This window comes from Halichoeres trimaculatus, unplaced genomic scaffold, assembly GCF_033239565.1.
Source record: "Halichoeres trimaculatus isolate MK-OKI-2021-1 unplaced genomic scaffold, fHalTri1.1 fHalTri1_scaffold_11, whole genome shotgun sequence".
Classification (NCBI taxonomy): Eukaryota; Metazoa; Chordata; class Actinopteri; order Labriformes; family Labridae; genus Halichoeres; species Halichoeres trimaculatus.
The window spans coordinates 2641875-2758499 of NW_027437189.1; the positions used below are offsets into that span (position 1 = coordinate 2641875).

The window sequence follows — 116625 nt, forward strand, 5'->3', positions numbered from 1 at the left end:
GGAGGATTTGATCTGTTTACATAATTAAGAAGATTATATATGAGAGGAATGATAATGAATGTGTAATGAGATCTGTGTGTGTGTGTGTGTGTGTGTGTGCTTTCAGGACTATCTGACCGACCTGATCACGGCCGAGTCCATCCGATACTTCCGCTCCTCGAAGCGGATCTACCCTCACCGCCCGGTCCTCATGGTCCTGAGCCACGCCGCGCCGCACGGGCCGGAGGATTCAGCTCCGCAGTACAGCACCGCCTTCCCCAACGCATCGCAGCACATGTAAGCAAACACACTCCCACACACACACTCTCTCACACACACACACACACACACACAATGAGACTAAGCCAGAGTAATCCAGCAGAACAATGGAGCAGCTCCGCTCTGCTCTGCAGGATAAATCCAGACATAACACGACTAAAGCCCACAATCTGCACTAATAACTCAGAGTTTGGGCGCGCACAAATGTGTGTGTGTGTGTGTGTGACAGACAAGAGTGCATGAGTGTGTGTGGTAATGAATTTACTGGTTTGTTTTAATTCAGTCATAATTTTAACTCGCTTCAAGTCCAAAGCCGATCATTTTGTTGACGTGGCAGTTTGACTCCAGAGTCTGACTCCAGCTCTGCATCCAGAGACCTGCCTGTCTGCACACTGACAGACAGACAGGTCAGACAGACAGACAGACAGACAGACAGGTCAGACAGACACGTAGCGATGTCAGAGGCTGCCGTGGAGTCTTTAATCCACGCAGCAGATGTAAACAGCTGCCGGAGGAGGAAGCGCTGGCTGCTCTCCTGCTGTCAGGACGACGTTTAAATCCCATTCAGAGCTCTGCAGACGCTTTTGTTAACACAGAAACGCTGCTGGAAGCATCCTGCACACACTACAGTCCATTTCTACTGAAAGGAAGACAAAACCTGAAGGACAACACGGCGCTGGAACACCATCCTCATAAAAATCAAGGGTTAACTTTAGCTAACGTTAGAGAAAATCCCAGCGTGTCCGTCAGACTGCGGTGGACGTTCAAGCGTTAAATAAATTTTTACATTTCTTTACAGCAAACTCTCAACCTGCTGCCTCAGATGTGATGTCATCTTCTGTTCTCAGAATGTTTAGAAGGCTCTGTCTGACTTCATAGAGGAGTTCTAGAACTCTGGGATCAACGACAGAATTCCGATCCCTGAAGAATGGAACTCCTGCTGACACCTGATTGGTCGATAGGACTCAGCCCTAAAAACTGAAATCTGACACCTCTCAACTTTACCTAGACTCTTTAAGCTCGGTCTACAGAGATAGTTTGTGTAATCCAGCTTAGTATTGGGTCCTCGCTCTTTGTTTTTTTTTATTATTGGAGTATAAATAATGACATAATAAGTAGTGACACTATTCATGACGTTATTCATTATTCTGTCTGCACTTTCAGGTCTAATTTGACCCCCTAAACTTGCTGAAAATCTCGCCAAAATAAGCACACAGCTCAGGTTCACCAAAAATTTGATGTAACGAACATGTTTCCACACTTCCTAAGGTCATGTGCACAGATTTTAATTAAACTGTGTTCACCTTGTGCACTAAGGGTGTGGCTTGCTGTGTGTGTGTTTATGCGGGTTCATCACTTCACTTATGATTATTATTATCATTTTTTTGTGCTTTCAAGCACTTTGTGTTGCCACTATTGTGCATGAAAAGTGCTTTATAATGAAAGTTTGATAGATTAATTGAACTCCAACAACCCATAATTTGCTCTCTAGCGCCACCTAGGCACACTAAAACAGCTCTAAATGGCCGTAAGAATGTCTTGGACAGATCAAACTAATGTCAAAATGTTTGTCTCATTGAGACACACAAATTATGTGCTAAAATCCCTGACCTATTTCAAACAGCAGAAGAAGCCAGCAGATTTCCTTTCAAAATAAAATGTGGCCACATTTTTGGCCCTTTTTCAAAAAATATCCAGTTCAAAGACATAAATTGTATAGGCTTGAAATTTGCCGACATGACTGAGTGGACCCTGTTTTAAAAAGTTGTTTGGGAGTTTGTTGTTTTGGAAACGTTTTTTTTGAAAGGTGAACCCAAAGAAGCCCTTTCGGCTCCCCCCTATTAGAATGAATGGGAGAGAACAATCCAGCTCCACACAAGCTGCGGCATTTGGGCCTCTAGACAAAGAAGTAAGTGTGGTACAGCTTTAAAAATGACATGGATGGATTCCTGGCAATTTTTCTTACAAAAATATCTTAGTTTTAGAGAGATTTGGTCAAATTTGTGGCATCTATGAGGAGTTGTTTCTAAAACTTCAGCCAATTTCTCTCCTCAGAGGGCAGCAGTTGGTGATGATGTCACTCACTGATTAGGAAGTTCCGTGCAGCTGGTCATGTGACTCACTGAAGGCGGGAAAATGCTTTTTTAAAGTGTTTTATTTTAAAGTTAGCTTTAAATCCAGTCAGATTACTTTTGAACACGTGGGCCTGAATAGATTTGTAACTGACGGAGAGAAAACCGTCCATCGAGTCTTGACAAACACTCGTGCCAACAAACCCAGAGTTTATCTCCACACAGCTTCTGCAGCTTCTTCTTCATCCACATTTTCCTCCTTGGACCAGCTCCAGGAGGATTTAAACGACAAGTGGCCATGTTTTAACTCCTCGTGCTGCCTGTCCCTCGTCACTTTGACTGAACGCTCTCCTGAAGCGACGTTTGCGTGCTGATGTTTGCAGCCGAGCAGTCAGGAGGAAGCGGATCGGCAGAGTCGAGCTTAATGTTTAAGGTTATTTCAGTCCCCACGCAGAAATTTAATTATGTAGCTGCAGAGGAGGAGAGAGGAGCAAATGAGTTGGCTGATGGGAGTCATTCATTATCCACCCAGAACACACTGTAAGAACAACCTCTAACTGAGCGCCCGTGTGTGTGTGTGTGTGTGTTTGAGAGAAGTGAGTGTGTGTAATTAATGAACAGCAGCATCTGCTCTCATTACTCCCCAAACAGCAACTCCAAATACACACCATTATACCAACACACACACACACACACACACACAGACGCAGGCTGCAGTTATTAGAGTGTTTTCTAACATTGACTTGCACCCAGTGGACCCGTTTAGGCCACGCCCACCTCTAAACCAGGAGCAGGCGTCTGAAACGAGAGGGATGCAGGGTCATAAATCAAACTAACAGTGTGACCCTTCCATACCGTCCATAAACTCTCTGCTGCAGCTGAATTAATGAGTTTAATTCTCTGTTAATCCAGCTCTTATGAATTAAAAGATGTAAATACAGACTCAGTTAACAGGAAGAGAAGGCTGCTTTTTAAGCTAGTCCCTGACATAAGCGTCTACACTGCAAAAACTTGAGTGGAGCAAGAATTATTAATAATGTTTCCAATCTCATAAACACATTTTATCAACCTAACATGACTGGACCTGTTTGGTGCAGATAAATCAGTGTATCATCAGCAAGTTGCTCGATTCAAGAGTTGTTATTGCTGATAATTTAGGAACGAAACTAAATGAGAGTCTAAAACCAGGGGTGTGCAAAGACTTTTGAAGGGCAGGGGCCAAATGAGAAAAAAAGCAGTGTTTTGAAGACCAGGAGGGCACTTTAGCACTCATTCCATTTGCATTAGCATTTGCACATTTCAGCTCCAAACATAGCTCTTTTGCTTGGTTTAGGCTCCCAAAAGGGCACCTCAGCGCTTGCTTTGATTCTAAAGGGGGCGGTTGAGTGCACATTTTAGCACCTAAGACGCAATTTTGCATGTTTTTTTGTCTTCCAAAAGGGCACTTCAGTGCACACTTTTGCCCCCAAGAGAGCATTTTAGTGCACGTTTTGGCTCAGGGTGGGCCTCTAGCTCACGTCAGTTCCTAACAGGACACTTTTGCTCCACTTAGGCTCCCAAAAGGGCACTTTAGCGCTTACTTTGACTCGAAACAGTGCATTTTATTGCACATTTTAGCTCCTAAGAGGCATTTTTGCATGTGTTTTGGCCCCCAAAAGGGCACTTCAGTGGGTATTGGCTCTTAGGAAGGCACCTTTTCATGTGTTTTGGCTCTTAAAAAAGTTCTTTGGCCCCCACTGTGGATCCCAAGAGGGCGTTTAAGCACGTTTTGGCTCTTATGGGAGATCTGAAATGCGCTTTTTGAATTCTTAGAAGGCTCTTTTGGGGTTGCTTTGATTTTAAAGACATTCTTATGCACTTTTTAACTCTTACAGGGCAATTTTGCTTGTGTTTTGGCTCCCTAAAAGACACTTTAAGCACACAATTTGCCCTCAAGAGGGCACTTTAGCTCATATTTTGACTCTCGAGGGGGCATTTTAGTGCACATTCAGCGCCTAACAGGACACTTTTGCTTGGTTTAGGCTCCAAAGAGGGCACTTTAGCACCTTCTTTAACTTGAAGGGGGCGTCTTGTTGCACATTTGAGCTCCTAAGAGATAATTTTGCATGTATTTTGGGCTTCCAAAATGGCACTTCAACACACACTGTGGCACCCAAGGAGGCATTTTTGTGCACATTTTAGCTTCTATGAGGCACTTTGCCTGTGTTTTGCCCCCCAAAAGGACACTAGCACACATTCTGGTCCCTAGGAGGGCACTTTAGTGCATTTTGGCTCTTTAGTAGGTACTTTAGCGTATGTTTTGGCTCTTAAGAGAGAACCTTCGAAGCGATTTTGGCTCCCATGAGGGCATCTTTCTTTGGCAAGTTTTGGCTCTTAAGAGTGATCTTTAATGTGCACACTGCAGCGTGTTTTTTGACATTTGGGACACAAGGGGGTGGGGTCTGTGCACACCACTGCCTGAAACACTTAAGGACTGAGATCAGACCCTTGAGGGACTCCACCGTTTGGTTTCGAGGTTTTTTACCCTTTGATTAACAGATGTCTGCCAGACTCCCTACTTTACTCATCAGCACCGTGTTCATGTTTTATTTTTCCTAAAAACTTTCTGTCCCCTCCTCCACAGTACGCCCAGTTATAACTACGCTCCAAACCAGGACAAGCACTGGATCATGCGCTACACGGGCCCCATGAAGCCGATCCACATGGAGTTCACCAACGTGCTGCAGAGGAAAAGGCTGCAGACGCTGCTGTCTGTGGACGACAGCGTGGAGAAGGTAAACGACACACCTGACCCACTCATTTTTACACAGATACAAATGAGTATACGGTGTTTGTTGGGTCTAACTGGGTCCTCTGTGTCTCCTCAGCTCTACAACATGCTGCTGGAGATGGGCGAGTTGGAAAACACCTACATCATCTACACCTCTGACCACGGGTACCACATCGGACAGTTCGGCCTCGTCAAAGGTAAAGACCTGATGTGGTCCACGAAGACCAGACCATCAGGATCAACCAACAGAAGCTGGTTCTCAAATCTGTGGAAGAAACAAAACTGCTAGCTATAAAAAACACAGCCTACAACCTACAACCTACAGCCTACAGCCTGCAGTCTATATCCTACATCCTATATCCTACATCCTACATCCTACAGCCTACAGCCTACATTCTATAGGTCTTCATCATACATTCTAAATCCTACAGCCTTAAGTCCACATCTTACATCCTACATCTAACAGCCTATATCTGCATCCTACAGTCTACAGCCTACAGCCCACATCCTATATCCTACATCCTACAGCTTACATTCTATAGGCCTTCATCATACATTCTAAATCCTACAGCCTAAAGTCTACGTCCTACATCTAACAGCCTATATCTGCATCCTACAGCCTACAGCCTAAATTCTACATCCTACAGTCTACATCCTACAGCTTACAGCCTAGATCCTACATCCTACATCCTACATGCTACTTCCTACAGTCTACATCTTACAGCCTACGGCCTAGATCCTACATCATACAGCGTACAGCCTACACTCTATATCCTACATCCTACACTCTACATCCTACAGCCTACATTCTACATCCTACATGCTACATTCTACATGTAACAGACTATACCTGCATCCTAGTCTATAGCCTACATGCTACATCCTACATCCTACAGCCTATATCCTACAGCCTACATTCTACATTCTACATTCTACATCTAACAGATTATATCTGCATCCTACAGTCTAGAGCCTACATGCTACATCCTACAGCCTACATCCTACAGCCTACATTCCACATCCTACATCTTACAGCCTACATCCTACATGCTTTATCCTTCATCCTTTATCCTACATTTTACAGCCTACATCACGCAGTCTGCATCCTACATCCTACATCCTACAGCCAAATGTTAATGATGGTTTGATCATTTTAAACTCTAAAAATGTGCAAAGATTTAAATTGTGAGGTGAACATGTGTAGTATTCCCAGAATAAAGCAGTCAAACTGTGACATCACCTTTTGGTTCCATAGTCTCTTGATGTTTCTTAAAGAGACAGTACCTAATTTCCTTGACTTTCTTAAAGAGACGGCTGCTGGATGATTGTTTTTATAAACAGCATGCTGAAATCATTAATGAGTGTTTGAGCTGTGCGTCAGGTGTAACAGAGTCAGAGCTGTCAGACTGAAATAACGAGGACTGAACAGGCTCTGGAATAAAATATGCATCAAAGTGAAAGATTTCAGCAGGTAAACTCTTTGGACTGCGTTTGTTTTGATTCCTGACTTCAGTATTTTACAGTAAACATGTCGAGTTGAGTCAGGACAAGCTTTCATTCCTGTCTGCATTCACTATCTTCAACCAGAAACCAGATGAAAGGTATAAACAGAATGAATTACTGATAAAATACACTCAGGGCTGAAATGAAACATAAACAGGAAGTGACTGTGAGGCTGAAGAGGCTGAACTCTTCGTCTCTTTAAAAGCTCAAACCTGAAGAAAACCTGTGTCTGTGTCTGCAGGTAAATCCATGCCCTACGAGTTCGACATCAGAGTCCCCTTCTACATCAGAGGACCCAACGTGGAGCAAGGCAGCATGTAAACACACACACACACTCTTACATCACTTCCTGTCTGATGTGATGCACACACACAGATCACACACAGAAACTCCTCTCTGCCTTCACACTTCAGACACACACACACTAATCATCAGTGCATCGAGTTCAGAATAAGGCGCCGTAAAGATATGAGAAGCTCATTAGCTTGTTTGCACACACACACACACACACACACACTTGCTTGGACAGAGAGCTGTGTGTGTTTTGATATGCTAAAGCAGATTAGCAGAGTAAGAGCTGGTGCACGAGGTGATCACGAGTTCAGAGAGACAGAGAGAGATGCTTTTTCTCCTGCACAGTATTTCAAAATAAAAGTCTTTAAAAACTTTCCTCAAACTTTACACGCACAACAACATCCTGCAAACACGGCGCAGCAAACTTTGACGCAGCAAAATGAAAGGGAGGGAGCCAGGAGAGTGATATTTATGTGTGTGTGTGTGTGCCTGTGTGTGTCAGTAACCCTCACATCGTCCTGAACATCGATCTGGCTCCGACCATCCTTGACATCGCCGGCCTCGACACGCCTCCTGACATGGACGGGAAGTCGATTCTGCCTCTGCTGGACACTGACAGGCCTGTTAACAGGTACGTCCACACACACACACACACACACACACACACACACACACACACACACACACACACAACAGAGCTGCTAATTGAGGAAGAAGCAGCTCGTTGGAGTCACACTGAGAGCGGGTCAGTTTCCTGTTTCTCTGTTCTGGTGATGCTGCAGGTAGAGCATCGTGTATGGTGCACAGGAGGTTGAGCAATCAGGGAATGGTTTTAGGGTGAGCAAGCCAGTGCTCATTTCATCGATGAAGACTATGACGAAAAATATTAATCAACAAACCTTTTTCTAAAAATAAAAACTGATTAAAAGTCAGACAGAATGACAAAGACTGTGAAGAAATGTAACGGACACTTTCCTCAAAACATGACGCAGGCCCAGAGTGTCTCTGGGTTGAAATGTATCACAGAAGCTGATATCAGCATCCCCGGCCTCCATCAAGAAGATCTAGATGAAGAAGATGTAAGAGAAAATATAATGCTGCCTCAAATCGTTATAACAAAACGCTAAATTATCAAATTATCCGTCCGGACGCTGCAACTTTATTAAACTGGTCACTGTCAGCCGTGACCACACCAACTACCCAAGGTGGAGAAAAAGAGCGAAATTGAAATTTAAAGGTTCATAAGCACTAACCTCAGCTTTCACACAAATTTAAACCTCTGCAGATTACCCAGAATGCAGCAGCTCCAATCAAATTCAAACACTCTTCTTCTGGCTTACGAAACAAAGACATAAACAGCTCCAGCCTACCTGGGGTCCCTCATCCAGGTCTACACTCCTTCTGGTCCTCTGTGAAAGACGCCTGGTGCTCCCAGCCCAGCGCGGCTCCAAATCTCTAGCCAGACTCTTCTCCTCTGTTGTTCCCAAATGGTGAATGAGTTACCTAACTCTATATGATCCACAGAGTCCCTTTCTACTCTAAGAGATGTCTGAAGACTCATCTGTTCAGGGGACACTTAGACCTTAATCTGAGCCTTCTCCTCTTTGTCCTCTCACTCCTGGCCTTTCCTGTTGCCTTCACTGACTTAACACTGTGGGAACAATGAACATCCACACTAACACATAACAAATAGCAGAGCTGTTACAGTACAATGTGACGCCACTTACCTGAACAGGTGAACCTCTCTGTCTATAGCCCCTCAGCAGCAGTTACACAGGAGGAGAGCTAAGACCAGTTTGAAGAACTTTACAAATTTTCAGGACGTTTTCACAACAGTTAGGTTGTTTAGATTGTATCTGACCAAAAAATCTGTGAATATTAATCAACTAAAACTAGACTAAGACTAAAGGGTTTTCAGATGGCTAACTAAATAAACACTCGTCTGAGAGTGTGTGAGATAATCGCTGAATAAATCTCCTCTGTGTCTGAGAATGGTCCAGAGAAAGAGGAGAGGGTCAGCAGCTAGCGCTAATGCTAACCAGAGGTCAGAGGAGAGAGAGGATCAGGGTGTAAATGATGCTGCAGCAGGTGGTCTCTGAACCGTAACACCTTTGTTTGAACACCAGAGGGCTCCTCGGATCAGACACACACACAGATACACACACAGCTGCACGGCCTGGAGGAAGAAACACTTTATTAATATTTATTTAAACCAAAGAGTCTGTGCAGTAAACGTTAAAGTCAGGAGGTCGCGTTTCATCTCAAGTCCTTAAAAAACAAGTTTGATTCAACAAACTCATCGTTCCATCCCAGCAGCAAACGTGGAGTTTTTAGCTTCACAAAAACAAACTCTGGAGGAAATTGCCGTCCCTCTGAAGCATGACTCAGACCTATTTGTGGGAGAAAGTGCCGAAAATTTAACTTAATATAGCAGAAATTTCCAGAAGCCTTTATATGAGAGCCATCACGCTGTGAATGGAGCCTCTGTTTGCTTCCTCTCCGTCTGTCAGTGAGCGTTTTTTAAAAAGAGATGTTTCTGAAAATCAATGGAGGAAAAGTTGACTCCTGCGGTGATGTTTGAAAGAGTTTTTCTTTCATCAGCAGCAGAAAAATCAACATATTATCCTTCAGGTTTAGAGCTAGAAACAGGCCAGAATAAGATCCAGATGGAGTCACGTGAGGAGGAGACAGAGGGAGCAAGGAGGAGACAGAGGGACCAAGGAGGAGCGTCTGACTCTGTTTTATATTAACTTTGATCTAACCAAGGACTCTGACTCATGTTTCCTCTGTCCTCAGGTTTCAGGTGAACAAGAAGCCAAAGTTGTGGAGAGACTCGTTCCTGGTGGAGAGAGGGTAAATATGAACCAGCTCATGAAACTGGCCCTGATTTTTTTTTTTTTAATTCTCTTTTTAATGAAATATTGTTTCATTAAATCATTTTTCAGTGCATCTTCGAATCTTAGATACAATTTTCCTGTATTTTGTTTGTTTATTTATTTTAAACAGAACATAGCATGAATGACATAATACAACATTGGGATAATTAACAAAAATTAACATTAACAAATTCTCATTAACAAAATTTCTGTATCATTTTAAATGAGAATTTGTTTTATGGGACTATTATTCCAAATGTCTTAGTTAACCAAAAATAAATAAATAAATAAATAAATACTCCCCCCCAAAAAATAATAATAATAATATAATAATAATAATAATAATAATAATAATAATATTAATAATAATAATAATAATAATAATAATAATAATAATAATAATAATAATAATAATGAAAAAAATAATAAATACACCCCCTCCCAAAAAATAACTAAATAAATATAAAAAATAAAATTGATTAATTAATTAATTAATTAATTGTCAGTTTAGGAAATCTGTCATATGATTCCACCAGACCTTCTGCAAAATATCTTTTTAGTAAACATCTAGAATAAATTGAAAACAGGGCCAAAGGAAAAAAGAAGGAAGGAAAGGAAAAAGAAGAAGTTTCCAGAGACCCCTTAAAAGGCTCCAAGGATCTTGAAAGACGTTGAGTTCTGTCAAGTGTCTCTTGAGCTCTAAAAAAAAGGTTTGAGTTTCCTTCAAATTCCCAAAAATGTATAAAGATCTTGCAAAGGTTTCAGAATCGCTCAAACATTATTTGGAATAAAGTCAAAGATTTCAGAAACTGGCCAACCTTTCTTGAGATAAGGTCAAAAGTTTGAGAATGTTGCCTATCATTTTAACACTAAGGTCCAAGATTTCAAAAACATTGGCAGCTTTTCTTGGGAATAATTCAAAAGTTTTAGAAATCTTGCCAAACTTTCTTTAGATAAGGTCAAAGATTGCAGGATCTTGCCAACTTTTTTGAGATTAGGTCAAAGGTTTGAGAATATTGACAACATTTTTGGGAATAAGGTCAGATGTTGAAGAACCTTGTCTACATTTTTTGCGATAAGGTCAAAGATTTCAGAATCTTGCAAACCTTTCTCGGGATAAGGTCAAAGATTTTAGAACATCGGCAGCCTTTCATGGGATTAATTCAAAAGATTTCAGAATCTTGCCAACCTTTCTGGGGATAGGGTCAAAGGTTTGAGGATATTGCAAACCTCTTGGTGGATACGGTCAGATGTTTTCGAACCTTATCAACATTTTTTTGTATTAGGTCAGATGTTTCAGGATCTTGCCGACCTTTCTTGTGATTAGATCAAAGATTTCAGAACATTGACAGTCTTTATTGGGATTAACTCAAAAGTTTCAAAATCTGGCCAACTTTCTTTGAGGTTGGGTCAAATATTTCAGAATCTTGCCAACCTTTCTGAAGATTAGTTTAAAGGTTTGAGAATGTTGCCAACCTTTCTGGGGATAAGGTCAAACATTTTACAACATTGACAGCCTTTTTTGGGAATAATTCCAAAAGTTTGCCGACCTTTCTGGGGATTAGGTTAAATTTCTCAGGATATTTACTAGGTGTCTTGGTGTAAGATTAAAGGTTTCAGGATCTTGTTACTTTTGAAGGATGTTGCTGAAGTTTCTCGGCATTAAGCATTACACCCTGTATGATCCTACAGGAGGAATCTGGCTCATTATTGTGGGATCTTTGTTATACCTATAGGGCTATTCCTCATGTCTGGTTGTGAATCTGTTGACACCTCAACATCTTTGACTAATGATTCAAATCCAGGCAAAGAAGCAAATTGAATTTTGGAAACTCACTTCTTTTTTCCTGTGTCGGCAGGAAGCTGCTTCACCAGCGTGTGGAGGGAAAGGAGGTGTCACCAGAGGAGAACTTCTTACCCAAACACCAGCGAGTCAAAGACCTGTGTCAGCGGGCCGAGTACCAGACGCCCTGTCAGCAGAGCGGACAGGTTCAGTAACTTAACTTATCTTTACCAAAAATAACATCTGAACATCCGTTGACTAACAGCTAGCGATGAACGGTACGAGCTGAAAGTTTCTTTAAAGTGTTTGTTTGGCTCAGGTCAACCAAGGAGGTGGACGAGGATCAGGTCTCGGAATTCCCTCTATGACCTCAGAGTTCTAGAACTCCTGCTGTTGCTCTGCAAACAGACTGTTTTGCATGCATGCTCCTGATTGGTCGATTCTCCTCAGACTACAAACTGAAACCTGACACTTCCTGAGCTGAAGTCTGTTTTTCTGTTTCTGTCTTATTGCTCATTACTCAGAGTGGAAGTGGAAGTTTTGGTGGTTTCTGATGACTGGCAGAGATATCTCTCCTTGTGTTTTTCTCGGTACGAGGATCGAAAAGCTTTTTTGGAATAAATGCAGGGAAATTGAGTTGTCCACTGCTGTAATAAACAAACAGAGACTTGAAGGAAGCTGAGGAGAACAGAGAGTGACTTCTGTCAGAGAGATGAAAAGCAGATGTCCTCTCCTCCGAGCAGACAGATACAATAACAGCAGTAATTACCAGAAGAACAGAGCACAATGGAGAGAAGCCGGCAGAATCAAAGAGCGCCGACGTGAACTGAATCAAGATTCGGCAGCACAACACAAACTTTTCTCCGAGCTGTGTTTCCGTGTGTTTGTGTGTGTGTTCACGCTTGTTTGAGGTTAATTACACTTGTCGAGAAAAAAAATCCCCTCGCAGTTGATTAGTCTCTTAGCAACTGTGCGTGCCGGCTGCTGGATGGCTCCGATAAACAGCCCCGTGGAAAGCTGTGAGAGTGTGTGAGAGTGTGTGTGAGTATAATTAAGCATTCAGCTGTTTGTCACTCTTTAATAAGTGACGAAGTGCAACCGGAGAAATTAATTCAGCTCCTGTTAATGAGCAACAGCAGAACGACAATACAACAAAGGCTCTGAGCGGCGAGTAATGACGACTTTCTGACGTGCTTCAAACCTCGCCGGGTCCGTCGTTAAGGTCGACTCGGGGCAGAGTGACAGGAAGTTAAATTTGTGTTGATTGAATATGTCGAACCCTTTTATTCCTCTAGAAGTGGCAATGCGTGGAGGACACCACCGGGAAACTTCGCCTCTTCAAGTGTAAGACTGAAGGGGGAGGGGCTAAGAACATCCAGAGAGGCGTGGCCAGTCGTCAGCGTCCAATCAGCCTCAAGTCTCAGATGTACAACCGCAACTCTGACTCCTGCAACTGCGACCTGCGTGACCTCCGACCCCTGAACCTGCGTCCATCCTTGATGAGGTCGTTCAACAAGAAGCCTTTCTTCTCCAAGAAGAGTGAGTGATTCTGAGCCTCTCCAGCAGGGGGCAGTGGAAACATTTAGACACCAGCATTAGAGGAAGTTTCCTGTACAGTGCACAGTTGTTACCTTTTTTTTGTTTTGAAAATTTGTCTTTAAGTTGGTGCACTTTAACCTAGGGTGGTGAAACAATACTTGATGAAGGATCAGCGCCACCTGAAGATTAACTTTATGAACTGAGTTATTCTTTTACACCCCAGTCGTGACTTATAATGCAAAGAAATAGCATTTTTTTAAGCAACATAGCATTTTTGTGTTCATCTTATGCTCATGCTAATTTTCTTTGAAGCAGATTATCAACCAAAAATGTTATGTCTTGAACTTTCCTTGATATCCATCTTCGTCCCTAAACCAAAGAGGCCAGAGAAGCTACCAGAGAATATGTTTTATGCTAGTTTTCTTTAAAGCAGATTATCAACAAAAAATGTTTCATCTTGAACTTTACTTGATATCCATCTTTGTTCCTAAATCAGAGAGGCCAGAGAAGCTGCCCGTGAAAATGTTTTATGCTAGTTTTCTAAAAGGCAGATTTTCAACAAAAAAAACTATGTCTTGAACTTTTTTTTCTTGATATCCATCTTTGTTCCTAAACCACAGAGGCCAGAGAAGTTGCCAGAGAACATCTAACCAGTTTGGTAAAATAACAGAAAGATTACAGCTAATTTTGAAACAGTTTGTTTGACATTGTCTGATGTAGAAATCAAACATTACATCAAAACCTAAAAAGCTGTCTGAGCAGTGTAAAGTTTTTCCAAACGCAGACAGAAGTTGGCGCTCTCATCTTCAGTGTTTTTGTTTTACGTTTTCAAATATAAATCCTAAATACAAAAGCTGCAGTTTTCACATTTTATTCCTTGGTTTTAGTTTAAAAAATTCCTCATCCTACGGATATGTGATGTAAAATGAGAGCAAACTTCTCTTGTGCTTCTCTGGCCTCGAATGCCAGCTTTAAGTTGCTATGCTTGTTTGAGACTTTTGTTCTGCAGAGTTTTTTGTCACACAGACTGAAACAGGAAGTAGTCACGGTCAGTAAGAGTCTTACTGTAATTCTTGGACTTTAGCATGAGGCTAAGCTGCTGTAATGAGGCTGGGAGAAGGTGTCTTTGTGTGTTTTGGTTTAATATTCTTAACTCCAAGCTGTCCCTGCTCAGATAAAAGTGTTCAGTGTACTTTCCCTGCTGCAGCTCTTCCAGTCAGAGCAGCTGTTTCCCTGATGAGATGCTGACCTCTAGTGTCCGGGGTCTGAACTGCAACCCCTCTTGATTCTCTGCATTTGAGTGTTTTGTCTTAGTTAAGGATTTATGTTATTTTTTTGCTGTTATTTGCCAGAAGCTGTGAGCTGGCAGCAGTAGGAGAAGCTTCCTCAGTGAATTTATGTGGTGATGAAGTTTAAAACAAACTTTCTGTGTGTTTCTCAGAGTTCAAAGCCCTGAAGAGTTACTCCAGGAACCGATACAGCCGCTCGGTGTCTATGGTGAACAGTTACCCCGGTAACAATGGCACAAAGGGCGGGGCCGACTGGGCTCAGCCAATTACAGAGGAGTCTGAGGACGAGTTCAGCGGGATGGGGGAAGTTCCCACCGGCGTGGCCCTGCCTTCGAACTCCCTCAAAGTCACACACAGGTGAGGATGTGTGAAAAGACGTCTGTGGGGTTTTAATCGTTGCTTTTTTTGGACTGGATTCTGGATGAGTGGATGAGAATGGATGGAAATAACCTTCAAATGACTTCTGTGTCTGTGGGGAAAGTTTGTTTCTGAGAGAAAAATACAGTCTGCATTAATTAAAGTTTTAAGGAGTCCCTGCTGGGTGAAGTCGCCTCAAACTGAACCATCAGCTCGTCGTCTAATTTTCTTAACTGGTCCCAAAGCGTGGTGGGAGCCTCAGATTGTATAAGAGCTGATAAATCATGACTAAATGAGACTCTTCAGCACAGATGGAGCTCTGATTACTCCGCTGAATCAATGAGGTGTGAATTAGTGAGACAAATAATCCTTCATGTAAGCGCTCACACGTTCAGGAGCAGAGCGTCCTCCTCGTCAGGAATAAATGTCAGCTTCTGGCGTTGCCCTGCTCTTTCTCTGCCCGCCAGAGAAACGCCTGAGCGTTAGAGTCAGCGTGTCGTTGTTGTTCTCCTGCAGATGCTCCATTCTGTCCAACGCCACCGTGAAGTGTGACACCGGGGTGTACGAGTCTCTGCAGGCGTGGAAGGACCACAAGCTGCACATCGACCACGAGGTGAGACAACGAACTCGCTCATCCCCAACACACACACACTTCGTCTTTAAGATTTCCTGACTGATTTCCTTGCCTCTGTGTCAGATCGAGACGCTGCAGACAAAGATAAAGAACCTGAGGGAGGTCAGAGGTCACCTGAAGAAGGCCCGCCCCCTGGAGTGCGACTGTAATAAATACCTGTAGGTGGTGAAGTAGCAGGTTGTGATGGAGTCAGAAGTATATCTGGTCTGGTTTTAAACTGGATTTTGTTTTTCAGGTATCAGTCCAAACTGAAGAACAAGCTGAGGTTCAGAGGAGGAAACATCCACCCCTTCAGGTGAGCCCAGCTCTCATCCATCTTCATCCACACCCGTTCAGAGTCTTTTTTTCAGGATGTTTAGGTCCGTCTTCAACAGTTGACTTATTTTTGAAATCTTTTTATCTGTTGCTTCTCTTTGTGAAATAGAGAATGAAAAAAGAAATAGCAAAAGCAGCAACAGGGTTGTTAGCTAGCTAGCTACCACAGCGTAAATCATGTTGTTGGAAGTGAAATACTAAAGTTTGGGAATTTTTGATTTCCGTAAAAGACCAGTGTTCAGGAACTGCAGAAACTAAAATCTAACCAAGTGTTTGTGTCTTATAAAAGACTCAATATAAGACAATGTGATCAGCCAACCTGCTCTCAACATATCAGCATTTGTTGTTGATCAGGGGACCACGAGTGGACACTCAAGGAACTGCACTTTTTGGACCTTCACATCAGTTTAACAGCTTAAAATAAGTGCGCCTAGAGTTATACCCAAAAAGACTGAAATTTAACAAGTATTTGTAGTATATTTTTGGGTGAACATTTATTTAGAACAAGGTGTAATTTTTGTCATTCTTTTTGATGGTGCAGATAAATCAGTGTATCATCAACATATCGCTGAATTCAAAGTAGCAGTTGCTAATGACTTACGAAGGAGATCAGATCTAAGTTTGAACCATTGAAAGACCAAGAATAGATCTCTGAGGGACTCCACATTCAAGATGAATTTCTGAAAAATTCTGGTAATGGGGTGAAACAGTGCACTAAAAGTTTCCTTGAAACGAGAATAGCTCATCTGCAGATTTTTGATTTTTTTTATTTATTTATTAATTGATTTATTTAATTTAATCTCTTTATTTATTTATATTTAAATTTCTTATTTTATTTTATTTTACTTTTTTATTTATTTATTTTTTCATTTTATTTTTTTTCATTTTTTTTATTTTTTTTGGGGGGGGGCATCATTTTTGTCTTTTAATATCTAGAATCAGGACATTTTTCTGGCCCTGTCAGATGAATTTGGCTCAAATTGAGTCAAATGAGACAATTTTTATTGAAAAAAAGACACCAACACTCGATTAGATTTCAGTTTTCTTTTTTTATTTTTGCACAGTCATCTTCACCTTCTTGAGCTCATGTTCAGAGCTTCAAGGAAGAGATAAACAGTAAAATTAAAGATTCACTTAAGTTATAACTTTGCCTATCCAAGTTTTTGACAAATATCAGAATAGTTTTGCTATTGTGTGTTTTCTTTGTTTTGTTTTTTTTGTTTGTTTTTTGGGCCCATGATTATCATGAGGTGAAATTCAGACCTGCGTGGATTCAAATCTGTGAAAAATTACATTGTTGCAACTTTAGAATAAAAAAGAATAGAATACAATAGAAAAGAGTACAATACAATACAATAAAATAATTTGATAATATTTTTTGTGTGTTTACGTGTACAGGAAAGGCGGGGCTCGGGACAAGAAGGCGTGGCTTATGAAGGAGCAGAAGAGGAGGAAGAAAATGAGGAAGATGATCAAGAGGATCAGGAACAACGACACGTGTTCGATGCCCGGACTCACCTGCTTCACTCACGATAACCAGCACTGGCACACGCCGCCTTACTGGACACGTACGACATAAACAAACTAACTTTTAACTTAATGTGATAAAGTGACCTGGGGTGAAACGTCTGGGCTGATGTCTGTGGTTTTTTTTACCTTGCAGTGGGTCCGTTCTGCGCCTGCACCAGCGCCAACAACAACACGTACTGGTGTCTGCGGACCATCAACGAGTCACACAACTTTCTGTTCTGTGAGTTTGCGACCGGATTCCTGGAGTATTTTGACCTCAACACAGACCCTTACCAGGTACACACATTCCCCCTTTGGTCCTTTAAACCCCAATGCAAAGATTCTGATGAGTCCAACCAGACTCTGAAAGGTAGCTGCTGCCATCTTGTGGTCGTTGTTTTCCTATTCTGTAATGATCCTGAACAACAAGGTGTTGAAAGTTTGATCATATGGTTGAAATTATGTTATTTTAGTTTCTTCTTTCTTTGTCTCTTTGTCTCCAGCTGATTAACGCCGTCAGCTCTTTAGATCGAACCGTCCTCAACTCGCTCCACGTTCAGCTGATGGAGCTCAGAGGCTGTCGGGGACACAAACAGTGTAACCCTCGCACACGCTCACTAGAGCAAGGTATGGTACACTCCTTTACTCCAACTACACAAGTTCTTAGGCTACATAATGTTTCATGCTAGTTCAAGGAAAATATTTTTTATTGAGTTATCAATAACAGGAGATATGCAAAACTTCAACAATATACAAAACTCAAACACAGCCCCACCAAGCAGACCGAGAATACACCAGCTTGATTAATAGTCTAATTTTGGGTTCATCTTAAGGGTCAGCTGTTATAACTGATTTACTTGAAAACACAAATTTGTGAAATTTAAGGTATTTCTTTTCTCAATTTTTCAAATCTGCAGGGTTTTTTTAGCAGCTTTCATTTAACAAAAACTGAAAGACATGTTGAATTAACATTTAGAAAAATCTAATTAATTAATATCCGTCTTGATATTTTAAATATTTCAAAATAGCTACTTTCATTCTGTACTTAATCCCTATTTTGTGGCAATTTGCAATTAAATTTGTAAGGGTAATTGAAAAAAATAACATGAAGTTAAGTGGGGGATTTAGCCTTAAATACCTTTTATTGATGGTCTTAACGTTCAATGGAAGCAGCTATGAAGAATTGTCTTTATGATTTGTCAAATTTCAACCAGCAGGGGGCGCCAGTTGAATTTGTTGGGGCTAAATCAAAATTAACTCACTAGATGATCATGGGCCTCCTTTTTAGCATCAGTTAAACCATAAAAACACATTGGACCCTAAAATGTCCCCAGATTGTTTAATTGTTCCCGTTAGGTGGATAAGAAATTATGCAAAGGTCCCCTGTTTGATATAAAGATAGGTAGACTCACACACTGTCTTTTTTCTTGATTTTTTGTAACATTATTAATGAAAACGTGTAGAAATCATCTTGAATCAGTCTCATAACTCAAAATCCTCTTCTCTAAAAAGATCTCTCTCCTTCAGGTGGGCGGGATCACACCAGCTTTGACGACTACAGGTACGCACACGCATACACACATAAATCCCATACCTACACACATTGTGTTTCCTGCTCTGAATGCTGCATGACTTCCTGATGGAGCTGGCAGCTGCTGGTGGTGAAGCTGAGAGAGTGTGTGAGAGCGTGTTTGAGTGTGTGCGTAACTCAGTGTGTGTTTGTTGCATCAGGCTGTTTGAAAGGAGGAAGTGGCCGAGAGTCAAGAAACCTTCATCGTCTCGAACCCTGTGAGTCTTCCTCTTCGTAGACCGTCTGGCTTGAGTTCTGCTTACTGCTTTGATGCTGCATCTGTCTGTCCACCTGTCTGTCTGTCCACCTGTCTGTCTGTCCACAGTGTTAGTCTGACACTAGTTTCTGAAATGTCATATTCTGGAATCAAAGTTAAAAAAGCTTGTGAAACGGGCACATCAGATTGGGTTAGTTTAATTCAAAGCCCCAAGTGGTCACTGGAAGTATTGCAGCTGTCTTGTTTCTGCATGTTCCTCAGTCTTCCGTCTGTCTCTGAACAAACTAACCACCATACGTAACAATCACACCTGAGGACTGTAGCCAGGACCTGACCAGAGTTTCTGTCTTCTATCAAGCAGAGGTCCGATCTGGGACGGCTGGAAGGGCTGATCCTCCCGACTTCTGGAGCAGGCTCCTGGCCCCACCCACAGCAGCCTGAAGGAGCAGGGGCGTGGTCATTGAGGCGACGCCAGAGGCATCGGTCGACGGCCACGCCCCCAACCTCACCATCCTGCCATTTCCATGACATCCTCTGGCCCTCTGACCCTGCTGCTCAGGGAAACGCTGGGACGAAACCCTCAACAGGTGCTCCTCTCTCCTCCTCCGTCATGCTCCTTTAAGGAGGAGGAGGCGGTAGAGTGGAGATGAAGAGGAGGAGACAGAGGAAATAAGAGGAATTTGCAGACGTCATTGATCATTAGGGTTTTTCCCCTTGGTTTTGACTTACACATGAGTAACTTTAAAAATAACACAATTTCTGCCTTATCATATTATGTTTTATTTGATTTAATATCTTAAGCTGGATCTCATTGGAAACAATCAGTTTTTGTTTTTATACCCCGTTCAAGTCCTTTGTGAAAACTATTCAGCATATTTTTTACTAAAACTTGTAAAAGCTAAATTTAGCTTTCAGTCCAAACTTAAAAAGAAAGAAAAAGGAAGAATTTTCTTGTTACATTCTTCACATTTTAAAAATAAGATACTGTCACCTGAGAGCAAAATATTCCGATCTTCCTCCTCCTCCTCTTCAGGTGACCTCCCAGCGGCCATCTTTGTTTCCCTCGTCCATATTCAGCCCCTCTAACCGTCTCTGAAGACATTAAAGAACCTGATTTCCTGTTTTTGTGTTTGCTACTAAACTGAGACGGGTGCAAAAATGAACAACCCCTCGCTGTCCAACACTGTGACATCACCCCTTTTACATTGCGTGATGTCATTTCCTTTTTTTTTTCATTTTTAATCCCTTCCACTAACTCGAGTGTCGGTCGCCACGGCAGTGACCGACGTCTTTACTGACGACAGAGCTAAAGGTTGTACTAACCTGGTGACTGACTACAGCTCCCATGATGCAACGCTGCAGCCCTGAGAATAATGACGAGAACATTTTAAAGTTTAAAAGAAAAACAAAAGATCAAACAGCTGGAGTGTGAATTGCTTGCTAACCTGGGAGCCAATGAAAAAAGGACTACAAAGTGATGTCACTGCTTCTGGAACTTTTTACAGACGTTTTGTGGAGCCCTGAAGTTTCCAGTTTTGTGTCACTTTTTTTGTCTTTTTTACTTGTTTTAATCATCAAATATCAACACTTCCTGCACATAACGTCATCTGCTTCTGAATTTAGTTGTTTCTTCTTTTAGTTCTCATTATCTGGCGTCCATTTGTCCCATAAAACCATCAGAAACAGCAGAAAAAGATATGAAATATAAAGTTTCAACTGTGGGAAACACGACTGGATTCGCACAAAGAGTGATTCTGTATCTTTAAAAACATCTGGTGTTTCTGGTAAAGCATCAATCTCTCTGAAAAAAAAGACAGACTTTTTTTAATGTTTGAAAAAACTTGAATCTCCGGACGTCAGATGTGTTTAAATCAGTGTTAAAACCTCCATCAGACACTTTTACACTGTTTCACCCTTATCTCCTTCTTGTGCTTATTGAAAAAAAAAAGTTGTTTTGTTGTGTTTTTGATGCTCTTGCCCACTCAGCTGCAATTTCCTACATTTCCCAGGATGCCTTTCACCTGCACACGAGAGAAGACATGTCTCTCTTCTACAGACATCACTAAGTTTCATTACAGATAAACCTGTTGATGCTTCTTGTTTGAAGAGATTTAACATTTCATATTTGATTTAAACGTTACAGTCTCACCATGTGACCGAAAGAAGCTCTCTGATTGGCTAATGTATCATCGGAGGCTCAAAAGAAGTTGTTATGCCATACTGCTGAGTTCAAGGAAGTCATTGTTTGAAATTCATCGTAACTCTTTGCCCGATTATTCAACAATTAAAAATGTGAAAATGTTAAAACCAGGATGAATATTAGATTTGATAACCTATTTGCCAAAATCAGTCAACAGCTAGCATTTAGCATCTTACTTGCTAAAATTCATGCTAACCAAGAAGCAGCTAAAGATCAGCAGTGGTTAAACAATTAAGATGTAAATTTGGTTTATTTCAGCTAGTATGCTAACATGAGCTGTTGTTTACCTGGTGGGTGAAACTGCTAATATTACCATTAGCTTTTTAGCTGCTAAAAGCTAGTTTTTGAAAGTACAAGTTGTGCAAAATTTTTAAAAAAGTAGTACGTTTTTTCCTTGTGTAATCTGAACTGGTATACAGCTGAATGCTAACATTAGCCATTGCCATGGTTATTAAATACAACCAGTGCTGTTTCAATTTCAAACCATCATCAACCCCTCAAATACCAACATTGCTATTAGCTTTTTAGTTTAGCTGAGAGCTAATGTTAAGAAATCGGGAAAAACATTTTTTTTTCTGCTTTTTTTTGCTAGCTTAATTTCAGCTGGTACATAGCTAAATGCTAACATTTAGAGAGAACTAAATATTAAGAAATACAACATGTGCTGTTTAAATTTCAAAACCAACATCAACTCCTCAACTTTCAATTTTTAGCTTGTTAGCAGCTAAAAGCTAATACTATTGAAGCGGAAAGGTGGCAGTTAAATGGCAAAAGTATTTGGATTTTACTTAATTTTAGCCTGAATGTGGCTGAATGCTAACGCTAGCTGTAATCTGACCATTCGCTCGCGAGGTTATCAAAATTGGAATCGTTCAGTTTTTGAAAGTGATGAACTCCAGACTCTGATATTTATTGTGTTACAGAAACATTTCCCGCTCTCTGTCCCTGGATGTGGCCTCATGTTGAAGGAGACACTCTAGGGGGCGCTAATGTGATCCCTATCTAACAGTGTGATAGTGTTTCAGGAGGTTTCTTCCTTCCTGTGTGAGTCTGTAGAGTTTTTATTTTTGTTTTTAACCCCACATGTATTTGCTCTGCGGTGCTATTTGCTGTCTAACAACTATCTCCTGGTTGTGTTTGAATGTATTTGTAAATGTTTAGGTGTGTTTTTATAAAGACAAGCGCACTAGCATCTTATCGTTCTGGACCAGCTGAGACTGGTTCTGAACCTCACACACACACACACACATACACACACACACACACACACACACACTGAAGGACAAACTGCTGAGCACTTTGATTGGAGGATGGAGGGATGACGTAAAGCTGCGGCGTGCAGCAGATGTTAATACTGATCTAACACACCTGTACAGTCAGCCACCGACCTGTGGACACAGTGATTGGTTCTAGTTTGTGAATAAAGTGTCAAATGCCAAACTGTCCGTATCTCTGCTCAGGGTGTTTTTGTTTGAGCTGCTTTCTTTGAAAAGGATAACACAGAATCATCTGCATAATGGTGAACATGTACAAAGTGCTCCCTCGTGATTTCACTAATAGGTGACAATGAAAGGAAGTGGCCCGAGCAGTGAACCCTGAGGAACTCCAGGACTCTAATTCTGTTTATCAGAGACATCATTTTTGTAGTTATTTAACTGATTATTTGCATTTGAGACATTTTTACTCTTCTTCTCTTTGCCTGGTTTGATTTGTTGTCGTGTTAGGATGTTTTATTTGACAGAAGTGAAAAAAACAACAGTCAACATCAACACCGAGAGGTATTTATTATTTTTCACTTTAACAACAGTTTACATTCAAATCAAACATTAAATACGCTTAAACTCACACGTCAACATCAACATCAAAAACTCTGTTTTAAACACTGTTAAATATAATATTGTGGCTGTGCATTTTTTTTAAACCATGAGGATCACTTCACGTGAGCGTTAAAAGAATCCTGACCACTAGGGGGCAGGATAACCTGGCAGCAGTGGTGGAGTAGTTGGCACTTGTGCTCTCTTTTTTAAATCCTCTTCCCTCATCACTTTTAAGGCCCACATACACAGCAGTACTTTACAGTAGGGGGAGCTAGAGCTCTGTTAGCTTCTGCAAAACTCAAGTTACTTAATCTTAGCTTTCTTATAAGATCTGTACTAATCATAAATTTCAAAAGTCTGTGAACTTTGTGAAGATATCAACACTGAAGTTTTTTCTATAACATTTTACGTTACAAAGTTACATAGTCTCAAAAAATGAAGAAAAAAAACTTCATAACACTTCTCTAACCACTGCCAGTCAGATATTCAGCTCTGGTAAACCGTCAGCTGGTAAAGTAGCAATAGCTAGCTTGTTAGCATGCTCTTATGAGAGCCAGAGGGACTCAACCACACAGCCAACACATCATAAAACCAAACCACACAACAGTTAAATCTCTAAACCTGTGTTCACAGCCGAGTGTTCAGCAACACTTCAACATCAAACATTGTTTTATCTCCAACACTTCAATCAAAAACACAAATAGATTTAATTAAATAAACTATCAGTAACATAAATAAACGTAGGTGCATTAAAACATGCATGTTGTTATACTTCAAGCACAAGTTTTCATGGATAATGGAGCAGCAATAAAACAATATTTAATATGAAAACCTCACACCAACAAATCCCTCTGACCTTCACTCCTTATCACCTGACACATCAGCAAACGTTGACCCTGCTGCCTTAACCAGGCTCCACTGGCAGAAAACCAGTTAATAAAGTTTAGCTGTGTCAGTTCAGCACATCAAACACAGTAACGGCCTCGATACACTCACAGCAAATTTCTCTTTATTGATCATAGATTTTAAACACACAAACACACCAAACTCTTCACACACACAGCAGAAACACAAAGCTGGAGGATCACTCAGCGATCTGCAGGAACAAAAACAACAGGTAAAAAGACTTTTATTTTGTAGTAATTAACCACATTCACATCCAAATTTGAACAACTACCTGTTTACTGCAACTTTATTTTGTAGTGAGCACTTACCGTCAGATCTTAAAAGTAAGTCTTTTGAGATAGGCAAACTTTTATTTTGAAACAGCTAATTAGAAAACTATCATTTTGAAGTAACAGGTTACACATTTTTAATCTTCTTGTACTAAGTTTTATTTTGTAGCAGTTATCAAAACTTTGGCTTGAAAAAGTGTTACAAACCAGGTAGCAATACTTTTATTTTGTAGTATTAAACTGCCTTCACATCTGAGTTAAAACACTTTTATTTTGTAATGATCCCCAAGCTTCAGATCCCTAAAGTAACACCTTTAAAGTTAGAGAACTTTTAAATTTCTGCTTGAAAAACTTTTATTTTGTAGAAATAAACCACCTTCACTTTCAAAAGTAACATCTAGCGGGGAAAAAACGTTTATCTTGTTGGAATTTAACACCTTCCTGAGTAAATATATTTTTTGTAGTAATTAGCTACGGCAAGATCCTTTAATTTGTAGTAATAAACTGCCAACAGATCTACATAGTAACACCTAGAAGGTTTGAGGACTTTTATTTTGAAAAAATTGAGTACATTCATATGGAAATTTGAGCAACTGCCAGTTTGCATCAACTTTTTTTGTAGTAAGCAAAGTTGTAAAGTTGTTCAAACCTTAGAAGTTAACTACTTTAAGATAAGATAAGCAAACTTTTATTTTGAAATACCTGATAAGAAAACTTTTATTGTGAATTACCAGGTTACAAACTCTGAATTTTGTCGAACCAAATTTTATTTTGTAGTCTTTGAGACTTTTTCATCCAAAGGTTGCAAAACTTTTATTTTGGAAGGTGTAGTTATGTTCACTTATGATGAGTTTCACCTTTCAGGGAAAAAACAAAATGAAACGTTATTTTACAGTACTTAACTGCTTTCACATCTTGGTTTAAACACATTTATTTCGGAACAATTTAAAGCTTCAGATCCCAAAAGTGACCCATTTCAGGTCAGAGAGCTTTTATTTTGAAATACCTGCTTAGAAAATGTTTCATTTCGAATGATAACCTTCATTTTCAAAAGTAACATCTAACAGGTTAAAAACTTTTATTTTGTGGAATTTGACACCTTCCTGATAAAAAATCTTTTTTGAAAGATCCTTTTTTGTAGAAATAAACTGCCAACAGATCTATATAGGAACACCTACCAGGTTAGAGAGGAAAAGAGGACTTTTATTTTGTAATCATTAACTACATTCACAAGGAAATTTAAACAACTACCAGTTTGCAGCAACTTTTTTTCTGTAGTAAGAAGAGTTTTAATGTTATTCAGACATTAGAAGTATTAACTTTAATATAAGCAAGCTTTTATTTTGAAATACATGATTAGAAAATTCGTCATTTTGTCGGACTAAATATAATTTTGTTGTCTTTCAGACTTTTATTTTTAAAAGAGACAAACAAACCAGGTTGCAATGCTTTTATTTTGTAGGGTTTGGTGACCTCCACCTTTCAGGTAAATAAACTTTTATTTTGTAGTATTTCACTGCATTCACGTCTTTGTTAAAATACTTTAATTTTGTAATTATTTAAAGCTTCAGATCCCAAAAGTGACACCTTTTAGGTTAGAGAACTTTTATTTTGAAAAACCTGCTTAGAAAATGTTTAATTTTGAATAAACTACCTTCCCTTCCACAAAGAACAACTTAAGGGTTAAAAACTTTTATTTTGTAGGAATTTAACACCTTCCTGATTAAAAATATTTTTTTTGTAAGATTCTTTATTTTGAAGTAATGAACTGCTACCAGATCTAAATAGTAACACTTATCAGGTTAGAGGACTTTTATTTTGTAGTATCACCTACCACGGCGACCTTGCTGGCCTGTTCACGGGTTCGAATCCGTAGCTTGTTGACGGTTGTTTCTGCGATGTCGGCTCTTTCTTCGGCGTCGTCCAGCTCGTGTTGGACTTTCCTGAAGCGTGTTGTGCTGCAGCTCACCTGCTCCTCCTGGTGGACAAAGACAGAAACAGCACCGCTGGTTAAATGACTCACCTTTGGATCGTTAATCAAAGGAAACAGGTTTTAGAGGAGGTGATGAAGCCTCACAGCGTTCTCCGCCTGTCGCTTGTAGCTCTTGACTTTGGTCTGCAGCTTCTCGATGAGGTCCTGCATCCTCAGCAGAGTCTTCCTGTCCTCCTCGGTCTGCAGAAACCGGGACAGGAACGTCAGAGGACAGGAACGTAGGAGGACAGGAAACAGAGCGTCTGTGATACACCTGAGAGACCTGAGGGGATCAAACCTGGTACATCAGCTCTTTGCACCTCCTCTCGTAGCGTCGGACTCCTTTCTGATACTCCTCGCTCTTCTTCTGCTCCACCATCAGCTCCGTGTGCAGCTCCCTCACCTGCACACACACACACACACACACCTTTACCTGCTGTGCCACCCTGTGGTTGAATCGTGAAGCCGAAGCGTCAAACGTCACTCACTCTGCTCTCCAGTTTGCTGAGCTGCTTCTTTCCTCCCTTCAGCGCCATCTGCTCCGTCTCGTCCAGTTTGACCTGCAGCTCTGTCAGAGACATGCAGCTGTGAGGGACACGCTCAGCAGAGACAGGTAAGATCTTCATCTTCATCATCATCAGCCTGTGTTCTACCTTTAACTGTTGAGATCATGTTCTTCTTCATCCTCTCCAACATGTTGCTGCTGTCCTGCTCCTTCTTCAGCTCCTCGGCCATCAGAGCCGCCTGCTCAGACACACGAACCATCAGATCAGAAACACATATTTAAATTTACTGCCTTAATACAATCTGATCTGTCCCTTCAAAATAAAATACAGGAATTCTTATTACTATTATAAAATCCTTTAACTTTTTTCTCGTCACACTGCGACCTTGTTTTTTTATCATAACAATTTTCACAAAATCTTTTTCTTCTGGGAACTCTACTGGCCAACCCCGTAGTATTTTTTTTCCTTATCCTAAAACAGCTTTACTCTTTTGCATTTTTCTCTTAGTGAAATAACAACAATCTTTAAGCAATATGAATTGATCCTGTAACCAAATGACTTATTTGCTTCCTAATTGCTATTTTGTTAAATTACGACTTTGACTTTTCTTTCTTAGCATCACAATCTCTTTCCCAATCTTTAACTTCATGTATTTTTCTGTAACATTACAACATTTATCTTGTAACATTTGAACTTTTATTTTTGTAATTGATGAATTGAATCACATAAGAACATCTCAACTTTTGTCTCATAACATTTCAACATTTATCTCATAACATTTTGACTTTAATGTTGTAAGAATTAGACATTTAGCCAATAACATTTCGACTTTTTTCTGTAACATTTTGATTTTTTACTTGATAACACTTTGAATTAATCTAATAACATTAAGACCCATTACAACATTTCGGCTTTTGTCTCATGTCATTTGGTCTTCAATCTCAGGGTTTATATCTCATTAAATTAAACTTTAATCTCATATTACTCTGACTTTTATCTTGAAACATTTTCAATTTAATCTTATAACATTTCAGTTTTTATCTTGTAACATTTTGACTTTGTCTTGTAACAATTTCAGCGTGTACAGTTTTAGCTTGTCTCGTAACATTTTAACTTTAATCTTGTAAAATTTTGAAATTTATCCTATAATATTTGGACTTTTCTCTCATAATATTTTGATTTTTTAACTCATAACACTTTGAATTTAATCTAAAAACATTATGACCTATTACAATATTTTGGCTTTTGTCCCATGTCGTTTGGTCTTTGATCTCGGGGCTATAATCTCATAACATCAAATTTAATTGTTATATTATTTTGACTTTTATCTCAAAACGTTTTGAATCTAATCTTATAACATTTCAATGTTTATCTTGCAACATTTTGACTTTGTCTCATATCAATTTTGTCTTGTAGAGTTTTGACTTGTCTCGTAACATTTTGATTTTTATCTCATAATATTTTGAATTTAATCTTGAATTATTTTGACTTTTATCTAATAATATCATGACCCATTACCACATTTCGGCTATTGTCTCATGACTTTCTTTCTTCCATCTTAGGGCTATTTTCTAATACCATTAAACTTAAATCTTTTATTGTTTTGACTTTTATCTTGTGACAATTTGAATTAAATCTTATGACATTTCAATTTTTATCTCTTAACAATTTGAATTCAGCCTTGTACAGTTTTGACTTGTCTTGTAACATTTAAACTTTTATCTCATAATATTTTGGCTTGTGCCTCGTAATTTTTATCTCCTCACTTCAGGACTTCTATTTTGACTGCTATGACTTTATCTTGTGACTTTCGAACTTTAATCTTTAAACATTAGGATTATCTGGTTACACTTTTATCTTTTGATATCACAACTTTTATCTAGAAACACTATGTCTCCCTTTTTTATTATGTGATTTTTCTATTTGGCTGTATTTTTTCTGTCAAAGTCCCTGCTTTTGTCTTGGCCATTGAGGCAACGCTCAGGGAAAAAAATAATTCATATGGAATTCTGTTTTTGGCCTCTAGAGGGCAGAAGAATTTGAGTTTCTGAACTCTAACTCATTCAAACTGACTGTGTTGCCATGGAAACAGGGTTAGTGTTGGGTTGGGCAGAGAGGTCAGAGGTCAGGACTGACATCAGTGATGGCCTTCTTTGCTTTCTCCTCAGCGCTGCGACTCTCCAGTATCGCGTCGTCCATCTCTTCGCTCAGCACCGACACGTCGGCCTCCAGCTTCCTCTTCTGGTTCACCAGACCTGCGTTCTGAAACCAGGGAATCAGCCAATCAGAGCCAACTTTACTGTCATCAGGGGGAAGCCAGTTTATTGATCTGTGGGGTTACCTGTGAGGCGAGCAAGTTGGCTCGCTCGCACACCTCCACCAGCTCGTGTTCGGCCATCTTACGAACACGGTCGGTTTGTTCCAGAACGCCACGCAGCTCCTCTTCCTCAGCTGTCATCAGGGAGCAACGCCGCTCCAAGAGGACGATCTGTTCTCTCAGCTGATTGGTCAACTGGGCTTTATCCTCCAGCTCCACCTGCTGCTCTTTGACCTGTCAGACAGATGAGTTTAGGTTTCACTTGTTCCTCTTGTTATCTCAGGTGAGTCAGGGTGAGGAGGGCGTACCTGTGTCTGCAGGTGTCTGAGGATCCTCTGGTTCTCGGCGGCCTGTTGGTTGGCGTGTCCGAGCTGGATCTCCATCTCGTTCAGGTCGGACTCCATCTTCTTCCTCAGACGCACTGCCTCACTGCGGCTTCGCACCTCCGCCTCCAAGCTGGCCTGCATGGTCTCCAGAGAGCGTTGGTGGCTCCGCCTGGTGGACAGCACTGGTATTACTACTCCCACATATCTACCAAGTTAGTCTAAAGCTGCATCTTCTCCTCTTCCTCTCTCTGTTAAAACACTTCCCAGGTCAGTGAATACCTGAGGTTTTCAAGCTCTTCATCTTTCTCGGCGATCTTTCGCTCCACCTCGGTCCTCATCTGCTGCAGCTCCACCTGAAACCTCAAAGTCTTACTCTCCTCGTGCTCCAGGGTGCCCTGTAAGTCAGATCCTGGATGAGTCAATAGATCAGTAGAAATTCCAGAGATATCTACAGAAAGACTCGGTTACCTCAGCTTCCTCCAGAGCCGCTCTGATGTCGCTCTTCTCTACGTCCAGGATCTTCCTGGTTTTCTCCAGCTCATGGATCGTCTTCCCCCCGAGGCTGATCTGGTCCGTTAGGTCCAGGATCTCATCTGGAAGAGTTTGGTTAACAGATCTCAAGTCAACATCATCAGAAAACTCTTGAAAACCAGAGGCGGTCAGAGAGGTTACCTTGCAAGTTCTTGTTTTCCCGTTTGACAGTCTCCAGATGGTCCAGAGCCTCTTCGTAGCAGTTCTTCAGTTTAAAGAGCTCGGTGCTCAGACTGCGGGACTCTTTCTGCGACGACTCCAGGTCGGCCTGACTCTCCTCAAACTTCAGCTTCCAGTCGCTCAACACCTGCATCGACCCACACAAAGACAAACCTCCACCTGAGTTTGTTCCTCTGATGTCTAAAGGTCAAAGTTTCTGCTCCACGTCGGGGTTTTCCGACTGACCTTGTCAAAGTTGCGTTGCTTCTTATCCAGAGCCAGAGCGGCAGAGTTCGAGCGCTCCAGCTCAACAACCAGGTCTTCGATTTCCGTCTGCAGACCCTGTTTGCTTTTCTCCAGAGACGAACATTTGGCCTGAGACGTCTCCTTCGCTTCCTCAGCCATCTGAAGTTTGACCACTAACTTCTTCCTGTAGAGCCACGACAGAAAAACGACAAACCGATGAAGTGTTGGAAAAACAGTTTATGGAGAGTCCAAAGAACGGTTTCAGCCATGAAACCTTCGATTGCCTTTGGTTTTAGACTCTGAGTCCTGGTATTTCAGACCATCTTACTTGGCGTCTTCCAGCTCCTCTATCCTCAGCACGGCGTCTGTCTCGTACTTGGCTCTCCACTGAACCACCTGGCTGTTAGCTTTGGACAGCGCCCTCTGCAGCTCGGCCTTCGCCTCCTGCTCCTCCTCCAGCTGCTCCTTCAGCAGACTGCAGTCGTGACGGGACGAGTGCACGGCGTGAGCCAGCGACACTCGAGCCTGAAACACACAGGAAAGTATTCACCTCCATCATGTTTCCTGAAACACGCCTCCATCAGAGGAGATGTTTGATCAGCTGATTAAGCTTCAGTCTTACTTTGCTCTCCTCCTCCAGACGCTTCTTCAGATCCTCAAAGTTCTGGGAGATTCCCGCCTTGGAGCGCTGAAGCTGACCAATCATAGCATCCCGTTCCTCCAAGCGGCGGCTGTACTCAGCTGGAACAACAACACAAAATATTTTGAGGAGTCTGTCTTCTGGTGCCCGTGTAGCTTAAAGAAATCTCTCTTTTTCTGGTGTTAGTTAGTCTTATCTCCTCCTTCAGTCTCTGCTCTGGCTCCTGTCTCTTTAAGAAATGATGTCAGAGTCCTTGTTCTTGTCCTTAAAGCTCTACACAGCCTTTATGCTGCAGCTCCATCAATGAGGTTCTAGAATGTTCAACAAACAATGACAGAGAGCTCTCTGCCATTATGATGTCACAACATTCCGGAACTCTCTGAGCTCTCTGATACCCCTTTTCTACTGGACTGGTACTAGTGCTCGTTCCATGCCAGTGTCTGACTTAGCACTGACTCTTTTTGTTTCCTGATGCAAAACCAAACCGGTTCTCAGGAAGAATGTGATGCAACTAACTAAACACTAGTACCAGCAGCGAACGTGCACTGGTGGAGGGGGTATTTGGGTTTTTAAAGAAACCTTTTCTGTCCCTCTGGTGCGGCCCGTAGTATCTTAACATGATTTACAGCTCATGAAAACCTCTATCATTCTCACTCTGCTGTTTTAGTAAACCCTTATTTCAGCCTCTGTCTGAAGCACTTTGTTTTAGCTTCTGCCTCTTTAAGGCTCCTTGCTCTACAAACTCCCTCATTTTGATTGGCCAGCCATCTGGAGCTCTGTCAGGGGAGGAGCCATAGGTAGACCTTGGTGTCTAAGGCCCCATCCCTCCAAGTAGACCCTTATGTGATGCTGTCATCACATCAGTAAGTCTTGTGAAGATCTGGTGAAGATCTCTGGAGACTTCTGAGCAGTTTTTCTTGATCCTAAGCCTTTCTGTGCTGACCTCATGTGTTCAGGTATTTGTCGTACCTGTCTCTGTGACGGCTCGAGCTTTCTGAGCAGAAACTTCCGTCAGCTGTCTCTGCAGCTCGTCGGCTTTACTCCTGCTTTCGTTCAGCTGGTCCTCAAAGACCCTGCACATCTTCTCCACGGCTACCTGTCGATCCATAAAGACAGATCACCTTGTATCATCTGTACATGTATTGTTTAGAAAAGCAGCCTGTGTAGTGAAAATGATCTCCAGAGTTCCTACCTTGGTCCTGGACATCTGCTCCATGTTGGAGGCCAGGTCTTCGGCCTCCAGCCTGAACTCGGCCTTCTCCTTCTCCAGCTTCTGTTTGGTTCTCTGCAGAGCGTCGATCTGCTCAGTGAGCTCCGCCACCGTGTCCGAGTGCTTCTTCCTGAGAGTGGCGGCTGTCGCCTCGTGGTGAAGCCCCGCCTCCTCCAGCTCCCGGCGAAGCTTCAGGAAGTCTGCCTCCCTCTTCCTGTTCAACACAGAGTCAGAAACAGTTGATTAAATGATTCAAACCGTTCTCCCATAATTGGTGTCTGATAATCTGTGTCGTCGATGATGACCTGTTGAGGGCGATCTGAGCAGCAGAAGCTCCTCCCGCCTCCTCCAGTTTCTCCCCGAGGTCCTCCAGCTCTCTGGCGATGTCGTTCCTCTGGCGTTCAGCTTTGGTTCTCCATGCCCGCTCTGCCTCCAGCGCCTCCTCCAGCTCCTCGATCCTAGTCTGAGGGAGCAATCAGAACAACATCATCCAGCAACAGTTAAGGCTTCAGATGTTAAAGAACTTTAACCCAGAGATCAGTCAAACCTGGAGCTCCTTCATCTTCTTCTGAAGCTGAGTGCTCAGGCTCTGCTCGTCCTCCAGTTTGGACTGGGCCTGACCCAGCTCAAAGTCCTTCCTTTAGAGTCAGAGAAGATATGTTACTCATGCTAGTGTCAGAGAAAGTGAACTCAAACTCTGTTTTTCTCTTTTTACTTCTTCAGTCTCTCCTCCAGCCCTTCCTTCTGGTTTTCCAGGTCCTTCACTGAGTCCATGGACAGCTTCAGATCCCCCTCCAGCTTACGTTTGGTCCGCTCCATCTCTGCACGCACCTTCTTCTCCTGCTCCAAGGTACTCTCTACCTGTAGGGGGCAAACGGCCCAGAGTCAGAACCCAGAGACCTGGGGCACGATCACACTGGCCATCCGTGCCGTGCCCAAGCACTCCTCAACCCTTGTCTATGTTTGGCAAGTGAGACCACAAGTCTACCGCACAGGTACGGTACACCTTCTTGCTTTGGTACGGGCCATGCGTGTGCCTTATGTCTGGATCATATTTGAATAGTCTAATGGGAGGGCAATCATTGCTGAAGTACAGTGCCCTTAAATCTGAGTGCCTTGACTTCACAGTTAAGCAAAAGTCAAGAGGCCTGTTGGTTTTTTGTGATTCCTGGATTATTCACAGGAAGTTATTGGGGGTTCTGTCATGTGTTGCCCTTTTCTGACTCTTTATGTGTATTTTTAGTGTTTCTGTATTGTGGATTGGTTTAGATTCACCTCCTGTTCTTGTGTTCACCTTCTCTTTGATTGCACTCACTAGTTTCACCTGTGTCTTGACTCACACCTATTGATTTACAGTTGGTCCCTGTTGTTCTCCAGTGTTTCCCCTGTGTCAGTGTTTTGGGACTTTGGAGGTTTGGTTGATAAATGTTATTATTAAATCTGCACCTGGGTTATCCTGATCGTTTTAGAGGTCTTCAGGGAATTGGGGGTTTTACGTGAACATGCCCAAGGTCTTTGGGTGATCACAGTGAAAGTCTGAAGTTTTTTGATCCTTGTTGGGAAGAAGATACCATGAGTCCTGGAAACGGTTCTGGACCTTGGCTGTAAGATCTCTGATAGACGTTGCCATTGTTCAGATCCCGTCCATTCATCCATTCGTTTTTGGAGAATCTAGTACCTTTGATAGCAGTAGATGTGAATTTTGGTGTCTTTTTGTTTTTTGTTTCTCAAGTAATTGGTGCTACCCAGTGGCCTTTCAGTCTCTATCCAGGATGTAACCTGCCAAAGTACAAATCTTGATCCTGTTGGATACCTGATGATATCTAATGATTCAGATGATTCTTTACAAGCAGATATCTGCAGATCAGATTCACTAACTCAAAGAGGTGTGCCACAGGGGTTAACTTTAGGACCACTTGTTTTCAAATTTTCATCACTGATCTCACACTCATTTCCTCTGATTGTTTCACGCAGCTATACGCTGATGATACTACAGTACAAACCTCTGTGGGAGTTGTCTGTATCTTTAAGAAGCCCCTTTCCACATACTCAGAAGTGCTCAGACACACAGACATGTTAGTAGACCAGCAGAGGAATCAGCTCTCAAGGTCTTACGTTGTCCACTTGCTGCTCCAGACGAGTCTTTGCTTTGGCCAGCATGTTGACTTTGTCCACCTGAGCCTGCAGGTCGTTCAGCACCTGCTGATGACCTTCCAACAGAGCTGCTTTCTCTCTGGTTAGAGAGGCGATGGTTTCATCCAGAGTGCACATCTCCTGGGACAAGTTCTTCACCTGGACGGAGGGAAATGTACAACTTCATGAGATGAATGCTCCGAACATCAACAAAACAATCTAAAACCAAGAGGCCAAAGAGTTGTCTGCTAAACATGGATGTAAAACATGGCAGATTCTCAAACTTCTACATGTTCATGTGTTGAAGAAATTCCTGGATGTATCTGTAAACTCATCGAAACACCCTGTTCTAAAAATGGCTCCAGATCTACACCACACTTGCTGAAATGATGAGGCCATCACACAAAGATCTCTCAACTGGTTTATGGCACAATGGAAGGTAGGGGCCTTAAACACCAAGGTCTATCCAACGCTCCATCTTTGACAGGCCTCCAGGGAGCTGGCCAATTAGAGGGAAGGGGGTTTGTGCAGTCTATAAGAGATTTCAACTTATCAAAGTGTTTTAGGCCGAGGCTGGAATAAGGGTTTTCTAAAACTAGGAGTGACAGCAAGATCTGAAAGTGACCTATGGAGTGCCATTGATCACTCAGTGACTTGTGCCAAATGCACGAGTGGCAATCCCTCAGTGACTCTTGGCAATCACTTATTGACTCGTGTCAGTCACTCAGAAATTCATTGCCACTTGCTCAGTGACTCATGGCTATTCCTCAGTGACCTATGCCAATCCCTCAGCATGTTATGCAAATCACTCAGCAACTCATGGCACTTGATCAGTGACTCTTGCCAATTGCTCAGTACCATGAGTCACTGAGGGATTTGCACGAGTCGCTGAGGGATTGCAACAAGTCAATGGGAATGGCATGGGTTGCCGAGCAATTAGCACAAGTCGTTGAGAGACCAATGGCATACCATGAGCTGCTTTTAGATCCCAGCTCTCCTGGGAGTAGAGGCTGGTCTGGGGGCACCAGAGGGACAGAATAGAGACTAGAAAGAGCACAGTACCCCCTCTTTCAAGCTTGTTGGTTCACACACCTTGTTCTCCACTCCGTGTCTTTCCTTCTCAACTTTGGCCAAAGTCATCTCCAGATCGTCTACGTCCTTCTTCAGGGCGGCCACCTCGTCCTCCAGCTGGCGTTTCTTGGAGGTAAGGTTGGCGCTCACTTCCTCCTCGTCCTCCAGACGCTCCTGCAGCTCCTTCAGCTTGGACTCCAGAGAGATTTTTGACTGAATGAGCTGGTTGCAGCGATCCTCTGCGTCCGTCAGGTTGTCCTGCTCCTGGACGATACGAAGAGACAAACATTTTAGAGTTACTGAAGAGGGTCTTTAAAAAAACATGGATCAGACTTTAAAGTTTGGCTTACAGCGTGAAGCTGCAGAGTCAGATCATTCTTCTCCTGAACCAAAACCACCTGCCGCTCCTCGGCCTCCAGACGCTTCACCTCCGACCTGACGGAGAAGCAACACAGGTGAGATAAAGACCATATAAGGGTCTGGTCAAACAGAAGCTGCTCTCACTTTTCGAAGGCTTCTTTCAGCTTTTTGAACTCCTCATGAAGAGCAGCCAGCTCCTTCTCCACCTGGGCGCTCCTGAGCAGGGGGCGGAGCTTATAGAAGAGCATCATCCAGGGCCAGGTCCTCACGGAGAAGAAAGCTCTGAGGTTGAACTGGATCACCATTATCGCATCTCTACAAAGAAGAAGAGCCATGTTGATCAGTTTCACGTTGTTTTATGATGTGAACGTACAGTTGGATGGTTTATCTTTACCTCTGCAGCATCATCTTCTCCCGCTCCATCCTCATCAGCTTCCCTCGGGACATAGCCTGGACAATGGTGAGGATCTGAGACAGTCGGGCGTCCCTCATGTCCTCCAGTAAACCCAACAGCCCAGCTTTAAAAAACACCTGAGAAGGAAAAAGGACGAGATCTCAAACATTCATTCCTTTATCCGAGACAAAAAACGACCTACAGTGACTGACATCTGCACCTTGGAGTGTCCAAACTTGTACTGAGTGTGGTCTATATCCAGAGAGCCCAGCAGCTTCTCCACGGCCTTCCTGCTGTCCACGAACGAGTCCTCTGGGATGGCGTTAGGATTCAGGATACGGTAGCTGAAGAAACACAAGGAGGGTTAAAGAAAGACTGGAGACGGTCTGAACTCAGCTGAGACCTGAGGTTGTGTTGGGACTGACCGTTGCTTGAACTCCGCGTAGAAGATGCGATTTGGGAAGCCCTTCCTGCAGATCCTGATCCCCTCCAGGACTCCATTACACCTGAGCTGGTGGAGGACCAGGAAGGGATCCATAACACCTGTGGAGCACAAAGAGCTATCAACATCATGACAGTAATGAAGATTACTCTGCATTGGGGACATTAATAGAAACGATGTTTTTATCTGATTTCACTTCTTTTAAACAAGCAACCAAGTCTCATGGTCCTCATTTTCAGGCTTCAGTTTTTTTATTTGTTTTGTGTTAAAAAAAAGTTCTATTGCTTTGATCTTATAAAACCACTTTGACATCATTCTATCACTTTGATGTCATGATCTTGCTTTGATAACATTCTATTGCTTGATGTCATTCTATCACTTTGAGCGGATTCTATTGCTTCAATTGCATTCTGTAACTTTAACCACATTTTATTGATTTTGTGTCATTCTACCACTTTGATTTTGTTCCATTGATATGACATTCTATTGCTTTGTTGTCATTCTAATGCTTTGAAGTCATTCCATTGACACTCTGATGCCATTCTACCACTTTGATGTCACTCTATTGATGCAATTACATTCTTTTGCTTTGATTACATTCTATTGTTTTGATCACATTCGATCACTTAGCTGGCATTCTATCACTCTGACGTCGTTCTATTGCTTCTTTTACATTTCATCACTTTAATAACACTATTACTTTGACATCATTCCATTGCTTTGTTGATATTATGATGCTTTGATGTCACTTTTTCACTTTGATGTCATTCTATTGCTTTGATGTGAATCTATTGCTATGATGTAATTCTATTGGATCAATTCAGTGGCGGCTGCTGGTCAGTCAAGGAGGCGAAGCTCATTTTTTTCCGGCCTACATCATAAATATGTTGTTATATTCAAACTTAAATTCTACCCTACGTTACTTTTCCAGAAAGTGATCTGTGACCCTGTCGTACCAACCAGGTGTTTTTTCCAGGGATTTAACCAGTTTTCTCTCAACGCTGGTCGTTTTGAGGAAAGGTAAACTCGCTGGGGATAGATAAAGCCTCCGGATCAGTCCAGAACAACTGAGAAGATGCTCTGGTGGAGGGTTATACTTCAAGATCGCTGACTGGCTCATTTCACTGTCAATCAAAAAGGGATTCAGCCTCAGACAGATCATCCAATCATCATGCAGAAGCCAAGCGTCCAGGCCAGCCCACTGCCTCATAGACCCCCAGAGACGCTGAGCGTCCGATGGGCGGGACAAAGCCCAGCGTTTGTCCAATGACCGTCCAGTTTCCACAGTGGAACAACCCACTCTACGCTTCCCCGCTGAAGTCAGAAGACGCTCAGCGTCCGACTGTGTTAAAGCGCTGAGACGCTGCGGGGATGAATGAGAAGGAGGTGGAGCCAGTTACCTGTGATAGGAGCTGATTCTGAACTAAAGATGAAGGAATTCTAGCTCAGATTTTATCAATGAAATGTTCACACAGCAGAACATATCAACACTTTTTATGGACATTTAAGGGGAAGCTGAGCTTCCCTTGCAGTCTTAGAGCAATCACCACCGGTTCAATTCCAATCTACTGTTTTCATGACATTCTATCACTTGTATCTCAATCTATGTCTTTAATATCATTCTTTTCCTTTTATGTCTTTCTTTATGTCATTCTCAATCCTAATCATCTTTGTGACGTCAGTTTTGGTTTTGTTACCTGGGCTCTTGCTCTCGTTGGGGATGATGCAGCGGACAAAGTGAGGTTGAGTGCTGCGGAGGTTAGCCATTAGCTTGTTCAGATTCTCCTGTGCTCAAACACACATAAAGGACATTAGTTCAGTTTCTGGTGCTCCTTAAAATCCTTGGTTTCACTGACATGTCTGAAGAACTCACCTTGTGTAGCTGTGACACCGTCTGGAAAGAAGCTGCTTTCCTCTTCCTTTGTTTGTTCTCAGCCTTTGGATCCCCGGCTAAACATCAACAGAAACAAACACAGCGTCACTACATCAACGTGTCCTTTCCTCACAGTGAGTTTCACTTTTGTACACAGTAACGTGTCTAGCTACCCATCTCAGAGCTGATGTAGTTCTCAAACAGTCCAGCCATGAGTTTGTTGGAGGATTTCTGGAACAGAGCGACCACCGTCTCATTCAGAGGATCTCTGTTCTTATCCAGCCAGCCTGTGATGTTGTACGGCACCTGCAGCCAGACGCAAGATATTATTTCATGTGTGGTGACAACAACACTGAATAGATTTCACTCAGGGGTTCCTCAGGGCTCATTCGTGGGGCCTCTTTGTTTTTCTATGATCATGCTCCTCCTGACTGAACATGCTCATCTTTTTATGCAAATGGTCCTAAGATTTACACACAAAACATACTGATACAACAAACAAACCATCACTTCCTGTGTGCAGAAAAATAAAACAGCCACCATGAGTTTGTTAGTTTAGATTGTTCCTTTCCAGCATTAGTCTTTATAGCTTGACAAAACAAGTCTATGGTGTGCAAAAAGGGTTCAGGGTAGGCAGTCACTTCCCCTCTCATGGGCCAGTAAAAATTAGGCATTGAAAGTGGCTGCTTGGAGGCCAAAATGTGCTCTAAAGTGCGCTTTTTGGAACCAAAAAACACGCTAAAGTGTCCCTTTGGGAGCCAAAATGTGCATACAGTGCACTCTTGGGGATAAAATGTGTGTAAAGTGGCCTCTTGGGAGCAAAAGCGTGCTATGGTGGCCTCTGTGGGGACTTAATGACAATAAAAAAGGCCAAAACGTGTGTTATGAGCCCTCTTTAGAGCCAAAGTGCACCTAAGTCTCTTTTTTTGGAGTCAAAACACATCCTGAAGTGCCTTTTTGAGAGCTAAAACATGTTTGATGTGCCCTCTTGGGAGCCAAAATGTGCATACAGTGCACTTTTGGGAGCTTAAACGTGTGCAAAATGCCCTCTTGGGGGCCAGAATGCACGGTAGAGTGCACTTCTGGTTTAAAAAACACACTAAACTGCCTTTTTGGGTGGCAATTATATGTACTGACATGCCCTCAAAAATGCATAGAGAATTTACTACCCATTTTGGGAAGAATGCCCTGTATGTGCTTTTTTTCCTGCTACTTCCCTTTAAAAAGTTTGTGCACGCCACTGTTGGCAACTAAGATTTGGATCCATCAATAAACCAAGTCACATTCAGAGAGTTCAGTTAGCGTTTCAGACATATAACATTAAAGAAGATGTTGTGAAACTCACCACTCCGGCGTAGTGAACCAGCTCAAAGTGCGTCTCATATTTGCGCTTCTTGTCCAGTCGAGGTCGCTGGAAGTTTGGTGACTTCCCCAGATGGTTGTCGTAAAGTTTGGTTTTAAAGCTGTGGTCCGTGGCCTTAGGGAACATACACTCCTCCTCCATGATGGACAGAATACCCATGGGCTGAAAAAAGAAATGAAAGTACAGTGATTAGTAAAGCTCTCACTCTTACCAAAAGTCGCATCGTGACAAACACTGACCCGCTCTATGAGGTTGATGCAGGCCTGCAGGTCCAGACCGAAGTCTATGAAGGTCCACTCGATGCCCTCGGTCTTGTACTCCTCCTGCTCCAGGATGAACATGTGGTGGTTGAAAAACTGCTGCAGCTTCTCGTTGGTGAAGTTGATACAAAGCTGCTCGAAGTTATTAAACTGCAGAGACAGATAAACATGAATCATACAGAGGCGTGACTTTAGGTTTTAATGCGTTTTAATGATTAAACTTTGACATCATTTTCTTTTTACCTCAAAGATCTCAAAGCCGGCGATGTCGAGGACTCCGATGAAGTACTGTCGAGGCAGAGCCGTGTACAAGGACGAGTTGATTCGACTCACCAACCACTTGAACATGCGATCGTAGGTGGCTTTGGCGAGGGCTGCCACTGCGTAGTTAACCTACAGACACATGAGAGTGGACGTCAGCTGACATGTTAGTTTTCAGACAGGAGAGGTGTTAAAAAGAGTAATTCATCAGGTTACTGATAGGTTACCTGCTCCACAGTCTGTCCTTTAACGATGTACTCATTCCCGACTTTGACGCGTGGGTTCAGGAGACCTTTCAGCAGCTCAGCAGGGTTTATACCCATCAGGTACGCTGCCTTATCCGCACCTGAACACCAAAAACACATCAGTCTACCTACACCTGCTGCTGATACCCATAGTTCATGATTATATAAATGACTCGTCTTACTCTCAGTGCCGTCAGCCTCGGCTTGCTCCTCTCTCTGCTTCTTCTTAAACTTCATGTTTCCAAAGTGCATGATGGCCCCGACGATCTTATAGCAGCCGTACTTCTCCTCTGGAGTGAAGCCCAGTGTGTCCATGGCGTGCTATAAGCGTGTTACAGATTATACTTCACGTCACCTTAGAGGAGTATGTGATGAAGGCAGATAGGTGTGTTTCTTACATCTGTGAGCTTCAGCTCCTCTCCGTCGTTGATCCCTTCCACTTTGGTGTCACCCTGGGAGCAGAAGTGGTAGTCGTAGGGGTTGGTGGTCACCAGCAGCATGTCTGTAACACAGGAGAACAGCAATAAACACATATGTGATTAATATTTGTTATCATCTACTGGCTTAGGAAGGCATTTATAAGGTGCAAAAGAATTTAACTGATTTATAATTTTTGAATTTTTTAAAAAAAAATTGTAAAAATTAAATTACATTCAGAGTCAGATGTAAAAAGAGAATATTTTCAGTAAAATGTATAATTTTTATTGATTGATGAATGATGCAGGTAGAGTTTTTTTTTTAAACACATTTATGCTAAATTCATTGAATATGACAGTCTTAAAAAGATTTGACCGCTAGAAAACATTTTTAGAGCACACAAAAGAGCAATATATTTACCTACTAGCATTTGGTTTCTTTTCTTCCTTAACTATTTGTAAAGTGTTACACATGCTTCCTGTTAACAAATTGATTTTGAAATTATTTTGTTGATTTTTAAGACTACATGGTCTGGCAGAAGTTTTAATAAAAGCTTTTTATAGCCCTATTACTTAAATGTTCTTCTATTTTAATTTTTTATAGACTGATTTATTTTTTTTAATTTTTTTTGCATATTGATATTTATTTTTTGTATTAATTATTGAAAATCGTATCCTTTTTTTAATACTTAAGGTTATTTTTAACGTTTAAACCGTTTTTAGAAATATTTTTTATGGATGTGCATTATAACCCTGTGAAACAGCGCCGCCCTGAATGAAAGCACATTCTATGTGGCCAAACGTGGAACTGCAGGTTATAGTAGATAGTCGTGCGTCAGTTACAGTCGTCTGCGCAGGCGTAACAGAGAGCAGCAGGGAAACCCTACGGTCTCGCAGGCGTGCCCAGTTTATCCCGTTCAAAGGTGAATAACTCTTTTGCCGTTTGGGATAGAAACGTTTTGTTTTTGACCACCTTAAAGGAGAGAATCTGAGTATTTCAAAGAGCCCCTGTTTACGCCAGCTTCCTTGACGTTCTGAAGCGGACATGATTGGTTCACCCAGGTCACCTGATCATAACAACGTTCGTGCCGTTACCGCCGGGAGAAGCGAGTGACAGACGGGTGAGAGAAAGAGGAGTTAATGGCGGTAAAAACCAACAAAGAAATCAACAACGACGGACAGTAGCAGTTTTGGTGTGGCGCAGGCTTTGGATTTTATTTTTGAGGAAAATCTGGATTCAGCTCCAGATTCATGAAGTTCAGACCACCGGAAACACCTGAGGATCGACGTGATATCTATGAGGACACGTAAGTAACTTTTCTTCTTCTTGTTGTCTACTTTTGAAAGAGTGCGAAAGTGGATAAAAAGAGCTTGGTCAAGCACAATACAAATATAAACAGCGATCCTGTGCAGTTTCCCGGGGAAGTGTGGGGTGCTGTGTGGACGTTACATCCTACTGTAGCTTATCCGTCGTAGCCGTTGACAGTTATATTGTGTGATGTAGCTTCAAGAAAACGCTAAAAATAGGATTTATCAGCTATTTATAACCATTTTAGTTCAAAATTATTCAAAATCATAATGTATGAAACCATATTCAGTTGTTTTGTTGATGCTGAGATGAACAGTACATTATGGATAAAGGCGTAAACGTGGATTGGTGGTTAACGTTAGTTGCTGGGCAGATTGGTAGCTTTGGGCTGTGATTGGACGAGATGGGAGCGGGTGGTGGGCGGGGTTACCTTGTAGTTCTGGCTTGTGATTGGACATTATCTGGTAGTAGATGTGGTAGCTTCTCTCTCCCGGCTGCTGGAAGACAACTCTGGACTTTTCTAGAAGGTCTGATAAAAAAAAATGTACAAACTGTTTTTCTATTCACATAAGATATTATATAACAGTGATGAATTAAAAATGTTCATCTAAAGAAAAAAAACAATGATTATTATAAAAGTTATCAAAGTTAATCAAACAATCAGTAATATTTGAGATAAACAGATTAGAAATTCAAACAGGCTCTCAGAGGAAATCTTTAATGTGACTCACAACTGTCAATATCAGCAGACGCCAGCCTTCCTGTTGGTCCAAAGTGAATCCTTATAAACTTCCCCTGAAAAACAAAAAACAAAACACAGACTTTAAATGGCGAAACACTTTTCACATAACTAAACGTTTCCTCAGACTCAAGTGTATTCTGCATCTTTAACCACTTTTTGTACTCACGAAGCGAGAGGAGTTGTCGTTGCGGATAGTCTTGGCGTTACCGAAGGCCTCCATGGCTGGATTAGCCTCAATAATCTGATCCTCCAAAGATCCCTGAATGCACAGAAGAAGGTGAAATCAGAGTGTGTTGACCGCAACAAGATCTTTAAAACAAAAGAAACCACTGGACTTACTCCCTTTTTCACGTTTTCCCCCAGAGCAGCGATGATGGCAAAGTACTGAATCACCCTCTTGGTGTTGACGGTTTTTCCTGCTCCTGACTCCCCACTGAGAGGACAAAATAAACCCCAGAAAGCATTAACAACTCAAGTCAAATTATAAAACAACATGATTGGAATAATTCATGGATAATCTCTTTAACATATTACTGATCAGAAGTGAAGAAGGGAAAGTCAATATTTTCTATATTTTCAAATGAAAAATGTTTTTGACCTACGTGATCAGCATTGACTGGTTCTCACGATCTGTATAAGAAAAGGAAACCTGTTACGACGCAACACACCAGACCAGAGGAAATGTCCCTCTAACTCAAGATCTTGTCTCTGTAGCCCTGTTTCCACCAAGTGGTTCGGGACGGATCAGTACAGTTGGGTGTGGGTTGAATTGGTAAAACCTGATCCTGCTTGCTTTCCCACAGTCAACTGTGCCCTTCTTGGTAAGCGGCGTGTAAGCAGGATGCCGATAGCTGCATCAGCTATGTAAAAGTATAAGGGCAAGACACAGTGTACCCTGCTACCAAATCCAACGAAGAATGGGAAGTGATGATACTTTCTTCCAATCAACGGACTGCAGTGTTTCTAGCTTCACTTTCTGAGGTATGACTGGCACCCCAACACAAGAGAACCAAAAAGTGGGACGGTACAGATCGGTAATTTGGGGACCTGTCCTGGTTTTAGTCAAATGAAAAGCCAAACAATGTGTGTCGTACCGAGACGAACTGAGCTGAACTGCTTGGTAGAAACAGGGTTTTTGTCACTCCCTCGTTAGCTAACTGTGTAGCTAAAGATTTACAGGGTGAAAGCTGAAAGTCAAAGGTCACAGGGGACTCACTCTGCAGCAGGTCAGTGTAAGCGTTGTCAGCAATGGCATAAATGTGAGGTGGTGTGTCCAAACGGCGGCGTCCTTTATAGCCTGTCACCACCTGAGGGGTGTAGACGGGCAGCCATTTGTACGGGTTCACCGTCACGCAAAAGAGTCCTGAGTAGGTCTGCCAAAGACGTAGAAGAAGAAGAAGAAGTTTAAAACGGGAACCAGAAACTTGAGGACCTATAAAGGAGATAGTGCTTACGTAGATCATCCACATGCTGTATCTCCTCCTCAGGTTAAAGAGAACAGACGCTTCGTTCAGGTGGGTCAGCATGGCCATGTCCTCCATCATGTCAAACTTTGGAGGGTTCATCGGCTGGAGGTCTTCTTCTTTGACGATCAGGAACTGTAACGCAGAAAAATGTTGCATTGTCAGCTGAACCACGTCACGATAACTGTGAATATTGAGTCAACCTTGAAGCAGTATGAGAAAGTTGCCAACTCCATAAACTAACCCGTCCATCCTTGGTCTCCACGGTGGCCTTATCTCCGCTCAGCTCCTTAACCTCCACCTCGATGTACGCTTCAGTGTCATCAGGCATCCAGACGCGCTTCGTACCTGAGGGAGTCAGATTAAACCCTTCTCTAGTCAGCGCCACATCTAGTCACATCAGACATTTAAACTCAAAGACAGGTGTCTAAACACAGGTGTACCGTCAAAAGCCTGAGCTTTGGCTGCCAGCTGCTCCAGGTTGGTGAGTCGGAGGTAGCGGGCAGATTCTCCAAACTCATTCATATCCAGAAACCGAGACATCTGAACACAAGAAATACATTTTCTTAAACGCAAGATCAATACGCTTTTCAACGCATTTTAGGCACCAAATGCTAATATATTGGTGCGTCATAAGTTTGGGTGGTTGCCCCAACTTTCCCCAAGACAGTCCAGCTGCAGACCTCAATTCTTTCAAATAAAAGTTAACTGGTAACTGGTTCCTGTTAGGAATTGATTAGAAATGGTTAAATCTATCAACATTAGCCTTATGCCTTTTTTTACATTACACTGGTTTTACTAAATAACTAGAGACACAAAGACATGTACATTACTCCCTCACACCAGATTTCAATTCGATACGTTCAACATGTTATACATCTCCTAATAGACCAAAAACAATATAGAAAACATAGTACTAAATTGAAGCTAATGTATATAGATAATTCATTTTTATGCTAGCAGCTAGCATATGTCAATACAACTGGTTTTAAACTAGATTTTTAATTTTCAACACAGAAACATCACAATTAGTCAACTCCAAATGTCAAAATACTTAAAGGCAAATGTTTTCAAACAGGAAGTGAGGTGAAAAGGTACATTTAAGCTCATGGCTAATGCTAAAACAAGTCAGTCAATTACATACAACAAAACAGTACATGGTTGTCAGGTGGGATTTAGACACATTTCTAATTAATTTTGTCCAGAGATACCCAGATCCAGTGACCAATTACATATTTTTTTAAACTGTAAACGTCATCCTGACGTCACTTCCTTCTGACAGTGGAGGAGTGGCGGCTCCAAGAGTATCTGCAGCTGGACCCCTCTCTAACTTTCTGGACTTTGGAGCAGCTGTGCTATCAAATGGAAAAATAATTCCCATGGGACAATAATGTAGCTTCTCCGTCCCATTGCTAGGAGCATTTTCTTTGTCCTAAACAGCACCATCATGTCATCCCAGTGTCCCAGTGAAGCCCACACAGACCTAAACTAACCCATGATGTTAACCAACTGGCATGGCAGCCGTTTTGCCAATACGTTTGGCTTACCTCAAGCATTACTCAGGATTTCAGAGCGAGCTCTCAGCTGCCACGTCAGCTCAAAGGATCCGTCTGAAATGCTGCAGCCACCTCCCTGTATTATTTTCTGACCAAGCCTGACCTCACAGCCACACACCTCTTATCACTGTAAATACATTTCATAGTCGCTGCGCAGCCGTGTGTCCTCGTCAGAAAGCAGAAATGTTAATTCCTGTTCTGAGAAGTCGCACTCAGATCTGGGGCTAAGAGCTGGCTGTCAAAGAGACGAGGAGGCTGGGTTGTGTTGGTGAATCCAGAGAAGAGAAGGAAGAGTTTTTAGGTAGTCTGTCTTTATATACATCGAAGACAGAGAATTCCGGAATTTTCTTTCAGAATCGTCCTGGCTCCGCCCACTGACTCAATTCCAAAACATTTTTCACCTGCTTTTAGTCGTGCAACTTTACAAGACTTGACCAATACTACTTCTACATCCCTAAGTAGTGACTATTTCACATTTTAAGTATTTTTTATAATGTTATGTGCGCTTTTTTCCTGCTTTTATTCAGCAACATAACTCAAAAACAACCAAAAGCAGTCGTAGGAAATAATGTTATAGGATGAACAACAGCAGCTCCAGACCTGGAAAGTGTACGTAGAAAAATATCAAGCGCTAGTCACTCCTTGTATGATCTTATGTGTTACAAACTGCAGTTCCCCAAGTGTCCACTTGAGGCTGGCTCCAAATAACTGTAAACCACATACATACGCATTTATAAAAGCTGATCTTAACAGCAGGTGTAAACATGTTTACAGCCTGGTTCAAACTTCTGAACTCCTGAAAACGGCACGCACTGTATGACTGTACATGTGTTTGTAACTCAATAGTTTGGAAGATATTAAACTTACAAGTTTTGTATAACCTCATTCTAACTCGACCCAAATTAGGTTAACGATAGCTTATTGTCAGGAGTCACCACATTGGAAAACCCCTTCACTTAATCACTTATGGTCTTCAGCCAATAAGAACCAAGAGGAGGCGGGACTTGGTGTGTTGTCGTAGTCGTTTCTGAGACGACACCTGAAACAGATGGGTGATGTCACTGAGTTTACATTCATGTATTACAGAGTCAGTGGTTCTGACTTCCATTTTTGATTTAGACAACATCAGAAGACCCGCCCCTTCTTGATTCTGATTGGTTGATGGTCACAAAGTGAAAGTGAAAAATGTGGTGTTGGCCTGACACGTTTGGCAATTTTCTGTTGAAGATAAAACAAAAACAACAGCAACAAGGTTAGGGTCCGGTTAACAGGTGCATATTTGGCGACTTCTTTTCTTTTGACTAGTTTATCAATGCAGCTTTACTTAAACTAATTTAGCAGAGTCTGCTTCCTTTTCTAAAATCCGTATCAGCATTTTACTCAAAACTGTTGAAACTCTGGACTGTAAGGCAGCTGTGGCTCAGACGTACAGTGGGTCGTCCATTAACTGAAGGGTTCATGCATTAATTCCTCCTGCGCAATTAAAAAAATACTTGAACGAGATATTGAACCCCAAATTAGGAGATAGAAAATAAAAGCTGGAATAAATCTGAACAAAACAGGGCTTTAAGAGCAAAATTTCCTTTAGATGTTTGCATTTACAGATTTTAGAAGACAAAAACATCCCAACCCAAAAAATACTAACAATGTCATTCAGCGGACACTTTTTGTTTCCGAAGGGACACACAACACTAAGTGGTGGAAGTAAAAAAACAATTTACTCAATCAGTTTTTTTTGTCTTACAATTTTTAACTCAGGGCTCTTTGTTAATTTCCTTTCTTTTTCATGTTTAAGTTCTTCAGTTTATGCTTGGTTTAAAAAGAGTTTCTGCTTTTCCCCAGCAGAGGGCGAAGTATTTTTCTCTGACTCATTTGAAGTACATTTTTTTGGGAAAATATAGCCCCTGATATAGCATGTAGCTTGAAGCTTGGTCTGGTGTTTAAAAAAAATCAATCGCGAAAATCTTGAATATCAAAGAATTACTGGTTGAAATTGAACCGGCACCCAGAAACCGTAGAAGAATCAAAGCAGGGAAAAAGCATATCGTCCCATATGGTGCCTTGCTCAAGGGCTCCTCGATACTGCTCAGGAAATTTGACTAACCCCTCTCCAGCTATCAGCCCAATTCCCAACTTGGTACATTTTGGGACTTAAACCAGCGACCCTCCAGTTACAAAGTCTAGTCCCTGTGGCCTGAGCTACAGCTGCCCCCAGAAACATGCGTCGTGTCCACAGCCGCTTTGAGAATTTCACATAACTTCTGATTTACCAGGTCGTAACTTGTTAATGAGTTAAGGCCACATTAAGAAGACACTTGAACCCCTGGGTGAGTACTCACGCTGCCGGGCTGGTCTGGTCTCATTTTGAGCTCTTGGTGGATGCAGCTGTAGTTGTTGTAGTTGTAGTTGATGTGGTTGTTGGGGTGTAGTTTGTGAGGATGAGCAGGAGAACAGATGAAGCTCTCCTCACAGCATCACTTCACTTTATCACCTCTCTGTGAAGGTCACCCCGTCATGTGACCTCCCCTGCAGCAGCTGATTGGACGGCCTGGTCCTGCTGGACGGTCATAAAAGGTGTGCTGTGGTCAGGATGGAAGATGAAGCAGAGCTGAAGCTCCCTCCTCTTCCTCACTTCTCCCTCTGAATGTATGAAGATCTATCTATGGAAACTGACAGAGTCACTTTTAATCAGCACAACAAACTTCAAAATGTGAAAATCTACGAGCATCTCTCTCCAGCGTAATCACTGTTCTCTTTTCTTCAAGTTCAGCGCCAAAATGACATTTTACATTCATCCATTTGTTTCCATGAAGATTAAACTCATCAGACTGGTTTACAGTCTGTCCTCAGGTATCAGGTGAATCTCTGCGAGTAAAACCCGATCAGATGAAGCCTAAAACTACCACAATAAGACCTAAGTCGCAGCAGATTGGATGTCCAAACATAGGCTCTGTCTTAATCTCCCATCATCCCTCTGCCTTCCTGTGCCTCTGTGTGTAATCCCCGGTGAGAGAGTGACAGATATTAATGGGCCAGTGACACACATCATGTTTCATTTACTGATAACGCCACACACAGACACACAGACACACAGAGGAGGATTTGGACGGCAGTGTGCTGTGATATCATTTCTGACGGTGTACAGAGAGAAACAGACGATCTCTGGAGGATTAAAGTGGTTCAGTTTGAACTCAGATCAGTTTTTTCTTTGGGGCCGTTTGCTCAGAATGAAAAGCTCAGCTGACTTCACCTTAAACTTCTTTAAATGCTGGAAACTTTCGTCCCATCCGAGCACAGAGACACTCACACTAACCCTCATGTCCTCAGACGTCTCTGTGTGTCAGTGGACTATCCACAGACCTGGATCCCTGTGGAGGTTTACCGGGCTCTCAGCTGTCCCCTTAAAGCCTGTAGGCCTTTAGGCTGGATCGCTATCACTCAGAAACAGACTGGACCCTGTTTTATTTACAGCAGTAAATTAGATTTAAAGAGACGGTAACTCTCCAAAGCCAGAGTAAGAGTTAAAACCTGCCTCAGCAGAGTCTGTAATGAACAGGAACAGGAAGTCAGGAAGGTCAGGATCCACGGACAGGAACCAGAACAGGATCAGAGCCACAGCGTCAGGAGGCAGAGCTTTCTTTTCTTCTTTCTTTCTTTCTTTCTTTCTTTCTTTCTTTCTTTCTCAATTTCTTTTTTCTTTCTTTCTTTCTTTCTTTCTTTCTTTCTTTCTTTCTTTCTCAATTTCTTTTTTCTTTTTCTTTCTTTCTTTCTTTCTTTCTTTCTTTCTTTCTTTCTTTCTTTCTTTCTTTCTTTCTCAAAATTCTTTTTTTTTCTTTCTTTCTTTCATTCTTTCTTTCTTTCTTTCTTTCAGTTTATTTTCTACCATTTCCCCTCTTTTCATGTTTTTGTCATTCTTTCTGTCACAAATTATTTTTTTCTTTTTTGACTTTTTCTCCCTTTTTTTTAAATCCATCTTTGTTTCTTTTGTTCATTTTTTTCTTTCTTTATTTTTGGTTCTCTTCTGTCTTTTTACTTTTCTTTACTTTTTTCATTGTCCTTCTTTTGCATTTGGTTTTTTTTCTTTGCATTTCCCCATCTTTCTTTTCTTTTTCTTTTGTTTTTGGTTCACTTTCTTTCCTTTTCTTTTCTTTTTTATCAATCATTTCTTTTTGTCATTTTTATCATTTTCTTTGTTTCCTTTTGTATTTATTTCTTATTTAGATTATTTTTAACTATTATTTTATTTCTTCTAATCTTTTTTCCAAACGTTTAATTTTCTTTCCACCTTCCCTCTTTCCTTTCTTCTTTCCTTTTCTTTTACATTCTTTCTTCCACCTGTCTTTCTCTATTCCCTTTTTTCTGTGTATTTTTACCTGTTTCCTGTTTCCTTTTGGCCTCTCCATCTCTCTTTTGAATTTATGTTCTTTTTGTTTCTTTCATTTTTTTTACATTTTTCTCTTTCTTCTATTTTTTATTCTCTTCTTTTTCTGTTTTCCTTACATTTTTCTGTCTTTTCTTTTCTTTCTTTCTTTCTTTCTTTCTTTCTCACTTGTTCCTTTGTTTTGTAGCTTTGATCTTTTGCACTCTTCCTTCCCGTCCTCTGATGTATCATTCTATCATTTTTACCACAGTGTCAACAGGCAGAGGGTGAATGTAACGGACCTCTTCCTGTGAAATGTTTGATTGAACTTATTCCTTTTTTTAGCTGTTATTCCATCAATTGCAGTAGTTTAGGCGCTCTGACCAATCAGAATCCAGTGTTAACTCGGTCAGTGATGCGACGTGCTGACAGCCCCGTGTGTTCGCTCTGTCACAGTTTCTGGTTTAATTCAGGAGATCAAAGATGTTATAATCAGACACGGTTCAGTTCTGTTTGTCCTCCATATTTACCCCCCCCCCCCCCCCCCCCCCCCAGCTGTCTCTCCTGTTGATTCTCTATAATCCAGTGAAACTCTGTGAAGCCTAAACACTGACTCACACACCTCTAATAATACCCTGTGGTACGCTCACCGCTAACATCACAGGCTAACATCACAGGCTAACATCACAAGCTAACAACACAGGCTAACATCACAGGCTAACAACACAGGCTAACATCAGAGGCTGGTCCAGTGTTGGAACCATGGACCAGACACACAGTTTACTCATCTCAAATTAAAGGGTCATTACAAAAATAAGGAATCAGGCGTTTGTTAAAGAGGGTCTGTAACATGAAGAAGCGTCAGACTCCAGGTCGTTAAAGCTTCATGGTAATTTCTCTGAAGCTATAAATGTTATACAGCGTGTGGATCATACAGACAGTAACTGGTCATGTATGTCAGAGGGATCTGTGTCACACGTAAAGAGAGGATCAGGATCAGACTCAGGTTACCGTCGCTGTGTCACAGAAATGTTTGTGTCCGTGGAGTTGCTGTCGTCCTGATCCTCAGCTCAGGGATTCAGAGGACTAGTCTGGGGTTCCCTTGGCGTCTACTTTGGTTCAACTAAAATAAGTTTATAGCCCCGGCCTATTGTGTGTGTGTGTGTGTGTGTGTGTGGGAGTGAGAGGGATCTTGCTGGTATGACAGGTGTGTGAATGTGCGGTCTGGCTCATATGTACGGGGTTTACAGAGTATTATGTTAGCATTAACGCTGCAGGAAAGTGTGTGTGTGTGTATTTAAAGTGTTACAGAGTGCTGCGTGCATTATTTGATTGAACAATAAATGCACTTAGCATCACTTCCTGGTCCAAAGGTTTGACATGGAGTAGCCGTGTTACAGATCTGTGAATTTAAAGTTTTTGTGCAGTTAAGTATGTGCCTGATTCTTTCTTTCATTTGATATTTATTTTTATGTATTTACAGCCAATTTAAACACTTTAAAGACAGTTCAACATGATGAGTACTTCCTGAGGACAGGCTAAATATCTGTACAGACACGCAGTGTCACAGATTCTACAAAAATATGCAAAAAAAAAAAAAGTGAAATGAAGTTTTATTGTCATAAAGTTTTTCATTTTTATTGATGCATTTTTATTTCAAAGACTTGTTTTAGAATAGAACAGAGTAAAAAAAATAGGAGGGAAGAAAGAATATCAGAGAAAACAAAAAAGAAGGAAAAGAGAAGCTAGAAAGAAAAACGTAGGGAAAAAAGAAAAGGTGAAAAGAAAAAAGACAAAGTAAGGAAAGGATCTAAAAAAAAAGAAAACGAAGAAAAAGACAGAAAAGGAGAGAGAAAACAAGAAAGATTTAAAGAAAGTGATAGTGATCGAAGAAAAAGAAACAAAAAAGAAAAGAAAAACAAAGGGAAGAAATAAAAAAGTAAAAGAAAGCTAGAGTAGAAAAGAATGTACTTTATTGCACAGCATCAAAGAAAGTATACAGTGCAAAATAAGTTCAAAAATATATAAAAAGGCTAATATAATAAAGTATTCCCTCTGGTGCTGAGCTAGCATGATTAGCTCGTCCATCTTATTGGAGGTAGATCTTACATTCCCCATAACCATGCATGGAAGGACAGGTCCATGTCGTCTATTTTTAGCTCACCGCGCAGCACCAGCCTGTCATATTTACCTCCTTCTCCTCAGCTCATAGGGAACACCAGTCCTAGCACCGGTTAGCATTGACATGCTACGGGCTGTTAACAGGTGAAATCTTGTGCATAAAGAATGCAACCATGATAGAAACAGTAAAACACAACAAGTTTGGTGCCAATGGTCATCAAATGAGCCATTACATATAGTTATCCTGCTCCAGGTACAAACAGAAACAAAAAAGATAAGAAAGAAAAGAGTAAAAAACTAGAGTTGCTGAGTTATCTGACCTTGTTTTAACCGTCAAAGCTGTGTGTTTTCAGAGTTAGATTTCCTTAGTGATTTATGCGGTAGAGAAGTGTCACCCAGACGTGTTTCTGTGCCTCGTTCGCTGATCGAATCAGAATCTGTGTTTCAGATTCTGTGACGCTAAACGAGCGAACAGCTGCTGCAGCCTGTGTCAGAGAACAGCTGGAGATACATTCCTCTCAGGCTCCACCGCAAAGCTCCAAAATCCTACTGGTGGGTCTGCACACACACACACACACACACACACACACACACACACACACACACACACACACACACACACACACACACACACACACAGACAATAGGTAGCACATGAGATCACCTATTCTATGGAAACTGAGAGGGCAGCCATCCACATACGTCTAACATACATGACATGAGACACATACGTGTTCACTCACCGACAGCAGGATGAGCTGAGAACAATAAACCTCATTTATAGATCCTCACACTCCAACACACACACACTGAAGAAAAGGCACACAGTTATGAGGGTTATTTGTGTTTATCAGATCCATGTGCAGGCAGAAAAACAGACACTAAATGTGTGTTACATAGATAACCATCAAGTTTCTGTAACCTTCTGAAACACGCAGTGCTTGTATGACCTGCTGTAACATGGTTTAGTATGTTTTATGTTCTTTTATAGGAGGACATGCTGACATATGATTATTATGCAACAGAAACTTTTATTTTTAAACATGTAAACATGACCTGCTGTAACATGATATTTGATATCATGACCTGAATCTAACTGCTATCGTTTCGGGGCAGTGAGGAGCTCATATCATTAAGTACAGTCAACCTAAACCACGTGATAAACATGGTGTTATAAACATTAAAACTGAATACTATCACTTCTTTTACACACCAATGTGTAGCACAACAGGTTATCTTATGACCTTTTTTTCTATTTTTTCTTTTTCTTTCCTACAATGATTCTTTTTTTTCTTTTTTTTAAAGAACAAATCAGCGAAAGAGGGGGTTAAAGAGAAACAGGAAGAAAGGATGTCAGAGAAAACAAGAAAAGAGGGAAGTTAGAAAGAAAAAGTAGGGAAAAAAGAAAAGATGTGAAGAAAAAAGAAAAAGTGAGGTAAGAGTCTAAAAAAACAGAAACAAAGAAAAGGGTAGAGAAAACAAAGATTGAGAATGATTTGAGGAAAAAAACAAGTAAAGAAAGTGAAAGAAACTAAAAGAAAACAAGACAAGAAAGAAAAAAATAGTGCAAAGACAAAGAAATATCAGATTGTACAAAAAGGAAGTTAAACCCTGAAGGGCTGTTTACTGCTGAGGTATCTTTTTATGAGCCACTGAAGTGTTTCTGTTGTATTTTTTAAGTGTTTTTTTTTTGCGCTCAAAACTCAAAAAAACAAAAAAAGGTTTTTTTTGTTTCTTCTTTTTTTATGTATTTATTTATTTTTTATAAATTTAAAATTACCAAAAGGTAAACTCCCAAGGGTTATTTTACCCTTCGGTATCTTTATGAGCCACTGAGTGTGCCCCCATTGTGTCTTCCAGCATTTTATTTTTGGAACAAAATTCTCAAGAAAAAAAAAAAAGTTTTTGACTTTTTTTTTTTTTTTGACTTTTTTTCACAATTTCTAGAAACATCAAAAGGTTGACCCAGAATGTTTTTTTCCCCCATGGGGTATCTTTATAAGGGCCCCCTTGCAGTGTCCCCACTGTGGTTTTTTAGCTTTTAATTTTTTGTCAAAAATCAGAAAAAAAGCGTAAGGGGTTAGCCTGTCTTTTTTTTCAGTATTTTCATAAACTCAAAAAACACCAAAATGTCAAACCTGAGGATTTAATTCCTCCCAGAGATTCTCTGTATGAGCTCACGAGTGTGTTTCCTTTTTTTTTTAATTTTATTTTTGGCAAAAATTCTGAGGAAAAAAACAGAAGGGGTAAGCCTTGTTTTTTCTAAATTTTCAAAATTTTCAAAAGTTTGAAAAACACAGATAGGGCAACCCAGGATGGTTATCTCCCCCTTTTCTGTCTTTATGAGAGCCCTAAGAGTGTCCCCTTTGTTTTTTTTTATCAGCTTTAAATTTTTAGACTAAAATCTGAAAAAAAAAAAAAAAACCTAAAGGGGTTTCCCTTTTGATTCTGAATTTCTCCATACTTCTTTAGAAGTTTAAAAAATACCAGTAGGTCAACAAGAAGGGTCGGTTGACCCTGTAGTGTTGGTATGAGAGCCCAAGGAGTTTCCACATTGTGTTTTTTCAGTTTCATAAACTCAAAAAACACCAAAAGGTCAAACCTGAGGATTTAATTCCTGCCAGAGATTCTCTGTATGAACTCAACAAGTGTTCCCACCTTTTTTATTTTACATTTTATTTTTGCCAAAATTTTTGAGAAAAAACCTTAAGGGGTTAGCCTTGTTTTTTCTAAATTTTCAAAAATTTCAAAAGTCTAAAAAACACAGATAGGGGAACCCAGGATGGTTATCTCCCCCTTTTCTGTCTTTATGAGAGCCCTAAGAGTGTCCCCTTTTTTTCTTTTTATCAGATTTATATTTTTCTTATCAAAAATCAGAAAAAACCCTTAAGGGGTTTCCCTGTGTTTTTGAATTTCTTAATTTCTTAATTCCTAAGAAGTTTGAAACAGACAGATAGGTCAACAAGAAGGGTCGGTTGCCCCAGTAGTGTTGGTATGAGAGCCCGAAGAGTTTCCCCTTTGTGTTTTTTCAGTTTCTTATTTTTGGTCAAAAATCAGAAAAAAAGCGTAAGGGGTTAGCCTGTCTTTTTTTTCAGTATTTTCATAAACTCAAAAAACACCAAAAGGTCAAACCTGAGGATTTAATTCCTCCTAGAGATTGTCTGTATGAGCTCAACGAGTGTTTCCATTGTTTTTATTTTATTTTATTTTATTTTTGGCTGAAAATCTGAGGAAAAAACAGAAGGGGTTAGCCTTGTTTTTGCTAAATTTCACAAATTTCAGATGTTTGAAAAACACAGATAGGGCAACCCAGGATGGTTATCTCCCCCTTTTCTGTCTTTATGAGAGCCCTAAGAGTGTCCCCTTTGTTTTTTTTATCAGCTTAGAATTTTTGGTCCAAAATCAGAAAAAAAAAAAAAAAAAAAACTTAAGGGGTTTCCCTTTTGATTCTGAATTTCTCCATACTTCTTTAGAAGTTTAAAAAATACCAGTAGGTCAACAAGTAGTGTCAGTTGCCCCTGTAGTGTTGGTATGAGAGCCCAAGGAGTTTCCACATTGTGTTTTTTCAGTTTCTTATTTTTGGTCAAAAATCAGAAAAAAAGCGTAAGGGGTTAGCCTGTCTTTTTTTTCCAGTTTTTTCATAAACTCAAAAAACACCAAAAGGTCAAACCTGAGGATTTAATTCCTGCCAGAGATTCTCTGTATGAACTCAACAAGTGTTCCCACCTTTTTTATTTTACATTTTATTTTTGCCAAAATTTTTGAGAAAAAACCTTAAGGGGTTAGCCTTGTTTTTTCTAAATTTTCAAAAATTTCAAAAGTCTAAAAAACACAGATAGGGCAACCCAGGATGGTTATCTCCCCCTTTTCTGTCTTTATAAGAGCCCTAAGAGTGTCCCCTTTTTTTCTTTTTATCAGATTTATATTTTTCTTATCAAAAATCAGAAAAAACCCTTAAGGGGTTTCCCTGTGTTTTTGAATTTCTTAATTTCTTAATTCCTAAGAAGTTTGAAACAGACAGATAGGTCAACAAGAAGGGTCGGTTGCCCCAGTAGTGTTGGTATGAGAGCCCGAAGAGTTTCCCCTTTGTGTTTTTTCAGTTTCTTATTTTTGGTCAAAAATCAGAAAAAAAGCGTAAGGGGTTAGCCTGTCTTTTTTTTTAATTTTCAAAAAATTCAGAAGTTTGAAAAAAACAGATAGGGCAACCCAGGATGGATATCTCCCTCTTTTCTGTCTTTATGAGAGCCCTTAGAGTGTCCCCTTTGTTTTTTTTATCAGCTTAAAATTTTTGGTCCAAAATCAGAAAAAAAGTGTAAGGGGTTAGCCTGTCTTTTTTTTCAGTATTTTCATAAACTCAAAAAACACAAAAAGGTCAAACCTGAGGATTTAATTTCTCCCAGAGATTCTCTGTATGAGCTCAGTGAGTGTTCCCACCTTTTTTTTTGGCATTTTATTTTTGGCCAAAAATCTGAGGAAAAAACAGAAGGGGTTAGCCTTGTTTTTTCTTAATTTTCAAAAATTTCAAAAGTCTAAAAAACACAGATAGGGCAACCCAGGATGGTTATCTGCCCCTTTTCTGTCTTTATGAGAGCCCTAAGAGTGCCCCCTTGTTTTTTTTATCAGCTTAAAATTTTTGGTCGAAAATCAGAAAAAAAAAAAAAAAACCTAAAGGGGTTTCCCTTTTGATTCTGAATTTCTCCATACTTCTTTAGAAGTTTAAAAAATACCAGTAGGTCAACAAGTAGTGTCAGTTGCCCCTGTAGTGTTGGTATGAGAGCCCAAGGAGTTTCCACATTGTGTTTTTCCAGTTTCTTATTTTTGGTCAAAAATCAGAAAAAAAGCGTAAGGGGTTAGCCTGTCTTTTTTTCCAGTTTTTTCATAAACTCAAAAAACACCAAAAGGTCAAACCTGAGGATTTAATTTCTCCCAGAGATTCTCTGTATGAACTCAACAAGTGTTCCCACCTTTTTTTTGACATTTTATTTTTGGCCAAAATTTTTGAGGAAAAAAACCATAGGGGGTTAGCCTTGTTTTTTTCTAAATTTTCTAAATTTTCAAAAAGTTTGAAAAACACAGATAGGGCAACCCAGGATGGTTATCTCCCCCTTTTCTGTCTTTATGAGAGCCCTAAGAGTGCCCCTTTTTTTCGTTTTATCAGATTTATATTTTTCTTATCAAAAATCAGAAAAAACCTTTAAGGGGTTTCCCTTTGTTTTGAATTTCTTAATAATTCCTTAGAAGTTTGAAACAGACAGATAGGTTTACAAGTAGTGTCAGTTGCCCCTGTAGTGTTGGTATGAGAGTACGAGGAGTTTCCTCTTTGTGTTTTTTCAGTTTCTTATTTTTGGTCAAAAATCAGAAAAAAAGCGTAAGGGGTTAGCCTGTCTTTTTTTTCAGTATTTTCATAAACTCAAAAAACACCAAAAGGTCAAACCTGAGGATTTAATTCCTCCTAGAGATTGTCTGTATGAGCTCAACGAGTGTTTCCATTGTTTTTATTTTATTTTATTTTATTTTTGGCTGAAAATCTGAGGAAAAAACAGAAGGGGTTAGCCTTGTTTTTGCTAAATTTCACAAATTTCAGATGTTTGAAAAACACAGATAGGGCAACCCAGGATGGTTATCTCCCCCTTTTCTGTCTTTATGAGAGCCCTAAGAGTGCCCCTTTTTTTCGTTTTATCAGATTTATATTTTTCTTATCAAAAATCAGAAAAAACCTTTAAGGGGTTTCCCTTTGTTTTGAATTTCTTAATAATTCCTTAGAAGTTTGAAACAGACAGATAGGTTTACAAGTAGTGTCAGTTGCCCCTGTAGTGTTGGTATGAGAGTACGAGGAGTTTCCTCTTTGTGTTTTTTCAGTTTCTTATTTTTGGTCAAAAATCAGAAAAAAAGCGTAAGGGGTTAGCCTGTCTTTTTTTTCAGTATTTTCATAAACTCAAAAAACACCAAAAGGTCAAACCTGAGGATTTAATTCCTCCTAGAGATTGTCTGTATGAGCTCAACGAGTGTTTCCATTGTTTTTATTTTATTTTATTTTATTTTTGGCTGAAAATCTGAGGAAAAAACAGAAGGGGTTAGCCTTGTTTTTGCTAAATTTCACAAATTTCAGATGTTTGAAAAACACAGATAGGGCAACCCAGGATGGTTATCTCCCCCTTTTCTGTCTTTATGAGAGCCCTAAGAGTGTCCCCTTTGTTTTTTTTATCAGCTTAGAATTTTTGGTCCAAAATCAGAACAAAAAAAAAAAAAACCTAAAGGGGTTTCCCTTTTGATTCTGAATTTCTCCATACTTCTTTAGAAGTTTAAAAAATACCAGTAGGTCAACAAGTAGTGTCAGTTGCCCCTGTAGTGTTGGTATGAGAGCCCAAGGAGTTTCCACATTGTGTTTTTTCAGTTTCTTATTTTTGGTCAAAAATCAGAAAAAAAGCGTAAGGGGTTAGCCTGTCTTTTTTTTCAGTATTTTCATAAACTCAAAAAACACCAAAAGGTCAAACCTGAGGATTTAATTTCTCCCAGAGATTCTCTGTATGAACTCAACTAGTGTTCCCACCTTTTTTTTGACATTTTATTTTTGGCCAAAATTTTTGAGGAAAAAAACCATAAGGGGTTAGCCTTGTTTTTTCTAAACTTTCAAAAAATTCAGAAGTTTGAAAAACACAGATAGGGCAACCCAGGATGGTTATCTCCCCCTTTTCTGTCTTTATGAGAGCCCTAAGAGTGTCCCCTGTGTTTTTTTTATCAGCTTAAAATTTTTGGTCCAAAATCAGAAAAAAAGCGTAAGGGGTTAGCCTGTCTTTTTTTTCAGTATTTTCATAAACTCAAAAAACACCAAAAGGTCAAACCAGAATAGTTTTTTTAATCTCTGGGGTTTCTTTGTATGAGCCTAAAGAGTGTCCTCTTCGTTTTTTAAGCTTTTTATTTTTGGTTTTTATTTTTGGTCTAAGAAAGAAAAAAACCAAAAGGGGTCAAACATTGCTTTTTTTTCTTTTCTTTTCAAAATTTTCACAAGTTTAAAAAACATGAATAGTTTCTTTTTTGCCCCTATGGTCTCTAATTTAAGCCCTAAGAGTGACCCCAGTGTAATTTTCACCATTTTATTTTTTGGTCAAGAATTGAAAGAAACATAAGGGGTTAGCCCTTTTTTAAGTTTTCGGAAGTTTTCAAAAGTTTTTAGTAGTTTGAAAAACACCTGAGGGTCAACTTTAAAGGGTCATTTATCACTGTGGTATTTTTTTTGTTAGAGTCCGAGGAGTGTCCCCGTTGTGTTTCATCATCGTTTTAGTTTTAATGAAAATACAAAAAAAACAAAAACAAACAAAAAAAACATAAGGGTCAGCCTTTGTTGCTGTTTTTTTTTTTTCAAAAATTTTATACGCGTAAAAAAACACTGAAATGTTGCTCCAGAATGACCGTGCGCCCCTGTGGTATCTGATAACAGATTTTTTTTTTTTTTTTTTACTTCTGAAAAATAAGAAAAACAACGTGTAGGAATAATTGCAGACAGAAGAAAAGATGTTTTTTTTACAGTAAATATTTTATTTCTTTTGAAGTCGTGTTGATGTCGTCACACCCTCCTCCTCTTCCTCCTCTTCCTCCTCTTCCTCTTCTTACCCGTCTTTCGTGGTTGAACCTGCAGGTTTCTTACAGCAGCTCATTTGAAATCCAGTGTCTTAACTGAGCTAGTTACAGTGTTAAAAACAAACAGGAAGTGTCCTCTCCATAAATACGTCACTATTTTACCGTAATAACATACGTCACTTAGAAATGACTGTTCCCCACAGATTTACACACACGCTGCGTGTCAGTCTATTCACAGAGAGTCCAGCATCTCTCAGCTAACGCTCCACAGGCGCACGTTTTATCATCAGCAGGGACAGATTGTCGTAGACTCTGAGACCTTTTCCTCATGATTCATAGAAAAACTGTTCAGTATAAACCTGAACCTGTGACTCTTTTTAAACATTTTCCTCTGTTTCCAGAAGAAATCACAAACAGATGTTATATCATTAGTAAACTGTTGTGGAAACTGCAGTATCACTCACTCATGGTTAATCCTTAAAAAACAAAAGTGCTGGACTTCATCGATGCAAAACTCTGACTTATATCTGCTAATGTTAGCCTCCTGTCTGTAGAAAAGCTGGCACACACAGTGGATGTTAGCTTCACAGGAAAAACACTTTAAATATGATGTTTACAAAGTGATTACAGCGATGAAAATGTCTCTGCTTCCACGGGCTCGGTCCAAACCAAAGAGAAATGATCGTTTCTGAAACCAGGGCTCTGCTGAACATGCATAGGTCAGGTTGTGTTGAGCTAAGATGCTAACAGTTACACAAACACCACCTCTTTGTGCTTTTGGTGCTTTCTGTGAGATGCATATGATTTCTGTTTCACAGCTGTGGCCTAGTGTTTTAGATGAAATCAGTGTGTGTGTGTGTGTTTTCCTCCTCTGGATCAGTCCATCAGTCTGTGTGTGTGTGTGTGTGTGTTTGTGTGTGATCTTCATCAGTCTCATGGTTTGTAGATCTGGTGGTTTCCTCCTGCAGCACTAGGGGGCAGCGCTGCGCTTGCTCCTGCCTGCACGTCAACGAAGCCCATCCTCTGCCTCCTCTTCCTCTGCTCAGTCATCTGCAGGAAAAACAAAAACAGAAGGTCAGCGTGTGGTTCAAAGTCAGAGCAACTTTCTGATTAATCCAACACGCGTCAGGACTCAGAGCTCAGCAGCCTCCGAGAAAAATCATCAACTCTACAACAACTTAATGGAAACAGAGAACATAAAGCAAAACTCCCCAAAACATGTATTAATCAACAATCCATCTTTATTTCCAGTTTAACTTTTATTCATTGATCTTAATATGTTATAAAACAATCTAACTTTTTGTCTTCTGGTGAAGGTCTGACTTTAATCCCATAAATTTCACGATTTGTTGTTTTAACAAAAGAACTTCAATCCCATTAATTTGCTTTTTATTGTTTTGAAATGTTATCACATTAATCCTAATAAATTTCATGGTTTAAGTCTCACAACATTCGACTTTTTCTGACGTTCCCACTCTAATCCCATAAACTCAATTTTTTTTATCTAACTTGAATTATTACAACTGTAATCCCATAAATTTCACACTTTTATCCTTAAACATTAAGACTTAAATCTCACAACCTTCAGACTTTTTCTTCTCATAACATTCTGACCATAATCCTGTTATAATCTGACTTTTTTGTCTTGAACCATTACCACTCTAATCTTGTAACACTCCATTGTTTTCTTCAGGTCACAGTCCAACCTTAATCCTGTGATGATCCAACATTTTCTTTTTATAACTTTAAAACTTTAATTTTTTTAACATTCAGATTTAGATCTCATCAAAATGTTAAAACTGTAATCTTGGAACTTTCTGGATTTTTCTTCTTGTAACATCAAAACAATCAGTCTTTAATTTTCAGAGTTTCTGTTCAAAACCTGACTACTCTAACTTTGTCATTTGACGACTTTGCTCTGTACTTTTCTGTCTTTAGTCTCATAACATTAACAAATTTATTTTTTTAACATTAAATCTTCTTTCAATCTGACTTGATTTTGCAACTGTCTAATTTTTTTTTAGCTTAAAAAAATATTTTTAATATTATTTTAATGCCATAATATTTAACTGTAATCCTGTAACATTTTAGATTTTTTTCCCCTCATAGAATCACAGTTTTAATCGCCAAACATTTCAACTTTCTACGTTAAACATTTCGGCTTCACTTCTTGTCTTTAGTCTTCGTTCCACTTTGTCTCTCTTGTTTGTCTTCTTCAATATTAAAACTTAAAGGTTTACAATAGGGATGCACCGATATGAAAATTTTGGCCTATACCGATATTTACCGATATCAATATTGGTAAAAAAAATAAAATAAAATAAAACAAAACATTATCAAGAAAGTACATTTTGTCTGTTTTTTTGGATCAAAAACAGGAGGAGACACTTAAAAGAAGAGAGACCACTCTTCTTAGGTAGTTTTGGTGTTTACATAGTCAGAGAAATCAAGATTACTTTGGTCTTGAAAGATCATTTAAGATGCTCTGAAAATGCTGGCAGCTAATGACCAACATCGGCCGATACCGACATTGATAGCAATACATCTTGCATCCCTAGTTCTTGACATACACTTTAACTTTAACTGAACTGTGTTTTATCAGTGGACCATTGCACAGGAGCTCTAATAGCAGCCTGGAATTGACCTTACTGAAGGCGTCTGACTCTGGTTTTAGTTTCACAGGGATCCTAATTTCTCCAGGTCTTCCACGTCTACCATAAGAAATCTCCGAGTGTGTGGTTACCTGCTCCTTTAGCTCAGTCAGCTGCGTCGTCAGCGTCAGCACCACCTTCATGGTTGACGACAGTTTGTCCTGTAACATCCTCATCTCGTTCTGCTCGCCGTCGCCCTCTGTCACCACCAGAGACATGGCCTGCATCCTCGGAAACCAGTCCAGGTTGTTGTTCTGAAACAGAAGGTTCTGGTGTCAGAGCGTTTACTGCGTCAGGTCACCTCAGCGTTATGGGCGTGTTCGTACGCAGACGACTTACTTTGATCATGTGTGCGACGTAGCTCTCGGGTCCCGTGTAGTCCGTCTTGTTCTTCTCCCGGACCAGGACGATGAAGTAGAGGTAGTTCCAGATGTTGTGCTCCAGTTTGATGTGCTCCTCAAACGACACCGTCTTATTGTCGAACTTATCTCTCTCCAGACCTGAAACAACACACCTCATCGTCACGCCTGAGTGCAGCTAACAGCCTGCGAGCTCTCTGATTGGTCGCTCACGCAGGTGTACCCACCACAGATGAAACAGGTGGTCTTCAGGATCTCCTCTTTCTTCTGTTTCTCGCTCCTCAGGTCGGCGAACGTGTCGATGATGACACCGAAGATCAAGTTGAGGACGATGATGATGACGATGAAGTAGAACAAAAGATCGTAGACCACACGGGCCGGGAACAACGGCTCCTACACATAAGGAAGACACGGAGTCAAAGACTTTACAAACACCAGCCAATCAGAAACGTCCTGTCCTCTGATCTTTGGAGGAACATTCCGGAATGTTAGCTTCCAGAGCAGAGTTCCAGAATGCCTTAATATATCTTAAAGAGACCGTAGCTACAATTTAGCCTGAGGGACACCTAGCTGACTCTAGTGGATGCTCAGGGAACTGCACATTGGACTGGACTTTTGAGTTTTTCTTACGTCTTTTGATGGTTTACGAAGAACGTCTCCGACTCCTCCTCCGTTCCTCAGACCGTGATTCAACACAGTGACGATACACATCAGCAGAGTGTCACACGCTCGCTCCGAGTCGGCCTCCTCTGTAACACACACACACACACGCACACACACACATACACACACACACACACACACACACACACACACACACACACACACACACACACACACACACACACACGGATCTCTGCTGTAGTTTTGTTTCATGGTTTACCTGAACTTCCTCTTAAAGCTCAAACATTAGCTCCTGTTTCCTTTAGCGTCTGACTCTCACCTTCCTCTTCCGCGGCTGCCACTTCCGGCATCTCTGCCGTGCAGCTGACTCCGTCTGCAGAGCACGACTTCAGGAAATCCTGAGAGGCTTCGTTCTGCTGAGGAGCTGGACCAAACACACACACACACACACACATAATTACAGATACAACCAGGAAATCTGAGCAGCAACCACAGCTCCCTCTGTCTCCTTTTCTGTCACATCACAGGGATTAAATGTCACAATAGGCAAAATATTCAGAAAAAAAAAGCCATTTCAATTTGACTGTCGTTTCATTAGTTGATCGTAGTCTGTGAAATTAAAAGTTGGTTTGATAGACGAACGATAAAAGTTTTTTAGAGTCAGAAAGTTGAACTCCAGATTTAACTCAGAAGAAGAATCAGGTTTATGGGTTCACACATTTAACTTGGTGTTTTAATGCAATAACCGTGGACATAAACCAGGATGCCCCAAACTTTTTAGCAAAAAAAATGTCATGAAATTATGAACTCAATAGTGGAATGGAGAGAAAGACTAAGGAATGTTTTGATTATGGAGAAAATTACAGCAAAGCTACAGGGGAAAACTGAAAGGTTTTATGATAAACGGTTTTCAGTAATTCAAACAATACATGGATCCTTGGTATCTCTATATTTATTTTTATTTCTGTCCTTTTTTTTTCTTAATTCTATTTTATGTATGTATTTATTTTCAGGTATAATTTCATTCATTTTCATTTACTGATATCAGTCTTAAATACACTTGTTCAGATTGGGATGACTACTTAGGTTCATCATATAGGCAAAGATATGTAGTTAGTGGTGCTTTTTTAGAAAGATACAGTTCTGATAATAATCATAACATTGGTGTATGGATGATGTTAATATGTACAGCTAAATATCTCACTACAGTGAATGGAATTAACGTTGTTGTATGTTCAAGTACCATGTACAGGGGCAAATGAAATGACCTTTAAGTAGGTTCAACTGAGAACTGTCAGATGAACTTTTGAAAAAAAAAACCCAACAAAAAACTAAGGAATAATACGGAAAATGTAAAAATGATTTTGTGTATTGTCTATTATTGTTGTTAAGTGTGAAAGCATCTCCTAAATGATATTTGTGTATGTGAATATATGTGTTAAATAAAAATTAAGTTCCAAAAAAAAGAAATGATGAACTCAAAACATTTCCAATAAATTCAAAGTAATTCCTGAATGTTCCTTCAGGGGTTAACAAAGTACATTCTATTCAATTCTGTACATGTCATTGCGAACAACTAGCAGAGTTTTTTATTCTAACATACTGACACTTTTTAAGGGAACTGAGCTTCTCTCTGTTACAAACTAAAACCAACGATCCCCTGCTAAACCAAACTATCTGATATAAACTGAGGTTTATGTTCCCATCAGTTCTGACAAACTGAGCATTTACAGCTCTAAAACCAGAGGAGGAATTAGATCAATCTGACTTATATGAGAGACTAAAGCCTGATTTATACATCCACACAACTCCACACCCTGATGACTACAGAGATGAGAGTACAGTGAAAACACTTTCACAATCTTGTCGCCTTAATCACAGCTGGGAAGTGCTCTCAGATTGAGGTGGTGGCACAGTCAGAAAGGTGTTAAAGGTCGCAGGCCCTAAAAGTGAAAATTGATGAATACAAAATTCTGGAACACGCTGCTTTACCGTCCGAAAACCTTGGGACTCTTGTTTTTATGTCCCAAAATTCTGGAACTTTCTGCTTAAATGTCCAAAATTCTGGAACACTCTATTTTACAGTCCTAAAATTCTGGAAATCTCTGCTTTGATACCCAAAATTCTGGTACACTTTCCTCTGATGTCCCCAAAATCTGGAACCCTTGCTTTAATAACCCAATAATCTGAAACCTTCTGCTCAAATGTCCTAAAATCTAGACCACTCTGCTTTACTGTTCAAAAACCTTGGGACTCTTGTTTTTATGTCCCAAAATTGTGAAACTTTCTGCCTTAATACCCTAAATTCTGGAACTCTCTGCCTTAATACCCCAAATTCTGGAACTCTCTGCCTTAATACCCCAAATTCTGGAACTCTCTGCCTTAATACCCCAAATTCTACAACACTTTCCTCTGATGTCCCTGAAATCCGGAACACTTGCTTTAATATCCCAAAAGTCTGAAACCTTCTGCTCAAATGTCCCAAAAATCCCAACCACTCTGCTTTACTGTCCAAAAACATTGGAACTCTTGTTTTCATGTCCCAAAATTCTGTAACTCTTTCCTTTGTAGTCCCAAAAATCTGGAAATCTCTGGTTTCTAGTTAATAGACGGGGCTTGATGATCAACAGGCGTCCTGTTGGTGCAGTCTTACCTGAGGCGATCTGCGGCAGCGGGTCCACCTCCATGATGAAGTCCTCCTTCAGACAGAGGAAGCCCACGATGGAGAAGAGGTAGACCAGGATGAGAGCGAGCAGCGCCGTCAGCAGGATGGAGCGCCCGTTCCTGGTCACACTCTTGATCACGTTGAACAGAGTCTCCTCCCGGTAGATCAGGTCAAACAGCTACACACACACATAGAACAGGTTAATACACACATCAGCACTGTGTGATAACAGTGTGTGTGTGTTAGTGTGTGTTTACCAGGATGCTGTAGAAGAGCTCGTGGACGAACAGGCCCAGGGTGGAGGTGAGGACGTAGGCCAGGTGATAGAGGAACTCCACGTCCATCACCATGGCTTTGTAGCCCATGATGAAGGTCCCGTTGTTCCCCACGAAGCTCACCACGAACACGATCTTATTGATCAGCTGACGGACACAAACACACACAACCAGGTGTTAACTGACTTCACCTCTGAGAGCTTTTATGTGCCCAGGTGGCTGTTGGGTAACGTAGTGTCTCTCACATTGAGCGAGCCCAGCAGGATGAGCGTGTTCCCGATGCCCAGGTGGTAGATGGACCTGATGATCAGGGCGATGGTGAGGGGCTGCAGACCGTAACGCTGAGAGAACAAACCCAGCACCGAGAGGCCGGTCAGGACCCAGAACATCATCAGCAGCAGGGAGTCATCGATGGCCCCCACTGAGGAGGAGGAGCAGGAGGAGAAGGAGGAGGAGGAGACTGAGTTAGAGGGGGTGAAATGAGAAGGGTGTGTGTGAGTGTGTGTGACGATCAAAGACGTTACCTTGTCCTGAGTTGTAGGGGTAGAAGAAGGCGATGATGAGGTTGATGAAGACGGCGAGGTTGAAGGAGATGGTTCCCCACAGAGACATCCTCCTGGAGAACCAGTAGAGCACGGGCATACCTGTGACACACACACACACACACACACACACACACACACACACAGAAAGGTGAATCACAGGTAGAACAGGAAGAGTTTTTCCTCTCAAGCGTCTCTAAACCCTACGTACTCCTCAGCTTCTTCTGCCACTCCATCTCTCCGTGCAGGAAGGACGTCTGCTCGAAGAAGTGCGTGACCTTTGACCCCTGCTCGTCCTGCTCCGTGGTGTTGAAGACTCGGATCTTTGACTCCTCGGTCAGAAACTCACAGATGGGATGAACGGGAAACACGATCTGCTCCATGCTGCGGTCCTCTCTGACGATCTGAGGACAGAGACGGGTTTGAGTGAGACGGAGCTGATGATGTCACAGCAGGACTAACGCCAGTCCTCGTACCTCTATCTGTGAGGTGAGCTGGTCGTAGTACTCCAGAGGATCCTGCTCCACCAGATCGGCCGGGGCTGAAGACTTCAACATCTGAGACAGAGGACGGTTATTCAGGTTCAGCTGAGGAGAGACGGAGAGACAGAGACAGAGAGAGGCACATTAGGCTGATAAACAAATAAAGAGGTCAAAGGACAAATGGATGAAGACATAAAAAATGAAAAAAGGGAAAAGCTGAGAAATTAAGGGAAGGATGAACGGAAGGATGGATGAGCAGGATAAGGTGGATGTGACAAAGGACAGATAGATGGACAAGTGATGGACTGAGGAGATGGATGGATGGATAAATTGATGGATGGATGGATGGATGGAAAGGTAGATAAATAAAAAGATGGATGTTGGATAGATGATAGATAAATTGATGGATGAAATGACGGATAGATGTGATGATGGATGGGTGGATGGATTAGCATATGATTGCAAAAATGAATGACATGGACAAACATGGATGGTTGAAAGGACAGAAGCGAAGATAAGTGGATCCATGGATGGATAGATGGTAAATTAATGGTTGGGTGAAAAGTTGGATCAGCAGTAGATAGATGGATGGTTGGATGGATGGACAGATAAATTGGTTGATGGATGGATGGATGGATGCAAAGATGGATGGATGGACAGGAAGATCAATTGATGGTTAGAGAAAAGTTGGATGGATGGATAGACAATTGTTGAATGGATGGGTGGATGGATGAATTTGTTAATTGGATGGATGGATGGATGCAAAGATGGATGGATGGATGGATGGATGGATGCAAAGATGGATGGATGGATGGATGCAAAGATGGAAAGATGGATGCAAAGATGGATGGATGCAAAGATGGAAAGATGGATGCAAAGCTGGAAAGATGGATGCAAAGATGGAAAGATGGATGCAAAGATGGATGGATGCAAAGATGGGCGGATCCATGGATGGATGGATAGATACATAATTCAATTGATTGTTGGATAAATAGTTGGATAGGTAGTTGGATGGATGGATGGTTGGATTGAAAGGTCAATTCATGGTTGGATGAACAGTTGGATGGATGAATAGACAATTGTTTGATGGATGGGTGGATGGATGAATTGGTTGATTGATGGATGATGGTAAGGTGGTTGAATAAATAGAAAGATTGATGCTTGGATTATAGTTGGATGACAGATGGATGGATGGACGGATGCAAAGATGGGTAGATCCATGGATGGATGGATGTAAAGATGGATGGTTTGATAGACAATTTTTGCAAATGAATCAATGGATAGATGAATTGGTTGATTCAGAGGTGGATTAATGAAGGGATAAATGGATGAAAGGACAGATATAAAGGTGGACGGACAAAGGGATGTGGAGGTTACCATGGAGGAGATTCCTTCCTCTCCTTCTTTGTTCTTCTTCTGGGCTTTCAGCAGATTCTGTAGGACCTTGTTGTGTCTCGCCAGCTGCAGAAAAACAACAAACGACAGATTAAATTTTAGGACTACAAACACCGAGCAGAGTGAGACCTCCTGTCAGCCAATAGAAGATCAGAGGACACGTTTGATCACCTGCTGAGCCAGGATGTAGATGTTGTGTCCAACCTCACGGGGAGAAACCTCCACATCCTCACACTCACTCTCCTGGTTGTAGGCTTTCTTTATCACCTCCACCTACACACACACATAAACACACACATATTCATGTATTTAGACACAGGTAAATAAGCAGGTGAGTTCCTCTGGGGGATCTTTGGAGACGACTCTGACCAGCTCTCGGGGTCGAAGGTTGAACAGGATCCTCTCTGCGTTCTCGCTGTCGTGACGACTCTCCATCAGCGCCAGCAGCAGCTTGGAGGCGTTATCCTGAACCACGGAGCAGAGAACAGACACGTTAACACTGATTTCACCTGATTGAGCTGTTTATGGACAAGAAGCTGAAAGACTTAGAGCTCCCCCTGCTGACTGTCTGTAGTACAGGTCATAGACCCTCCTCCTCCAGATGTCTGACTAAAGTCTGACTTAAGTCATTGAGCTCTGCTGCCCGCAACAGTCATCGGACTTTATGTAACTGTGAGAATCAGAACCAGGTTTCCCGTCCTCAGGTCTCTGTGTTGACCAGGTTTGTACCTTGAGCTGCAGCACCATGTCCATCTGGTACCGACACAGAGGACTGATGTCGTTCAGGATCAGAGCGGTGATGATGTCGATGCCGTTTGACTCGTGGGTCACGATGCACGTCTGAAACACCAACACACACTCACGTTAGCAAAAACTCCCCTCCCTCTGGACTTCACTGATAAACCACTTCACCTCCTCTAGAGCGTACTTGGTTCTCCTGGCAGGGCCCCTGGCAGTACTCAGTGAGGGTCTCCAGGGTCTGAGTGATGAGGTCTACGTTTGATTCGTTGATGTAGAGGCCCAGCAGGCCCAGGCCTCCTGTGGTGCTCCCACACATGATGTCCAGGAACTGAAGCGTCTCACACACCAGGTTGTAGTTCGTCTTGTTGTTCTGACAGCGCAGGAAGTTCTGAAGACCAGGACCAAAAGGACAAAAAGGACGAGAGTGGCTTTTTTTTCTTCGAGACCATCAGGCGCTTTTTGATTCTCGGTAGGTACAAACTGAACCAACCTGCAGGTCGTGGTTGTGGTTCTCGCACAGCAGCTGAAGGAACCTCAGGATGGGCTTCATGATGATCACAGCTGGTCCCATCTCGGTCTCCACCTCCCTCTGCTCTGCTGCAGGCTGGGCAGGGAGAACTGCAGAGCCCTGGACCGGGGCGATGGACTGACCCTGGACCAGCAGAGGGTGACCCGCTTGCCCGGGAAGCACTAAACCTGCAGAGCTGCCTACACAGAGGGAAGGAGACAGGTGTTCAGTCAGCTAAACCTTCAGGGACACCTGAGAGACTCTAAAACCTGTCTCACCGCTCTCCAGCTCCTTCTCGTTGGCTTTGTGCGTCATCTCTCCCACGTTTACCGACACCGTCGCTTTGATGTCCATCTGAGCCTCTTTCATCCTGTCGTGAAGAACTTTGAAGAACTTCTCAGACTTGTTGTCGCCCATCATCAGTTTGTAGAACGAGTTCTGCAGCAGAACAGGATGTTTCATCATCAAGTCTAAGGGAGTTTACTGAGGTTGCTAAATTCTAGGCATTTTCTTAGCTGGAAACTTTCCATGAGAATTTAGGTGAATAAACAGTGAGTTCCTAACAAGGAACCCCAATATAGTTAGGTCGGGTATAATGTAGCATAATTTTGCCTCAAACAACCAGATATAATGCAAGTTTACTTGAATATCTAAAGCACCATTTCCACCAAGCGGTCCAGTTAAGGTCGTCTTGGTACAGCACACATTTTGTGGCATTTCCGTTGACTAAAACTGGGACCGGTCCCAAAAACTACTGACCTGCACTGTCCCACTTTTTGGTACCCCTCTGTCAGGGTGCAAGACATCTGATCTCAGAAGGTGGAGCTACACTGCAGTCCATTGATTGGTTGAAAGAATCACCAATCAACTTCCTGTCACTATCCACAGGCCTTCATTAGGTCAAGCAAGTTTTGACAAAATGATTCCCAATTTTCCCTTCTGGAAATTTTCCGCCTCTTTGCAACCCTAGTGTTTACTGATGTGTCACCTGGGACTCTACGCTACCTGTATCTCCGTGTTCCCTCCTTCCAGCAGACAGATGGCAACCTGGATGCTCTCCTGGAAGATCTTGTCGTTCTTGGTGCTCATCACCAGATCAGTGAACAGCTTCGTTCCTCCCTCTCTGTCCAGACGACACTGAACCGCCGCCACCGCTGCCCAGTCACGCTCCTGCTCAGCTCCTGACGCACACAAACACATCATTCATTAAAAACAAACAACAGGAGGAAGCTTTGGAGATTTGCTAACCCAGAACAGGAGACTGTGGTTTAGACACAAACTGTGGCAGTAAGGGGAAAGGTGACGGTACCTCCAGCTCCGAGCTCAGCCAGGTCGTTCTTTTGATTGTTCTTCTTGTTTGGGTATAAATAGTTCTGCAGTAAAACCTTTCGCAGTGCGATTCCCTGAAACAGAAAATCAAGAGCAAGCCACTTTAAATCCAGATCACCAGGGATCTCCTAACTAGGCCTTAAACACCAAGATCTACCCATGGCTCCACCCCTGACAGGCCTCCAGAGGGCTGGCCAATCGAAGGGAAGGTAGTTTATGGAGCAAAAAGCCACCCCCAAAGTTCCTGAACCATTGGAAAGTACTTCTCCCTCAGCAGGAACTTTCCAAGGAAAGAATAACCACCCAGAAACTAACTTTAGACCCTGGTTCCCGTTCCTTGAGAAGCAGCTTTGAATATTCTGTAGTTCTCTCTCTGACCTTTTCATCGAAGTCCAGAGTCCTGATCAGCATCTCCTGCAGAATCCTCAGGACCTTAATGCACAACTTCTCATCTGAGGACATCAGTGCCTTGGTGTGCTGGATCAGCCTACACACACATACACACACACATTAGTTTGATGAGTGCGTGTGCGGTGAAGTCTTTGACTCAGGAAACCTACTTGGAGATGAATCCCCCGGCCTCGCAGCGCTGTCGGGCGTCCGTTCCCTCCATGAAGAGCAGCTCAGGCTGATGAAGGACGTCCACCAACACCGACAGCTCGGCGTTCACCAGTGGCTTCAGACGCTCCTCCAGAGTGTTGATGATGTCCTGAGGAGCACACAGTGATCATTCACACAGATACACATGAAACACCTTGGAAGGGTTCCTAAAGGAAGCCAGCAGGTGGCAGTGTTTCCCCACGCTACATTCTGCTCCAGATTCTTCTGGTACCTGTAGTTTCTCGATGATGTTCTTGTAGTCCCAGGGGTTGCTGGGAGCGATGGGTCTGGAGGAGCGTGAGGAGGATTTGTAGTTGGGGTTGGACCGGGACAGAGAGTTCAGGGCTGACGAGGACAACATGGAGCTGATCTGAGCCTCCAGGTCCAGAGGGAGGGCGATGGACCGGCTCTTAGCTGGAAGACAAGGAAACATGGACGTCAGGTTTTACATCCTGGGATTTGTTGGAGCCATCAGAGGGAGCGAAATGGTTGAAGTCTTAGACACAGAGCTCCTCCTTACCGGTCAAAGCAAGCGTCCTGATGCAGGTCTCCACCTGTCCTCTGTGCTGCTGCTGCAGCCAGGGACAGTCCAGCAGTCGGACCGAGGACTGGAGCAGCTGGGTCACGATGGTGTGATGAGTCTGACGGGAACAGAGGGAGAGGAAGTTCAGAGCAGGAGATAATGAACGACGTCTTTAGATTTGACGCGACAGTAAAAGCGAAATTCTGTGGCTCCCCCTCCAACCAGAGATAAATCATTGCAAAATGTGCCTCCCAAAGTTCCTGGATCTCTGGAAAGTTACCCCCCCCCCCGGTAGGAACTATGCAGGGAGAGATCAACAGTCAAGGAACTAAATTTAGACCCTGGTTCCGGTCTTGCTTACATCCACTGAAAGCCTTCAGGTCTTTTCTACCTCGGTTGATGTATCGTCTGTTTCTGGTCTGAGGTCTAAAAATACCAAACTGCTCTAAACATGTAAGAGTTCCTGAAGCTGGATCATCTTTAGTCAGCACAAAACTCTGAGTGGTCTGACGTGGTCCTGACCTGCAGAGACGTGCTGTTTTCAGAGAATGGGGAGCTGAAGAAGGCGTTGATGGTGTCGAAGACCACGTTGATGATGTATTTCTCCAGGATGGGGTCTGAAAGGCGCTTCTCTCGTTTATTACACACCTAAAGAAGACACACACGTTAGAGACTCTGTGTTGGACCGATCAGTGTGTCAGTAGTAAACAGGACGGTCGTCTCACCCGGGCCATGTCCACAGTGAAGTCCTCAAACAGCTTCCAGATGTGGTTGGACGTGTAGATCTCCTTCATCTCCACCTCCGTGTCCACATAGCAGTGATTCACAAAGTTGACGTACGCCACTTTCACCTGCAGATGGAAACACACAGGCTGAATTTAACTGCACACACACTGAAACACTCACTCTAAGACGGAGTCAGTACCTCGGTGATGCAGTCCTCGTGTGTCACCACTCGCACCACGTCCTCCAGCGGCAGCAGAGACGTACACTTGATCTCCGTGTAGACGTTTTTCCCCTCAGCACACGCCGCTAAGAGCTCCACCAGAGAGATGTGATACCTGCGCCAAGGACGACAAAGTATGGCCGTTTTTTAAAACTCGTTTCCTCACTTAAAAACTAAAAAGAAACGTATCAGTTTTGTTTCCGTTCACTTTACAGTCGCTATGGTTACCTGAGCGGGCTGGTCTCTCCAACTCCCTCCCTGCTCTCCGCCATCAGCCCCAGCATGACGTTAAAAGACGCCTTGTCATTGTAAAAGACGACCACGTCCTCGCCTGCGTTCGTTAACTGTGAAGAAAACATCATGACGTCACCAAAAATAGACGGAAATGATGTGAAACCGAACTTTTCCTCCGCTCCTCGTCCTCACCTCAGTCATGATCATGTCCTGACACTTCTTCACGTACTTCCCCTCGGCTTTGATGATGGTGTGGAGGAAGTTGAGGTACTGGACGTGGCGGCCGTGCGTGGCGAGGCAGTGGATGAAGTGCTGCAGGACGCTCTCGGAGATCTCGGTGCAGAGCTGGTAGTTGTTGCTGAAGATGTGCTGAACCGTCTCGGCCTCCAGCAGCTGCAGACGGAGGAAGAGGAAGTCAAAACTACGACTCATTTCTCAGTCATTGAGCATGCTCCTGGTCCCGCCCACAGTGACAACTTTAAAAAACAGATCTGTGTACCCCGGGGTTCAGGAAGAGGTTCAGGTTCTTGTGCAGCAGAGCCTGGTTCTCCTGGTTCCCCATACAGAACTTTTGCAGGAACAGGTGAGTGAACCTGATGATCTCCTGCATCTTCACATCGTTCTGCAGACAAAAAGAAAATCACATTTTTAATCCCCGACCACTTATCACCTTTATTCTACTTTAAATCTTCATCTATGCTCAAAGACACCAGAGACAAAAACCTACAAAGTCAACTTGTCCCGAGTTTTAAACACATAACCGACTGAAACTCAACGAACAAACTTATAATACGTCAAACTCAAATAACCAATCCGACAAGATGCTGTGAGTCTATCTTGGTGCTTTTATTTTGGCGGTATCCATGCTCACCTGGTCGTAGGACACCTGCAGTAGGTCCAGCATCACTTTGTGAGCTCCCATGTTCTTCAGCAGCCTCTGCTGCTTCTTCCAGACTCCAGTGCTGCACATTTTATTCAACCTCTCCAGGATCTACAGCAGAGACAGAGGCAGAGAGGACAGACAGGAAGTGGGTTACAGATTTATTTACCATTAACATACAAATGATCAAAATACGGATTATTAATACTTCTTCAAACTTTTTTATTTACAAAGAGGATTAATCACAGATGATTTTTCGATTAGAAGTTTTAAAAATCAGTTCGGTGCTTCAGTAGAAATGATTAAAAAATGACAAGAAGAATAATCATCTTTATTTTCAGCCTCAGCAAATCAGCCCGAGTCTCCTTCGGCACCATAAGGATACGATGCAACGGTTTTATCAGACGCGATCAGTTCCTCATCTGTGTTCTTGATTCATAGACAGATGAGCAAAAACTGGAACAGTTCCTTGACCTTGGACTGTGCACATAAATTTATCTACTACAAAAGAATGAAATGAAACTTCAATCTGAACATTGATCTCAAAAATATCATGGATGTAACTTGTGGAGTTCCACAGGGCTCAGTGCTCGGCCCATTACGGTTCATTTTTTTAACATGTTATATACAAATGTTTGGTTTGTTTCTTCATCGTAAAAATGATTTCATTTTCAAATGATCACATCTGAGTAGCATTAACTCTTTGATTATTTAACCAGGATAAAATAAATCATCTTTGGTGACCTCGTAAAAAATTCCCAGAACAAACTTGTCAAGATGGAAATGGACATATATAAAAGACAATGATCCACTACAGATGGTTTTTCTTCTTTTTTTTTTTAAATGGCAACAAGCTTTAAATTTGGACAGTATAACATCGAAAGAGACATTGTTTGAGATTCATTTAATGATCAAAGTATGAAGGATTCCACTGATTAAAAAAGAGGAAACAATTTGAGAGGTGAGGTCATTCAAAAAACTTGCATGAAAGGAAATGTCCACTCCACCAGAGTCCTGTCCATCTGTCTGCTTAAAGTCTCAGCTTTACTGTTTCTAACATTCACTAAAAACTCCATTCACCAATTATGGACACATTTAGTAGAGCATAAAAATGAAATACAAACAAATCAGTGAAATCAAGATGCAGCTTGTAGATGAAGAGTCGTGTTTTTACTTTGGGAAAATCTTCAAGGACACGGTGTCACTGAAACTTCCGGGTAAAGTTTTAGATTTGTACTTGCCCTGGAAGACAAATTTCCCCATTTTTGGTCAGTTTTGTTGGACTCCAGCAGGGAGGACGATGCTAACACAAGCTAACAGCCTGTGCACTATTCAAACTGTTTGGCATTAGCTGCTACGAGAGAGATTTCTTTTCCAGAGGGATCTTTAAATCTAACTGATGGTGTCTGTTCTGGATCCATCGACGCTAAGGAGACAAAGACAGGAGCACCTCATACAGGATTAACACACATCATGCCCCGCCCACACTGATCGATTGACAGGTGATTCCATGAAAGTACACTTCAGATCCACCACAACGGAAACCCAAAACAAAAAACCCAGAACAGCTTGTGAAGGAGAATAAGAAGGAAAGGTTTCCTCACCTCTTTGACTTTCTGGTAGTTCTCGTTGCCTTTGTCCAGTTTCTCCTTCTTGGGCGTGGCGTCCTCTGATGCCACCTAGAGGATTCAGATGGTAAGACAGCATATGCAACTCTGTCTGGGCGTGGAACGACCTTGTACACACTAAAATCACAAACTTTGTCTTTGAAACACAGTTTGTGCCACGATCATTGACACAGAAACATGAACCTACATATCACAGCTACTTTTTTGTGTTTATGTAACTCAGGTTGAGCCTCGGGGACGCTGAAAAAAAGATGTTGAACTGGGAGCACTATGGAGACGAAAGTACAAGTTTGGGTGCAACCTTACATCAAGGCTAGCTCAGATATCTAAGATGAACGTCTACGTAAAAATGGGCGAAAAACATCTAAATAATGTAGCCTAGAATTGTCTAAACCAAAGTCAGCCAATTAAAACAATTTTTTGTCAAACCAGTTTTAGACCAATCCTCAGCTTTTATTTTGAAAGGGACTGGCTCTATGAGATGATGACACAGGAGCTTTAGCCATTATCATCAATTACCAAGATGGCAACGCAGCATCCATTAACGTGGAAACACAACTGTTTTGAACAAACCAGATGATTCATTTTGAAATGTATGCTGCTGTCTGTTTTCATTTACTGATTACTCAAAAGTCTGAACAAGTTCTTCCAAAAGCATTTCAAATGCGACTGCCTAAGCCCTGAGAAAACAGGAAATTGACTGATCTGTCTAACTACACCAGTTTAGTGAACAAGGGTCTTTGATTGGCAGCAAAACACTGAAGGTGCTTTTCAACCAGAATTGCCAGGAACTTTGTCCTTTTTAAAGAACTTAGTCATTTCTGTGACTGGTTGCAGTCTGAAGTAATAAAAGTAACTGCACTACATCACCAGACCAGCAGAGGGCAGCCTTTTAGCATGGGAGACATTCAGCCTGCACTGGTTTTGACTGTAAATGTATTCAGTGATCATCAATTGGAAGGAGACGAGCTAAAGAGGAGAAGTTTAAAGAGCAACCCTTGTAATTGGAGCATTTGAGCGGGATGTATCCACCTCAGACAGCTTTAGGTCATCATTAAATCCTGATCTGATGAGGAGATTGTGACGCGGACAGACTAGGATGACTTCTTCTGTGTTCGAACAGCTGCTGTAAACTGGATACCCACTTATATTTCAAGGGATATCTGAAAAAAATCTTTCAAACAGTGATGCAAGTGTGACATTTGGTACGAGGAATGGGTACTGAATTGGGTGCTCTTATAGGTACTGACCAAATTCCATCAAAAGTACCGGGTACTCATTCACATAAAATCAAAAGGTACCATGTTTAGGTACCTAAATGTATCCTTGTGACTGTGAGGGAGTGGAAGAGTAGGTGATTTTCCATGCTGGACATGAACACAGCATTACAAGGTTATCAATGAAGAATAAATATGTTAAGCTGAAAAAACTGAGATTTTTTTTTTTTTTTAATTGAAACTTTTTACCACATAAACACAAAAAAGTACAGAAAACTGGTACTGTTGAGTACTGATACCGATTGCCAGGTACTAGGCATTGGTACCGTATCGTTTCAAATGTGAAAGGTACCCATCCCTATTTGGCGCAATTACTCTCTAAGAGCCACTCTTTTGAAAACTGAATTCAACACTTTAAAAATCAAGACGGTGGCCATTTTTTATGATGGCCACCATTTCTATCGAATCATACAGAATAATGGCGTCAAAAGGTCTCCATCTTTAGATTTTGAGTGTCCAACATCTCTTTCCAAAAGGGTGTCCTTTAAAGAGTATTTGTGCCATATTTCATGCTTGCATCACCATTTGAAGTATTGAATCAATGGGCATTCCATCTAAATGGTAGCCATCTTGAATTTTGAAGTGTCTAAGTGTCTTTTTTCAAAGATTGGCCCTGACAGAGTATCTGTGCCCAATATTTTCTTTGTATCACCTTGTGAACGATTCCTATAGGATATGCAGTTATCTGCTGCTCTATGACCCCTTCAGCTGGAGGTCTCCAGTTTACAGGGTCACTCTTTAAACTGGAACACTGGGAGCTGACAGAGACACGTTTACACTATCAGGCTCAAAGAAGACCATTATTCAGGAGGAACTTAACCAAGTCCATCACAGCTGGGGGTCAGCTTACTGTAGACAGGGGAAGGGAGGGAAATAAAACACTGAGGCTGCTCTGGTTCCTGGAAAAAGTTCCTGCTGTGGAAAAGCACCTTCAGAGATGCCTTTACAGAGAGACACAGTTCGTCTCTCGCTGCTGACCTGAAAGAAAACGCTTCCCATAAAGAAATCAACATGTGACCACGTGATTGAACAAACCTGATTGGACGGTTGATTTGGACACAGTTTGAAATGTGAGTGTGTGTGAGATGTCGGACATGGATACAGTGGTGTACAGACATTTTAAAGCATTTTGACTTCAAACCACAGTAAAAGAAACATTAGAGACAGAGAGAGAGAGACAGGACATGCAACCAAAGTCCCAAGCCAAATGTGAAACCAGGTACACTTAGTTCCACCTGAGACACCAGAGAGACCAGCACCAAATTTGAGTCAGATCAGGTCCAAACCAGGCAGCAAAGGTTCAACACAACATGGTTTAGTTCCTGTTTAGTGCGTTAGTCTGATGAGTAGCTTTCTGCCTGTTGAAAAGAGCTAAGGACTTCCTTCTTTTGCTGGTTAGGTTGGCTTCCTGTTAGCTGGTCATTCACAGTTAGTTTTAGCTTTTGTTAGCATTAGCTTGGGTTATATGTTAGCTGTCAGCACATTAAGATAAAAGTAATAAGCAAGTTTGAAGTAGAGTGAGTTTTGCACCATTCTAAGCTCCCTTTCTCAGAATGTAAAGCTTTACGCCGACGATACCACACTTTACATTTCAGCCTCATTCAACCTCTGTCCTGCTGTTAGACATGAAAAGTGGAACATGTTTGTAAAACACAAGATAGAAGCAGTTTAACACAACATCTGACTGTCAAAGACAAATTCATGGATGCAATGAGCTCTGAGACTTTTCTTCAGGGTTACAAGCATAAAGTCAACCATTAAACTCTGTGGTTAATCTAGAGTTAAAAACGTTATCGTTTGACAGCCAGAGTTTTCAAATTCTTATTTTATTTCCTGAACGTCTCGTTCTTTACACCGTCTTTGAACGCAACTCGGTTTCAGCTCCTCACCTCCACCTTCTCCTTCTTCTCCTTCTTGTCCTTTTTCCCGTCTCCTCCACCTGAGCTCTTCTTCTCCACCCACAGCTCAGACTTCTCCACCAGCGTTCGGAGGCGGTCCAGGTCAGATTTGATGAGTTTGTAGTTTTCAACATCCTGAGAGGAAATCAGCAGCTGGACCTGCGAACACGAGCGAGTCTGTTAGCTCATCCTCTCCTATCGCTTCTCCCTCAATGCAACTGAAACATCAAAGAATTATTCTGTATTTGTGCAATTGGGAGGGAGTTGCACCTGTTTGAAGGTGTGCAGCACTTCCTGTCTCTGGCTGAAGTGTCTGAAGAGAAGCTGCAGCGCTCCGGACACCAGAGGGGGATAGTCGTGCATGGTGAGGTGAGTGAGCACACGCAGGAACATACGACCGCCTTCATCGTCCACCTCCAGGATGCTGTTCCCCTTCCTGCTCACACACACACACGCATCAGAAAATCTACGCAAGAACACACACACACATGTGCATCCAAATTTCTCTGTGCGCGACATACCCGACTCCAAACATGGCCTCGGCCTGCTCCCCAATTTGCTGCAGGTTAATGGTGGCTGAGACAAGAAGTACAAGCAAATTGTTCAAAATGAGGATTTGCAGACTTTTAAACGTCCACATATTCATACATAATAGAAATCCCTGAATCTGTTTGTAAACTGATCAGGTCATCACAGAATGATCTCAGGGCGGGCCTCAAACACCAAAGTCTATGGTCAAAGTTGATGAAAAAAGTAAGGGTCAGTTGATGTAGTGACATCATAATGGCAGAAAGCTCTCTGTCTTTGACACTGAACATTCTAGAACCTCATTGATGGAACTGCAGCGTAAAGGCCGTGTAGAGCTTTGACATCAACTCTTAAAGAGACAGGAGCCAGAGCAGAGTCTGACGGTAAAGATAAGGCTTTAACTAAACACTGGATAAACAAACATTGAGATTTATATATCATATAAAGATACTACGGAGGTACCAGAGGGAAAAAAATAAAGACTAAAAAAGAACAATACCCTTCTCTTTTGGAAAAGTCAGACTGAAGGCGTGTCTTTGTTTACCTGCGTGCTCCATGTTGGTTGTAGCATCAGCATCAGCCATCGGATAAACATCCACAAACTCTTTCTTGAACACAGAGAGCAGGAAGGACAGGCGGTAATCCAAACGGACGTTCAGGATGAACTGATGGAGAAAAGAGTTTCGTTCAGTTTTTATCAGCTCAGGTTGGAATCCTTAAATCATCTCTCAGTGTTTGAAACACGAGTCCCATACCTGTAAAATCTCCAGTATCTTCAGCTTGGTGTCCATCACTGTCAGGTCCATTTTATCGATGCTATCTTTGCCCCCTCGCTGTCCATCAAGCATGAGTCCCGCCCCCACACCAGCACCTCTGGCTCCTGGACCCCCGAATAAGGACTGCTTCCTGTTGAGGACCATGGTGGACATCATCTGACCCATGCCGTGAATGGATCGCTTCACGTTCTTCCCTTCAGACAGAGAAGAAGATTATTCACTCATCAGAGAAATATTTCTTCACACCTCCACTCCAGGGAGTCCCAGGTGAGATGAAGCCTTTCTGAGTCTTCACATTCACAAGCTGTCATGTTCATGTTGAGCTGACAAAGTGTAAATGGACCAGGGGGTTTGGGATGGTAGAGGTGTCAGGAGGCTGAACTAAAACCTAAAGTGTGGTTTACCTGATCCATCATCGTTGAATAGCAGCCCGGTGTACGCAGGGTTGGGTCGACAGTCGATAATCCCCAGCAGGGTTCTGGTGAGTCTGAGCAGCTCGAAGAAACTGTAGAAGCCAAAGTAGATCAAATGTCGGGCCAAACTGACCACCTACAGGAAGAGACGAAGGTCAGTATACGCATATAGTATTTACAAAGTAACAGACTGAGTGATAAAGGAAGAAACGGACCTCATATGTGAGTTTGTTCTTCTCCTCGTTGTGAAACGGCAGTTCGTCGTTCAGAACATTGTTCAAGTACTCCTCCATGAAGACCATAGTGTTGGAGAAACGGTTCTTCTTGTTGTCTCTGCTGTCGTCCATGTTGGAGTCATAGCTGTGGATGAGAAGTGAAAAGATATTTCTTCCAGCAAGCTCATCAAACCCTCTAAAAACCATGTGACACTTCTTTAACTCTGTCATTTCTGCAGAAGTAAAATTGACCAACTCTTTGATGGTGATCGAGGTCGGGATCTCCGTCCAGAGGCGAGCAAACTTGACCGGGGTCACCAGCTCTTGTGGGTCTCGATCTACGTGGGCGTGAAGCATGAGGCGACAGAAGGAGGCGCGGAGGTCAAAGGGCAGCGTCTCGTCCATCATACACAGGAAGATGAGCTCCACGTCCAGTTGCTTTGAGATCTCATCAATGGCCAAATACTGACGGTCCAGACACATCCGGGCAAAGAGCTTCAGCTGGTACCTGAGGGGGTCCAGGAGTATCAAAAAAAGAAATGAGAATCAAACTCTGGGATTAAACAGACTTGATGTGTAAAACATCTGTCTGTGTTGGTCTACCTGTAGTAGGTCAGGACGTTCTCGTCGTGAGCGTTTCCTTGTCTTGCCTCCTGAGCGAGCTGTCTGATGCTCTTCTCCTGCCTCTCATTGGTTTTGTCCGTCCACACCAGCCACACCTACAGATTCAGACACACCAGTTAAACCAAACGGACAAGGCAACATCCAGACCAATGAGTCTACTCCAAGCTCCTGACTCTCTGTCAAAGGCAGAGTCCAGACATCCTTTGGAGGAAACTCACTAGGTCACCTGGTTCAGTGATGTCACTCTATCAGTCCCTACCCACTGCTGATGACCATACGCAAGGGCTGGGACGTTGACCCAACCTAAAACTACTCCTCAAATCGATCATCTACCCCAGATAGCTTTTTATAAATATGCTACACAGGAAGTCAAACTGACAGCTGGAGCTACAAAAATACATTTCCCTGTTGGCAGGCAGGTCAAGAACAGATGCATGTGTATCTACCTCATCCTCGTCTGCGTAGTCGTCCATTCCCATGTATTCTCCCGGAATACCACCAGGGGGCGGCTCTCTGGGGACTCGGCGTCTATATAAAGTGAAAAGGGTAAAGGTCAAAGAGAATCTTAAGAAGCAGTATACTCACACCAGAACAGAACAGATCTTCCCACTGAGATACAGAGATGACTAAAGCATCTGAAGTGGTTTTGTGGTGTAAAACAGATGAGCAGGCTGAAGGACTGTAACTAACAGGTTAAAGGAAAGGTTATCCTTTAAATGAATTCTCACTCTGTCTTGATTAGGATGTCCTGGTTTTTGGGGTCCAGCACACATTTGCAAATGAGCTCCTGAGTGACAGGGATGGCCACGTTGTTGGACACACACAGATCTGAAAGGTAGTCCAGAAACCTGCACCAAAACACAAAAACAGTATAAGAACCAAAAAACCATCACAACAAGATACCAACTGACCACCTCTCGCCCCGTCTGAACCTGGGTTCTCTGTTCTTGCGGACCAGGCTGACAAAGGTCTCCACCTCGGTCTTGGTGATGTGCTTCTCCAGCAGTTTTCGGTTGTTGTGCAGCAGGGCAGTGATTGTGTCCTCAGCCAGGATGTCATAACCAATCTGACTCTGCATGACACCGAACTGCTTGGCGATGTGCTCCTGGAGGTGGGTGGAGATAGGCATTATTACCAAAAACACTGCTGATAGACTTTATAGACTTCATCTACTGAGAGGTCATCTACTGGTGGGGATCTTTATATTTGGGTTGCGTTACAGAAAATGCAGGATCTAGATCTGTTGGTTAGCTTTGCAGGATGTTTGGCGAGAACTGGTACAATCTGTTGTCAGAAAACGTATAAATATGCAGGGAAAAGAAAGGTGAAGTGGTCTAAGTATAGAGCCCTGGGGAACGCCCTTCCAGGCACTTTGAATCACAGCACTTCTTATGGCAATTCTTTGAGTTCTCAGAGGATTCATCATTTTTTGGGATTGCCAAGAAAACAGTGTCACCAGCAAAAGGTAGAATACTATTCGGTAAACCGTTAAGAGTACATTCAAAATCAGTCAGGAGGAACTAGAAATGGTTTCAGGGAACATCTTCAGGATTTTTTTCCTGACCTGGTTCTTGCGATAGTCTTCCTGGGAGTGTCGAAGAACTCTGTAGCAGAGTCTGAACATGTACTGATAAGGAGCGTTCTTCTGGTCTGCCAGCTCCTCCAAACGCAATAGTGGACCTTCCCCTCCCCGGTCCTTAAAGGGGGCCTTCAGGATGCCAAAAATCTGAACACAAAGCAGTGTAGCTGATGTTATGTGACTTTTCCAGCCTGTTGATGTTTTATTAAACCAGAGTATTTCCTTGATCCTACCTGTTTGAGGATATTTTGCTCCCTCATCAGTTTCTGTCGCTCTCGGTTGGCTTTGATCATCGCCACGTCCAGAACCGGCTGACCACTGTTGATGACATCTGCCACGAAGAACACAACGTCCTCTAGTAGCTTGATGGCAAACCTGACCAGCAACAGGAAACAGTGAATAACTTGTTAAATCCAGACCTGTTGCTGGCAGATCAACTACCCCCCCCAAACATCTCCTGCTATGGTAGACATCTGCTCCGGGTACAGTCATGGTATCAAAATGGTTTAAACACGGCTTGATATGTTCTATGGTTATGAAACACTTTGGGTTAAGGCTGTAGAAAGTAGGACTTGGGTAAAAGAAACACATTTGGTTAAGTTTTTGTCAGAAAAAACTTCAGTTTGTTCGAAAGATTTGTTGATACTTGATGATTAAAATTTCCAAAGATGGATTACAGGGGACGCTTTAATCGTACCGTCTGTCGTTCTGGCTGATGAAGCCCTGGTTAAACTGGTCGACCACGACACTCAGCATGGCGCTGGCGTCGTTGGCAAAGTCCAGATCTCTGATCTCCATCACAGGAACGGAGACAATGGCGAACGCCTCCTTATCCTCCTTCGTGGGACACGTTCCTAACTGCAGAAAGATGAGTGTGGTTTCACATTTTTATACCTCAGAACGCTTCCAAGGATATGAAACAGAAAACTTGTTCCAAAGTTTGTCATCAAGAGCCTAAAGTTGACCCAGATCAGCACTAACCATGAGCCTGATGGGTCTCTCCTCATCGATGTCGATGGGAACGTTGGTGCTCTGGATCCAGGTGTTGGTGCAAAGATGCCTCAGACGTACATAGGAGTTCCTGAGACAAAATAAAGGATTATTTCCTGTTAAATTCAGCTTTAATCTGAATAATCTGTGGCCGTCTTTTCTTACCGTGGCACAAATGAGTCCGTCTTCTGCAGTGTCGTTGGGTCAAGCTCAAACAGCGAGGCGATGTCGTTCCCATGAGTCACCGCCACCAGCTTGTACTTTATCCTCTCGCCGTGGGAGCGCTTGTTGCTGCGACTGCCATCATTCTGCAAAGAGGTCAGGGACATGGTAAGGACGGGGGGGACATGTTGATAAGAGGATGACAGAGAAGAAGAGAAAAGAGCGACTCACGGCTGGTGGCGGCTCGGCGTTGTCTCCTTTGTACCCGGGGTTTTCCTAAAAACATCAACAACAGATCAAACGATGGATCTATGTGTTGATGATCAGTGAAATAACCAGTGTATATCTTCATGATGGTTACCTCAGCAGCCAGGTAGTTTCCTGTGGCGAGGTGTTTAAAGCGATAGAGGCTGTTCCAGTGTCCCGCCCCTCCACGACACGGGTCATGATGGACAACCTGACGAACCACACAGCACACAGAGAGGTTAATACAGCATCAGCTTTGCAGTGTTTGAGATCATGTGTTTGCACACACCTCGACCTCCCACAGGGCGTTGGAGCTGGTGGCGGAGGTCGCAGACTGTCTCAGCGTGGTCCGCAGGAAAACATGGACTTTGCTTTTGTATTCGTCACAGGTGAGGAACTTCTCCTGCTCAGCGTGGAACAAACGCACCACGTCGCCCTGCCAGACAGGAAGTGAGTCAGTGTTTATAAACATGTGACAGGAGAAAAACCTACACTACAAAATAAAACGTCTCTCACTCCTTTGAGGACTTCCTCTCTGTGGTCGCTGTACATCATGAACAGGTTGATCTTCCAGCTTGTGTTGCAGTTCACAGAGTTCACCTGCAGGGGGAGACAGGGCAGTTTGAGTTATCAGGAGCAGACCTGATCCAGAGTGTGTGTGTGTATGTGTGTGAGTGTGTTTCTCACCTCTTTGCAGCCCGGGTGGTCTGTCAGTTCGTAGTTTGAGGCGTGAAGCGGCTGCCCAGCGTTCACCGGGTTCAGGATCACTTTGTCGCCCACCACCACCTGCGGCAGAAATGCTTTAGTGCTACTTCTGCTTCATTTTACACACATCAAATACAAATTTCCTGCAATATATGTTAGTATTTTCAAAGTTTAGCATCTTTTCGATGACTTTAACAAGTTTAGGCAAGTTTTTATGGTGACACCAAACAGGAAATCTGAATTCTTAAACGTCATTGGTGTCTTTCCTCTGTGGAGTTTGTATAAGAGCACTGCGTTCGCGAGTGAGACTGATGTGAAAAATATGAAGTGTATTTACGTTGTCTCCGTTGGCGCGGAGCTTCCAGAAAGGTTGGATGAAGTGCCAGGAGCCTTCGTTCCCTGTCCCGTCCAGAGTGACCCTCATGGCGTTCTTCTCCAGCAGAGCCGGCAGACGTTTGTTCACCGTCAGGTATTTATTACTCTTCATGTGGAGCAGCTGAAAACAGAGAAGTCTTTCCATTATATGAATCTAAATGTGACTATTACTGGTTTAATGAACTTCACACTGCATTGAGGAACAAGTGGTACCACAGACTGAAGCCATAACTGGGTAGCTAAGGTAAGAAATGATGGAGGATCCTCAGTTTCAAATTTGCGCCTGAAAGGGAAGAGGATCGAGGAGAGAGGAAGCCTCTGAAGAGCTCAGACTGCAGACACAGGAGGGTCCAATTTGTACGTCTTTTCACAACATACGATATATGAAGGTGCTTAACCTAAGACCTTTTTTATTTACTCCCACAACACTGATCAACTAAAAAACATGAAGCTCTTTGATGGTGCAATTTCTTGCCACCTATCACAACTTTATAAAACAGTTGTGGGATCACAGAAAGAAGCAGAACCACCTCCTGCTCAATGTGGCCAAGACCAAGGAGCTAGTGGTGGACCTAGGAGAAGAGGGGCATGGTAGACCCTTATTTCCATTCAGGGGTCAATGTTGACAGAGGGGACCGGTACAAGTACTTGGGTGTGTTACTGGACAACAAACTGGACTGGAGCAATCATCGTTGAAAATTGTACAAACCCCTGTTTTTAACCTCTAATAACTAATGAAAATGAAACTTCCCAGAGAAAAAGAGGACCAGAAGACAACACACTGGGGAGACGGAGTTTTTGACCAATACTGCAGCCAGCCACCAGGGGGAGAAGTTTTGGTGGCAACCTCACTCAGAACCAAACAAGATGGTGTCTTTTTAATTCTTCTTACAGTCTATGGTTTCCACACTAAAAGCTATTGGGCGCCCGCACAGAAAGGTACCAAAAAGTGGGACGCTACGGGTTGAAGCAAGATGACGTCCATCTTTTTTACAGTCTATGGTTGTGACATGACGATATAACTTAACTCAACATAACATGATTCGATATTGCATAATGTCAAATGTTGTGACATGGAAATCCCTTAAGGTTATGACGTGGGCTTTAAGTGGACACTTGGGGTACTGCAGGTCTTGAAACTTCACATTGCCTTCTTTTTTCAATAACACGTTAGTATTTGAAGTTTTCCTGCTATCTTCAAATTAGCAAGATACGTTGTTCTGTAAACATTGCTTATTTTACATGTTTGCCTTTTCTGTTCCTGAACGTCTCTTTAATAAGGAGCTAAAAATGTGTGGGAGCAGAGATTAGTGACATAAAAGAACTCTTCAACTTTAAACAGCCAGCAGAGTCGCCCCCTACTGGACAACAGTAAGAATACAGGCTGGAGGCTCTGACACATTCATGAGAACACTTAGTGTTTGGACCTTAGTTCAATGTTGATCCGCACACTGCTGCAGCTGATACACACCCTAAACACACACACACACACACACACACACACACACACACACACACACACACACACACACCTTCCTCTTACAGGAATCTGTACCATAACAATCTGACACAGTTACTCCCAGCAGCAACCACACCCAGAGTGTCATCATACGTATGTGTGTGTGTGTGTGTGTGTGTGTGTGTGTGTGTGTGTGTGTGTGTGTGTGTGTGTGTGTGTGTGTGTGTGTGTGTGTGTGTGTGGTGTGTGTGTGTCTTTATGACAGGTCTAGGGTCAATATTGACACTGTCAGATAGAAAGACGTAGATATACAGAGAGGCAGTGAGACAAGGTGTGTGTCTGTGTTTGGACAGGTACAGTAAATGATCATACCTTCATGTTACCATGGCAACTCAGGGCACGGGGAGGGGCTGAAGTTACCTGGCTGTCTTAGCAGCAGGCATCACCCAGTGTGTACAGGCAGTTAAATCACACAGGGTTATATTTTGAAATTGACCTTGACTTCCTACTTCCTGTGTTTTTACTATTAATTTTATTAATTTGGATGTGGTGGATGGTGTTTCCAGTCAGATCAGGATTTTATAGGTTACTGAAGGTTTTTATTGTTATGTACAAACAGAATCTCCATTTGACCCAGGTTCATCCCTGGAAAACTACAATTAGGCCTTCTAGAAACTTCTGTCCCGTTGGCTGTTTGTGGTGAACAAACACAAAGGGTGAAAATCCCTACAGCAGTGGGATATAAGCAAACAATGCTCTGAGAGACTTAGGCTGAAAGTGAGACAAAGGACAAAAGGCTTTCCTTTAGCTCCGAGGTTCAAACATGCTCCCCAGGTACACAATTTATAGACCTTAAGAGGACTCCTTTAGTCCAGATCAGACCAGGCCCTTTGTTGTCCTCCCAGTTTTCAACTAAAACTAGAACAACAAATGTTAAGGTTTCCAAACAACAGAACCTGGGAATTCCATCCCTCATTAAAAGAAGGAAAGGTTCCGGAATGTTGCTTAAAATGGCTGTGAAGGTAAAGGGAAGTGTTCCAGAATGTTTCCCTGAATGGCTTTATTGATACAGATAAACAAAGGAGGGAGCCGGCACGTTCTCTTTGTGGTTAGTCACAGATTCACCATGAAATCAACACTGGTTACAGTTTTTCTTGGTGTAGATTCAAGTTTTGTTTTTTTGTTTGTTTTTTTAAGTTGACAGCTTCATTTTTTGGTACTGATCTAGAAAACTACAAAACATCTGCTACATGTACAAACAGTATTGAAAATACAAAAAGTGATCACCTGTATGACAGTTCCATACTTGACGACGTCTCCATGGACTTTCTTGTTTTCTGTCTCGTTCTGTTTCTGCTCCAGGTTGGACGCATGCTGCAACACAACAACACACGCATTAGTCTCATAGTTTTAACATCTCACCGTGAGTCCAGGCTGGAGAAAGATCTAGGACAACTTAAGTCCCGTTTCCACCAAGTGGTTCAGATTGGTTTGTCTTGGTACGGCATGCATTTTGTGGCGTTTCCTTTGACTAAAACCAGGACAGGTCCCCAAATTATCGACCCATACCGTCCCACTTTTTGGTACTGCCAGACCAAACCAATCCAACCCCAGAAGGTGGAGCTAGAAACACTGCAGTCCATTGATTGATGCAAAGAATTGTCACTTCCCAGCCAAGTTTAAACCTCCAGAGAACGTTCTTTTTTAAAAATTGGCGTCACGAAACAGTGTTAATCTGCTGTCGCCAACCATAAAGGGCATGGTTGGCTGTGGAAACACAAAGTGAACATATAAACATACCAGACCACTTGGTGGAAACGGGCTTCAGACTGGACAGAGAGGGATACTGTGGACTGGCTGGACCCAAAGTAACGATCAACAAAAAAGCAGCTAGTAGCTTTTAGCAACAAGGTTGAGAGCATCAGAGCACCCATCAAAGTTGTGGCTATTTCAAAGTAAATTTGTTAGTTTAGTTTGGTATTGTGAATTGGGTGCAGTAAGTTGACACTAATCTTCTTGTAAACTGAATTATTGGTTTGTTCTTTAAGCAGAGATACGACGTGCACGTCTCTTACCTGAAGTTTCTGCAGAAGCACCACATCTCCAATTTTGTCCTTCTCATGTTTGGCTTGCTTGGCTTTCCAGAACTGTTTCTGTGCCGAGTACCGGCTCATAGGACAGACTTTGAACAGACAGTCTGAAAGAAAAAACAAAGCAAAACAATATATATTCAGTCATTATAACCAGGACTCTGTGAAGTTAAAGTTTCACTGTGACTTGTTGGTTTGAACGATTAGGCCCCGAGTGACGGTTGGACCAGTGAACCAGCGCATGACGCTAATCGTTTGTTTTGGTTTCAGAGAATTAAACTAGTGAACCATCTGACATTAATCCACTTTCTGAACCGTAGAGGTCAGCGACACATGAGCGATGACCAAATACAGACTTTCTACCCATGAGCTGATTAACCAGCAGAGAGAGAAACACACACTTTTATTTCAGAGACAACAAATAATCCACCTCATGACATCTGAATGTTTTTGTTTTGACAATGAGCAAGCTATGTACTCGTGCTAATGTGTGTTAGCTGTAAGAAAAATACAAAGAAACTTCAAAGGAAAAGGGAGGTTTATGTTAACCTGACAATTCTGAGAAAATAGTGTTTGTTTTTGTTGAAGCTACTTTTACAGTTAGCCTTCTGGAGACGCTAATAGTGGTAGCATCAAATAGCACTTTGATACTTGTTTTTTTAAGAACAAGCTTATTTACTGTACACAGCAGCTAGGTTTAATGTTGAGTCAGATATTTATTCAACACTGACGGACAACTTATTAGAAAGCAGCACAAGTATGAGCCTATTGAGAGAGGCTAATAATGATGCTAGCCTGTTGGATTTGCAAACAGACATTCCTTACAGACTCAAAGAGGCTAACAAGACATTTGCTCTTTGAAGAAGCTACTAATGGCATTAGCTTTTGGGAGGTGCTAACAGTTGTTGTTAACCTGTCAGGGGTTAGCATCAAGGTTAGCCTGTTGAACAGGAGAGATGTTTAACGAAAGGCTAATCCCAATCCTTCCAACCTTCACTGCAGAGAGTTTAAGAAGAACAGTATAGGTTGAAATTAGCATTTTACCTCAATATTCAGCTAGCATTGTATGATAAATCAAAAATAACTATGGTGTTCAGTAACTTTTGCTGAAGAAACCAACAGAAAGCCCGGCCTCTTTGTGGGCATCACCAACTTCTGAGCTAGCTCACCTTTCAGACCAATCAAAAATCACCTTCAGTTAAACATGGAAACTCTTTTTTTATTTGTGCACAAACCGGATATTCTTGGATAAGAAAACAAACAAAGAGAGACAGAAGGATGACAGAGAAAACAGAGAGGGAGAGGGTAAATATTGACTCTCGTCCACAGAGAGTCCTGTGCATTCACAAACATTAACAGTTTTACTGTGTGTCAACATTATTTGCCTTGGTGTCGTCGCGCTGCTTCGTGTTCTGAACGAACATTCAGGTTTAAAGTGGTGTCAACTAAAGGAAATGAGTTTCAAAGCAAACACTGCACAGCAGTCCTGTGTGGTTAGCTGCGCGGAGATTAGCCAGCACGTCTTATTATTGTTACAGGAGAAAAAGACAAATATGAACAAAATCAACTCCTCAGAGGAAAAAGATAAGATCACAGTTTGGTTTGACGTTTCTGATGCAACCTCCAGACATCAGGAGAACTCAGCTCATCTTTATGTATGGGAGTGCAGCTCAGAGTGCTTCACAGAACAACAGAGAGACAGAAATTAACAGAAAGGGTCAGATAATAAAAACCAAAACCAGAAAGAAGATGGTGAAAAGACAGTTACAGAATTTTGGAACACTAATGCAGGAGTTCCAGAATTTTAAGCAGAGAGGCTCCAGATTTGGGTACATTAAAGCAAAGAGTTCCAGAATTTTGGAACATCAGGCAGGTACTGAATTTGACATCATTCAAGCACATAGTTCCAAAGCAGGGGGCATTAAAGGGGAAAGTTTTAAAATTTGGGACATTTAAGCTGACAATTTCTGGATTTTCTGGACAATAAAGCAGAGAATTTCGGGAACTTTGGAGAATTCGAGCAGACAGGTACTGAATTTGAGGTAATTAAAGCAGAAAGTTCCAAAATTTGTGACAACCAGGCAAAAAGCTCCAGAATTTGGTGACATTCAAGCAGAAAATTCCAGAATTCTTGGACATTAATGCAAAAAGTTCCAGAATGTTGGGAAATTTAAGCAGAGAATTTCTGGAATTTCAGTTGTTAGTAAAAAAAAAACTAAAATTTTCTCCCAAAAGAACTTTAATGTAGATTTTCAGACACATAGAACTCCTGTTTCTTATTTTGTTTGTTTGTTCCTTGCTTGGTGAGAATGAAGCTCTGCCGTCTCCCTAAACTCAAATTCTGTACCTTCTACAAGCTTGTTTATGAAAAGGGCGGGGCTTATCTTATCTCACCTGTGGGCCCCTCAGATGATGTGATGAATGTCCCCTCATATAAAGTTCAATCTGTCAATCACTCCATGATCTACTTCTGAACTAGTTCAACCTTTAGCTGCTCCAAAAACAGCACACACAGATGGTGCAACATGCTTTTTTTAAATGTTGTGTTTGCATGTGTGTGTGTGTGTGTGTGTGTGTGTGTGTGTGTGTGTGTGTGTGTGTGCGAGAGAGTGTGTGTGACTATCAGAGAGCTTCAAATGGCAGAACTTGGGCTCATCATCCTATCTACACTTCTTGACACTCTTCAGACTGACACAGTTTGATGAGTAAACCAGGACGATGGTTTCTCTGACATTAATGTTCTGCACTTTGTTTCAAAATAAAAGCCCGTACTTTAACTGTATCAACAATCCACACACTGATCCTGGCAGGTAAATACCATTAGGAACATCTGAATGGGTAGTATACTGAGTGAGTATGTGTGTGTGTGTGTGTGTGTGTGATGAAACACTCCTGTGGTTGGAAACAGGTTCAGCCACTAAAACCAGTTGTAATGTGGATCCGAGCTGTGACTCAGTCTTCACCTGAAGTCTGTGATAATATCACAGCAGAGCAACAAACATCAGCTGCTGAGTTAGAGAGCAGCAGAGATCAGAGAGATACAGAGGACAGATCAGTCCTGATGTTTGATCAAAGAGCTGTTTGATTGGTCAGAAAATCCAATTCACGGTGAAACACTGACGATTTTTGCAGGTAGAAGCTTTAAAATGATCCTAATGAGGTCGGACCAGGTGTTTTGTGTCAGTGTTAATTGGGGGGGGGGGGTGCATCCTTTGAGTGTTTTCTTGTATTTTCCGAACAGAAAACACACTCCGTCACACTTTTTCGTCCTACCTCTGAACTTCTTTGGAGGATTCTCCAGATCTCCAGCAGCCGGCTCGACCACACATCGGTCATCCACCAACCTGGAGACGAAACAAAGCAAAGAAGGAGAAAACATCAGCTGGACGTGAAGAACAGGAAGAGGAAAGACGACAGGAAACACGTTTGTGGAGGTCGATCAGGTGTAAAGATGATGAGGTTTGAAATCAGTTAAATAAAAACTCAGAGTGGAAAATGTGAGACTGAGCTCGTTTTAGCCTGCAGCGAGGATCTGCATGGTAGGAACCAGAGTGTGTGTGTGTGTGTGTGTGTGTGTGTGTGTGTGTGTGTGTGAGGGGGTCATTAGAGTAAATCTCTCCTAACATCAGTGTTTAGGCAACAGAGGAGCTCCACAGTGACACACACACACACCTGGCCTCCTGCTGAATGCACTTCATGTGTGTCTGAATGGACAGGTAATCCTGCAGACAGACCTGACAGGTGTAGGTGTGTGTGTGTGTGTGTGTGTGTGTGGGCGTGTGTGTGTGTGTGTGTGTGAGAGGTTTTTTAATGCACGATGGATTTGCACTTCTCTTCCTGTTGACACAGCATTTGAATGATACAACAACCCCTCAGATCCACCTGGGTCCTGGTTTTGCATGCAAACCTGAACCTCAGCCTGTAAACAAATCAGGACTCTGCAGTCCACCGAGGACCTGGTCCCTGAAAAACCTCCGGGTTTTGTTTTTCTCTCCTGATCACTTCCCTCTTCCCTCTTTTCCCTCGGACGTCCCGACCTCCCACAGAGACGCTCGTTACTGAAACCACAACAGCCAATCAGCTCTTTTGTCTGCCTGCCAGGTGTGTCCCAGGTGTGTGTGTCCCTCTGTCTGTGAGTGTGTGTGTGTGCTGATTGCTCTATTCACAGAGCTGTCACTCACAGACACACACACACACACACACTTCGGCGTGTGGAGCTCTCTGACCTGCTCCTGTCGGCTCAATCTGACTCACGGTTCAGGCATCACTAACATCTGTTTGAGGAATCAGCAGCAGGACGGTCACTCCTCCATTTTTACACGTTTTTTCTTCTGTTTGCTCTAAAAACGTCTTTTGACTGCTTTGAAACTCAACAAAATTCTCTGAGTGACTCTAAAATCCCTTGATGGAGCTTTGAAGCCTATTAATGCTCGGGACTTAACGGACTAAACGGAGCAGTACCACCTGAGACCATAGGGGGCAGTGTTGCTGTTACTAGACACAAAGAAGAAATAACGGTGGAACTATGGCAACGTATTTAACTGCCTCCATTTTTGTCTTTTAAGCTAGCAGTACATTAGCAATAACCCTTCCACAGTCGCCATATTTGTTTTTGAGTTTGTCGTTATCATAAACTTTTGACTCTGGGCTGCTCCCCCTGGTGGATGTTATGTTATACTTTATTCCAGACCCTTAGGTCCATATAAAAACAACTGATAATTAATGAAAAGAAATTAAAAAGGGAAAAAACAGTTTATATGTTGACAGCATTTTAAAACACACTAAAGATAGACCGATATGGATTTTTTAGGGTCGATGCCGATTCCGATTATTAGAAGGTAAGCAGGCCGATAACCGATATTTAAAGCCGATATTAATTTGCAGTCAAAGTGAAAATATTGGTGTAAAAATTTTGAACAATACAACACTTAACTCCAATCAAATGCCTTCAAGCAAGATTTTATTCAACAGCTCCCAGGCTTAAGCAGCATATTTTATAAAGTTAAATAAAAACTTAAAAAAAAAAATAGCTAAAGTTTTCTACAGTTAATAAAGTTTTCCAAAATTTCAATGTACCTGGAATAAAACGGGACAGAATTAAGTTCGTGCTGCCTTTTACTGGGATGTTATGCAGCTGAATTAATTTTCTGTTTTGTTTCGCATGACTGATTTTAAATGTTTTGACCATCTAGGGCTTCCGTAGCGTAGACAGGGAGAAACTCTGTGCAGAGGAACATCAACAAACAGCTCCTGAATTTCTGCGGTTTAAAACATTTCTTATCATTTTTAAGAAGCAGAAAAATGTGTTTCTGTGGGTATTGAGGAGAGATTTTTGTGTCTGTGGAAGTTAAAATAATAATTCATAGACAGTAACATAGTAATGATGCTAACTGTGTTAGCCCGTCAATAGGATTTTCCATTGATATAAGCATTACGCTTGCGGACTTTCGCTAGCTAGCAGGTTAAGAATCACTTTCCTTAGCTTAGTTAGGCTGCGTATATCGTTTTGTGTCTGTTTTACTGAGCTCTGTGTGTTGAGTCGAAACAAATGACCCAAATCAACAACAACTGTCTCTCATTTCACTAAAAACCGTTCAGTGATTTGCCGAGCTGAGCGCTTCCGTTCAGGGAGGGGAGAATGGAGTACATTACGTTTCTACTCTGCTGAAACATCTCTGATTGGTGTTTTTATTTTCTGGTCCCCCCCCCCGTCCACAGTGAGATGAGCCCCAGCTGTGACTGACTTGATTTAATAACTCTTTAACTTTGGTCGACTTTCGGCGTTTTTTAACAGGAACCTTTAGTGTAACTGTGCTTCACCAACAGACCAGTAGAGGGCAGTAAGAAAGCGACAAAGGCCATAAGAAATTAAAAAAGAAATTATAGACCAGCCAACACTGTGTGATGCTAGTTAGCCTGTTAGCATGGGTAGCTTGTGTTGTTTTGGTACTAGAACTAAACTTAGACCCTGGTTCCTGTGGTTGAAAAAACAAACACCTTCGTTTTCAACTTGTGGCGGTATTCAACCAAAAACACCAGGAACTAAATGGTATATTAATCAGACCAGTGACGTCACATCGTCTGCCCCCGACTGGTCAGACAGTGCAGTGCAGTTACTCTCTCCTGAACGTCTCTGCGAACGTCTCTGATGTCAACATCAGCTGAACTAATTTTCCCGGTAAAGGAAGAACCTAAAGTTTGGAGAAGAACCGGACCTTCAGAGACTCAGAGAGTCCTCTGTTTGTGTTTCTGTTTGAATCCTGTTTGTGTTGATGCAGCAGGATTTGACTGTAGGGAAAGCAGCAGGTTCATCCTCTCACGTTTCACTGCCTCGCTCTGTTTTTTCTCTGTGTATTCATGAGGTCTCTGCTTGGCCTGTCTCAGGTATTTCCTATGCAAATGTCTCTGAGTCTCTGAGCAACAGGAAACTCCCAATAAAAACAAAAACCTGACGCTCTCCAAGAGCAGAGGATACCAGCTTTATCTCCTGATGTTAAACCATCCACACAGATTTTATCAAAGGTGTTAAACTCTGAACATCAGCGCTTCAGTCACAGACGCATCTCAAAGACGAGAGCGTGATTTCAGCTTCTTGGTTGAATTAACCATCAATAAGGGACAGTTGCACTGACTGCACACAGTTCAGGATTATTTGGATAAAACAAGGGTTTTAATGAGTTTTTAATCAGGCCACGCCCCCTGGTCACGTCCAGGAACTAAATCTGACTAAAAACTGTTTAGTGTGGCGCCAGCTTCAGAAAACAACAGAGAGCAGCTCATCTTTGTAAAAAACAGAGGTCACAGCGCTCAGCTGGTTTAGATAAATCAAGTACAAAAAAAATAAATAAACTGCAGTTCCACAAATGTCCACCAGAGACAGCCTCCATAGAGGTTCTTGTTAAATTGTCTGACTTTAAAGCAGAATTAAATGGTTGAATTTGGTTGAATTGTTGAATTTATGTCCAGATAGTCCCTGGGGAGCTGGTCAAGCATCCATTTAGTGTGATATAAAAAGTTGTAAAACGTCCCTTTAAACCACAAAATTCTGATTATTTGGCACACATTATGTGTTTTTCATAAAAAATGATTTAATTAAATATTGTTTCCTCGCCCCTACCTGTACAAAAGACAGGATTTGAGGTATGTGTGGCATTAAAAATATTATAGACTGCTGTACAATTTTTCTTTTTTCTTCTAGATCGGGATGACCTGTTATTTATTGCGTGTATAATTTATTTTATAATTTTGTTTCATTCATTTTTTATGTATTTTTTTTTTTATATTTTCATTTTGTAACTTAATTTTAACTTTTTATGTTTTCATTTTTCTGATTTTTTGCTTTTATTTTGTGTTTTTATTTTTTCCCTCCTATGTATATAATGTCTCTTACATGAAAATTTACAAGTCCTATTATTATAACTATTATGCATATCGAAAATCTCAATAAAAGGGAAAAATAGATAAATAGTTAATAAATAAATTTATAAATAAATAAATAGTTAATAAATAAATAAACAGTTCAAAAAAATAATTAAATAAACAAATAGTAAATAATAAATAGTTATACAAAAATAATTAATAAATAATTATACAAAAAATAAATAGTTAAAAAATAAATAATTAAATAAACAAATAGTTAATAAATAACTAGCTAAATAAATAAGTAGTTAGTAATAAATAGATAGCTTATTAATAGATATTTAATAGATTAATAGATTATAAATAAATAGTTAACAAATTGATAATTAATAGATAAATAAATGTAAATAAATTAGTAAATGAATTAATAATGTTTAAAGGACAGGCGAGCGCAAAATTTGATGCTAATAAAGCAAAATTGCAACAAAAAACTGCAGTTCCTTGAGTGTCCACTAGAGTCTTGGAGCACTTTCCTCTATATAAACGACAGAAACCAACAAAGAGTGAATCTAATCAACATGAAAACCAAACCGTGGTCTAAGGACCGGCCCTGAAACTTGTTGGTAGCCTCTCAGACAAACATGAGGACGCTCCACTGGTCCCTGTTTGAGGACTTTAAGGGGGGTCAGGTTTTTCCTGTTTGATTACAGAGATGGGTGACGGACAGGGGCAGATGATTAAGAGAGGACAGGGTTGTTTCCTGCACTATCTCTTTAACAAGCAGATATTAAACAGACTGACACCAGGGATATTACAGCCACTTGTTAGCATGTGATGCTAGCATTGCTAAAAATGACGTCCTGTTGTTGTCGTGGCGACTCCTTCAGATCAACGCCAGGCAGTGAAAGTCAACATCTGGAGACGCTGCAAAGGTCAAGATCCAGCCAGACTCAGGAGAGTGGGTGTAAGACCACAGCACAGGAAACACACACACACACACACACACACACACACACACACACACACACACACACACACACACAGAAAGCTGGCATAGTGGAAATCTCTCCTGGACATGCTCAGTACCACTTCCTTTTCCTGCTATAGAAGCTCACAGAGCTCACGCTTTCTGTTTGTGGGTTTTAAAGGTTGTATGTCGTCAACGCAGCGTCACAAACTCTCCTCAGGGTCATAACGTTTCTGCTGAGCACTTTTTTCCTCGTCCAAGACATTTTTTTTTATCATCTTTAGAGCCTAATTATACAAACTTCAACACGTAAGGAAAACAGAAAAAAGAGGATAGTTTCCTCGTGCTGAGAATTCACAGACAGCTCATCTTCTCTTTTGGATGACAGGTTTGAGATCACCTTAAAATCAGTCAAGATAAAGTGTTTAAAGAGGTCAAGGAATCTTTTTTTATTTCATGAACGTATCGATGCTTCACAGGAAACTTTCACCGTCAGAGCTTTTTTCACCTTTAACTGAAGCAGGTCACTGAGAATCTCAACCTGACGCTCGATATTTCCGTCTGTCGCCTCTGAGATCTGCTCGAGGGCTTTAAGAGTGTGAACAGAGACTCACTGAGTCCTGATTAAAGGGATATTTCAAAACTTAACACCTGACTGTTTTAAAGTTACTGTATACTTTATATCATGAATGAACGAGTGACAATTTCTAGAAATAACCTGACATTTACAGAAAAAATCTTTCAAGTCCGGAGGTTTAATTCACTTAAAACTTGGGTCAGCACCATAACAAACAGGTGCCTTTAAATCCAGGTGGTAAACCAAAGCTGCCAACAGTGATATGAAGCAACAACAGATGAAATTCACCACAGGAGTTTTACTCTGCTGATAAGACGCCACAGACAGATAAGTCGACCATAAACCCTCTGAGCACAGACGGCACGCTGCAGATGAGTTTAACCAGATTACACAAGAGCTGGGCTGAAGCAACCAAAACCAACAAACCACCACAGCGTCCTGTCCCTCGGCGCGAATAACCAGCGTACGAACACAGGTGAGTGATCCTGGTCCCCAGAGGATGCAGCCGGTGAACTCTTTGACCTCCTACGCCTCAGTTTTCTCTTTCTAAACTCTAAGGCTGAAAAGAAGGAGAGGAAGAGGAAACCTCAAAGGTGAGGCCGGTGTGGAAGTGGAAAGAACTGCAGTTCCTCAGGTGTCCACTAGAGGATGAGTCCAACAGTTGGTTCTTCAGGTTTTGTAACATTTAGAGACAAAGTTACGCAAAAATTTGAGTAATTAAGGGTTTTATGATGTGACGCTCTAGAGATAACAGCCTTAATCTAAAGCTTTCTTTGATACCTGTGAGTGTAATAAACAAAGCAGTCTACAGGGGGCGTTAAACACTCTGTTCTAAGCACAGCACCAGATCTTCCCTAGATCTTCACAGGATCTTCACCAGATCTTTCAGAGATCTGAACCAGATCTTAACCTGAACTTCCCAACATCTTTACCAGATCTTCACCAGATCTTTCCAAGATCGGCACCACATCATGACAAGATCTTTCCCAGATTTGAACCAGATCACAACTGGAGCTTTCCAAGATCTGCCCTGGATCTTAACCTGATCTTCCCAACATCTTTACCAAATCTTTACCAAATCATGACCAGATCTTTCCAAGATCTTAACCTGATTATTACCAGATCTTTCCAAGATCTTTACCAGATATTTACCAAATCACGACAAGATCTTTCCAAGATCTTTCCAAGATCTTTACCAGATCTTTACCAAATCACGACAAGATCTTTCCAAGATCTTTCCAAGATCTTAACCTGATCATTACCAGATCTTTCCAAGATCTTTACCAGATCTTTACCAAATCACGACAAGATCTTTCCAAGATCTTTACCACATCTTTGCCAGATCTTTACTAGATCTTTCCAAGATCTTAACCTGATCATTACCAGATCTTTCCAAGATCTTTACCACATCTTTGCCAGATCTTTACTAGATCTTTCCAAGATCATTACCAGATCTTTGCCAGATCGTTGTAAGTTCTTCGACAGAACTTTACTTGACATTTTCAAGATTGTCCACAGATCTTCAGCACAACTTTCCAAGAACTTGAACAGATCTCCTTGAACATCTTCACCAGTTCTGCACCAGAACTAAACCAGATTTTTCCAAGATCTACATCAGATCATTACCAGAGCTTTTCAAGATCTTAACCAGATCTTTATACGTTCTTCACCAGATCTTCCCAACATCTTTACCAGGTCTTCACGAGAACATTGACAGATCTTTTCTAATAACTGCCCCAGAACTTTCCAAGATCTTTAACAGATCTCCCGTAAATATTTCCTAGATCCTCATCAGATTTTCCCCAAAAACCTTAACCAGATCTTCTCCTGATTCTCCCTAAAACTTTAACAGATCTAGACCAGATCTGACTTCCTGAAATTCTGAGGTCAACACATAAGGACCTCTTCAGGACTAAACACCAAAGTCCTTAGCTCTGTCCTGGACAGGTCCCCCTAGGGTTGACCAATCAGAGTGAAGGGAGTTTGAGGAGCAGTTAGGCCTTAAAGAGACAGCAGCTAAAACAAAATGTTTCAGACAGAGGCTGAAATAAGAGGAAGGGGAAAAATATGGATCATGTAAAGATACTACGGAGGCACCAGAGGGACAGAATAAAGACTAAAAATGCCCCTCTTTAAAAATTAGGAAGTGGTAAAAACAAGTGTTGGTGTATCATCAACACCTTTAGGAGAATCACGTCAGATAAAGAGGTGAAATATCCCTTTTTTCCCGTCTCTCTGAGCTGAAACATCAGACTGAAGCTCTTTAACATCTCTACATATGGAGCTGTGGTTTTCGGTGCAGCCATGTAAGGAGCAGAGCTTTACCCGTCTCAGTTTGATCCTCTCTGTGTTGTTTTTAACAAACCTCCCTCCTCCTCTGGGGATAACACGCAGGTTTAGACTGGAAACGACTTCTGCTGAGGAAATGACCTGAAATAACCTCGAGAACGGCGTGAGGATGAAGAGGAGACGCTTTGATTCGTTACCTGAGAGTCAGATACTGAACCTCTGCGTGTAAAGTTAGTCTGAGGTTTATAACGTTCGTCACATCTTTAGATTCAGTGGTTTCCAACCTGAGGGTCCGTCCCCCTGAAGGGTCGCCACATGAAGCAGAGAAAGACTGAGACGATAAATGTTACTCCACCTAGTTTCAGTTTCTGTATCTTATCTTATTTTAACAACACTTTGTGTTTCATTATTTATTTTTTGCTTCATTGGACCAAAGAGAGACAGGAAATGTGGGTCGTAGAGCGAGGCTGAAGACCTGCAGCAGGGGGTCGTGGCTGAACCAGCAGACTCTGTGATGAGGACTTTAGCCTCAGCACGAGATAAGACCGACCTTTACCGTCCTGTGACTGTAAATGTTAAAGAAACACAGACTCAGGAACAATGTGGACTCCATCCTGGGACGGTGGACCAGGTCTTTACCCCGTCTGACGTTTTTATTTCTTCTATTTGAGCATTTCTGGCCCCAGTCTTCATTTCTTGTTAAGATATTTTTTATTTTATTGTCTTGTTTGACATGTTATCGGAGTATTTGTTTTGAGTCTGAGTATGCGGTATAAACCACTCCCATCACTTAGCAGTCGTGTTTTTTTAATTGTTCTTTTTGTGTTTGCTGTACCTAAATAAATCAATTAAAGTTTATGTGACCACAGTCTGAAAGCATCGCTGGAGTCCTGCAATAAAACAAATACCGACACAAATTAAATTATTATTCCTCTGGTGCATGAATCAAAACATTTTAACAAACGACAGAAAGGAAATAACTTCATCTTCTTCCTTAACAGTTTTCTCTTTAAGCTTTAATATGTGTCAGTAAAAATACATTGATTTGAAGTATTAAAGCCAGAAGCTGAGACACTGAATGTGTGTGTTTTGTGTTTAATGAAATGAAAATGAAATAAATAGCTTGTTTGTATCCTTTAAATTGTGACGGTCAATATTTCTTGGAGACTTTTTTTAGGTCTTGTCACGGCAATGATGTAAAATAAAATTTAGACCTGTTGCTCAAAGTGGTTGGAGGAAGTGGCAGCCGCTGGTCAGTCGAGGAGGGGAAGCTCATTTTTTCTGGCATCCATCATAAATTTGTTTATTTATTTAAACGTAGTTTCTACCCTCCATGTCAGCTTGTTAGCAGCTGTAGCTGCTTATTGGTGAAAAGAGAGAGAATCTTTAAACACAACGCTCGTCGTTTTTAAGAAAAGTAAACTCACTGAGGATCGATAAAACCTCCAGATCAGACCAGAACAACTGACTGTAAAACTCAGAAGATGCTCCGGTGGAGGGTTATACCTCAAGATCACTGACTGGCTCATTTCACCGTCTATCAAAAAGGGATTCAGCCTCAGACAGATCATCCAATCATCATGCAGAAGCCCAGCGTCCAGGCCAGCCCACTGCCTCATAGACCCCCAGAGACGCTGAGCGTCCGATGGGCGGGACAAAGCCCAGCGTTTATCCAATGACCGTCCAGCTTCCACAGTGGAACAACCCACTCTACGCTTCCCCGCTGAAGTCAGAAGACGCTCAGCGTCCGACTGTGTTAAAGCGCTGAGACGCTGCGGGGATGAATGAGAAGGAGGTGGAGCCAGTTACCTGTGATAGGAGCTGATTCTGAACTAAAGATGAAGGAATTCTAGCTCAGATTTTATCAATGAAGTGTTCACACAGCAGAACATATCAACACTTTTTAGTGACATTTAAGGGGAAGCTGAGCTTCCCTTGCAGTCTTAGAGCAACCGCCACCATAGACTGTAAAAAAAAAAAATGGATGTCCACTTGCTCGGCTTGAAGTGAGGTCTCCACAAAACTGCTCCCCCTGGTGGCTGGCTGCAGTATAGGTTTAAAAATCCATCTCCCCAGTCATTCCAGATGGGCTGTGGTCAAACTTTAAAAAATTAATACACCTGGTAGAAATGTTTCTCACGTCTGATTGTTGTGGTGATTTGAAGATATCATTTGACTGCCTTGTATCCAAGTCCTCTTTGTTCTGAAAAGTTTCATTTTCATTAGTTATACGAGGTTAAAAACAAGGTTTTACGTAACGTTTAACGGTGATTGACAGCTGCTGTTCTCGTGTATTTTTTTCGAGGATTGTAAAATATGTCGGGAGGTAGAGTCAAGAAGTGATAAGACTCTCGAACAGGCTCTACTGCACAGAATCTGGCTCTGAACTGCTACAATGATGGTGCCTGAAACGGAGGAATTTTGGCTTCAAAACCGTACAATGATAAATGGCGGAGCCACACTGTCCACTCCATATTCAGGCTATGTTCACCACTGGTTAGAGGGGCTGTGTTTTTGCACCTAGGGGGCGCTGTGGAGCTGGAATTATAAAATTTTCGCCATGACTGATTTTTTTTTTTGTGTGTGGGTTTTCAAGCATGCTGAAGTCATGTCACATGGGGTTTCAACGAGGTCCTTTCTGTCCAACGTTCAAGCTCAGGTTTAAAGTTTGGATAAATTCTACCACTTAACACACTAGACTTGTGTAGTAGTATCAATTTTGGTTGCTGCCATTTTTTCCCACACATAAAAACAAAACAAACTTTTTTGTTTAAAAACAAAGTAAAAATTGGATTTGGAATATCAGCAGGTCATATTGCTTGTTTGCAGTCAAACCTGATTTACTGAATGTCCGAACTTGACAGACATTGTCTCTGTTGTATAGCATCATTTCTGACGACTGATATGTTAACTCATCTGAATGAATGGAGCGAGGAATGCACAATATATTGGTATCAATATCGGTATCAGCGGATGTTTACTCATTAGCTGCTGGCGTTTTCAGAGCATCTTGAACGATCTTCAAGACCCAAATAATCTTGTTTTCTCTGACCATGTAAACACCAAAACTACCGAAGAAGAGTGGACTCTCTTATTTTATGTCTCTCTTTCTGTTTCTGATCCAAAAAACAGACAAAATGTATTTTTTTTATCACGTTCAACCCGGGTGCTCCATGCTTTGATCCTCTCCATGGTCGTCTGGCTCTTTCTCTCTGAACTACCTCTCACATCATCTCAGATTGTTTTTTTTGTTTTTTTTTTTACCAATATTGATATCCGTAAACATCTGTTATCGGCCATTACAACAATATTAATATCAGATATCGGTATCAGCCTAAATTTTCATATCGTTGCGTCCCTAAATGTAGCTGTCACGTTAATCACCAGTTAGTCGTTACTTGGTTTCAACGTAGTTTTATTATTAACTCTCAGAACTGTTACAACCGTCCGGGCTGCGTTCTCGCAGTTCATTTTCCTCATTCTCTCACCTGACGTCATACCCCTGCGTCCCCGGTTATGTGTTGCATTCACGAACATCACTACATCTCCCCCTTTTGAAAAGGGTTGGAAGCTTAACCAGTTTTACTTGGCCTCAGTATTCAGACCTCTTAACTACACGTTAACATTCATTCTAACATGAAGTATATGCAATCAACTGAAACTAGGACTTCAGGGTAGACTGCCTTCCGTCCGCAGCAACGTAGGGATTATTCTGCCCTCTGTAGTTGCTGTTCCTATTGAAAATAAAATAAACCACATTAAGTGTTTCCAACCCTCACTATTCCTACTGTTTCCCTCCTATGAACCTGGATACCCAAAATAAAGGCACATTTCAACCAACAAATGTCCTCTTTCATTGAAACATTAGAATAAGATCAGGAACTGTATTAATCAGTCTTTAAGTGTCCCTGAACCTCAGAGGTAACTTGATTTCACGGCCTCTAGAGGTCAGTCTTGCAGCACCTTCCCGAGCAGGCGGCACAGGGGTCCTCTGTGTTGTTTCTGAGGCCGCCAGGTCTTGAGAGGGCTCAGCCTCCCTGGAGACTGGTGCAGGGTGTGGACTGTCCCTTGGTGGCGTTGGACTTGCTTCTGGCTGTCGCTGATGTTCCATAGGGAGGGGCTGTAGATGCACCCTGTTCCGCCGCAGCACAGCGCCGTTGTCCAGTCTGACCAGGTAGGACCGTGGCTCAGCAGACCTCCCCACTACCTTTGCAGGGGTCTTCCATTCCTTCTCCGCGTCCAGCCTGACTCGGACCGTCTGTCCACTGCACAAGGCTGGGAGGGGTTGTACCCCGTGTCGCCTGTTGTAGAATCGCTCATACGACTCCTTAGCCCTGGAATCCTTTCTCTGCACTTGATCATGCCTGATGGGCGTGGCTTGCAGATTCTTTTCCAATGTGGGGACAGTTGAACGGATCTGCCGTCCGATCATTAGCTGGGCTGGACTGGCACCTGTTGCGGTGATGGGTGTCGCCCGGTAGCACATCAGGGCCATATGTGGGTCCGGCTGCTTGAGAATGCGTTTAGCAGTCTGCACTGCTCTTTCAGCAGCTCCATTCGCCTGAGGGAAATGGGGGCTTGAGGTTGTATGAGTGAAACTGTACTTTTCACTAAAGTCTTTGAACTCTGCTGATGTAAACTGTGTCCCATTGTCACTAATGAACTCCAGTGGTATTCCCCATCTGCTGAACATACTTTTGAGATGGTTAACGACCTGGAGACATGACGTGGAGGGCAAGTAAGCCATCTCGATGTAACGAGAATAGTAATCTACCACGATCAGGTAGTTCTTCCCTCCAAACTCACACAGGTCTGCAGCAACCTTTTGCCATGGTCCCTCAGGCAGGGCTGTGGTGATGAGCGGCTCACGCCTTTGCTTTGGTTTGTGCTTGATACAGAACTCGCAATTCACCACAGTCTTCCTGATAGCGCTGCTAATACCCGGCCACCAGACGGACATTTTGGCCCTTTCACGGCACTTGGTTAAACCCTGGTGGCCCTCGTGAATCTGTCCCAGGATTTTGGCTCTCAATGGTGCAGGAATCACTATTCTGTCCTGGTATAGAATCAGTCCTTCTGCTTCTGACAGGTGATGTCGGGATGCATAAAATGCAGAGGAGTAGTGAAATCCAGCCATTCCACGTGGCCATCCGTTCCTTATGCAGGCGGTAACTGACTGGAGTTCTGCATCGTTCAACGTGGCCTCTTTGATTTCCTTGAGTTTGTCTGGTGTAACTGGTTTGTTTGCCACCACTGCCTCGACGTAGGCTTTAATGTGCAGGTCAGTTTCTGACTCTGTATCGTGGCTCAAGGGACTCCTGGATAGTGCGTCGGCCACAACCAGCTGCTTGCCTGGAACATGTACAGCTGTCAGATTAAACCTCATGAGGCGCATCAAGAGTCTCTGACACCGAAGTGGTGCTTTATCCAGGTCACATGCATTGATAAGGGGAACCAGTGGCTTGTGATCTGTCTGGAGACAAAAGCTGTCCATTCCTTGTACATACCTTGCAAACCTCTCACAGGACCACACAGCCGCTAGGCACTCCTTCTCTATTTGGGAGTATCTTTTCTCTGTCTCTGTCAGGGTCCTGGAGCAGAAAGCAACTGGTCGCAGCTCCCCGTCATGTTCCTGCAGAAGTGTTGCTCCTAAACCGAAGCTGCTGGCATCAGCACTGATCACTGTTTGACGGTTTGGGTCATAATAGGCGAGTGCTGGCGCTGTTGAGAGCATAACTCTGGCTTTTTGCAGGGCTTGTTCCTGCAGTTCAGTCCATGTCCACTCGCTCTCTTTTTTTAGCAGGTCTGTGACTGGTTTCAATGTCGTTGAGAGGCCTGGGAGGAATTTTCCCACGTAGTTAATAAGCCCAAGCACCTGCCTTAGTTCTGCGACATTGGTCGGACTGGGCATTTCCATGATTGCCCTCACTTTACTCATGTCTGGTTTTATGCCGCCAGGGCTAATTGTGTGTCCGAAATAGCAGATCTCTGACTTGTTGAAGCGGCACTTTGCCCTATTGAGCTTCAGCCCGGAACTTCTGATGGTCTCCAGAACAGCATTCAGCCGCTGGTTGTGCTCTTCCTCGCTCGACCCGAACACCAGGATATCATCCATCACGACCACCACTCCTTCATGATCCTTAAGCAGGGTGGACATCAGCCTCTGGAAAATTTCTGGAGCTGATGAAATGCCAAATGGTAAGCGTCTGAAACAGAACCTCCCCATTGGAGTGATGAATGTAGTTAGTCTCTGGCTATCAGGGTCGAGAGGGATCTGCCAAAAGCCGCTAGACGCATCCAGTGTGGAAAAGACTTTTGCACCAGCTAACTTTGGTGTGATGTCATCCAGTGTTGGCAGCATGTATTTTCGCGCTTGACAGCCTGATTCAGGCGTTTCAGGTCGACACATATCCTGACCTCGTTCTTGTTCTTCTTTTCAGCTGGCACCATAGGCGCACACCAGTCGGTGGGCTCGGTTACCTGCTCAATGACCCCCAAGGCTAGCATGCGCTTCAGCTCAGCCTCAACTTTAGGGAGGAGGGGAAATGGCACCCGACGAGGTGTAGCAGTGACATAGGGCTCTGCACCTGGCTTTAGCTTGATTTTGACCGGATCACACTTCAGTAGCCCAATCTCTCCAAAGATGTCACTCTGAACTTCTGTGTTAACTGCATTCACTCTCTTCACTAGGCCCATTCTCTTAGCTACCCCGCCCCCTAGCAGGTTTTGAGCAAACTGCCCCTTTATAACAGTCACCCAGTAGGCATATTTCTGTCCTTTATACTGGCTTGAGGCAAGGAATTTCCCTATGCATCTCACCTCTCCGCCTGGGCTGGTGGCATCTTGAGTTTTAACCAGGCGGGGTGTCTGTGGCAGCATGTTGTACGTCCTCTCGGTCACTACAGTGATATTTGCCCCAGTGTCTATCTTAAAGTCAACTGGACTGCCATTTACTGGCAGAGTCACCCGCCAGTCCTCATCTGTGTCGGGTTGGGTTATCACAGTGCATTTAGGCTCTACCACAGCTCCCAGGAAAAATGTCTCATCCGTATCTGTCTCCCCTGGTGCCACAGCCATGACTTCTCTGTGCAGCTTGGTCTTGCAAACAGCCTCAAAGTGTCCCATCTTATTGCATTTCCTGCATCTTTTATTCCGTGCTGGGCAGGGATCGCTTTTTGCATGCATCCTATCGCACCTTGGGCAGGAGCCCTGTTTTGACTCACCCTGCTTTGGGCTGTTCTGCCAACGTCCTCTCCCTCTTCCAGCTGGATGTTGCTGTGCCTTGCGTCTAACTGCATTGAGTGCTGAGTCGGCCCGCATGTCGACATTTTGTTTTTTAATCTGCTCACTTTGCCGCGCTAACCGTATAGCTTTCTCCAGAGTGAGGTCAGGCTCAAGCTGCAGTTTCTGAGAAATATCATTGTCCAGTATGCCGATGACGATTCTGTCTCTTATGTGTTCATCTTTGCTTATGCCGAACTCACAGTGTTGGGCCAGCTCGTATAGGCTCCTCACGAAAGCTTCAACGGTTTCCCCGGGCTTTTGCGACCGCTTGTGGAAACAAGCACGGTCGTGGATGATGTTCCGTCGCGGCACAAAGTGTTCGTCAAACTTTGTAATAACGGTCGCGTAATCATACTCCGGATGATCTCCATCTCCATCATACACAAAAGACTCGTAGATGGGCTCAGCCTCTCTTCCCAAGGCGTATAAAAGTGAGTTAATTTGTACTTCCCCACTCTCTTTGTCGAGCTTTGAGGCCACTCGGAATCTGTCGAACCGGCGCCTCCAGACGGGCCACTCCGTCGGCTGTGAGAAGTCAAACGGCTCCGGTGGACCAAACTTCGCCATCTGTCCTCGGCGTTCAGTCCGTCACTTCTGACACCATGTCACGTTAATCACCAGTTAGTCGTTACTTGGTTTCAACGTAGTTTTATTATTAACTCTCAGAACTGTTACAACCGTCCGGGCTGCGTTCTCGCAGTTCATTTTCCTCATTCTCTCACCTGACGTCATACCCCTGCGTCCCCGGTTATGTGTTGCATTCACGAACATCACTACAGTAGCTAAACGCTAAAATGCGAGCACATCTTTATGATGACGCAGACTAAATTAAGTGGATAGGGCAAAAACTCTGATACTGTCTCTTTAAGAAGCAAATGCTAACATTTTTTCTCCTTTTATGCATTTAGTTTTCTTTCTATCGTAATTTTTTTTATTTTATCGTTGTACTAAAATATTGCGATATATCGAATCGTGTATCATGTGACGGTCTGGGTCGTTAAATTAAAACCCGTATGAAGCCCCTTAAGGTGGTATAAACTGAAACCAAGGCTCCTCTGAGGGTCGGGTCTTTGCGGCTCATGATAAGGGTGCTATGTGGGTGTTTTTGAACGGAAATGAAAACTGAGCAGAGTTTGTGAAGAAGATTAAAGAGAGTCAGGGACTCGGACTCACCCCAGGGTGCTGATGAAGCCATTCACGGTCCCCTCCGCGTACAGGGACACGATATCCCCGATATGAAGGAAACTGGAGGCAGAGTCCGACATCCTGCAGCCGATCCAGACTCCGACAGAGACCAGAACCGCTCAGGTAGAGACGGAGACAAACTTTCTCCTCCTGTCTCCCTCCTCCGGAGTTCACATGAAGCTCCCCGCTCCTTCAGTCCCTCAGTCCGCAGCTGGAGGAGTCCGAGGAGTCCGAGGAGATCCACTTCAACCTGCAGAGTCCACGGAGAGACTCCCACAGGCACTGCCGGGTTTACAGGGCACCAGGAGGAGGAAAACCTCCGAGCAAGTCCGGAGAAGTTCCAGAAAGAGCCGAAACGAGCCGAAACAGCAGCAGCAGCGGTCACTCACACACACTCACACACACTCACACACACTTTGAGAAACGTGTGTGTTCAGGAGGTTAAAGTGTGCTCACTAAGGTGTTCACACACACTCACACACGGCTCGTCTCTGCTGCTGTTCCTCCTCCCTCCCTCCTCGCGCGCTGTCAGTGTGTGAGCGGGCGTGCACGCGCGCGCGCCGACGCTGAAGACTCCGGTATTAAAAACCAGGAAGTGGTGGAGGTGTTGATAAGGCTGACAGACAGCTTCAAGCAACACCAACACACTCACACACACACACAGACAGCATATGTGTGCACTAGGGGTGTGACAGCCTATGGGGCGCGTGCACGTGCATGCCTACAGGGCACGTGCTTGTAAACACGCCCCCTCCTCTCACCCACAACAACAAAACAAACAAAGACTAATTTACAGATGCTTAACAAACAGATTCAGATTAAAGGAGTGTGAGATAAAAACACCTTAAAGGGGAATTTTTGCAGGAATTTTTTTTACCCGTTAGCAAACACAACATTTAAACTGGGCTACCCCTCCTTGGCTCAGTGCCAGCACCAGCACACACCTGCTACCTAGCTATCAAGCTATGTGAACACACTTACTATCCCAGCAACCACGAGTAGCATCCTGTTTCTAGCGACTCAAGATTTGCGCACCTGACTTAGCATGTTAGCACAAGCTAATCACAGGTATCTGACACATACCTGGTTAGCAGAAAGCTAACTCGCGTCACTCTTCGTCCTGTGCTGCTCTCCAAGTTCCTGAAAGTCAAACCAAGCCTCACCCTCGTTTAGGAAAATTCTTTATCTGTTTGGTGTCTTGTTTCTTTTTGGTTGTTTTTCTTCCTCCATGCTACGTACGCTAAAGTAGCCGCTCTGATTAGCTTGTTCCAGTTGCTAATCAACACACAAAGTCACTTGCACACTGGGCATGCTGTGGTTGGCTGAGGTAACCACACTTATGCTCCGCCCAGAAACGTCCTGATACAACCAAAACATCAACGTCAGGCAGAGGAGGGGGTTGGGGCAGACACAGACACTGACACACATGTATGGAGGCCCCAGAGGAGATGATTGAGAAGGATTATTCCTGTAAAAGTTGCCGCTTTATTTTTTAGGGAAATCCCGCAGACTGTACCTTTAAGGCCAGAGATAAACTCTTTTTTAACGCAACAAAGCTACCAGGCTCAAAAATACCACTTCCCCTGGTAAGTCCCTTTTGAGGAGTCACTTTATCTCCCAGAGCTGAATTCTTCCTGAGTTTTAGTGGTCAAAACGCAGCATAACATCTGGTTTTTGGTGTTTCTACAGCAGGCCTCTAGTGGACACTTGAAGAACTGCAGTTTTTACCACTTCACTCCTTGAAGCTGGAAGTTGCTGCTCAGTTTTTATGCAAACTTGGCTGCCTTTGAGCAAACTTCTAAAAAAATATATTCTGCATAGTTACAAGATGCAGTATGCACATATGGCCACTAGGGGCAAAACAGAGGCAGAGCAGGCGTTTCGATGGCTGATGTAAACAACATTTTGAGCAACTGGAAACCTTAGCTGGAGTAAACTCTTTCTAAAGTAAAATTTCCACAGTGCAAACAAAAGATTGAGCAGGTGTATCACTGCACATGCTCAGTCTGAACATCCAGTGCTGATACTTTAGATCAATGTTTAAGATATAAGGAAGCAGAATACACAGTCTTTAATGACACTCCAAGTTATACTGAAGTTTACACACATCTGAGATCAAACGATTTAGTTTTATGACAACATTTTATGAAATTTGGTGACAAAATATGTGGAGCTAAGTCATATTTATGGTGTCAGTTATATTTCTTAATCCCTTTTTTTTTTTTTTTTTTTTAACTTCCTTGTGTTTATCCTTGGTAAAACATTAAAAAATAAGTGCTGGTTTTACACTTTACCATTGTGACGCCCAGTGGTGTGTACAGGGCATGTGCAGAAGGACGGGCCAAAATGTAAAAAAAATACATCCCAACACACCAAGAGGGCACCATAGAGTGTCCTCTTGAGGGCCAAAGCATTCCCTGAAATGCCTGCTTAGGGAGCCAAAATGTGCTTAACTATCCTCTAGGTGCCAAAATTTGCACTTTAGTGCTCTCTTCTTAACCAAAACTTGCAAAAGTGTCTTCTTGATAACTAAAACACAATAAAGTGTCCTTTAAGGTACCAAAACATGTGCTAAAGTGCCATCCACAGAACAAATTTGTGAGCTTAAGTGTCTTTTTTGGAGACAAACTGTGCACTCAAGTGATCTTTAGGTAACCAAAACACACAATGTGCCCCTTTGGGCGACCAAAACACACTCAAGTGCTTGCTTAGGAGGCAAAATGTGCACTAACATGTCCTCTTGGGAGCTAAAACATTTGCTTAAGTTCCATCCTTGGAACCAATATGTGAGCCAAAGTGCCGTTTTGAAAACAAAAACACACTTTAGTGTCACTTTGGGCACCATAATACGTTAAAGTGTCCTTCTGGGAGCCAAAACATGCGTTAAAGTGCCACCAATGGAACCAATATGCGAGCCAAAGTGCCCTTTTTTGAGCCAAAATGTGCATTAAAGTGATCTTTTCGTAACTAAAACACGCTCAAGTGCCTGCTCAGGAGGCAAAGTGTGCGCTAAAGTGTCCTCCTAGAAGCTAAAACATGTGCTAAAGTGCCATCCATGGACAGAATATGTGAGTTTAAGTACATTTTTTAGAGTCAAAATGTGCACTGAAGTGATCTTTTGGTAACCAAAACATGCAACGTGCCCTTTTGGGCGCTATAATACACAAAGTGTTCTTCTGGGCGCCAAAACATGTGCTAAAGTGCCATCCATGGAACCAATATGCCAGCCAAAGTGCCCTTTTTGGAGCCAAAATGTGCATCAAAGTGATCTTTTCCTTACCCAAAACACACTCAAGTGCCTGCTTGGGAGGCAAAATGTGTGCTAAAGTGTCCTCCTGGGGCTAAAACATGTGCTAAAGTGCCATCCATGGAACTAAAGCGCGAGTCAAAGTGCCGTCTTCGTAACAGAAACACACTCTGGGGCCTTTCTTGTAGCCAAAATGCACACTAATGTGGCCTTCTGGGAGCCAAAACTTGTGCTCAAGTGCCCTCTCAGTAACCAAAACACACTAAAGTGTCGTTTAAGGAACCAAAACATGAACTAAAGTGCCTTCCATGGACCCAATATGCGAGCCAAAGAGCCCTTTTTGGAGCCAAAGTGTGCACTTAAGGGTCCTCTCAGTAACCAAAAGACACTTAAGTGCCCTCCGGCTGCCAAATGCGTGCAAAAGCAATCTTTTGGTAACCAGAACATGCTCAAGTGCCCTTTTGGGATCCAAAACGTGTACTCAAGTGTCGTCTTGGCAGCCAAAATGCACCGAAGTTTCCTTCTCGAAGCCTAAACATGAGCTAAAGTACCGTCCTTGTTGGCAAACACCATAAACTGTCCCGTTGGCATGTTAAAAAATTATTATCTGCCCTTTTGGGAGGTGAAAAACTGCGTACTGAGGTGCCTTTCTTATTGGAAAAATACAACTGCCCTCTTGTGTTGCTGGAACAAGCTGTTTGTGCCTTTATTTATCTTTTTGCCCGTGGCCTTTAAAAAGTCTGTGTGCGCCGAATTCAAACTCCTGCTCATGTTTTTGTTGGGAATCAAACGACAGAAACTTGTTGAGCAGATTTGACTGAAGCGCCTTCACTGTATGACACTTAAATCCTGTTTCTTTAGGAGGTAAATCTCTAATTTAAGCCTCTCTGTGCAGCTTTCTGCAGCTTCTTTCCTGAGACAAAGTTCTTCAGATGTTTGTGGATAAAGTTTTGGTTTCCTGGAAATTTATTCTCAGTGAATTTCACTTTTATTTAAAGGACGTTAACCACGGGAAGAATCTACATCAGCAGAGCTGTTTCTTTATCCAGCCGACCGTGTGTGTGTGTGTGTGTGTGTGTGTGTGTGTGTGTGTGTGTGTAAAGTCATGCTGACTGGACTTCCTGTTTGAGCTGTTAAAGCAGCGGGCGGCTTCATGAACTCACCACAGACACCAGCAGAACGACCGACGCTGCTCTGCCTCTGAGTTTTTGTTGTGGTCATTGTGACGTAAACACACACACACACACACACACACACACACACACACACACACACACACACACACACTGTATTTCTCGCACACACACACACACACACACACACACACAGTCTGAAGATTTAGTTTGTCGTCTCTGTTGTTTCTCTTTTTCCTTTCATGTTAAAACCAGTTGAGAAATTTTCTCTGATTAACGCAGAAACACAAACTGTTTCCTGTTTGGCTGAAACATCACGTCTCACACACGGAGCGTCCTCAGACCTCTGGGATCAGGTGATCCAGCATGTTTGGTCCTGTTTACAGAGGAAAAACTGGTCCACATACGGACTTCTCAAAATGATCAGACCTCAAAGTTGGAACTACCCCCAAGCCGGACTGGACTTCACAAGAGCTACACATCTGCACTGAAACTGCACATTGCTGAATTATAATTCCATTTTTTTCTTCTTTGTCTTGTTACATTAGTGTGCTCTGGGTCATTTCTGGGGTCTTTTACTCAAACACACAACAAGTTTATCTCTCATTTTCACATCAAACCTTAAAGAAAAGAAAAAACTCTGAAGCAACGTCTGATGTTTGGATTAGCAGTCCACTCGCTCCACCTGCTCCAGAAACACATTTATCATTTGGTCTTTATGTGTGTGTGTGTGTGTGTGTGTGTGTGTGTGTGTGTGTAGCAGTGGGGGTTTTGTGGTTTCCATGGTGTCTGGGAGAAAAGACCAACAGCACGCTTGTTTCATGGGAGGCGTAAAACTTCCGCCGGGTCTGTGAGGAATAAATTCAACCCTGTGAGTGTGTGTGTGTGAGTGTGTGTGTGTGTGTGTGTTTGAAGTGATGCTGGCTTGTTGCTCAGGCGATGGACAGATTTAGAGAAAGACAGATTTCTAAAAAGGGAGAAGACCTAAAAAAGGCGGGAGGAGAGATTTTCCGTCTGAGCTTAAAGGTCCCATATTCTGCAAAAATCACTTTATTAAGTCTTTTAGTGAAATTTGTGGGTCTTTGTTTTTCCTCCCAGCCCACAAAATGTGATATTTAATGACCAAACCTGTTCTTAGTAGAGCTTGTGAATGTAAAATCCTGACCTAAAACCAGCTGTTTGGAATTTGGGGATTTGCAGACGTCAGCGATTCTCTTTTTTGACCAATCAGGAGCAAGTCTAACCTGATTGGTCCACCGGAGCAGATACCCCTGAACCCCCTCCCGGTGAGGAGAATGCCAAAGTTGAAGAGCCATCACTGCTCTGTTTTTGGCTGTAAACAGCCACATAGTTCCATGCTGAAGCTTCCCATCTCAGAAGAAGACAGACTAAGTGTCTAGAGTTCATTTATCAGGAAATGTTCCAGCTACACTCAGTAAAACTGAGCATGTGTGTGCTAGTCACTTCACGGCCGACTGCTTTTCCAACTTTGGACAGTCCAACAGAGGGCTAGCCAATAGACTGGTCCTGAATCCAGGCGCATTACCAACCATCCTCCAACAAACCTGGGACCCTGGAAATGTGAGTATTTTAAATGCTGTGTGCTGTGGAGCAGATGGAAGAGCTTTTCCTCAGTGTCCCCCCTGTCTCTGTGTTAGCTTCAGGATGCTAACTTTAGCTGCAGTTAGCCTGTTGTTTTAGCCTGTAATGTTAGGGTAAACGAGCTTCTCTGTTTTCTAAACATTGTGCACTCGGAGCTCGTGGCGCCGCTCTCAGTGACGTGGAAGAGCGGGGCGGTATCAGCGGTGACTCATTTACATATGAAGGCCACGCCCACTAAATCAGAGCGTTCTGAACAGAGGGGCTATGAGAGCCTGGAAACAATGCTGCTGTGCTTGATTTATTGGCTTTTTGGACCAAAACATGTTACTACCATTTCATGAAGACATCAATGATCCAGATTAAACTGCAGGAAAGGAGCAGAATATGGGACCTTTAAAGGTAGCTTCCTGTCCACCTCTCGTCAGTCTTATCTTCCCGCTGAAGCCCTGATCTGTCAGTGGAGTGGACGTTGATGATGTGGATCATGTGTGGATGTGGGTTAAATCCCCACAGATTGTTTTTCAGGTCAGCCCCTGAGCCGCAGAGCGAAGCTTCGATCCAAACCAAACAGGAGCGTCAGAGAGCTCGCAGAGAGATTTAGATCAGACCCAACAGAAAGGAGGAATTTCACGCTCCGTTGTTTCACACCGACAGTTTCCACCGACTTTCTCTGCCATAAAAGGTGTGTGTGTGTGTGTGTGTGTGTGTAAGTGTAGATGTGTGTGTGTGTGCTGACCTGTGCAGCCCTCCGTGTTTCCACTGGAGGCTTGGACGGCCTTATATAGCGCGGCAGCAGCAGAGACGTCTGTGTGTCCATATCCAGCCTGTCAGCTCACCTGACGCTCACCTGGGACCAAAATTCAACACCTGAATTATTAAATCATAAACTATGATTAAACACCGTAAAAAACTGAAATCTTATCAAGTGTTTTTGTCTAATTTTCATTAAAAATGTCTCTTTAGACTTAGTATGAGCCACATTCACCTGACTAGTCCAGAAAAATGTCTGATTTCAAGTTATTTAAAGACAAAATGAGGTCTGAGTTGCTTAAAGAGGAAAATTAAATTATTAAGATAAAATTTTAGTTTCAAGCAAATTTTTCTTGTTTCACTTAAAGTAATTCAGACCTCATTATTGTCTTTAAATAACTCAAAACAAAAGATTTTTATGGACAGATAAGTTGAATGTGGCTCATATTTAGTGTAATAAGTCAATTTTTCCTTAAAATGA

At 42.2% G+C, this 116625-nt stretch overlaps 3 protein-coding genes and 1 long non-coding RNA gene across 9 annotated transcripts in view; 2 read left to right on the forward strand and 2 right to left on the reverse strand.

The window, feature by feature from the left end:
- sulf2b (sulfatase 2b) overlaps window positions 1-21556 on the forward strand; it is an 87297-nt gene extending 65741 nt beyond the window's left edge. For 2 of the 5 annotated variants that reach the window (XM_074680943.1, XM_074680944.1), the window contains 18 exons: window positions 107-276; window positions 4954-5104; window positions 5198-5297; window positions 6845-6920; window positions 7400-7528; window positions 9694-9750; window positions 11633-11762; window positions 12852-13095; window positions 14537-14741; window positions 15258-15354; window positions 15439-15533; window positions 15611-15670; window positions 17089-17258; window positions 17354-17496; window positions 17703-17826; window positions 18712-18760; window positions 18931-18987; window positions 19348-21556. In XM_074680943.1, coding sequence (XP_074537044.1) covers window positions 107-276; window positions 4954-5104; window positions 5198-5297; window positions 6845-6920; window positions 7400-7528; window positions 9694-9750; window positions 11633-11762; window positions 12852-13095; window positions 14537-14741; window positions 15258-15354; window positions 15439-15533; window positions 15611-15670; window positions 17089-17258; window positions 17354-17496; window positions 17703-17826; window positions 18712-18760; window positions 18931-18987; window positions 19348-19378 — 2088 coding nt within the window. In that variant the 3' untranslated portion in view covers window positions 19379-21556. The remainder of the gene's footprint in view (window positions 1-106; window positions 277-4953; window positions 5105-5197; window positions 5298-6844; window positions 6921-7399; window positions 7529-9693; window positions 9751-11632; window positions 11763-12851; window positions 13096-14536; window positions 14742-15257; window positions 15355-15438; window positions 15534-15610; window positions 15671-17088; window positions 17259-17353; window positions 17497-17702; window positions 17827-18711; window positions 18761-18930; window positions 18988-19347) is intronic. The other 3 variants (XM_074680945.1, XM_074680946.1, XM_074680947.1) reach the window with 3 other exon arrangements.
- Window positions 21557-24007: 2451 nt separating this feature from the next.
- LOC141798960 (myosin-7B-like) lies at window positions 24008-44960 on the reverse strand. The gene is made up of 45 exons (XM_074680941.1): window positions 44861-44960; window positions 44662-44765; window positions 44409-44552; window positions 44171-44327; window positions 43557-43584; window positions 43294-43387; window positions 43121-43213; window positions 42944-43007; window positions 42643-42741; window positions 40886-40989; window positions 40670-40808; window positions 40470-40588; window positions 40225-40374; window positions 39961-40131; window positions 39704-39883; window positions 38532-38664; window positions 38359-38435; window positions 38183-38270; window positions 36469-36586; window positions 36264-36387; window positions 36044-36180; window positions 35794-35964; window positions 35640-35724; window positions 35311-35553; window positions 34201-34377; window positions 32801-32946; window positions 32633-32723; window positions 32391-32548; window positions 32068-32299; window positions 31845-31971; window positions 30858-30976; window positions 30564-30760; window positions 30236-30419; window positions 29972-30137; window positions 29768-29892; window positions 29579-29694; window positions 29282-29468; window positions 28998-29207; window positions 28793-28918; window positions 26804-26894; window positions 26639-26718; window positions 26449-26553; window positions 26256-26351; window positions 26013-26156; window positions 24008-24099 (listed from the first exon to the last, which is right to left on the reverse strand). Exons 1-45 carry the CDS (start codon window positions 44958-44960, stop codon window positions 24088-24090), a joined length of 5811 nt encoding a protein of 1936 aa, XP_074537042.1. The 3' UTR covers window positions 24008-24087.
- Window positions 41921-61051, forward strand: LOC141798963 (uncharacterized). 2 transcript variants are annotated; one of them, XR_012599216.1, is made up of 3 exons: window positions 41921-42210; window positions 52903-53006; window positions 61001-61051. It is a non-coding gene; the product is annotated as an uncharacterized LOC141798963 (long non-coding RNA). The 2 variants fall into 2 exon arrangements; XR_012599215.1 differs by lacking the exon at window positions 61001-61051 and adding an exon at window positions 53446-53511.
- itpr3 (inositol 1,4,5-trisphosphate receptor, type 3) lies at window positions 60046-109912 on the reverse strand. The gene is made up of 60 exons (XM_074680948.1): window positions 109401-109912; window positions 93025-93095; window positions 89737-89858; window positions 88949-89035; window positions 86165-86323; window positions 85810-85908; window positions 85639-85722; window positions 85412-85558; window positions 85238-85333; window positions 85108-85152; window positions 84880-85022; window positions 84706-84805; window positions 84422-84582; window positions 83958-84099; window positions 83710-83871; window positions 83078-83250; window positions 82874-82993; window positions 82592-82673; window positions 82125-82240; window positions 81778-82029; window positions 81522-81666; window positions 81298-81442; window positions 80873-81087; window positions 80662-80782; window positions 80111-80165; window positions 79860-80025; window positions 79581-79748; window positions 76391-76465; window positions 74778-74897; window positions 74406-74528; window positions 74099-74299; window positions 73901-74016; window positions 73652-73787; window positions 73452-73577; window positions 73249-73374; window positions 72724-72844; window positions 72436-72617; window positions 72164-72312; window positions 71982-72090; window positions 71584-71677; window positions 71280-71455; window positions 70553-70712; window positions 70257-70474; window positions 69954-70154; window positions 69755-69865; window positions 69395-69490; window positions 69197-69298; window positions 69008-69091; window positions 67625-67735; window positions 67360-67552; window positions 67131-67250; window positions 66852-67027; window positions 66589-66753; window positions 66320-66509; window positions 63986-64090; window positions 63673-63791; window positions 63270-63435; window positions 63023-63183; window positions 62776-62937; window positions 60046-61082 (listed from the first exon to the last, which is right to left on the reverse strand). Exons 1-60 carry the CDS (start codon window positions 109490-109492, stop codon window positions 60966-60968), a joined length of 8079 nt encoding a protein of 2692 aa, XP_074537049.1. The 5' UTR covers window positions 109493-109912; the 3' UTR covers window positions 60046-60965.
- Between the last annotated feature and the right edge of the window lie 6713 nt (window positions 109913-116625).

Excerpts from the sequence above, each read along its gene's own strand:
- itpr3 (XM_074680948.1), bottom strand. The coding sequence starts at position 109,492 with ATGTCGGACTCTGCCTCCAGTTTCCTTCATATCGGGGATATCGTGTCC. Across the intron at positions 85,023-85,107 it reads ACGCCGAGCCGCCACCAGCC|AATGATGGCAGTCGCAGCAA; the intron begins GTGAGTCGCTCT and ends ACCTCTTTGCAG. Across the intron at positions 80,166-80,661 it reads AACCAACATGGAGCACGCAG|CCACCATTAACCTGCAGCAA; the intron begins GTAAACAAAGAC and ends TTCTTGTCTCAG.
- LOC141798960 (XM_074680941.1), bottom strand. The coding sequence starts at position 44,960 with ATGTCTCGGTTTCTGGATATGAATGAGTTTGGAGAATCTGCCCGCTAC. Across the intron at positions 43,585-44,170 it reads TTACACTGACCTGCTGCAGA|ATCGTGAGAACCAGTCAATG; the intron begins GTGAGTCCCCTG and ends TTTCTTATACAG. Across the intron at positions 34,378-35,310 it reads GACACGGAGTGGAGAACAAG|GTGAAGAACTTGTCCCAGGA; the intron begins GTGTGTGAACCA and ends CCCTCCGTCCAG.